Raw genomic sequence first — 134,132 nt, forward strand, 5'->3', positions numbered from 1 at the left:
CTACATGCCACTTCTGCAGCCTTGCTCATGATTTACTATGAGCCCTTTAAGCTGCCTTTATTTCTTTGCAGTTCTCAGCCAAACTTGTTAGTCCACACTTCCACTGTGCCCCGATGCCTCTACCTGACCAACTCTGCCCATTCCTCAGCTGGACACCCCCTTCTCCCTTTCTCTACCAGGTAAATTCCTGCTCAGATTCCTAATTTCAAGAACTGGCATGGATATTCTCTGTTATTTTAGCTTTTGCTCTTCTTACTTAGAATTCTTAATGGAGCTCTATAGACACCCAGGTCCTGAGATTTTCTCACTTGCTTTGCATTCCATTTGCTTGGAGGGTGGGGAATGACTGTCTTGTTAAAGAGGCAGATTCCTGGGCCCCATGCCTCCCTTTGATTCAGAAAGTCTGGGGCAAGGTTGAGAATCTGCATTTAATACAAGTGTCCTAGGTATTCTGATGAAAATTGCAGTTTATGCTTTGAGCGATACTTGGGGTTTAGATGAATGAGCATCAGGGCATCTGTGAACCTCCAGAAATTTTTAACATTTTGTGAATATGTAAATTTGTATTTTTTTCTGAGGGGAGGTTTCATAACCTCCAATAGATTATTAAAGGAGTCTGTGATGGAATTTTTTAAAAAGCAATATCTTAGGCCGGGCGCAGTGGCTCATGCCTGTAATCCTAGTACTCTGGGAGGCCAAGGCAGGAGGATCACTTGGGCTCAGGAGTTGGAGAGCAGCCTGAGCCAGAGCAAGACCCTTGTCTCTACTAAAAATAGGAAAAATTAGCTGAGCGTGGTGGTGTGCACCTGTAGTCCCAGCTACTAGGGAGGCTGAGGCAGGAGACTTGCTTGAGCTCAGTAGTTTGAGGTTGCTGTGAGCTAGACTGACACCATAGCACTCTAGCCCAGGCAACAGAGCAAGATTCTGTCTCAAAAAAAAAAAAAGCAACAATATATTATAATGTTAAATATTTATCATGAAGATATATTTGGACTTGTTTAATAAAACTTTTTCCTTATTTGAGGAAGAAAACATGAATTCAGGAATATCAGTGTTCTTTTTATAAAGAAATAAGTTTTGATGACTGGTAAACTATGAGGTAGTCATTATAGAAAATTTAAAAAAACTATAGAATAGTGTAAATGAAAAGAAAAACATCACCCTGTAACCAAGAAGCAACCACTGTTAATGTTTTTTTAAATATTCTTTAAGGTATTATTGAGAGTATAATATATGCATTTTACTGTATAAGACATTTTTAGATATACAAAAAAAAAAAGACAAACTTTCAAATTGGTTAAGGATAGTAGACCACTCACACACACACACACATACCTGGATTGCACACTTTAAGTTCTGGAATACCAGATATTTAACATAAAGTAACATAAAACAGATTTAACATAAAATACACAAATGTATACCACTGAAGGAAAGTGTGGTCTCAAAATTCCACCTGTTGTTTTTATTTTAACAGGGAAAGTACAAGACTAGTAGCTAGAGAAATCCTAGTTCTGATCTCTTCTTTATCACTTCCTGATTGAATAATTATAGATAAGCCACTTACTATTTCTGAGCTTCTGATAATTGACCTCTTATGGAGATAACGGCACATAATCTTTCTCAAGGGCAGGACACAGGACTTATGATAGCCTGAGGCCCCATAAAATATATATGGATATAGATATACACAAATATTCATATGTGTGTATATCTATACATATATGCATATATATGCATGTATGTATAAAATTATGTTAGACCATTGGAAAATACAGAGGAGTATAGAGAAATAAAAATATTTCATATTCTTACAACACCAGAATATTGGATAACAGTTCTTATCCAGTATGTTTTTGTTTACACATAAAAATTCAAGCCACACCCACTTTGGATTGGCCCTGTCTTAGAGACATGTAATGTGTCTAATAAAATGATATGTACCCTATGTTGAAGTTTTAATCAAAAGCAAACATAAATGCAAGGGATGGCATTAAGTTGAGAAAAACTGTATAAACAATGAAAAAATGCATAAATGTATTAATTGTACTTATAGAGGCATAATTTCAAATACATTTTGTGGAAGTTACACACTTGGGAAGTCTACGATTATTTTTCATAATATGCATGCTTTTCTATAAAAGACAACAAAGAATACCTTAGGAATCTTACCTTCTATGAGCTGTCATATCCAGGGAAACAGAAAACTGAAAAATTCAGAATTATCTCATTGATTTGTATCTGTACTTAACATAATGCTGAGCAAGGAGCAGTGATCAATAAATACTTATTTGTATAGACTTTTACCCCGTTAGCTAATCACACAACAGTGTCCATGAAACAAAAAGAAAAGGAAGCGACTTTGTGCATACCAAAGTATTAATACTTGAAATGCTAACAAGAAAATTCTTTGTGCACGCCAGTGTTGAAGTACTTGAAATGCTAACAAGAAAATTGTAGTATTAGGGCTGCCAGTGTTAACAAGTGTATCAAGCTGCCCAGTCTCAGTAACTGTGAAATTGCCGCTGAGAATGGGTCATAAGGATTGCAAACAGGACAGAGAGTGGAAAAGATCTGTGAGGAAACAGGTGTGCAGTCAGCCTGGGTTGCTGGTATGGAGGGAGAAGAGGAAAAAAGGGAGAACAATAACAAAGGTTTTCTGCAGGAGTTTGTGTGTAGGAAAGAGGGGACAGCAAACCCAAGAGATGGTGGAACTCACTTTACTTTTGTAAGGAATCCTACAAGTTTCCTGTGGTGGATTGTAAATCACACACTCCTCTGTAACTACTCCACTTTCCATGGTATTTCTGCCTGGCAGGAGATATTGCCACAGTGAACCCTACTTTGATCCCAGTGATACCTTGTGAAGGAATTTCTTAGAACTATAAAGTAGGTAGGGATATTAAGGAACAGAGAACAACCATTTTATTTCCCAGAGAACACTGAGGCCTTCCTAGGGTCTGAATGATTAGCTCAAGAGTACACATTAGTGGCAGAACTAGGTTTCCAGGTCTTCCCTTGAGTTCCCCGGACTTGGACTTCAGTCCCCTGGCTCACCCCACATTATCTGAATTACAAAGGTCCTGCTAAAGAATCTTGAGGCTCTTCAAGGTTGCTCTGAAATCTATCAACAATGATTAATTGTTTACTCAAGAACATTATAGCCTCATTTGCAAAAGGTAGAATGGTTTTGTGTAACAAGATAAATCTCAGAACCCAGAAGAGGCACAGGAAACACATCAGACATTCTCAATACTTTATATGAAATACATTTGCTTCAATAAAGCAAGAATAAAATGTTGAATGGGAATTGAAGCACTATTGTGTAAACACTAATATGATACAGTATATTTAAGCTTCTTTAACAATCTTAGTGCAAGGCTATTTTATTTTTATTGACTTAAGAGGAAGTCACTTAAAGTTTTGCTATAAAAACTTCATAAAGTTGTCAAGTTTCTATTTCTCAGGAGGAAAACTATTACTAAGGAAGAGCCTTTAATTCATTCTTTTAGGTGTCTGATTAAATGGAATGATTTCTCAAAAATATTTTGTACATAAATGTTAAATACATAATATTTAAAGGCCATTCATAAAACTCACTTTCCAATATATGAGAAAGGTATGCTGCATTTTCTTGAAAAGTAGTGATGATATAGAATCATAATATTCCATACTGTAAAGATTGCTACTTAAGAGAATTATCTATTAAATACATTGGAGTGGTTGCTCCTAAGAAAACCCTGTCTTTCCGTAAATCCATATTTTTAATATCTTGCTTGTCTGATTTCTGAATATGAAGTAATCAAGGAATGGAGATCAGCTGTCTTCCAATTCAGCTGAGACAGAGTTCAAAGTACACAGGTGTAACTTAACTGTAGCATTCATAACACTTCCTAGAAAGATGTCGATCCTCAAAAACAGGGACTTTTGTACCTTTTTCTCTCTAGCATCAAGGTTCTCATCTACTGGCACCATCTATCCATTGTTCTCTATGGATATATACCCAGTATAAACTTTTCATCTCTGCTGGGTTCCTCACTGTCCCTCATACATTTATCAAACACTCAAACTGTTATCACTTTCAGAAAGAGAGCCCATCTTCCTCCTTACTTACCAACCGACAGGTTTCCCTAGTGGCCCACCTATTTTAATTTTTCCCTGATTATCACAGTTCATAATCTAGCAATTAAAAATACTGTGGTACTGGTATTTATGGCCTATACAACATCCCCTAGCACTCAGTTTTTAAAAAGACACATCTTATTTGCCAGTAATTTTTAATGCTTTTAATGTGGGGCATCATAGTAAGGGGGCAGCTATAAACACAGATGAAGCTTTGCTGCTTGCCCTGCTTACCTCCTGCTGTGCAGCCCGCTTCCTAACAGGCCACAGACCTGCAGCTCAGGGGTTGAGGATGGGGACCGCAGTGCTAATGGGTACAATGTTTCTTTCTGGGATGACAAAATGTTCTAAAATTAGATTATGGTGACTGCTACAACCCTATGAATACAGTAAAAACCATTTATTTACATACTTTAAATGGATGAACTTTATGGTATATAAGTTATATTTCAATACAGTAGTTAAAAATGTTTTTAAATGTTATTCCTTATTATTATAAGGAATCTTTCTGAGATGTAAAACATCCTAGTTATCTTAACTCTTCCCCTAGGATTATGGTGGTAAATTTTCATGTACCGTAAATATCATCAAAGGCAACCCCAAATGAATGATCAGTACTAAAAAGAGACCCTTTGTATGAAACACTGTTCATCTGCTGTTGGTAATGGAGTTCATTTTTAATATCGGGTTGACCTCTTTACACCCAGCATACTTTAATTTGCTGTTGGCTACTTCCCCAAATGACTACACCTCTACTGCACCCCATTAAAAATATTTAATAAGAAAAGATAACATAATTATTTCATTAGTATGTTCATTTATACATCAGGATGAAATTAGGTTACAGACTTGTCCTATAACATTAGGGCTATTTACTATACTTCATTACTTATTAGAGTCACAAGCCTTAGCTGCTAGTTATGGAGAGCAAAATGTGAACAACTTCTAATATTTTTATACTTTTTATGGGAAATTTATCCAGACTTGTCTATGAAGGCCTTTTCAACTTGTGGTATACTGAGAAAGAGCTACATAGGAATAAAAATAAAAGATTTTTTAATGGCAACTTAAAAAAATTATCACCACTTGTACTACATACAAGTTTTCCTCCAGAAAAATATTTTGACTCATAGTCAATTTATAATCTTGGGAAAACTTTTTATTTTCAGAAATAATTCAAGTACCTAAAACATCTTCCTCACCAGCCAATATCTCCTATCTCACCCTTAGAAATGCAAACTAGTTCAAATTTAACCTGAATGCAACATAATTGGGAATCTGCCATTACTATATATATCAGATTTTTGAAGAAAAACATAAATTATTTTAAAATAACTTTTTTTGTGATTTTGGTACATCTGCTTATCAGTATATTTTAAAGCATTTTTTTCTACACACTCAAATCTCTGCTTCACTCATTTTCTTCAGTCCCACAACTTTTTCTCTATCAAATTCAGGAATCTTTACAGAAATAACTTGCCTCCACTTAAATAAATATCAAGACTGAGAGTGAAGCTAACTGACACTAAATTCTATGCCATCAGCAGGCATTAAACATGCACACACTGTTTAAGAGATGTCAAAATTCACTAAAATTGTATAATGAAGGTTTTTTAAGTAGCTTTTTATTAATCAATTTAAGAACTCTATCTTTAAGCAAATTTTGACATTATCCAGAACACAGTACTTATATACTTTCAGAGAAAAAGTTCTTTATCACACTTTCAGAAATTACTACAAGTTCACAATCCTTTATCTAAAACCTTTTTGGCAAGACACATTTCAGAATTCAGAACTCTTCTTAGAAAGGAATGTCTGCCATATATTATGCAACACTTCCAGCAAGCTGCATTTGTAATCAAACACACTAATATTTCTGTAGAAAATGTATGACTATTCACACTAAGGGAACATTCAGTTATAAATAACCTGAATTCCATTAAGGTCAGATTTTACTACTAAAGGAGTTAGGAATGACAGATAGGGGATTGGGGCCTGTAATGACATGATAATTTGAAATCTAGTTCTTCATATTTTATATCTAGTTCGGAGCCAGTGTAAACTTTTGGTCTTTTCCTTCCACAAAAAGGAAACAGTTTATTTAAAATTAAAAATGAAACAGTATGTTTTATTTCAGAAGGTAAATGTAAAATGAATTAATCTGTGAAACTAAGTTAACCATATTATGATCTTCCTCTAGAACTTGCCTAGCTCCAGTCTGGTTAAAAATTACATTACTTGGTGAGACAGTAAAAGACATCCGATCAGCCCCAAGCTTTTAGCGGAAGCATCCCTGGGGACTTCAGGGCTTTGGGTAGCAGGAAGCCCTGTAGAAGATCAAGGAGCTGCAGCATATCTGAGTTGGGCAAACTTCAGCCTCAGGGGATGAAGGGAAAGAGGCCAAGGAAGGATCTGTGTGTGGGCACTGTTCTCTTGCCAGGACAGTAAGATTTCTTCATAAAGCATTTGTATTAGTTCTTGCTTGGGGGCTGCAAAACGCTTAACATCGGGCAGGGGGAGGAGCTGGTGGCAAGCCAGAGCTGGAGCGAGAACAGCAAGGGAAAAGGGCGCCCAGTCACGCAGAAGTTGGGTGACAATAGGGCTGAGCCATCTGTTCCTGCATCCATCCCAGAGGGTTAGGTACCTTCGTGGGCGGAGCCTCCTTCGCGTCCCGGGTCTGGGCGCCTAGCTCCCCCAGCACCAGGCAGAAAGCGGCGGCCCCGCGGAGCTCGGACCGCCCAGCCTCTCCCAGGCCCACAGCCCGGAATCGAGCCCCCGGCCCAGGGCGTCCTCGAGAGGCGGGGCCGGATCCCCCCGAAGCGCAGGCCGGGCCCGTACTGGCGAGCGCCGCCGCCGGCCTCAAGCGCGGGGCGGGCCCCTCGCGGCCCCCCGTCCAATCCGCTTCCCCGACGAGCGCGGGGCGGGCCCCTCGCGGCTCGGCGTCCAATTCCCGCCCCTTGGCGGCCGGGAGCGGGCGGGCAGACGCGGCTGCGGGCTGCGGCGGAGGCGGTGAGGTGCGGGCGGTGAGGACGGCCTGCGCCGCTAAAGTAGCATTCCCTCCCTCCCTCCCTGAACGCTCGTGCTCGGGGCGAGGGAAAGTTCAGTGGTGTAGAACACAGTGAAATCGTGTAGAACCGCAGAGGTGTCCGGATTTGGCGGGGGTGTGGTGTCTTTAAGCGTCTCGTCTGCAGGTCTCCGAGAGGTGTCCCTGAGGTTGGGCCGCTAGGCTGATCCGTCGTGGTGCTTGGTTGGATTTCTCTCACTTGGTGGCTGCTTGTGTCTGCCAAGCTGTCCTTGGGCCGGTGGGAGGAGTCTCCGAGCTCTCTTTCCCTTCTGCTTTGATCCCTTGTCCCTCTGCGACGGGTTCCCGGCACCGAAAGGTACTTTTTATCTCGTGGACCTAAGGGAAAGTGCGGTTGTCTGAAACCTAGGTAGTTAATCCTGTAATTTAATCCTGCTCTCTAGCAGATGGACTTTTTTTTGCGTGTGTTTGCAGTGATTCACAAAAGTTTAAGTATGGGGCCTCCCAGCTCCTAGATTGTCTGCCTTGCGCTTTCTTTCACCAGCTTTTGTTAATTTTCTTCTCTGAAATGTTTAAGCTTGTCTCTTCCTTCCCACAGTCACCAGCCTAGTTCAGTTCCCTGTGGTCTCAAAACAAAATTGTTGCAACAGGCTCCTGACAGCCTTGAGTTCATCTTCTTGGTGTACTGGTAGGTGACAGTCTATTCCTTCACTTACTGTTCCTGGTTCTCTTTTCCACTTTCTGTGAGTTCACATTGTATTGCCCCAGGAATTCCACTCTAGTTAAGTCCATTATCATTTTCTTAATGTTATTGGAATTATATTGTTTAACTTAATCTTTGTAGTTGAGAATTAAAGACAACTCTTCGAGAAAGAATCTGATAATTCATATTTTAAAGGTGTACCAACTGTTGGTGAATTAAGCACTCTAGTGGGTATGGAATTAGTACTCCTGTTCCCAGTTTTCTAGAATCTATTAAGTGGCAGGGAGTTCCACAGAGAATAGCTTATCTTTTCTGTGTGTATTAGTCTTCTATTGCTGCCATAACAAATTACTACAAACTTATCAATTTAAACAACACAAATTTATTATCTCACAGCCTCTGTTGATCTGAAGCTGAGTACTCTGCTTAGAATTTCACAGTGCTGAAATTAAGATTTCTGTAGGTCTGGGTTGTTTTCTGGAGGCTCTGAGGTAGAATCTACTTCCAGGTTTATTCAGGTTATTGGTAGAGTTCAGTTCCCAAACATGGGTAGGAAGGACTGCATGTCAGCTGGGGCCATTCTCAGTTCTTTAAGGCCACCAGCATCTTCAAAGCCAGCAACAGCACCAGGAATCTTTCTCATGCTTTAAAACTGACTTGTCTTCTGCCACCAACCAGAGAAAGCTAAAGCTCTCTGGTCCTAAGGACTCAAGTTGTTAGATTAGATCCACCTGGACAATATCCCTATTTTAAGGTCAGTTCTGTATTACGTAATCATAACCATAGGAATAATGATCTCATCTTCACAGTTTCTAGGGATTAGGGGTAGAATTTGGGGAAGGGGGGCATTCATAGAAATTCTGCCTACCAAAATGTGGTTGTTTCAGGCTGTATTATTTTATTTTTATATTGTGCTTTTGCAAGCATTAAAAAAAAAATCCTGACTTTTATCTAATTACATGACTAGCCACTCTAAGATGAGGAAAATCACTTAAGTCACCTTGGAGCACATGGCTAGTATCTGTACTTTGACCCACATCTACATTTCCATTAGGTCCAAAGCCATGGTTATTGATGGTCAAAATTGAGAACAGCCAGTCATCAGATAAAAGCAGAAAAACAATGAGATCATTGTTATTCCTCATTTTTGGGCTGTTTATATTAGTGTATAGACTAAGCTCTTCTCCCTAACACAGAAAGCCCAAAATACAATGGCATGAATAAAAGTTTTTTTTAAAACAGGTAGGAGGTAGGAGACCAGGACTAGTAAGGAGATTCTAACAACCTCAATATATGGCTTCCATAAGTGGATCCAGGTGCTATTCCAGTTGGCACTATGTAGCAGACAGTGAAGAAAGTGCAGGGAGAACACATGTAGTCCTTTTTAGGAACATGACCTAGAAGTGACATATATATCACAAGGCCACAGGGAGCTCCAAGGACGGATAAGAAAGATACAGCTGGGTGGTTGTATACCCTGCTAACATTTGGGATCCTAGTAAGAAAGCAGAGGGGAAAAGGTATTGGCTGAAAATGGTTTCTGCCATGCTCTTATTTTTGATAATATTTAATTTTGTAACCTCTTATTTTTTTCTTTAAAATTTTGTTTTGATGTAATAATTTTGTAACCTTCTATGAGTAGAATATTTTGTTTAGCTTTTCTGTTTCAAAAAGTAATATTTGAAAGGACAGGAATTTCTAATTCAGTATTAATGTTCCTTGATTTCTCTGTTGCTATTTTAATATATAATTTATAAAGACTTCTTTGAGAAATCTCATTTTTCATTTAGCACTTGTATACTTTGTTCACTTTTTGAATTAATTTAATTTCTTTGATGAAAATGCATTGTGTGGAAAATGTTCAGGATTGCTTCGGGATACTTAAAATCATTCTGTTTAGGCCTTGTGTCCTCTGTGCAATTAGGTTTCAGCAGCTTCTCATATGATTTATGTACTCTGTAGCTCTACAGTTGCATAACACTTCTATACCTCTTTGTACTTTGCTCTTCAATTTTTCTCTCTAACCCATAATCCTTTTATACACATCCACTCTCACCTACCCATCAAGACTTCCTGCAGGTTCCCTCGCCCTCTATCTCTGTTGCGTTTGTATAGGGCAGAGATTGTAGTCTTAACAGATGTGGGTTTGAGCCCTGGGTTTGACCTTAGGCAAATCACTAAATCTCTCTGAGTTTTGGTCTATTCATAAGTAAAATGGCAGAGAATGGCATTTTCAGAGATAACATGAAGGTTAGGGTGGTAACATTTTCTGTATCATATACTGCAGCACCTGGCAAATGGTAGGTGTTCAATAAATGGTCCCACTTACCACTCTTTGACTTCTAGCACTTTGAGTCTATGTTCTCTCTCTCTTTAAGTTTGTTTTCCGTATATGACAAGTTTATAAATTCCATAAGAACTAGGACTAAGTCCTGGATATACTGTGGTCCCTAAATATTGGTTTATTGAATTGGACCTAGCCTATATCAGAACATTAATGAGATTGAAGTTGCGAGGGCTGTCTCTCTCTTATTTAGTTTTCCTATTGTGATTGTATCATGGAAAACCAATTGACTGAATCAACAGAAGAACGAACATTTCAGTACCAGGATTCTCTTCCATCACTGCCTGTCCCTTCACTTGAAGAATCATTAAAAAAATACCTTGAATCAGGTATGTTCATAGTCTTTTAGTATGTGTTAATTTTGTTAGCTATTAGAAAGCTATTACACTGTTAGAAGTTGATGAGGGTCTAATTGCTTCTTTCTCTAGGCTCATAATTAAAGTTGATCCTTAACGCAGAGGTCAGAGGTGCTGACCTCCACATAGTCAAAAATCTGTGTGTGACTTTTAACTCCCCCCAAACTGGACTACTAATCGCCTACTATTGACTGGAAGCCTTACTGACAACATAAACAGTTGATTAACACATATTTTGTATGTTATATACTGTATTCTTACAATAAAATAAGCTAGAGAAAAAATGTTATTAAGAAAATCATAAAGAAGAGAATATATTTGCTATTCATTAAGTGCAAGTCGATCATCATAAAAGTCTTCATCCTCGTCTTCACACTGTGTAGATGGAGGAGACGGAGAGGAATTGGTTTTGCTGCCTCTGGGGTGGAAGGAGGTAAGAGGTAGACAGGGAGATAGGAACATACTTATATTCTTATATTACTATTTATTGGGTCTTTTAGTTGTAGATGTTATAAATTCCTAAAAAGATGTATATGTAGCTCTCTTATACCCCGTAACCCTCTCTGCCCCCAACATAAATAAATTCTAGCATACCCACATTTTCCCTCTCATTCTCTCAATCTAGTTGTACAAAATCACCATTTGGGATTAAATCAGTAGGCACCTGATTTAATTCAGGATTTCACCTGATTTTAATTCTTTTCCTGACTTAATTAACCCGACCAGGGTTTATGATTATGCAGTTATTCACAGGTGAACCACGCATTATACTTTGATTACCTTTTGCTGCATTTTTTCCCCTCATTTTTCATTTGCTTTGTTTTCATGAATAGTTCATTCCCAAAAACTTCAATACACTGAAAACCCCTGAATACATTTAAACATGTAAGAGATTCTGTCAGTTTCTTTTCTTCTTGGAGACATCCTGGAGCTCTGTGCTGCTCCTCTAATCAGCGGTAGCTTTTCTGGAGCTTGCTGCACAGCTGTTATCCCGGGGCTTTCACTTGGCAGTTCCCTCCACCGCTCCCTCGTGTTGAAGTCTCTGCTTCCTGAAATTTGTGTCTTCCTCTTTCTTGGTTTACTCCCTTATTTTGATACATCTTCAATAGCTACCTGAGAAAGGATGTTTGAGAGAAAAAGAAATGTAAGACCTAAAAATATATTTATTTGATTGTTTAGCTAAGTATAGAATTCTGAGATGGAAATGATTTTTCTAAAGAGTTTGGAAGGCATTGTTTCTTGCTCTTGAAGTCTGATGCCACTCTGATTTTTGATGCTTTATATGTGACCTATTTTTTACTTTAATCCTTTTTCTTTATTGCTAGCATTCTGAATTTCTCAGTGATGTCCGTTGGTGTGTAGTTTTTTTTCATTTATTTCTCTGAGCACTCAGTGGTTCTTTTATTTTTTTAAAGTTTGTACTCTTCAGTTCTAGGGAATTTTGAAAATAATGTTTCTTTGATAGTTCTCCCTTCTTTGCTCTCTCCTTTTGGGACTGAGTCCTTTTGGTCTAAGCTTTTAATTAAAACATTTTCTTCCCTTTCATTATTAGTGACTTTCCTTTTGGGCTGTTTACTCTTTGATATCACCAATCTGTTTGTTTGTTCTCTGACTCCCATGTGAAAGACTATCCTTAAATCCCTGGCAATCCTTAGTTATTCTTATTAACACATTGACTGCCACACTAGAAAAAAATTTTTTTTCCTTGGGGCCACAGTGTTTTAGTACAAAAACAGAATAAACACTTTGAAAAAGAAAGGATCCTTTCTAATTTAATGAAAAAAAAATTTTTTTTATTGTTTTCTGTGAGTTATATGCAACTTGAAAAATAGTTCATGGGGCTCCCAGGGTAGAGTTGTGTGAGTTAACATATACTTCACAAGGCCCCAGACTCAAAATTGGCGTGAGTTAAATACAACTCACTTGGCAGTTAATGTGTTAGGGAGACTCTAAAGACTGACTAGGAAGTCTGCATGCATGAGTAGGACCTGGGAACTAGTGGGCCTTATTGTTGGGTAATAGGGCAGAGACCTAGTGATTGCATTAGGGCATATCCAAATACCAGTGCCCCTTTCTCTTGAACTGAGCAGGTTCCCCAAATAGGAATCCTCTTATGTCTTGACTAGAGGGGCATAAGTCAGTGTTTTGGGAGCTGAGCGGGGGTAGGGGGCTGGAGGACTCCTCATTTAGGGTGTATACTTTTATTGTAATTCCCCTTTTTTCAGTATGGTTTGGAGTCCATGTGTTCTGTCTTGTCTGGTTCAACTTCTCCTATGAGTAAACCACTTGCTTTTTGCTGGCAGTGGGAAGAAATTGCCTGGCTTTATAGAGTAGAGGAAATCTGCAAGGGGCAGTGTGGATGAGGTGGTTGCCTAATTGCTGCTTTTGAAGACTTTCAAGCAATTCCTCTGTCTTTAGAGGTACCATGTGTCTTGAATTCTTGAACCTCTCTTGGGTTCTAATGCAGGAATTGGCTTGCTACTTAATCTGCACCTAACCCTCCTCCTATCTCCCACCACATTCCACTGCCCAGGTTTTATATATTAACTTTCTCTATTCTACAGAGGCACTCACCATTTTCCTCCGTTTTCTAATTTGTAAAATCCTAGCTTAACTTGTCGGCTGTCCTCTTTTCTTTCATTTTCTTTGTCCTTGTGGATTTTTGCCTTTTTTTTTTTTAATCACTCTACTGTCATTTTAGTGGATTTAGAAGGAATGGAGATAAATCTATATGTTTGATTCATTTTGTTTAACTGGAAACCCTTTGATTTTTTTTTTTTTTTTTTCAGACAGAGTCTCACTTTGTTGCCCGGGCTAGAGTGAGTGCCGTGGCATCAGCCTAGCTCACAGCAACCTCAGACTCCTGGGCTCGAGCAATCCTCCTGCCTCAGCCTCCCGAGTAGCTGGGACTACAGGCATGCGCCACCATGCCCGGCTAATTTTTTTTTTTTATGTATATATATTTTTAGTTGGCCAGATAATTTCTTTCTATTTTTAGTAGAGACGGGGGTCTCGCTCTTGCTCAGGCTGGTCTCGAACTCCTGAGCTCAAACGATCCGCCCGCCTCGGCCTCCCAGAGTGCTAGGATTACAGGCGTGAGCCACTGCGCCCGGCCCGATTTTTTTTTTTCTTTTTCCCCTGTTTTCTCTCATGTACTTTCAGCTTTCATCTGGGAATTCTAATTTCTTTTTTTTTAATCACTGATTATTCACTCTTTTTGAGTATTCACTTGTACTGTCTCTGAATATGGCTATTTAAATTGACTTTTACAGATTGCCAAGATTTTGAAGAGGCACAAATCAAAGGAAGATATTAATGTCTCCTGATTTATTTTATAGTTTAATTTTCAGAAAATTTCTTTTTCATAGACAGGGACTTTGTATCCTCTTTTTTTTGGAAGGAAACCATTATTGTCCATGAGGCACCCTGACCTATTCTGAGTAGTATTTATATTTGCATATGTATTGCATTTACATACATAATGTTCAAGGGTCTGATTTGAACATTAATTGAAAGTTGCTTTAATTTCTCTTAATTGTGGCTAAACAGGATTTACTTCACTAGACTAATAGTTAGATAATAGTCCTGCCTCCATAATTTTAACTGTCATCTAGAATGATTTTAAAATAATTTTTTAGGAAATTATCAGATTACATAATATCCATTGTTTTATTTTTTACAGTGTTTTTCATTGTTGCTTTTCAACCATATTCTTGTTGTGAACTCTCGTAATTTATTGTACTGCTGTGATATTTAATATAGTACTACTGTGTTCTACCTATCTGATTCTTAAGGTTTGTGTAAGTAATAATAGTGGTAGAAGTGACTTAGTAGTACTTGATGTCTAAATACTTTAACATGTATTTTTTTCTTTATAGTAAGGCCATTTGCAAATGAAGAAGAATACAAGAAAACTGATGAAATAGTTCAAAAATTTCAAAATGGAATTGGAGAAAAATTGCACCAGAAATTGCTTGAAAGGGCAAAAGGAAAGAGAAATTGGGTATTTGTTATTATACTTATGATTGACAAATTGATGATTAAAGAATGAGAAGTAAAAATGTACTTAGCTTTCATTTTTAAATTATTACTGTAAAATTTTTTGCAGTCATTATTGTCTTTATCATCATTCAGAAGAATGAATGAATCACTTAACTCTGGGGAGTTCTGAGTGTTGTGGGTGGGTCCCTGTCTTATCGTATGGGAACTTGTTAAAATGCAGATTTCCTGGGATCATTGATTCTGATTCAGTATGTATGGAATGGGGCTTAGAAATCCTTATTTTAAAATGCTGGCGAGGTTCCTGAACTGTCATAGAAAGTAACAAGCTGAAATGGAAAAACTAATAGCATTGTAATCCTCAGCATTGTAGGTCTGTGAGCATGTAATGATTTAAGTGCAAAAAATAAAACATCATAAAAAAAAGAAAAATCCTTATTTTAACAACCACTCCATGTGGTTCTGATTGAGGTGATTTGTAGAACATGCTTAAGAGAAAGATTTTGTCCAGATGACTATAGCCTGAGAAAAACTCACTAAAATACACATCACGTATGTGGCATAGAAATATTTAAACCATAGAAAAGAGAGAAAAGGGACCATTTAAAAAATTGGAGTGGAGAATGGTTATGAATATTTTGTGTTAGATAAATTGATGGAGAAGATGTTATAACAATTATTGAGGGTCTAAATAATTTTCCACAAGGAATCTTTGAATTCTTTAGCTCAACCACTTCTGTACTTTGCTATCATGAACCAGAGGATGAATTTTCACAATTAAAAAGCATTGGCTTAGTCTGTAAATAATAATTGTAACTATCTTTTAGTTTTAGAAATAAAAAGGAAGCTGATTTTTTTTCATGGGCCATTGCTGTCTATTATGAAATGATAAAATTTTATACCTCCAGATTCCTTTGTTCTTAGTTTTGAGCCTTGAGTGATTTTAAAGTGAGGTAAAGGTACAGAAATTGTTCTGCTTGTATCCTCTTTGCTTATGTCTTTTTCTGAATTACTAATTATAATTTACAATATCAATTTCTTCAAAAGGAACTCTAGATAATTTGCTAAGATGTGCTTACTTACACATAAAATTCAGTTGCATATTGTAGAAGAGGGGCACATGGAAAACAGTGTCTGTGAAAAATCTAAATTGGTTTTAAGCCTACCGAAAAGTTTTTCTGATTTAGTATTTCAGTTTTTGTTTGGAAAAGGAAATTGTAAATGCATTAATAACTGCTATTATTAGGTAAGGATTTATAGGCTAACTATCATACCTCAAGTACTCTGAGAAAACACCTAAGTACTTTGTTGGGTATTTTTGGTTCTGATGTAGGTGATGTGTAGACCATGCTTACAAGTCCTATTTATGACTTTAATATGATGATCTGTCTGAAGGTGCCTTTCAGTGCTTTCCTGTTTCATGCTTGGATAGTGGAGTTAAACCAAGTATCAATAATATCTAAGATCCTACAGTTCCCCACCCCCCCAAAAACAAATCACAATAGCATTTTTCAATATCTATGATGATTTAAAACAAGAGAACATGTTTTTTAATTAATTATTTATTTATTTAGAGACAGAGTCTTGCTCTGTCACCTACGCTAGAGTGCAGTGGCATCATCATAGCTTACTGCAACCTCAAACTCCTGGGCTCAAGTGATCCTCTTGCCTCAGCCTCCCAAGTAGCTGGGACTATAAGAGTGCACCACAATTCCTGGCTAATTTTTCTGTTTTTAGTAGAGATGAGATCCTGCACTTGCTCAGGCTGGTCTTGAACTCCTGAGCTCAAGCAATCCTCCGGCCTCAGCCTCCCAGAGTGCTAGGATTATAGGTGTGAGCCAGTGCACCTGGCCTTATGTTTAAGTGTTGAAGAATAATTAAAGAACAAATGTAGCTTGCTTCTTCTATTGCCAGCAGTTACACATTCAGGTGTTATGAAGAACTTTAAGCTGATGATCTCAATTTCTTTTAGCTGGAAGAGTGGTGGCTGAATGTTGCCTATCTGGATGTTCGTGTACCATCACAACTGAACGTCAACTTTGCGGGTCCTGCAGCTCATTTTGAACACTACTGGCCTCCAAAGGAAGGCACTCAATTAGAAAGAGGAAGTATAATTCTTTGGCATAACTTGAACTACTGGCAGCTATTAAGAAAGTACGGACACTTACGTGAATTTACTATAATAACAGGTTTACCTGAAGTCTCAGGTGGCAAAATGTTGAGAAGCTTAATTTACTTATTTGAGGATGAATACCACAGTTGTGACTGTTTGGTTTTTAAGTTTTACAATGACTTCTTGATCAAAGTACCTTTTTTTTTTTTTAAACAGAGAAAAAGTGCCTGTTCATAAAGTTGGAAATACTCCTCTAGATATGAATCAATTCCGAATGCTGTTTTCTACTTGCAAGGTTCCAGGAATTACTAGAGACTCAATTAGGAGTTATTTTAGGACTGGTAAGTAAAAATGTGGGTATATTTTTTAGTAAAGGCATTGGAATTTCGGTATTCTTGCTACCCAAATTTGGGTAGTTTTCTACTATGACAGTGTGTAACACACAATTTTGAAGAATATTTCTGTTTGGGCTTTGACAAATCAAAGTCTTTCTGTGAATCTTATCTTCGAGTCATTCTAATTAGTTTGTATATAACTTATGGGAATGGATTTTCTCTTTTTTTATTTTATTTTTTATTTGTTTTTTTGAGACAGAGAGTCTGTGTTGCCAGGTTGGAGTACAGTGCCGTCATCAGGCATAAGTCACTGCTCCTGGCTGGGAATAGATTTTCTAAACTATGTTTTACATGGTTCAACACAAACCTGATGCTTATATTGTATCATTTGAGAAATTAAAATGTAGTTGGAAGAAAAGAATTATGAATCAGCATTAAGGAAATCCTAGAGCATGTGATCTCGGTGTTTCTACTCTCATTCTTTATTATCCAAATTATCTTTTTGCTCACTTACATGTGCTCATGATGCCCCATTTCCCTTTGTGAGTATACTTTTTTTTCCTTATAGGGGGTGAAAGCCTGGAGTCACTCTTCTTGGGGGTACATCACTTCAAATTAACTCATCAAATTTTTGTTTTTACTGGCAGTTTAATGGCAATTTCTGCTTGGTGTCCTAGCATATTTTGAAATGGAAAATTCTGCGGTAACTGCTGGGTTCCAGTTACTTCAGGAATTTTACTTTTTATGAATTTAATTACAGTTTATAATTACTGCAGAGTATAATTATGAATGATTATTTTTCTTATATAAAATTTTCTGTAATGTAAAAATTCTGGCCATACACAATGGCTCATACCTGTAATTCGAGCACTTTGAGAGACCCAGGTGGTAGGATTGTTTGAGGCCAGGAGTTCAAAACCAGCCTGGGCGATATAGCGAGACCCCATCTCTACAAAAAATGAAATTAGAAAATTGGCCAGACACGGTGGCTCATGGCTGTAATGCTAGCACTCTGGGAGGCTGGGGCAGGAGGGTCACTTGAGGTCATGACCAGCCTGAGCAAGAGTGAGACCCTGTCACTACTAAAAATAGAAAAAATTAGCCGGGCATGGTGGCACATGCCTGTAGTCTCACCTACTGGGAAGGATGAGGCAGGAGGATAGCTTGAGCCCAGGAGTTTGAGGTTGCTGTGAGCTAGGCTGATGCTACTGTATTCTAGCCTAGGTGGCAAAGAAAAACTCTGTCTCAAAAAATAAATAATTAAAATTTAAAAAATTTAAAAAATATAAAATATTAGCCAGATATGGCAGCACATGTCTGTAGTCCTAGCTACTCGGAAGGCTTAGGCAGGAGGATCACTTGAACCCAGGTGTTCAAGGTTACAGGGAGCTGTGATCATTGCTACTACTGTACTCCAGCCTGGGTGATAGAGCAAGACACTGTCTCTAAAAGAAAAAAATAAATAAAAATAAATTTATAGCCAATCATGCTCATAGTGTGAGGGATATGAGTTTACTTTCATGTAGAACTCACTTCTTCCTTATAAACCTCTTTAGATGCTTGAGATATTTAGTGCTCTCAAGCCCACACACATTTACTTTGATGTTGTGAGTGGAAGAATTGAAGGGATTAGAGAAACTGGTTTATTCATGGCAAAAAGTTTAATGCCCAAATATGAATGAACAAGATGAACAGTCATGCCTTTCATCCCTGTTTACCTCATTTTGCCCAAAAAGTTCAGGCTTCTCACACCATCCCTTGACATCCGGAGTTAGGGATTTGTGCCTATTCTCATTTAATCCAAGCTCCCCACCGCTCTGACACACTCTTACCACTTCCCCAACCCCTTCTGCTGTACTTTCTGGAGCTCATGATCTGCAAAATCCATTATATTCTCAACTTTTTCTCTGAAAGGTACTGTTACTGAAACTTCATTATTCTTTAAGCTTGCTAGTTGCCCCATAGCCATCTCACGGGGTATTTTCTTTTTCCTTTATATGGCACTACAGGGCTTGTGGGAGGTGTTGGTATCCTCCTTGTTCCCCTTTGCCCTTTCCATTTTCCCTTCTTCCTTAACAATTGAGCTTTTATTTATGGGAGTCGGGGTGGGGGGAGAAATACCATCAAATTATATCACTGCTACTTCTCATTGTTGCAGTGACTTTCCTGCTGATCATTCCCCTTCATCCATAGCACTGGTCTCACTGTCACTCTTTCCATTACCAACTCAGTCACATTCTTGGTAACTTTAGCTTTTAATTGTAGATGATTTATGGCCTCTTATTTCCTTCAATTTCTAGCTTTAGGAAACTGTACATCCTTGGTACTCCAACTCAGCTACCTCTTTGGCCACGTGGCGATTTACAGTTCAGTGATGCTATCACTTTTCACAGGTGCATTCCTCCTTCCCCCACCCCCAGTCTTCACTTCTTTCTGTGGTTCTTCACTAGATTCATTCCTTTGCACGCACATTTAAATCTTTGCCCCCCCCCCAATAATAATCTGGTAAAACCTTAACATTGTTTAAAATTTAATCTCTTTCCTCTACGTACCAAAGATACCTATCCTAGCAATTTACTTTGCCAGAAAAAAACACAAAACCTCACTGACTGATCTCAGTTAAATCTCAAGTGGGCCCACAGCACTATTTTGTTATGTTCCCTTAGCTTATTCTTTTACTTCCAGAGAAGACTACTTCATGCCTTTCTCCCTCCTTATTCTCAGCTAACAAACGCTTTTCTTATTTTCAACAAACATAAGCAATCTTTTCATGACAAAATTTACCAGCCTATCTGTGGTAGTCAGAATAATGGCCCCCTACATGGTAAAGGGGAATTAAGTTTGCTGATCAGTTGACCTTGAGATGGAGACATTATGCTGGATTATTCCCACGGGCCCAAAGTATATAATTGCAATAGCTCTTGTTAGTGGAAGAGGGAGGCAAAAGACAACCAAAGAGATGGCAGCATGAGAAAGTTGTCTTGTTCCCTTGATGGCTTTTAAGATGGAGGAATGGGTTCCTAAGCCAAGGAATGTGGGCAGCCTCGAAAAGCTGGAAAAAGGAAGGAAACATATTCTCTCCTAGAGCCTCTAGGAGTAACACAACCCTGCTGACACCTTCATTTTAGCCCAGTAAGACACATTTTAGACTTCTGGCCCTCAGACTAGTAAGATAATAAATTTGTGTTGTCTTAAGCCACTAAGTTAGTGGTAATTTGTTATAGCAGCCATAGAAAACATACTTATTAAAATATTTGCCCTTCCTACTATCCCCTTGCAATATATATCATTGCACATTCATATACTTTTCCTTCCCTTTTTAAAATTAAATGAACTGTTATGACTTCTAAGGACTACTCTGTGTGTGATTTGAATCCCATTTCCTCTTGCCTGGTTAAGGAACTTGCTTCTGCCTTATCCTCTTTGCTGCTGATCAGTTTTTTCTCTTTACTGGGTCATTCCAATCTATATATAGTATCTCCCATCTTAAAAGAAAAAAAAAAATCACCTCTTGTCTCCTTCAAGTGTCACACCCAGTCAAAGCTAGAAAGCCCCACAGTAGTTTGGGATTTAAATGATTCTCAGGGTGTACAGATATTTGAAACTCTCATGGATTTCTAGATGTCTCACAGTGGACAAGTTTCAGAAGTATGTGTTTATATCATAGTAACTGAAATTCCATTTGTTTAAGTTTTTGTCTCGTGATATATTTGATGAATATATGGTAAAATTTTGGAGGAATGATTATTTTTTTCTGTTGGATGTATGCAGCTTTACTCCTGTTTATCTTTGGGAGATTTGAGTCTTGTTTTTTCTGTTTCTTTTTCCAGAGAGAGAAGGGCGTTGCCCAAATCACATTGCAGTACTGTGTCGAGGCCGAGTTTTTGTCTTTGATGTAATACATGAAGGATGTTTGATGACCCCACCAGAACTTCTCAGGTTTTCACACTACTTTTTCAGTCTTATTAGGTCTTAAGCTTTTGCTTGAGTTAAAATGTAAATGTTTAGGATTGCCTTTCTGTAGGGTGACAATAAGCTGAAAAATAATAATTGTATACATGCTTATCTAAAAAAATATATTTGTGTTTTATTTTTAATTTAAATTAATTTTTAATTTTACTAGATATATCTGAATATGTTTTACTAGGAGAAAAGGAAAACATCACAGTTATTACCAATTCCATGCCCTCCCCAGGATTGTTAGTAGTTTGGTGTGTTCCACATTTCCAGATCTTTTGCAGTGAATTTACATGCACATACAGCTTAAAATATATATGTATGTTTTTCATATGTAGTATGTATTCTTATATGTATGGGTACATATGGTATTTATTATTTTGAATATATATATTTTTAAAGTGTATTATGGAAAATTCAAAATGTACAAGGAATTACATAATGAAGAGCCCCTCTGGACCCATCCTCTAGCTTCAACAGTTACCAACTACCGGCTTCAGCAGTTACTAACTCTTAGTCAGTGTTGTTTCAACTATACGTCTTGTGCCCTCACTCCTCCATGGATATTTTGAAGCAAATCTCATACATAATATCCTTTCACTGTAAATATTTTAGTATGTATAATATCTCTAAAATATAAGGACCCTGTATCCATAAACAGTCACTCCCCATTGTTCCCCAATTCTCTTCCCTAACCATTAGCAGTCACTTCACACATCTCCCAAACATTCTTACTCCACCAGCCCTAGGCAACCACCAGTCTACTTTTGTCTCTATAAATTTGCCTGTTCTGTACATTTTATGTAAATGGAATCTTACAACATGTGGCCGTTTGTGTCTGGCTTCTTTTACTTAGCATAATTTTTCAAGGTTCAGCCATGGTTTAGCATGTGTGGGTATTTTATTTCTTTTTATGGCTGAATAATATTCTGTTGTATGGATGTACCACATTTTATTTAACCATTCATCAGCTGATGGACATTTGGGTTGTTTCCACTTTTTGTCTATTATGAATAGTGCTGCCATGAACATTGTGTACATGTTTTTGTATGGACATATGTTTCTGTTTCTCTCGGGTATATTTTAGGAGTGGAATTGCTGGTTCATATGGTAACTGTGTTTAACCATTTGAGAAACTGCCAGACTTATTTTCCAAAATAGCTGCACAATTTTACATTCCCATCAGCAGTGTATGATGGTTCCAATTTCTCCACATCTTCACCAACGCGTATTGTTTGCCTTTTTGATTATAGCCACCCCAGTAAGGGTGAAGTGAGATCTCATTGTGGTTTATATTTGATAATGATGTTAAATATTTTCTTATGTGCCTTTTGGCCATATGCATATATCTTCCTTGGAGAAATGTCTAATCAAATACTGTACCCATTTTTTAATTGAGTTGTCTTTTTATTATCGTGTTGTAAGAGCTCTTTATATATTTTAGATAGAAGTCCCTTATCAGATATGTAATTTGCAAATTATATCACCCATTCTGGGGTTGTCATTTCACTTTCTTGATGGCCTCTTTTGAAGCACAAAAGTTTTTATTTTGACAAAGTATAGTTTTATCAATTTTATTCTTTGGTTACATGTGCTTTTGGTGTCCTATCTAATAAATCATTACCTAATCCAGGGATGTGATGATTTATACTTTCGTTTTTTCTAAGACTCTTTTTAAAAAAAATCTGTGAGAAGGGGGAAGATAATTTTTAAAAGTACACTTAGTTTGAAATTCTGGCAGAAATTGAGGTAGAGGTACCCAACAAGCATTTGGAACTTTGGTAACAGATTTAGAGAGAAAATGGGGTGAAGTTAGACATTTGATTGCCCCTTACCCAAAGGTAATAATTAAGGACTATGGCATTTCAGACAAGAGTCTCCATCCTCCTCATTTGCTGGCAAATTAATAAACTCCTCTTTCCTTCTCCTCAAACCACTTGTCCTCTGTCTTCTGATGTGGCCTCAAAGACAAGTGCTGAGCTTTCGGTAACAGATTTGGTGTCTTTGGGTAGGCCTGTTGGCACCCTGCTCACCCAGGGAGCAGCTCTGGATCAAGCCTTGGGCAGGAGTGTTGCCTTTCTGGGTAAGAAAGAAAGGGATTCTTCCAGCAGTTGCTGGGGCTTATTTAGCTCTAGGGAAGTCTCATTTCTTTCTCCCGGAATGGATGCAGCCCCAATCAACCTGAACTGAGTTGTGGGAAAGGAAACAGATTTGGGAAATGTCCACACGCCATGGCCATTTGTTTGTTTGGTAAATTCCCTGGGGTGCACCCCAAGACCCTGATTTCACCCATTTGGGAGGTTTTTACATCTTCCTGTGGGTTGTTTGTTTGTTTGGAGCTGTGCCATTTCAGCGGTGAAATTGTGAGGTTGAGTGGAACTAGGGAACCTGGTTTGAATTTAGAGCTCATTTGTAGTTCCCAGGGAATGGGGAGACTAAGCCACCATTTAGGGCAGGTCTTGAACCTTCCAGCCCCGTAGCAAGGCATTTTGGGGTGGCATCTGAACCCTTTGGATTCCCATTTGTTTGATAGTCTTGGCATTTTGTGTTGGGGATTCTCTGTATTGTCTGTGTGTGTGTGTTTGAAAAGTTTTGTTCCATCTAAAAGCCCCTTGGGAAAAATTTTGGCTAAACGGTCAACTTATAGCTATGAACTTATGTCTAAGGAGAATGGTTTTATTGTAATCCAGTGTATGTGCTGGAGCATGAGGAAAAGTGGCTACTAAATGAAACCTTGAATTATACTGTCTTATAACTGGAATTATTTTGTCAAAGGTCAGGTCAATGGGACAAGATCCCATATGTGTTGGGTTACTGGGTAGGAAATGTCTTGTTTATTGGAGGTCAGACATTCTGTGTTCAATAACCTAATATGATCTCAAAAGCCTGGGATAAAGTTAATGGTGCAAGAAAAAAAATGATAATTAAAGCTATTAAAGAAGTGGATGAGATTAGCAAGGGAGAAACTTGTAAGAGGATTCAGGGAGGCCAGTCAAAGAAATTTGGGGAAAGACATTTGGCAGTGGAAGGAGGACAAATAGTCAATGAAAAAGACTGAGTAGTCAGTGAGGTAGGGAGACCACAATGGAACAGTGCAAAAAAGGCACTGGCATCTTCAAGGCAGAAGATAATTTTAAGAAGATTTATACCTGGGTGTTAAACATTCTATAATGAGGAAAATAAGACTGAGATAAAGCTACTAAGTTTCTTTTATATGATGTTACTGGTGACTTTCAGAAAAGCAGTTTCAAGATAATCACTGGAGGACAAACCAGATTATAGTAAATTAAAGAGTGAGTGGGAAGTAATGAAGGCAGAAACGAGATTGTGTGGAGACATCAAGTGTAGAATATTTTAAAAGATGTACGATTCTGTGATGCAGATATTTTTAATACAAATCTTTGTGTTTTGAAATATAAAAAATTTGAATGTATAGCCGAAAAACAGGTGCATAGATAGCCAAGTTAAAGGAAAAGAAGGATTATGCTAATTACCGTATCTGTTCCTCTTACTGAAGATTTGGGCATTATGTGACCTTTTACTGTCAGACTTAAAATGTCATTTCAGGTTTAACACATTTTCCCTTGTAATTTCTCCCTAACAATGACCACCTTGTAAAATGAATATGAAAATGGTCATTTCAGGGAGCAGGGAGAAGTTTCCTAGTCAAAACTGGTGCTTGGAGATGGTAAGGAAAGGGTAGTAATAAGTAGCATATGGAAAAAAACAGTGAGGTAGATTTTATTTAGAAATTCAGAATTTGTGCTAGTTACTATGCCCACCAAGTAGCCAAAAACTGCAGAGGCTTTATAACTGGAGTAAAATCAGTACTTAGCAAAGACAAGTAAGTAGGAAGAGAGGCAAGGCAAGTTGTTCCCACCACAGATGCAGATTGGTGAAGAAACCCTCATCTGCTCCACAGGACACCATTAATTTGCAAATAAAAGGGGCTGATTTTGCAGCAAGGAAATTTCTTCATCAGTGTTACAGATATAATTAACAAATAGGGTGAAATTATACAAATCGATAGCTGTGTTTTTTCCAAGTTTGAATGATGAAACCACAAATAAGGGATGGCTACTAGTGATGTTTTTTGACCATTTATTAAGCTATCTTAGTTTGCTTTCCAAGGAATTTTTGGAAGCTTTTAAATTGAAGTAATTTCTTAGCATGTGCCATGAATAAGTAGGGCTAAAACTAAAGCTCTGTGGATTTTTGACTGATGAAAATTTATTTCTTTATGGAAGAACCCTGCTATTTAGCTGCTGTATGTTTAAAGAGTCATGAAACTCATCAGACTGGGAGCATAGAATAATATGGGAGGCAATAGTTTATCCTCTGCTAATAGAGTCTTTAAAATATAATGGTTGGAGGTAAAAAAAAAAAAAAGGCCCATGTGAAAACATTTAATATGTGGTACTTCTGTTTTTTGAGTAAAACATTAATTGGATATACAAAAAGTCCTCTCATTAAGTATATATGCACATAGTTTTTAGTTAGATATGATGTACGTAATATTTGTGAGATGGATTACTGGGATATTTTTCAAGTTCTCCATTGTAAAGGGTATTTACTTGGAATCTGGAAGTGCATGCACATTTTCAAAGTATAAATAAATATCAGACAAACTCAAATTTATTTACTTAAGTTATTGTCCGGTATACTTTTTGTGTTAATACAACACATAATCACTTTTCTAAAAAAAGATGTGATGTAGGAACTCTATTGCTGTTGAGGTCATAATTGGTTTCTTTGGGTATATATCAAAACATTTAAATACTGATCAATGTTATAACCTGTTAAAGTCCAAGGTAGCTCCTATCTGCCTATGCATTCTTTGAATCCTCTTTCTTTAATCTTTCATAAGACAGTTGACGTACATCCACAAGAAGTGCCACAGTGAACCTGCTGGACCTGGGATAGCAGCATTAACTAGCGAGGAGCGAACTCAGTGGGCTAAGGTTATGATTTATACTTTTCTTAATGAATCTTTTCTCTAACAAACTCTTTTTGAGATTTTTCTGGATATATTGTATTTAAATTATAACATGTAATCATTATCTTCTTGCCCTTTAGGCACGAGAGCATCTGATTGGTCTTGATCCAGAGAACTTCATTTCACTGGAAAAAATTCAGAGCAGCTTACTGGTATATTCCATAGAGGATGGCAGTCCACATGTAACACCAGAAGATTATTCTCAGGTACTCAACTATCTTGTTCTGTTTTTTTCTCGTAAATTTTTCTGGAGGACTCTTATGTATAATGAACATGAAATTTTTTTCTTTTTTTATATTCAGGATCCTAAAACTTATGAAATATGCATGTACCAAATTGAAGCTTATACATAGATAGTGCTTTGTAAATACTTGCCACATTGTTTAGGATTGTTTAGATATATTTTTTACTTTGTTTAAAGAAATATAACCATTTTTTATGTATCCCATGTCAGAGTTTCTCAACCTTTTCATTGATGGTCTACATAGAAAATTTGTACAGAACACTGGGTTCAATTAACTTTTCTTGCCAAAGATGACATGAGAATCTATGTATAACCCACACCAGTGTATCTTGATACCTTAGTTGGGAGGGTCTGCCCTACCAATTGTATCACCCTAGTAAGTAATTTATTATATCATTTGATCTTATCGAACACACTGACTTCAGTGAATTTAAGGGTAAATGTAGCCTTATTTTTGTGTTCTCCCCCCACCCCTGGGTGATATTTCCTTTCCTGGGAAATCAAAAAAAAGGTAGTAATTATATTAACAGAAGTCTCACGGTCTTTTGGAAACACTTAAATTGTTTTATAATGCATTCATCAATATTAAATAATATGAAAAAATTATCCAGGATAATTTTTTTCAAGGATTGAAAAGCCTTGTAACTAGAAAACAACTTTATTTATTTTTTTTGGGGGGGGGAAGAGAATCACCAAACTTCTTAAGGAAGAACATGTTGTAATGCAGTGTTGTTCAAACTGTTTTGACCATAATCTGTAGTTACAAATAGATTGCAGCCCACTATACATACACACATGTGCGTGCATGTATACACATATATATAAAAGAAGTTTCACAAAACAGTAATTACTTTTACTATCTGTGATGCATTCTGATATTGCTATTCTATTTTTATTCTAATTTTTTGGTAAAGAATATTGATTATGATGCACTAATTAATTTTATGACTCACTAATGGGCCAAAACCTATAGTTTGAAAAACAAGTTTAGTGGAATATGAATTCTTAAAATATTTCTCCCCTAACTAGACTTTAATGTACTTATCAAGATCTCTTATATTATCCAAGTTACAAAAGTTTTGTTCTTTCATTTGTATGTTTTCTAAACATTCATGAATATTGTACCAGTATTCTCTTTTCTATTAATAGTAAGATTTTCTTAACTTGAGATTTTGAGAAACAGCTAAAATCAGGGCCAGAATTACTCTCTTGAATATAACTATATTATCATTTTATTAAATCCAGTTCACCTGAAGAACAAAGGTGATATGATCTATATGTGTTTAAGATGTAAATACTTTACAAACCAATGTTAAAAATCCTTTTAATTTGGAAAAATTAAATTTATTTTAGATAACTGCAATGGCCCTTATTGGAGATACAACAGTACGCTGGGGTGACAAATCCTATAACTTGATTTCATTTTCTAATGGAGTATTTGGTAGCTGTTGTGATGTAAGTAAACTATTCAAGTTTTTTTTTCCTTTTAATCTTCTAGCTTAATTTAATGCCAATAAACCACAAATAGTTATGCTGTGCTGTAGTGTAGTATAAGTAAACACTTATTTAGTTTTATGGCCTTATAATAAAAAACTTGAGTTATGAATTCTCAGTAAAGGTAGAATATGTTATTTTCTTCTGTAGTAAGGGCAACAGTTTGGTGTGTACTGTATCTACAAAATGGAATTTGCCTGTAATATTTATATAGTATAGGCTCTTAAAATCCACTGTTAACTGCTTGCTGAGAATACCTATTTTAAAAGATGTTATATGGCATTACATGTAAGTTCTGTGCACAGGGAAATGTATATGGATATATTTCTAGATTTCAAGGTTTATTTAGTAACTATTTTCTTAAAATGTCATGTGCTCTTTGGAACTGTGGTTATTAAAATGTCTGGTAACTACTATCATTTTTGACCTTCCTCATAAAAAATAAAAAAAAACTTTTCTTGTTTCTCTTCTGTTTTCCTCCCATGGTCAGCTTTACTAGCTGCATCTTATAACTTTCTGGCAGGCATTCAGGAGGTCTATGAACCAAGAACACTTTAAAAACAAAAGTTCAGTAGTTACATTAATCATGTTCAGTTTTAGGTGATAGTAACCTAAATAAAACTGGCATAAACTTAATGAGATACTTGTTGCCGTAGGGTTACAGCTAAATTTGGGTAAGGCTGACTTCCATTGTCCAAATGCTTTCATTGGCAATCTCTCTGTCCCCATTTTTTGATATTACTTTCCTCTGTTTGGCTTCACTTTCAGATAGACTGCCCAATGTGATTGTTGTACCTACAGTCAGTCTCATGTCTTCATAGCTTAGTGACTGCCATGGAAATAGCCAGCTTCTTTTTCCAATGGTTCCAGCAAAAGGCCTGGGAATAATGCTTGGTTGTGATTGGCCTATGTGAATCATGTGCCCATCTGGGAACCTAGTGGGTAGACTAAGTCTCATTCAGACCACTACAGAGTGGTGTGGTGGTTGCCTAAAGAACAACAAAGTAGCTGTTATTACAGAAGGTTGGATTGGTTGATGAGCAGGTGCTAAAACTAAATGTCTATTATAGTAGCTCACCAGAACTACAGTGAAAGGTTACCATGAGTCATTTTGAAGATTTGTGTTCTTTACTCTTCGAGTCTACTGTTGACTAAGTATTTGTTAATTTTCTAGTTTTCTTCTTTCCAGCTCTTTATTTGATTCTCTTTGACCTTCCTCAGTTTAATTTATATCTCTCCTATTCCATGTAAACTATCCTTTATAAGGTACTTAACTGCCTCCTGTCTTCTTCCCTCAATTTCTCTTTGACCTGTCAGCTGCAGACACTCTTCTTTTTTTTTTTTTTTTTAATTTAAAAATTTTTTTAGAGACAGAGGCTTGCACTTTGACCTAGGTTGGAGTGCAGTGGCCATATCACAGCTGCAGGAAGCCCTCCTGTGGCCTCAGGAAAGGCTGTACACAGTGTTTGCCGCCGCCAGTTAGCTGGAGGTCAAATCAGCCTAGTGACTTCTTGTACCTTGGGGCTACACTTGACTCCTTGCTCTGTCCCTGCTCACCAGGTGACCAGGCAGAGCGACTGCATCTCACAATAGGATATAATAGTAGTCCCTCTCAGAGGATCTGTGAGGCTTAAGAGAAATGTGTGCAAAAAAGTACTCACTAACCAAAAGCCTCATACAAGTGTCTGTTGTTAATCAGAAGAATGTACCAGTCATAGCAGGAAAATCCCAGATGAGCTGTCTGTCTTCTGCCGCTGCTGAGCGTTTATAGAAACACATTCTGGCAGCTAATGAAGAGAAAAAAGGCTAAAAATGCAGAAAACTGCAGTGAAAGGAAAATATATAAGTGGATTATCTAATTTATAATATCTAATTGTTAATAAAAGATCAACCCATAAAGTAGTTAATTATGCTGGCTTTGAGATAGTGTTTAAAAGTTAAATCTGTTGATCTTTGAACACATTCTACCTACTATGTTATTGCTGGTTAAATTTCAACATCAAAAGAACGAAAAAAAATTGCCCCATTCATATACATATGAATTATATCTAACAAATTTAGCTGAGATAGTTCTAATCTTATAAACTACTATAGTGGGGAGATCTCAAAAGCAGTTTTTAAAAAGGACATTTAATTTTGTTTCATAGAAACATCCATAGAATGAGAAATAAACACACACTGCCACATTCACATGTGTTTAGTTGTTGCCCAGTACATCTTAGCCAATGAACTGCCTCTCATAATTAAAAAAGGAACCTGTAAAAATTTATACATATCCATGATGGGATTACAGTCAAGCAAACATCGTGTTGCCAGGTCCTGGTTTCCATATGAATCCAAAAGATTGAGCAGAAAGGCAGAATTTTTCCCAACACACTGCATGATTCACTTTATATATGCTCTGGATAACTCTGGAGACAAGACAACGTCTCTTGAATGGGTCTGCCTTCATAGCAGATCTGATATACTACAGTGAAGAATAGAAACTTGTTCACCAGTCCCTTCTGCTTGAGGATGCGGTACACTTCAGTGGAAGTCTGAGGTCCGTGGAGCTTCTGCCGGTTCAGCATGTCCTTCTCTAGTTCTTCAGTGGTCTTCGCAATTCTGGCAAATGCCTCGAGCACCCTGCCGTTCTGCCCTCTGTAGCAGGTGGTGATCAGGTCGGCCACCCCGCAGCTCTCTAGGAAGGTGGCTGTGGACACCTGGCCTTTGCAGAAGATCCTGGCAAAAGCAATCATTTGCAAATGAATTTTTTTACCATTGCACAGCTAGGAAGTGGTGGGGTTTGGATTCAGAACCAAACCCTACATTCTTAAACACTATGTTACACATATTGCCTCCTTATTAGTGAAAAAAAATGAAAGGTAAAAATTATTTGAACAAAGAAAGCATGAGGAAAGCATTGGAGTTTTTCAGATTTCCTAACTTTTTAAAGAAATTATTGGCTTTCTATCAGGGGATAGGTGGATAGAATTATAAGTCAGAGACTTATATCCTTCATTCTTGCTATTTCTTACTGGTTCCAGTAGAATAGTTAGAAGCTGATACTGTTGTCTTAAATAAATATATGTGATAATATTTGAAAATTCTTTGTAAAATTACTACATAGTTATGAGATGTGGTTAGAAAATGGATTTGTAGTGACCTTTGAGTCTTGTTATGTGTGCTGTTGCTGGCGGATGAACTGCTTGGGCATCTTATACCGACCTTTCTCAAGAGCCTTCCCTGATGATGTAGCTGCTACATAGTTGGTAACAATAAACTGTGCTTTTGGCTTCATTGGGCCATGATTTAGGGCAGCAGTGCTATAGTGTTAGGGTTACATTTAAGATACCAAGTTACTCTGAAATTGGGCCCATATCTCCAGCCTTTCCTTCTTTCCCTCCAAGACTTGCAGTAGCAATACACTCAGTTCATGAATGATAACTATGTGTAATGTAAAGTAGTAGCTGTAAGAGAAGGAACCAGCTGATATAATTGTTGTCAAAGGAACATGGGGAAAATAAAGGCAAAAATGTTGTCCTCCAAAATAAATAATGGGAAAATCCACTAACTGCAATTCCTTTCTCCAAATATAACTGTCAAATCTGTAACACCCCTGTAATATTAGCCCATCTTTCTCGCATTTCTTAAACAGTGAGAATTATTTATGCCATATCTGGACACTCTTGTGGAGATATACACACAAAATAGTTATACCTTCTAACCGTTCCCTAGTAGCCTATGTCTTTATCTAAAGAAGTTTGTGCCCATCCTAAATGCCTTCAGATGGTCTCCCGTCCCCGTCTGCTTTTCCACGCTGTTCTTCAAATTCCTGAACACCCTAGCATTGCATACATACACTTGGTTTGACTTCTAGTAAAAATAGCAATTTCTCTAGATTGTTCATGTTTACTTTACCCACAATGACCCCAAGAGCCTCAATTAGATGCTTCCAACTTTAAACATTTGTTCTTTTTTCAAAATATAAAACACAGCAGTTGCACTATATACTGTAGGGTATCCTATATCTTTATCAGTAGGAGGTATTGTATTATCTCTTAAGAGTGGAAGCAAAGTGAAAATAAAATACTGGATCAGGTTTTAAGTTGACATAAAGTCTTCAAAATCTTGTGTATTTTCGTTTTAGCATGCTCCTTTTGATGCAATGGTTTTGGTGAATGTCAGCTATTATGTGGAGGAGAACATTTTGGAGAATGAAGGAAGATGGAAGGTAGAACAAATACTTCATCTTTTTTCCCCTAAGATTTTTATAGATAAAATATTTTTAAGTCTTTCCTGTTTTCAGGGTTCAGATAAAGTACGGGACATACCACTTCCAGAGGAGCTTGTTTTCACTGTAGATGAGAAAGTATTAAATGACATCAACCAAGCTAAAGCCCGGTATCTCAAAGAGGTAGGTTTTTCACTTTTCTCTTAAATAATAATGCTTTCTCTTTTAACAAAATTCATTAAAATTTGTCCGTCATTCAAACGTGTCAGCATAAAACATTTTAAAATTATAGCTTTAGTGCCTTTAATTCTTTATGTTTGATGGTTACTTTGATGCAGATAATAATTTGGTTCTGTTTGGTGTATCCTTTTTAGTTGATTTTTCACTATTCCCATTTAATTCTCTTTGTTAGGCATCTGATGTACAAATTGTGGCATATCCTTTTACATCTTTTGGCAAAAAGCTTACCAAGAAGCAGCAGCTTCACCCTGATACGTTTATTCAACTTGCACTTCAGCTGGCCTATTACAGACTTCATGGACGGTAAGGACCATTCATTTTCTGTTTTCAGAATCTTGAAGTCCAAGGGTCGATAGCTATTCGATCCTAACTCCTCAGTGTTTTTGGTTACTTCTTTTCCAACTGCAGTGTGTCCTACTTTGTACTTCTATCAAAAGTATATTGGAGTTTTGATCTGTGACAGTTTCACAGTTTTTTCTTGATACCTTATCACAGTATTCACTTGATACTTACGAAATGCCTGTTCTCTTCTATGAGATGCTTTGTCATTCTTTGGCATTCAAATCACTTGGTTTTCTTGCAACCTCAGGTTTGCTATGAGTTCATGAAAAGTTATGATTTTGTAGATTATCTAGCCTTTACTCATTTTTAGGATAGGAGAGACATTATGTTGTGACTTTCTAATACATCCTAAGCAGAAATGAAAGCCCTTCAATCTTGTTTTTTTCCTAAATTGATATATAAATAATAATTGTACATATTTATGGGGTACATATGATATTTTTAATGCATACATACAATGTGTAATGTTCAAATCAAGGTGATTGGGATATCAACTACTGCAATCATTTAACATTTCTTTATGTAGGGAATGTTCCAAATCTAGCTGTTTTGAAAGATATAATAAATTGTTAACTATAGTCACCCTACTGTGCTATCAAACACTAGAACTTATTCCTTCTACCTAACTGTAGTATTATACCCATTAACCAATCTCTATTCATTCTCCCCTCACCCCTACCCTTGCCAACCTCTGGTAGCCCCCATTCTACCTTTCACCTCCTCGATGAGATCAATTTTTTTAACTCCCACATGTAAGTGAGAACATGAGATATTTGTCTTTATGTGCCTGGCTTATTTTACTTAATATAATGTCCTCCAGGCTCATCCATGTTGCTGCAAATGACAGGATTTCGTTCTTTTTTTTTTTATGGCTGAATAACGCATTTATCCATTCATCCATTTATGGACACTTAGGTTCGTTCTATATCTGGGCTATTGTGAATAGTGCTACAATAAACATGTGAGTGCAGGTATCTCTTTGACATACTGATTTCCTTTCTTTTGAATATGTACTAAGCAGTGGGATTGCAGAATCATATGGTATTTCTATTGCTGGTTTCTGAAGGAAACACCATACTGTTTTCCATAATGGCTATACGAATTTATATTCCCACCAACAGTGTATGAGAGTTCCCTTTCCTCTGCATCCTTGTCAACATTTGTTTTTGGTAATAGCCATTTTAACTGGAGTGAGATGATATGTCATTGTAGTTTTGATGTGCATTTCCCTGATCATTAGTGATGTTGAGCATTTATTCATTTATCTGTTGGCTATTTGTGTGTCTTCTTTTGAAAAATATCTACTCAGATCATTTGCCCATTTTTTAAATTGGGTTGTTGTCTTTTGCTATTGGATTGTTTGAGTTCCTTACATACTCTTATTACTAATCCCTTGTCAGATGGATAGTTTGCAAATATTGTCTTCCATTCTGTAGTTGTCCCTTCACTCTGTTGATTGTTTCTTTTGCTATGCAGAAGCTTTTGAACTTGATATAATCCCATTTGTCTATTTTTGCTTTTGTTGCCTATGCTTTTGATGTCACCCAAAAACTCCTTGCCCAGACCAATGTCCTGAAGCATTTCCCCAGTGTTTTCCTTCTATTAGTTTCATAGTTTCAGGTCTTATATTTAAGTCTTAATCCATTTTGATTTGATTTTTGTGTATGGTGAGAGATAAGGATCTACGTTTGTTCTTTTGCATATGGACATCCAGTTTTCCCAGCATCAGTTATTTAAGAGACTCTTGTTTCCCCAGTGTATATTCTTCATGCCTTTGTCTGAAAGGAGTTGGCTGTAAATATGTGTATTTATCTCTGAGCTTTCTATTCTGTTCCATCAGTCTATATGCCTGTTTTTATGCCAGTACCATGCTGTTCTGGTTACTATAGCTTTGTATATATATATTTTGAACTCCGGTAATGTGATGCCTCCAGTTTTGTTCTTTTTGCTTCAGGATTTCTTTTGGCTATTCTGGGTCTTTTATGGTTTCATGTGAGTTTTTGGATTGTTTTTTTGTATTTCTGTGAAGAATATCATTGGTGTTTTGATGGGGATTATGTGAATCTATAGATTGCTTTGGGTAGTATGGACATTTTAACAATAGTAATTCTTCTAGTCAATGACCATGGGATATCATTCCATTTTTTTTTTGTATTCTCTTCAATTTCTTTTATCAGTGTTTTATAGTTTTCCTTGTATAGATAGATCTTTTACTACTTAGGTTAAATTAATTCCTAGGTAGTCTATTTTACTTGTAGCTATTGTAAATGGAATTGCCTTTTTTGTTTTCTTTTTCAGCTAGTTTGATGTTGGCATGTAGAAATGCTGCTGATTTTTGCATGTTGATTTTGTATCCTGAAACTTTACTGAATTCATTTATCACTTCTAACAGTTTTTGGTGGCGTCTTTAGGCTTTTTAAAATATAAGGTCACGTTATTTGCAAACAAGGACAATTTCACTTCTTCCTTTCCAATTTGGATCCTCTTTATTTCTTTCTCTTGCCTAATTGCTTTGGCTAGGACTTCCAGTGCTTTGTTGCATAAAAGTGCTAAAAGTGGGCTGCTTTGGCTTGATCCAGATCTGAAAGGAAAGGCTTTCAACTTTTCCATATTCAGTATGATGTTAGCTTTGGGTTTGTCTTATATGGCCATTGATGTTTGGAGGTATAATTCCTTCTTTACCTAGTTTATTGATATATTTCATCATGAAGGATGATGAATTTTATCACATGGTTTTTTTCCATAATCTGTTGAAGTGATCATATGGTTTTTGTCCTTCATTCTGTTGATATGATAAATTAAGCTTATTGATTTGTATATGTTGAACCATCTTTGCATCACCGGGATGAATCCAACTTGATCATAGTGATTGATCTTTTTAATATGTTATTTAATTAAGTTTGTTAGTATTTTGTTGAGGATTTTTGCATCTATGTTTGTCAAAGATACTGGCCTGTAGTTTACTTTTTTGTTGTGTCCCCATCTGTTTTTGGAATCAGGATAATGCTGGCCTCATAGAATGAGTTTGGAAGTATTCCCGCCTCTTCGATTTTTTAGAATATTTTGAGTAGAATTGGTATTAGTTCTTTAAATGTTTGGTAGAATTCAGCAGTGAAAGCATCAGGTCTTAAGCTTTTTTTTGATAAGAGCCATTTTATTGCTTTGATTTCATTACTTGTTATTGGTTTGTTCAGGTTTTCTGTTTCTTTATGGTTCAATCTTAGTAGGTTGTATGTGTCTAGGAATTTATCCATTTCTTCTAGGTTTTCCATTTTGTTGGCATATAGCTTTAATAGTCTCTGATTATCCTTTGTATTTCTGTGGTATTAGTTGTAATGTCATCTTTCTGTCACTTATTTATTTTGCTTACTTAGGCATTTTGCTTTTTTCTTATTCCAGCTAAAGGTTTGTAAATTTTGTTTACCTTTTCAAAAAACCAACTTTTCCATCGTTGATATTTTCTATTTTTTTTTTCCTTGAGTCAGATTTGGTAGTTTGTGTCTCAAAATATATCCCTTTCATTTAGGTTGTATAATTTATTGGCATACAGTTTTTTACAGCATTCTTTTATAATCCTTTTTATTTCTGTAAAGTCAGTATTACTGTCTTCTTATTCATAACTGATTTTAGTAATTAGAGTCTTCTCTTTTTTTCCTTAGTGTAGCTAAATATTTGCCAATTTTGTTGATAATTTAAAAAAAACAACTTATTTCATTGATTTTTTTCTCAATTTTTCTACTCTCTATTTTGTTTATCCCCACTCCAATCTTCATCATTTTCTTCCTTCTGTTAGCTTTTGATTTAGTTTGAATTTCTTTTTTCTAGTTCCTTAATGTGGTCACTTAGCTTATTGATTGAGATCTTTCTTCTTTTTTTCATGTAAGCATTTAAAGCTATAAATTTTCTTCTGAATACTACTTTTGCTGCATCTCATACATTTGGGTATGTTGTATTTTTATTTTTGTTCATCTCAGGGAATTTTCTAGTGTCACTTGTGATTTCTTAGTTGACCAATTGGTTGTTTAAGAGTGTGTTATTTAATTTCTACATATTTGTGAATTTTCCAGTTTTTCTTTTATTGATTGATTTCTAGCTTCATTCCATTTTCACTGAAGAAGATACTTTGTATGATTTCAATCTTTGTAAAATTTATTGACCTGTTTTGAGGCCTAATATATAATCTATCCTGAAGAATGTTTCATTTTCACTTGAGAAGAATTTGTATTCTATAGTAGTTGGGTGGCATGTTCTATGTTTGTTGGGTCTAATTATTTATTGCTTTGTTCAAGTTCCTTATTTAATTATTAATCTTCTGTAGAGATTATTCTACCATTATTGAAAGTTGGATGTTGAAGTTTCCAACTATTTTTGAAGCTATATTTCTCCCTTCAATTCTGTCAATGCCCATAGAAGGTAGCAAACTAAATTGACAAATGTGGTGTTCTGACAGCACCACCAACCAGCCGTTCCTCAGTCTCTCACCCTCTACTCAGGCCTTCCTACTCCTTGAGACACAATAGTATTGAAATTAGGCCAAGTAATAATCCCTACAATCTGTTAGTCTTTTTTTAAAGAAGTAGTGAAATTAATTTTAATAATATATTTAATGCAATTGTTTTAGTTCATTTTCTGCTGCCATAACTGAGTGCCTCAGACTGGGTAATTTACAAAGAAAAGAAATTTATTTCTTACAGTTCTGGAGGCTGGAAAGTCTAAGAGCACGGCATTAGCATCTGCTTGGCTTCTCATGAGGGCCTTCTTGCTGCTTCATAACATGGCAGGAGACATCACATGGTGAGAGGGCAAAAGCATTCCAGCTCAGATCTCTCTTCATCTTTTTATAAAGCTACCACTCCCATCATGGGGGTCATACCCTGATGACCTTGTCTAAACCTAATTACTCTCCAAAGGCCCCATGTCCAAATGCCATCAACATTAATTTAGGGATTAAGTTTCCAACATATGACATGTTCAGATAGTAGCACCAGCATATCAAAATATTACTTCAATTTATAAACACTATAAAAATTAATGAGATATTTTCCCTTTTTTGCAATAAGTCTTCAAAATCCAGTGTCCATTTTATGCTTATAGTACACCTCAAATTGGACTAGCTACATTTCATATGCTAATATATATGGTTAATAACTACAGTATTAGTGCATTCATTGTCTTTTAAAGGGCACAGTTGCCCCCAGTTGAGATTTGGCAGTGTCTGGAGACATGTTTTGTTGTCACAACTTGGGGAGAAGGTGCTATTGGCATTGAGCGGGTGGAGACCAGGGATGTTGATAACCATCTTACAGTGTTCAGGACAGTCTCCCAACAAAAAAATTTAGTCTAAATATCACTAGTGCCAAGAAGATTATCTTATGGTGGGCAGTTAGAGTATTTTATTTTATTTCATCTTAATCCAGTCAGGGATTGTATTGGTTCTAGGCTGAATTTTAGAGTCTTTTAGTCTGATCTATTTCTATTTGTCGTAAAGTCCTAGGGTGTTTAACAGGGCCCCTCTACTGTAACTCTTAATTTTTATCTTCTTAAAACTATGAAACAGGGCCGGCAGTGGCTCACGCCTGTAATCCTAGCACTCTGGGAGACCAAGGCGGGCAGATTGTTTGAGCTTAGGAGTTCGAGACCAGTCTGAGCAAGAGCAAGACCCCGTCTCTACTAAAAATCGAAAAGAAATTATACGGACAACTAAAAACATATATATATATATATAGAAAAAATTAGCCTGGCATGGTGGCGCATGCCTGTAGTCCCAGCTACTCGGGAGGCTGAGGCAGGAGGATTGCTCGAGCCCAGGAGTTTGAGGTTGCTGTGAGCTAGGCTGACGCCACGGCACTCTAGCCTGGGCAACAGAGTTGTACTTAAATTTAACCAGTACTAGCTTCAGAATTGTGGCATAAGAGGCTGGAGGAGGTTCTGGGTTGGACCTTGGGAATCTGCATTTTAACAAGTACCTCAGGTGATTTTGTTCTACATGTTGGAAAACCCTTAGAGAATAACTCCTAATGCTCACCTGGAAATTTCTTTTCATTAAGAAGTGCACAAAACAAGTGAAGCTATCACAAGAGAGTTGATAGGTTTGGCATAGTTGACAAAAGGCAATGGGTTCTTTTTGAAATATTAAGTCCACTGGAATCAAACCTAGTTGTGGATCTAGCTTTTCCATTTGTTCCACTGAATAGTCTTTGAAGTATTTATTACCTCTGTCTCAAAAAAAAAAACAAAAAAAAACAAAAACCATGAAACAACTGATTGCTTCAGTTATCTTCTGAGCCTGTAAGCAACCTTGGTCTCTCCCCCTCTCATCCTGCTCCATTTACCAGTCAGCAAGTGCCTGAGGGAAGAGCAGCTCAGGCTGTCAGGCTCACATCTCTGGGCTTCCTTCTTTATCTGAGATCCTGGCCTCTCGCATCCTGGTTGCCGTGTTAGCCCTAAACTCTAACTTTCTTTCAACAGCCTCATGAAATTACCGAAAGCCCTGTTCAATGTCTTTGCCTCTTGGCAGTAATTTTCTGTTCGGTTTCTCAGCCTTTTTGCTTACAGATATTACCAAACGTCAGATTCCCTGAGGGAGGAAAAGCTGCATTAAATGAGGTGCCTCACTTCAAAGAGTTGCTCTTCTCACTGGATCTTGGCCCTTACATCCTGAATGCCTTGACAATTCTGCAAAGCTTTCAAATAGATAGTTTTTTAATCCAGTTTTTCTCGTTTCTAACTGGAATGGCTTGCTACTAGCTAGCTCATCACAGCTAGCAGGCATTGCAAATTTCACATAATTTTTTTTTTTAGACAGGAGATATGTTTAGATTAGGTTCCAAATAAGTTTCACACGTTGCATTTGATGGATATGTCTCCTAAGTCTTTTTTAACTTTAAGAATCTTTTCCCTCCCTTTTTCTTATTGCATTTTATTTGATGAAGAAACTGGGTCATTTATCCTGTAGAGTTTTCTAAATTTTCCTGATTGTATACCATATTTAACACGTTGTTCAGCCTCCTGTATTTCCTGCAAATTGGTAGAGGTAAAGACTTGGTAAGGATCAATTCTTATTTTTGTTATTTTTTACAACAATAAATCATATAGTTAATGCTGTTTGCTTTCTATTTCATCTCTTTAGGATTGAGAGTGGGCTCACTCCTCAGCCAGCATCCATTATAAAGTTTCTCCCCAGAATTTTTTTACCTAGTGTTTTAGTAGTTATTGAGGGTTATCGCCAAGATCTATTATTTCATTAAAGGTTACAGAGTGGTGATACCTTATTGCTCGTTTTTATTTTTAATTTTTTTTGAAAGAATGTTATTTTAGTGCCATTTAAAAATGTTACTTGCGTTTTCTCCTTCAGGCTTTGAAAAGATACTTTTTCACCCCAGAGTGACAGCAACACTGAATAGAAGAGGCTCGGTAACTGCTGAGTCCTCCTGGTGCCCGCATTCAGACCTTTTACTCTCACGCCATTTGATCTCTTTACTTTAAATTCTAACCACCAGGAAAGGAAGAGTGTTTTACATCTCAAGTTGTTATATCATTTTCTAGCCTGGGAAGACAGATATCCCTCTGGGGAACTTCTTAAATAATGCTTCTACTTAATTCTAGTCATTCATGTTCTCTATAAAGGAACTTAAAGGCCAAGGACTCTGTATTATCTATTGCTGTGGAACAAATTACCCCAAAACTTAGTAGCTTAAAACACAAACATTTATGTCACATGTTCTGTGGATCAGTAAATCAGGTGCAGCTTAGCAGGGTACCTCAGACTTAAGGTTTTTCATGAGGTTGTAGTCAGAGTGTCAGCCAGGGCTGTGTTTGCATCCAAAGGCTCTCCTGAGGGTGGAGCTGCTCCCAAGCCCACTCACATGGTTATAAGCAGGATTTAGTTCCTCCCTATCTGGTGTCCAGAGGGCCTCTATCAGTTTTTTGCCACCTGGGCTTCTCCATAGGGCAGCCTCCAGTATGGTAGCTGGCTTTCCTCAGAGGAGGTGAGAGAGCAAGAGAGAGCTCTCTTTGTAACCTAATTTCAGATGTGACCTCCCATCACTTGTGCTGTATGCTCTCCATTAGAAGCAAATCACTAGGTCCAGCCTGCACTCGAAATGAGGGGTTCCACCAGAGCATAAATAGCAGGAGGCAGGGCTCACTGGGGGGCCATATTAGAGGCTTCCCACCACAGACTGCAGTGTATATACCTGGCACCAGCCAAGCTTTTGAAACAGCCCATATTATCAGTATTTTTTGCTCTTTGCTACTGAAATCAGCCTTTTTTATTGAAAATCTCAACTCTAGTCTATATATTATAAGCCTTAGTCTCTGAACAAAGCTAGCTTTATCAGGAAGTTGTATTTGTAATGACATAGGACATTTTCTTTCTTATGATACACTCTTAATTTTTTCTCGTAGCCCTGGTTGTTGCTATGAAACAGCTATGACAAGGTATTTTTATCATGGCCGTACAGAGACCATGCGATCATGCACACTAGAAGCAGTCAGGTGGTGTCAGTCCATGCAGGATCCTTCTACTAGCGTGAGTATTGGAAAAGAAAAAAGTCAAGGGATTCGTTTAAGTGTTCTAAAGGAACCTTGGCCCTTGAATAACTAACCTCTTTGCTTCAGTTCCCCTGAATCATTAAAATACTTTAAGATGTCTTTTCTGAAGTTTTCAAAGCATTTGTTCATCTGCCAGAGAATTATGTACTTGGAAAGGCTAAGATAACAGGGAAGACCTAAAAAGAAGCCCATTTGTGTCATTTTCTAGGCAAAGTGTCTTCAGTACTTTGGATATCCCAGTACTTCTGATCTACCTGTAGAGCAACACCAGTAAAGTGCAGAACACCCAAAGTGCCTTTAAAAGGAAGCTTTCCTTGATGTGGTTAAATGTTTCTGAAATCAGATTCTTATTTCATATACTAGAACCAGAACAGTGGTATGTTTTTGTTTTATATCCCTATTTTGAAGAGTTTAGACAACAGCGTATTTCATTCCCACTGCTATTTTAGTATTACATTTGTTTCTTTAGTTTTGATAGACATGGTTTTGTATATGTTAACATTTTAATTTCATAGAACTGTTTCATTGTCATTTTTGGAGATATGCTTGGTTTTCAAATCCCAGTTGCTTTTGTCTTGACACTTAATGACACTTGAGTACTGTCAACGAGTCCCTATTTTCCTGTTCCAGGAAAGAAATAATCAAGAAGCAGGTATGTAGGGAAGAAAAGGCGATAGAAGAATTAAGGAAAAGAGACATAGAAGTGTGGGTCACAGTTCTTCCTAGAAATCATCTTTTCTTTCCCAAATTACCCAAATCCTAATTACAATGAGCTCAGGTTTGTTTTTTTTTTTTCAGATGAGTTTTGTACATTTTATTATTAAAGTGTTTCTTGATTTTTACAGCTTCGTGAACGGCGGCAAAAGATGTTACAAGCTTTTACAAAGCATAATAAATTGATGACAGATTGTTCAGCTGGAAAAGGTACTTATGTTAAAATTATTCTAACTTGAAAAAAACATCTCTCATGTTGAAAACTTTTTTTCTAATTTCATATTTGGGGTTTCATTGCAGGATTTGACCGTCACCTTTTAGGTCTCTTACTCATAGCAAAAGAGGAAGGTCTCCCTGTTCCAGAACTCTTTACAGACCCGCTTTTTTCCAAAAGGTAATATAGTGTAGTGTTTTGGAACTTCACTACTTTCTTTTTTCTGAATGTTAAAAGCTTTTCAGAAATAATATAAGCATTTGTAGGCCTATAAAATATCCTTTTATTGTGCTACACAGTGGAGGAGGTGGAAATTTTGTTCTCTCAACAAGTCTGGTTGGTTATTTACGAGTCCAAGGAGTGGTGGTTCCCATGGTACACAATGGATATGGATTTTTCTACCACATCAGAGATGACAGGTGAGGCTTCTCTTTTTTATTCCTTACTGTGCTATAGAGTAAGAAAGGTATCAAAGTTTTGTTATTTAAATGCCTTCCTACATTATGATTCTGATTATGTTTCATCTGTCACTTGCTACATAAGTAATTATTTTTTACCACTGAGGCACTTAATGTGTATTTATGTTTCTCTGTCCTGCTTTTGAGACACATGGCAAATCAGTCCCTAGATGTTTTTGTGCACAACACTGTATCAGGATGACTCACTGATCATATATCATAATCCTCAAAATTAGTATACTCTTTAACATATTAGTCTATACAAGGTATTTTATAGTTTAATTTCAGATAAAATTTTTAAATATATAGTGGTTCATATAGTCATAGACAATACTATTGAGACAAAGAAAAGAGACTGGGGAAATCCATTTATATTAAAAAGGAGAGAGTGTTTTACCAATTCATCATTATATACTGGGCCAGCACATGTTTTTATTTTATTCTGCTTAATCTAAAGCGCATGTGGAAGATATAACTTACTGTCTTTTTTTCGTGATGTGAAAATTGCATGGTTGTCCAGAAACATTATATTGCACATTTCAATTTTGAGCCTAATTCATGTTTTGCTGTAGGAACTTGTGAGGGTCTGGAAAGAGGAAGACTAGTTCTAAGAAAGTTAGTAGCCCAGTTTCTGCTCTGAGCCCACCAGAAGCCAGGCTTCTCGCCCATTTCCTTCAGCTTCCTGGGGCCACTTTTTTCACTTGCCAGATCTGGGATTTCTTCATCAGGGGCTCTAGAAGGAGATGGCATGACTTGGTCCCAAGAGTTTCTTTCGTTGACTCTTCTAGAAAAAGCTTTTCTCACCTCTTTTCCATATTTTTTTTTTTTTAAGTGCTATACTTTTCTTTAAAAATAGTTCAAATTTCACTGCAAACAGTAGCATGAATTCATATTCCAACTCCAGTGGCACTTTAGGAAGGAGGTTTTTGTTTCATTCTGTTTTGAACATAATAGACCTTGCTCCAGAGCATTCTTAGGATCTAGTTAATTTTTTGTTCCCTTTTGTCCCCGGGCTCTAGCCATCTAGCAAATGAGGGGGTCCTATCTATAAATAGGCTTTACCTTCAACTGTGTCAGGTTATAGTTACATAATGCTAGCAAGAATTGACATTTCATGTATGAACAACGAGATGGAATAAAGGCTCTGGCTCTATTCACCATCATTATTTAGAGCCGTTTGTGTCATCTTAACATTTATTATTTATGCTTCACAGGTTTGTTGTGGCCTGTTCAGCCTGGAAATCATGTCCGGAGACTGATGCAGAAAAGCTAGTTCAGCTGACTTTTCGTGCTTTCCATGATATGATACAGCTGACAAACTCTGCTTATCTTTAGAGACTAATCATTTATTAATCACTTACCAAAATATATCATTAAACTGGGTGCTGGGAGTGGGTTGGTGATATGAGATGGGAAGGAATGTTGACTTGTAAACATCATTTTAACAAGTTAAAGGAAACTTGTTAAGTATAGGAATTAGTGGAATCATGCGCTCTAAATTGATTCTGCCATAGAATGTAGAAAAATTTTTAAGCTTCCTCTGATGCAGCATCAATGCAAATTAAGATATATTGAATATAGAACTATGCACTGTTTAAGCCTCAACAATGCAAACCAACAAATTTTAATAATGCAAGTCTTACTCTAATTTTTAAGTATTTTGTTGGTACTTGTATAGGTTATAAATCCTCTCTGAACATCATTGTAGAGTTCATATTTGAGCACTTTAACGTTTTCTAGTTGCCAAAGGGTATGAAATACATGATTGGATACTAATTTCCCTGAAATCAATGCCTTCTACATTTACCACAGGGATATAAGCCTATTATGTTTGATGGGAAAGACCACTACAATTTAATGGTGATCTAAAATAATACTCTTGGACAGAAGAATTAGGTTGTAGGGAGATTGACACCCTCTAATGAATACAAAAACAACTCTAACAACCCATTATAGTATACTATTGCAATTAGTTTTGTGAATATAAAAGCACTTATATTTAAAATTATTATAGTAATTTTTTAAAGAGTTAATGTTGAATCAGATTCTCAGGATTTTAGAGTTTTTTCTTCTTGCTGTTCAATTTTGTAGTTTCTACTCAGAAAATAAAATGCCCCAAACCATATAGCTCATTTTGTTTGAATACTGTTTGCTTTGCTTGTACTTTCTGATCTTAATCATATTTTGGTATGTAATAACCACCCAAAACTTAGTGTCTTACAAGAATTTATTATTTCTCATGATTTTGTCAGTTGATTATGCCCAGCTAGACAGTTCTGCTGATCTTGCCTGAGTTTGTTTATATAACTGTAATCAGGGTGCTAGGACTGAGGCTAGAAAGTCTAAGATGTCATCTGCTGTCTGGGGACTTGGTGGCTGGGACTCTTGCTCCTCACATGATCTCTGATTATTCAGCATTCAAGTCTGGGCTTCCTTACTTGACAGTAAGAATGTTCTAAGTCAAAGTGGGAACTGCAGGTCACTTGAGGCCTAGGTTCTGAAGTCACATGTTACTTCTGCTGCATTCTATTGGTTAAAACGAGTCAAGGAAAGTCCAGAGTCAAGGAGTGGGGGAAAAGCTACATCTCTTGATAAGAGGAACAAAGTCACTTTGTAAAAGAGTGGGCACAGAGAGCATAATTTATTTGGGACCATTTTATAGCAATCTACTGCACATTTTAATATAAAGATTATACTTAGTGTACTGGTTGTACAAGTCTTTCTAAAAACATTTTTATATGTTGTGAATTTGGTAAGACTAGTTTTTTAATCATTGTTTATACTAACACTTAAGCTCTTTTACACTGTGCCAGGCTCTATCCTGACAAGTACCAGTACTGTTTCTTTGTGAAAACATCCAGAGTTGGCTTCTATGACATTTGATGCATACTTCACAGTTGCTGTAGAAAAGGAAGATGAAATCTGACCTAAGGACCTTTTTTCCTTACTAGTACAGTTTTGTAAACTAGATAGCCAGGACACTTAAAATTATTTGGTTTGATTTTGTTTGTTTTTGTTTTTCCTATTTCAGAATATTATGAGGGTACAAATGTTGATTACATGGTTGACTCAAGCAGTACAAAAGCAATATGCTGCTTGAGTCAAAGTTATAAGTATGCCCATCAGCCAGATAGTGTACATTGTACCTGTTAGGTATGATCGCACCAATCCCCTCCTCCCACCTGCACAATTTCCCGTTGAGTTTTACTTTCATCTGTGCACATGAGTGCTCATCAGTTAGTTCCAATTTAGTAGTACATGTGGTGTTTGTTTTTCTATTCTTTAGATGTTTCACTTAGGAGAATGGTCTCTGGTTCCATCCAGATTGTTGCAAAAGGTATTAATTCATTTTTATTATGGTTGAGTAGTACTCCATGGTATACATACACCACATTTTATTAATTTACTCATGAATTGATGTGTATTTGGGTTGATTCCACATCTTTGTGATTGTGAACTGTGCTGCAACAAATATTCAAGTACAAGTGTCTTTTTGACAAAATGACTTTTCTTCCTTTGGGTAAATACCCAGTAGTGGGATTGCTGGATCAAATGGTAAGTCTACTTTTAGTTCTTAATCTCCGTACTATTTTCCATAGAGGATACAGTAGTTTGCAGTACCACCAACAGTGTGTGAGTGTTCCTATCTGTCTGCATCCATGCCAGCATCTGTTGTTTCGGAACTCTTTGATAAAAGCCATTCTCACTGGGGTTAGGTAATATCTCATTGTGGTTTTTATTTGGATTTTCCTAATGATCAGTGATGTTGAGCATTTTTCATATGTTTATTGGCCATTAGTCTATCTTTTTAAAAGCTTCTGTTCATATCTTTTGCCCACTATTTAATGGGGTGGTTTGATATTTTTCTTGCTGATTTGCTTGAGCTCTTTGTAGATTCTGGCTGTTAGTCCTTTATTGGCTGTATAGCATGCAGATATTTTCTCCCATTCTGTAGGTTGTCTATTTGCTCTGTCGATTATTTCCTTGGCTATGCAGAAGCTTTTTAATTTAATCAAGTGTCATTTATTTTTCTTGTTGCTGTACTTGCCCTTGGGTTCTTCATAAATTCTTTTCATAGGCCAATATTTAGAAGAGTTTTTCCAACATTTTCTTCTAGAATTCCTGTGGTTTCATATCTTAGATTTAAGTCTGTTATCCATTTGAAATAATTTTTGTTAGTGAGAGATATAGATCCTGTTTCAATCTACATATGGCTATCCCATTTTCCCAGCACCATTTATTAAATAGGGGTTCTTTTCCCCAGTAGATATTGCTATCTACTTTGTCAAAGATCAGATGGCAATATATGGATGGTTTTATATCTGGGTACTCTGTTCTGTTTCATTGGTCTATGTCTCTATTTTTGTGCCAGTACCATGCTGTTTTGGTTACTATAGCCTTGTAGTATGTACTAGTTTGAAATCAAGTAAAGTGATGCCTCTAGATTTGTTCCTTTTGTTTAAGTTTATTATGGCTATTCGTGTTCTTTTCTGGTTCCATACAAAGTGTAGAATTATTTTTTCTAGGTCTTCTGAAAATGATGTTGGTATTTTGATGGGGATTACATTGAATCCGTAAATCATTTGGGGTATTATGGACATTTTAACAATGCTGATTCTGATGATCCATGAGCATGATGTGTTTTCCCATTTGTTTACATCATCTGTGGTTTCCTTCCTCAGTGTTTCATACTTTTCTTTTAGAGATCTTTCACCTCCTTCATTAAATATATTCCTAGGTATTTGATTTTCTTTGTAGCTGTTGTGAAAGTTATTGAGTCTTTGATTTGATTCTCAGCTTGGTATCTAGGAATGCTACTGACTTGTGTACATTGACTTTGTAACCTGAGACTTTGCTAAGTGTATTTAGCAATTCCAGGAATCTCTTGGTGGAATCTTTGGGGTTTTCTAGATATAAGATCACATCATCAGCAAGGAGCAATAGTTTGACCTCTTATTTCACAATTTGGATACCTTTGCTTTCCTTCTCTTGCCTCATTGCTCTGGCTAGGACTTCCAGCACTTTGTTGAATAAAAGTAGTGTCAGTAGGCACCCTTGTCTTGTTCCAGTTCTGGGTGGGAATGCTTTCAACTTTTCCCCATTTAGTACAATTTTGGCTGTGGGTTTGTCATATATGGCTTTTATAATTTTGAGGTATGTTCCATCTATGCCTATTTTTTTATAAGGTTTTATCATAAAAGGGTGCTGAATTTTGTCAAATGCTTTTTCTGCATCTATGAGATTGATCACATGATCTTTTTTTTTTTTTTTTGCTTCTGTTTATGTGGTGAATCACATTTATGGATTTATGTCTGTTGAACCACCCTTGTGTCCCTGGGATAAAGCCCACTTGGTGGTAGTAGATTATTTTTTTGATGTGCTGCTGAGTTCAGTTTGCTAGAATTTTATTGAGGATTTTTGCAGCTGTATTCTTGAGGGATATTGATCTATAGTTTTCTTTTTTTATTGTGTCCTTTCCTGGTTTGGGTATTAAGGTGATACTGTCTTTATCAAATGAGTTGGGGAGGATTCTTTCTCTTTGATATTATGAGATAATTTCTGCAGTATGGGTACCATTTCTTTGTAGGTCTGATAAAATTTGGCTGTGAAACCATCTGGTTCGGGACGTTTTTTATTGGAATTTTTTTTTTTTATTGCTGCTTCAATGCCATTGCTCATAATTGGTCTGTTCAGTTCTATTTCTTCCTGAGTGAGCCTTGGGAGATTGTATGTTTCTGGGAATTTGTCCATTTCCTCAATTGGACAACCTCATTTGAGGTTATGTGCATAGAGATTTTTATAGTATTCACAGATGATATTTTGTATTTCTGAGGTTATCAGTTGTAATATCTCCTTTTTAATTTCCAACTGAGCTTTTTTGGGTTCTTTTCTATTTCTTGTTAATCTAGTGAGAGGTCTGTCAATTATGTTTATCTTTTCAAAGAACCAACTTTTAGTTTCATTAATCTTCTGTATTTTGTTTCAATTTAATTCTGCTCTGACCATAATTATTTCTTTCCTTCTTCTGGGTTTGATTTGCTCTTTCATTTTTAGCTCCTTGAGACAATTCATTAGATTCTTAATTTGTGATCTTTCTGTCCTTTGAAATGACATTTAAGGCTATTTCCCCTTAGGACTGCTTTTGCTGAATCCCACAGATTTTGATAACTTGTGTCCCCTTTGTCATTTAATTTGAGGAATCTTTTGATTTCCACCTTAATTTCCTCCTTGACCCAATACTCATTCAACAGGAGCTTAATTTCCATGACTTTGTGTAGAATTGAGCATTTCTATTGGGGTTGATTTCTAATTTTATTCCACTGTGATCTTAGAAGATACATAATGTAATTTCTGTTTTTTTGAATTTGTTGAGAGATGTATTAAGGCCTAAGATGTGATCTGTCTTAGAGAATGTTCCATGTGTTGATGAGAAAAATGTATATTTGGTAGTTTTGGGGTAGAATGTTCTGTAAATGTCTATTAGGCCCATTTGCTCTAGAGTCCCATGCAAGTCCAGTGTTTGCTTATTTTCTGCTTGGAGGATCTGTCCAGTTACATGAGTAGGGTGTTGAAGTCTCCAGCACTTATGATGTTGCTGTTTATCTCTGTTTAAATCTAGTAAGGTTTACTTTATGAATCTGGATGCACCTATCTTAGATGCACAAATATTTAGGATTGTTATGTTGTCTTGATAAATTGTTCCCTTTACCATTATATAACGACCCTCCTGTCTTTGCTATTATGAGAATGGCTACACCTGCTTTCTTTTGATTTCCATTTGCATGGAATATTTTTTTCCATCCCTTCACCTTGAGTCTGAATGAGTCCTCATGGGTAAGATGTGTTTCCCAGAGACAGCAGATAATTGGCTTGTATTTTTTTTTTTTATCCATTCAGCCAGCCTATGTGTCTTGATTAGGGAATGCAAGCTGTTCATGTTTATTAAAAGGACTGGTAAGTGGGATGCATTTCTGTTCATCCTGTCGGGTAGGACTTTTTTACTTTGTTTCACCTCTTGAGCCATTATTTTATCATGGGCTGTGAGCTTTAGGTTTTTGGTAATTTTACACTGGTGGGTTTCTACTGTGGTGATCAACATATAATGCAGATCTGAGTACTTCCTCCAGGGCAGGTCTGGTCTTGACAATTCCCTCAGCATTTGCTTGTCTGAAAAAGTCTTTATTTCTCCCTCATATAAAAAGCTTAGTTTTGCAGGCTACAAAATTCTAGGCTGGCCATTATTCTGTTTAAGAAGACTAAAGATGGGGCCCCAATCCCTTCTGGGTTGTTAGGTCTCAGTTTAAGAGGTCTGCAGTTAGCCTGATGGGTTTTCCTTTGTAAGTTACCTGATGTTTTTGCCTAATAGCTCACAGGAGTTCCTCCTTGTGTTAACTTTGGCCAGTCTGATGACTGTGTGTCATGGTGAATTGCCTCTTTGTGATGAATCTCCCAGGTGTCCTTTGAGCTTCTTGTACCCAGATATCTAAATTTCTAGCAAGACCAAGGAAGTTTTCCTTTATTACTCCCTTAAATAGTTTTTCCAATCCTTGCGTGATTTCTTCTTCCCCCTCAGGTATGCCTGTAATTCTTAATGTTTGGCTTCTTTACATCATTCCGTATTTCTTGTAGGCTTTGTTCCTTCCTCTTAACTCTCTGTTCTTTGACTGACTTAATTCTAAGGTGTTTAGCCTCACAATCTCTGAGATTCTTCTCTCTGGTCTAGTCTAGTCTTAAGCCTTTCCACCATCTTTTGTATTTCCTTGAAAGAATTTTTCATTTCCAGAAGTTCTATTTGATTTTTGTGGTTGTTAATTCTATTTCTTTAGTGAATTTTTCTCTTGTATTTCATTGAGCTTACTTATAATCCATGTTAGAAATTCTTTGTCATTTCAACATTCTGATTTTTGTTGATATCCATTGCTAGAGAGCTGGTGTTCCCTTTGGGGGGGGTGACCTTTTGTTCTCATTCTTCATACTTCTGTAGTTCTTTTGCTGATTTCTTTCTCATCTGGAATAGCTATTGCTTCTTACTTTTGGATTTTCTTTTGTTTCCATAATGTTATGCTCAGTTTAATCTGAGCCAGTAGGTGGTGCTTGTGGGTGAGAATCAACCCCACCCTATATGATAGAGTTAGAAAATGCTAAAAAGGGCAAGCAAATTGATCTCCCTGTCAGTAGATGTCACTTGCCAGAAGGAACAAGCTACAATGTTGTTCGGGGTCCTGTCACTAGCTCTAGTCCCTCAGGAGCAGCACTCAAATGCCCCAGGAACTTTAGGTGAGTCCTAATTCTCTGCCACAGCAGAGGCAGGTAGGGCTGGGTTGGGTGAGCTTGTCTTCAGTCCACAAAAGTTGGCAAGGTATCTGTTTCACCAGGGGTCAAGGATCTCCCAGTTTCTGGACAAAGCCACCAGGGAGGGGCTGAAGTGTGCCCACCCAACCAGTCTGCTTGTGGAGGTGGGGCCATCTGAGATTCACAATCTGGCAGTCTGGAACAGGCCTCCCTCTTCTCTGCCCTCCCCTGCTCCAAGGTTTTCCCACCTCAGCATCTGCTGGCAGGCAGGAGCTCAAGCCAGCTGGTCCCCCCCATGACTGTGATGCAGGCCCAGCAGTTCCCTTCCCAGGATCCCAGCCTGAAAAGAGTGTGGCCTTCCCTGTCGGGGGAGGGATGCCCTGAAAGCATGCTGCAGCTAGGACCTCCCCCTGCACTCTCCCCCCTCTTCTGCACACGCTGGCTCCCTTGCCTCCTGAGACAATTCATAAATCTTCCCCCCTTGCCCCAGAACAATGCAGTCAAGACCTGGGGGGGTACAGGATCTGTCCTGCAGGTCCATCCTTGGGTCACTGAAGATTGATCCCTGATCATGGCAGGAAGAAGCACACTGGGCTCGAGTTGCTCACAGGATGCCCAAGCAGGTTCAATGTCCCTCTGCCTCAGGGTGTGCCGCACTCTGATGGAGTCATTGGGCAAGCAGCACTGAGGAGAGCGGGTGGGCAGGGAGCTCAGTCTGAGCACCCCTCAGTCTGCTGTAGGACCCCAAGAGGAAAGGTCTGAGCCTCTCTCTGTGGAAGCCTAGGCGTGGTGGCTCAATTGCCTCTCTCAGCAACCACAGGCGGGAGAGGGGTAGGGGAGAAAGAGTCTGGATGGAAGAAATTAGCACTCTGGTAGTGTCTGTCCCTCCCTGGGGGAGGACACCCACCCAAAATGTCTAGGCACTGGAGTCACACAGGTCACCCAGGACCCACTGGACCCCTGTGGCTCTTGCAGTCTGTGCTGGAGTTGAAAGATGTCTATGTAGGAACAAGCAAGATAAAACCTGAGGCGTTGAAGCCCCTGAGGACAACAAAGGTGCACAGTGGATAGAGAAGCAATATGGTACCTGCCATCCCAGGTTGGGTCTGTGGGGCGGGAAGCACCACAGGGGGCTGGGATCCTGGTGCCCTGTCCACAAAAAGCTGCTAGCTCACTGATGGTGGCAGCCTCTGGGCTCATGTGGGTAGGTCTCCCCAGAAGCTCAGGAATCCACTGTCTGTCAGAGACGTGAGGGGGGGAAAACAAACCACTGCAACCTACCCTTCTCACTGGACTCCAAGGCGCTCAGGGGTTGATCTCCGATACCTTGGTCCTTCCTGTTCTCTGCAACTTCTTTCTTCCCATGGAGTCTGCGGTAGGTTCTGCCATGTTTCCATCGAAATTGTACCTGATCTATGTTTGTTTCTTCTTTTTCATCTAAAACTTTTCCTTCTTTCTGAGACCGTCTGGCAGCTGGTGTCTCTGGTCTGCCATCTTGACTCCACTCCCACGTGGTTGGTTTTAAATACAGGTTGAACATCCCAAATCTGAAAATCCAAAATCTGAAATTTCTTGAGTGTGTCATGATGCTTAAAGGAAATGTTCATTGGAGCATTTTAGATGTCATATTTTCAGATTTGGGATGCTCAACTGGTAAATATAACGCAAATGTTAAGTCTGAAACTCACTTCTGGTCCCAGGCATTCAAATAAGGGATACTCAACCTGTAATATCTAACAAGTTGGACATTTTGGAAAACTGTATCACCTGCAGAGAGATTTCACTAACACTTTCCCTAACTTGCCTGAAGTGAAGAATCATACAGTGTTTTCTAAAAACAGATTCCTGGGCCTCAACCTAGACCTACTGAATCAGTTTTCAGGGGCAGATGCCCCATGATCCTTATCAAGCATGTTAGGAATAATTATACAGGAATAGGTTGAATACTACTCACTTTGGGTCACTGCAATTATGTACTCTTTTCAGATTGTCTTAATTAATCTGAAATTCAATCCACTTTGAAAAGTTCTTTGGTTATATCTGGTTTATTGCAGGTAGAAGAACTCAGTTTGGATGGTTTATTGACCTAAACAACCTGTTATAGCAATGAGAATTGATACTGTTGTGAAAAATTATGGAGAAAAATGGAAAATTATGGAAAACATTTCAGTGTGGTTAGGTCCCAAGAGTTGCCTAGGATATTTTTTACTTTAAATCTAAACACATCTTTCCTTTTTTCTTCTTCTTAAAAAAAAAGAACAAAACCAAAAACATGTCTTCCTCCCCTGTTTTAAGAAAAATGGATTAATTTTCTGGGAAAAGTAGTATATTTAGAAAAGCATCAATGCAGTTGCTATAGAAACTCAGCATTTTATCATCAATATGTCCAGGGTTTCAAACTATATTGAGAGAGCTGTATATTTTAAATTAATGAGTTTTGATGGGGTGGCTCACACCTGTAATCCTAGCACTCTGGTAGGCCAAGGTGGGAGGATGGCTTGAGTTCAGGATTTGGAGACCAGCAAGAGCAAGACCCTGTCTCTACTAAAAATAGAAAAATTGGCCAGACATCATGACATTTGCCTATAGTCCCAGCTACTCGGGAGGCTGAGGCAGGCGGATTGCTTGAGCCCAGGAACTCTGAGGTTGCAGTGAGCAACAATGATGCCACTGCACTCCACCCAGGCCAACAGAGCGAGATTCTGTCTCAAAAAATAGAGTTTTAAACTTTTTTTTTTAAAAAGAAATACTTGCTTTATGGAACAAATACATGCTTGCAAATTAGCTAGTCTAAGTGCAATTTCATTTTCTCCTGAACTTGGATGATAAACCTGGCAATGCGTTAACTTACAAAACTTCAGTTCCACGACAGAATAATTTAGAAACTTACCAAGGGAGATATTAGGCTATCGAGACATGTGTTTTTTCTTTGTACTTGGGAAAATTATTCCTAAACCATCCTGTCAAATACTCACCTCTTCAGGGCCTTAAGAATTTTTCCTGTGACTTTTATTAATTCTATACCCGTATATATCCTGAACTTCGCTGCTCTTTCTCTGGATGTTTCTAATAAACTCAAGGAGAGCGAGGCTGCTGTTTTTGTACTTTAGCAAGACAGCAGGTGTCACTTCTAACTCTCGAAGTTGAAATGCTGTAATATCAAACACCAAATTTGATCTCCTAAATTAATTGGAATAAGATATATTCTGATAACAAACTAGAAACTTCTTTAACAAGTCAGCTAATGATGTAAAATTATTTGAATTTATTTTTAAGATATACCATAACAAGAGTTCATAAGTTCTGTATCCCAGCCTGGACACTGACCATTGAGAAATAGATGCCTTTCTGCGCCAGCAGCTGCTGGTGTGTGCCGTGCTCCTGCACTTGGCCGTTCTGAACCACCACGATCCTGTCTGCGCTCTGGATGGTGGACAGGCGGTGGGCGATCACGACGCAGGTGCGGCCTTCTCTGGCTTTGTCCAGGGCTTCTTGGACAACCTATTGACAAATCAAACAATTCTTATCCTAAAAATTGTATAAATAAGCTTTAACAGTAAAGAAATTTGAAAGTTTTGCCATTCTAATACATCAACTTTTCATTTCTTTTCTAAGCTTTGAATTGTTGGCTTTATGCATGCATATTTTGCATATTTGACAATCTACACAGTTATGTTCTACTTTATAATACAAATGGATTTTCATGCTGCAAAAAATCTTAGGTACTTAAAATGATATGCTGATTATTTAGAAAATTTTACTCCCTTTTGAGTATTCAGTTTTATTGTTGTTAATGTGCTAAAAATGATTCATGCAGTTTTCTTTTGAATGATTTACGCTTTTTCTGTTTATAAAAGTAATACATGATCCTTTTAGAAAAATTGGAATAAAATATTCTATTACCTCAAAATAAACACTGTCTTAATTTCTGTGTTTACTTTTTCCCCTCTGTGCTTACGTGTTTTTCTTCTTACTGTTGATAGCAAAAAAAAAAAAAAAAAACAACCAAAAAACCAAACAAAACAAAAAACCCTTCTATAAATTAAATAGGACAAAAGGTGAGAGGGCACACCTTTTCACTTTCAGTATCCAGAGCTGATGTTGCTTCATCCAGCAGTAGGATTTGAGGTTGTCTGATGAGGGCTCGGGCAATAGCAATCCTCTGTTTTTGACCTCCTGAGAGCTGAGTGCCCTTATCTCCCACTCTTGTTTCATATTTCTGCAAGTTAATAAAGTTCTTTTACTTAGTATTCGACAGTTCTATTTATAAGGAAAATGTTTAGAATCAATAAAAGTTTCTATAACAAGATAGTTGTCCACTTAATATTTTTTAGCTTAACGGAATGTTCATTTTTCAAAACCAAACTAGAAAACTAGTGACTTTAGTTCTCACTAGTATTCTATGATAGAAAGTTGAGCAACAAGTTCTTTCATTCTTGTCATTATCATAGTACGAGTTTATCTGATGTCACTGAAGTCCTATAAAAGTTAAATGCTGATACTTTCAAAGGTTTTTTTAAAATTTGAAACACTCATATGACCCACATGGAGACTAGTTTATTCTCTTTTAAACTCATATATTCACTTAAACATTTACTGAGCATCTGCTATGCCTACAACTGTGAGAAAAAATGAATTCAGCTTTGTTCCTGCCCTAGAAAGAAAAAAATGTAGAGCAAGCACTCAGTAGAAGGTTAAGTGCCAAATTACAGTCATGTGTCACTTAATGGCCAGGATATATTCTGAGAAATGCATCGTCAGGCAATTTTGTCACTGTGTGAACATTAGAGAGTATATTTATACAAACCTAGATGGCATAGCCTGCCACACACCTGTACAACATGTTACTGCACTTAATACTATAGGCAATTGTAACACAATGGTAAGTATTGTATATCGAAACATAGAAAAGGGACAGTAAAAAATACAGTATAAAAGTTAAAAAACAGTATACCTATATATAGGACACTAACCATGAATGGAGCTTATAGGACTGGAAGTGGCTGGGTGACTGAGTGGTGGGTGAATGTGAAGGTGTAGGACATTACACTGCTGTGGACTTTACAAACACTTAATAAATCTTTCTTCATTAATTTAACTTTAGCTTACTGTAACCTTTTCACTTTATAAACTTTATAATTTTTTAAAATCATTGGCTCTTTTGAAATAACACTTAGCTTAAAATACATTGTACAGCTGTATACAATTTTTTTCTTTATATCCTTATTCTGTAAGTTTTCTATTCAAAATGTTTTACTTAAGTTTTTTGTGATAAACAAAGACACAAATACATGAGCGTATGAACACACAGGGTCAGGATCATCAATATCACTGCCTTCCACCTCCACATCTTGTCCCACTGGAAGGTCTTCAGAGGCAATATTACATGCATGGAGCTATTATCTCCTGTGATAATGCCTTCTTCCGGAATACCTCCAGAAGGACCTATCTGAGACTATTTTACAGTTAATTTCTTAATAAGTAGGAATACACTTTAACATATAAAAGTATAGAATAAATACATAAACCAATAACAGTTTATTATCAAATATTTTGTACTGTCCATATTTGCATATGCCATACTTTTATAGGACTGGCAGTAGTTTTGTTTATACCAGCATCACCACAAACACATGAGTAATGCATTGTGGTATGATGTTATGATGGCTGTCAATAGGCAATAGGAATTTTTCAGCTCCATTATACTCTTATGGAACCATTGTAGTATATGTGGTCCATTTTTGACCAAAACATTATGCGGCATATGACTGTAGTATATACAACATGCTATGAAAGATCAGAAGAGGGAGAAAGAAATTGTGGTGACAAGGAGAGAAAAGGGGAGATAAATGAAGGAGAGAAACCTCTGTAGAGAAGTTTGGGAAGCTGGATTTTGTGAGAATATTCTAGGCGGAGAAAGACCATAGAACAAAGAGATGCAAATTGAGTCAGTTCAGTTTGCAAAGCTTATGCAGTAATGTATAACATGTGAATGAATTTCCTAAATTACAATGTCATTTATACTAAAAGCTGAAGCTTTAAAGTTTCTCTATTCATAGTCCAATCCAAATATTTGATTCAAGTCAATGCCCAAGACTTGAAAGGTTTTAAAATTTTATTTGTGTGAGTAATTTCTAATTATAGCAGAATATAAAGGCAAAAGTAATTAAGCTCTACTTCAGTTTAGTCCAGTGGAACCTCAAATGCTGGAAGAATGCCATAAAATGGATTGCCCCACCATCAATTTTCCAGGACTACATATGTTTAAAATAGACTCCAAATGGATCATGGACTTAAATGTAAAATCATAAAACTTTCAGAAAAAAAAAAAAAAAAAAAACAGTGGAGAAAATCTTTGGGGCCTAGGACCAGGCAATGAGTTCTTAGACTTGATACCAAAAACAAGATCCATAAAATGAAAAATTGATGAATTGGATCTTATCAAAATTAAAACTTTTGCTCTGCAAAAGACCTTGTTAGAAGGATAAAAAAACAAGCTACAAATTGGGAAAAAATATTTGTAAACTACATTTCTGACAATAACGAGAATATATATAAAAAAACTCAAAACTCAACAGTAAAAAAGCCAATTAGAAAATTGGCAAAAAACATGAAGAGACATTTCACCAAAGTGAATATACAGATAGCGAATAATTACATGAAAAGACTCTCGGCCGGGCGCGGTGGCTCACGCCTGTAATCCTAGCACTCTGGGAGGCCGAGGTGGGTGGATCGCTCGAGGTCAGAAGTTCGAGACCAGCCTGAGCAAGAGCGAGACCCCATCTCTACTAAAAATAGAAAGAAATTATCTGGCCAACTAAAATATATATAGAAAAAATTAGCCGGGCATGGTGGCACACGCCTGTAGTCCCAGCTACCCGGGAGGCTGAGGCAGTAGGATCACTTAAGCCCAGGAGTTTGAGGTTGCTGTGAGCTAGGCTGACGCCATGGCACTCACTCTAGCCCGGGCAACAAAGCGAGACTCTGTCTCAAAAAAAAAAAGACTCTGGTTCAGCATCATTTGCCATTGGGAAATGCAAATTAAAACCACAATGATATATCACTATACTCCTGTCATAATGGTAAAAACAAATAATCACAGTAAATGCTGGCAAAGATTCAGAGAAACTGCATCACTCATACATTGCTGGTAGGAATGTAAAGTGGTATAACCACTCCGGAAAATAGCAGCGTCTCATAAAACTAAACATGAAATTACCATATGGCCCAGCAATAGCACCCCTAGGCATTCATCCCAGAGAAATAAAAACCTGGGTTTGTACACAAATCTCTATAGAAGTATTTATAGCAGCTTTATTTGTAATAGCCTAAAACTTGACATAACCCAGATGTCCTCCAACAGGTGAATAGTTAAACTGTGGTACATCCCTACCACACTACCCAGCAGTAAAAAGGAATGATCTAGGAATACACGCAAGTTCAGGGAATCAAGCTGAGTGACAAAAAGTTGATCCCAAAAGTTTACATACTGTATGTATTTTTATATAACATTCTTAAAATAGAAAATTATACAAATGGAGAAGAGATTATTGTTTGCCGGAGGTTGGGAGGAGTGAGGGTGTGAGGAAGGGGTGTGTGGCAATACCGAGGGCAACATGAGAGACCTTAATGGTGATGGAAATGTTCTGTATCTTGACTGTGGTGGTGGACACAGGAATGTATGGCTGCAATGCAGTTGCACAGAACTAAATACACTCATGTACAAACGAGTGTGAGTAAAACTGGGGAAGTATAAGTAAGGTCAGTGGATTGTGTCAAAGTTGATATCCTGGTTGTGATATTGTATTAATGGTCTTGCAGGATGTTGTCACTGGGGGAAACTTAGGTAAAGGGTACATAAGCTCTCTGGATTCCTTACAACTACCTGTGACTCTATAATTATCTCAAAATAAAAAGTTTAATTTTTTAAAAAAGTACCACAGGAGCTAAACCAAACATGACTGCAGTCTACACATAGCCCACAACCAGTTTGCAACCTGAGGTCTGGTGCTTTGGACTTAATATCATCTCGTTTGCTTTTCACTACATTTGTATGAGGTAGGCATGATGTATTCCCCTTTAAAAATAAGGGCACTTGCTATCCTCAAGTGTCTTGTTCAAGGTCACAATGCTAGTAAATCAAAACATTTTTGTTACAAGACTTTGTTAGTGTAACTTTGGGAACTGTTTTGGGGATTGAAAACTGTAGTCTATTCTGATTCCAGCTAAGAAGTGACCACTTAACTTACTTGGGGTAACGTCTCGATGAAAGGATGTATGTTGGCTGCTTTGGCTGCAGTCACAATTTCATCCTGTGACACAGTCCGGCTGTTGTCTCCGTAGGCGATATTCTCGGCAATGCTGCAGTCAAACAGGATGGGCTCCTGGGACACAATTCCGAGTTGAGCCCTGAGCCACTGGACATTGAGTTTCTTTGCTTGTTGACCATCTAGGAGCTGAAAACCAAAGTCCACAAACTATAAAAAGGGCTTAAAAAGTAAAAGAAAAAAGACTAAATAGTTACCAGATGGTTTACTTGGAGGACTGTTGCATGTGGGCATCAGCAGTCGCTAAACACCAAGCCTCAGGCCTCTAAGACTTACACTGCAGAAGGTCAACATGGGTGACTTAGGGTGATTATGCCACCCCTACCTTATCTTGATCTAGTTGGCAAAAAGGAGCACATTTGGCCCTGTTTTTTTCATACTCCTCTTTGTCCTTATCTGCCCTCCTTCAGGGCTCTGTGCCATCCTCTGCCTTTAAGAAGCCTGCATCAAGGTGTCCCATTCAGATCTGCTGTCCCCAGAATGACCCCAACCCTTCAACTTGACTTAATAAAAGCCAAATATGAAAGGGCTGTGGGTTGAGGATCTAGGTCACAGTTAAAAGGCTAGGTTCAGGGTCAGAGAGAGAAGGCAAAGTGGAAGGAATAAGCAGGCACAGGCCTGTCCTGGGAGTCTGTTTTTAATGCTGGAGGAGTTTGTGGTTCACCTTTATATGCCAGTGAGGGAGTGAGCAGGAAAATCAGGCTGGCTGAAAGGCCCAAGGCAAGGTAGCGGTTAATCTATACTCAGCATTTTCTGAGCTACACCAAGTTCCCTACACCCTGCTCTACTGTTCCCACATATCTGTCTGATATGGGCGCCTCTTTGAGGTTTATAGAATGGGGTCATTCTGTCAAACAGGGTTATAGTCTTCACTTGTCCAGTTTCTTCCATTATAACAATATTGGTTTGGCCACTTAAAATACAGCCCTAAATCAGGTTACTAACTAAGAAAGTGTGCTCACCACCGTCCCAGCCAAGGGGTCATAGAACCGCTCCAGGAGCTGGACCACCGTACTCTTCCCACAGCCACTGCTGCCCACCAGGGCCAGCGTCTGGCCCTTCTTCACCTCGAGGCTCAGCCCCTGAAGCACTGGCACTTTTGGTCGAGAAGGATAGTTGAACACGACTTCGTTAAATGTCACATTTCCTTCAAACTTATCCTAAAAAAATTTTTACATGTCGCTCTTATAATTGGTCTGATAATTATTGGAATAGTAGTAGTATTGCAAGGAAACTTTACCCAAGACTATAGTAGAGAAACATAAAAATTCATATTCAGTGTAGTTCTGATACCAGGTAATATCGACACCAAGTTGTTACGTAAAATGAAGATGGGAGATGGGGGTGTAAGTTAGACAAAGTCATCATAGAGAGTTGTTATCTAAACTCGATTTCTGATTCACTTGAGACATTCATCATTTAGCTTTCCCACTGCTGATTCTGAGGCTAGAGTCAAGCCAGAGTTCAAAGGCTCAAAGGCTTGGGAATTTAGCAACAGTTTCTACCTGCAGTTTCAGTGGACAGCCTTGTCTCAAACCCTGACAGCTTCTTAAGCTTTCTTTATCTCAACGGAGCACAGCAACTTTCTCAGAATGTGAAACACCTGGTAAAGTCCTAGAAAGATGGTGGGAGTCCCAATCTCTTTACCTACGAGCTTCCTGTACCTTAAGATGTACAGCAGCCGTGTGATACAAAGAACACTCAGATCTAAGTTTGAGTTAACTTTGTAGATGATAAAGTATAGGATTATTTCTCTCATTGTGAATAAAGTTATCTTCTTACCAATTATAACTTAGCCATTACAAAATGTGATTAAAGCCAAATTGCTAATTGCATTAACATGACAGAATTATAGGCATATACCTTTATGTAGAAATGACTAAATTTTCATGGAAATTATTTAGTTCTAGTACATCAGGTTTTACTTTTTTAAAAATTTTGGTTTGGTAATCTTTAGAATCCTTGAAATTGCCTATGGAATTTTAAAATGCCAAAAAAGACAGTCAAATATTAGCCATGTAAATATCACAAAGCAAGCTAAATATACATCAGTGTAATCACCACACATTTATCCTGTAGCTACAATCCAGCAGAAAGCAGACCGAATTAATCAAGTATTCATCAGGCAGCAGAGAACTCACAGGCCTCAGCCCCTCTTCACTGTAGCTGTCAATCAAAGGTTGTCTTTCAAACAGCATGAATAGGTGGGCTGCAGACAGCTTGGCTTTAGCATAATCTGGAGCAAATGAACTAGCATGTCCAAGAGCCACTGCACCAAACACAATTGCAGAAAATACCCTAGGCAGAAGTAGAGAATTCAAACCATTAGCTTATACAGTTAGCTCCTTTTGATAGTTGAAAGGCATACTGCATACCAACATCTTTCTTTATTCCCATAATCATCCCCACCCATCCACCCACACTTCCAAGAAATTCCAGTAACAGAAGAAACGTAGGAGAGGCAAGATCCCCTGCCTGAGGGTTTGCCTTTTTTCTACTCCCCTTCTGGCTTCCCTTCCTCTAATTAGGGAGCCCTAATTTCCTAGAGGTAAAGTAACTTTCAGGAAGTGGCTTATAATTGAATCTTTGATCTCAACCAAATTTAATGCTGGATATGCGCTTTTTAGAGTTCAGGGAACTGAAACACAAAGCACTTAAGGGGCTTGATCAATTCCAGATAAGCAGTGATATTTCCTATTAAATCTATAGCCCTGACTTCCAGTTCTGTGGTTTCTTCTATACTGCCACACAAATGATAATACCACTGTAGTTAAAGAATTTTTATTAGGGAAAATAAGCCTTTACCAGAAATAGCTTTTCTTTTACAATTAAAATAATTACCAATACTACACTGAAAAAAACAGGTGTTCTAAACATCTGTTTGCTAATTATATGTTATTTAAAGGATGGATATTGACTACAGCAACTTTTAGGAAGGGCTAAATATCCTGAGATCTTGGGAGGCTGAGGCGAGAGGATTGCTTGAGCCCAGGAGTTCGAGGTTACAATGAGCTGTTACTGCACCACTGTATTCCAGTCTGCAGACAGAGCAAGGCCCTGTCTTTAAAAAAAGAAAAAAAAATTCCTGAGATCTACGTCCCCACAAAGCAATTTACTTCTGACGCCAGCGCTCCCTGGCAGAGGAAAAGACAGAGGGATCTCTATCTAGTAATAAATAATAGAGAACTTTAAGTTTTCATCTCCCAAGCTTCTAAATCTAAGATATTACAATGTGTTTTTAATACCCTGGGGGCCAAGATTGTATACTTGACAGTAAAGTTACCAAAAATTAAGTTTTAAAATAGTGATGAACAACCCGTATGTGGCTGCCTAGCTTCCCTATATATCCTGTTATCTAGTTTTAGCGTAACAGATTTAAAAAAGCTGTCTCCCAGTTATCCCCAATTTAATATTTCAATGATTTAAAGAAAAAATAGCAGGGCCAATTTTCTCAATGATATTTTTGTGGACAAGTTGTACTCTACGTTGTAATTCTCAGCTGATATTGCCATTTGTCCCTCCAAAACTACTTCTCACTCTACCCATTGCTACCTTGTACCATCCTAGTCTATGCCCTGCCTGGGAGAGGCTGACCGTCATAAATTGCACCAAAAGGTTTTCTTGCTCTCTGGCTTCAGGTGGGGTTTGGCCAGTGAAAGGTGCTAGGAGGGGTGAGGTGGGGTACAATTCAGGGCAATCTTTCCCTCTCCTTGCCTCTAGGCTTAGGGACTGGTAGCAGCTCCTCTGTATATATTTTTAGTTGGCCCGCTAATTTCTTTCTACTTTTTGTAGAGACGGGGTCTCTCTCTTGCTCAGGCTGGTCTCAAACTCCTGACCTCAAGTGATCCACCCACCTCGGCCTCCCAGAGTGCTAGGATTACAGGTGTGAGCCACCGCACCAGCCTTTCATGGTAATTTTAATTTTGAATGAAAACCTAAAAACTGCTCTTAAACACTTTCACATTTCTTGTCTTGACCCTGTTTCAAAAAAGGTCATTCTCCACAGCTTTAAAATGATCCCATCAGAGTACAAATACACCAAATGACCTGAAAAAGAATGGCCGACTCTTTCAAGCCTAGATTGCAAACTAAAGGAAGGTACTAGCATACTTTGAAAAGAAGAACGCATCAATCAGAAAACCACTGGCTAGCCTTGGAAACCAAGAAAAACAGGAGAGGCTAAAAGGCAAATGTTGGCAGGACCCTCTCAGGCCTGGTTAGAGGGGAGGGTGCCTTTGCCAGACTTCAATCAAGCACTCCCGTCCCATTGCCAAGGCCATGTTGTGGTTGCAGATAAACAGCAAGCTATTTAACCCTCTGTTTTGAGTCCATGGTCACCAGCAACTTTCCAGTTATGATTTATTTGTGTCTATATTCTACAATGAGAAAATTTGTTGTCCTCCTGACTGGGGTTATAAAGATAACTAAAATTATGCTTTTTGAGCATTTTCATGAGCTTGGTTAATATTAGTCCACTCAGATGATTAAACTGATTTTGGACAAGATCAGATTTCTTTGCCTGCCAGGGTGAAGACTGGTAAATTTACCTCCCTGACCTCATCTTCAGACAAATGAGTAGTTTTTTCCTACTCCAAACTTTTATATAAACCTACTGAAACCTTATTATAGAATAACCTTAATGTTTTTCAGGCTACTTACAGAATAACATCTCTGAACCGCATATGTCCATTCACAATGAGATAGGCACCAAATCGAAAACAACCAGCATAGGAAAAATACATAAATGCTTGTGAGACGCTGAAAGTAATTCCATAGATGTGTGCCTTCTGCACTGAATTCCTGAAAAGCAAATTGGAATACTCATAACCATCTCTTCAGCCCCCCTTAGCTGTGTAGTGGAAAGATCATGGCTTCTAAGGCTGGCCAACCTGGGTTTAAATTTTGCCTCCCATTATATTAATATTGGTTTGAGTAAATGACTTACCCTCATTAAGCATCAGCTTTCTAATTTCTACCATGCAGATAATCACTGTAATACAGAACTGTTTTGAGAACTAAATACAAATGTCTCATATAGTGCCTAGTTCATAATGTTGCTCAAATGATAGCTGCCATTATTATTATATGTTAATACCTGATGTCTCAGATGTTCAACCACTATTATGTAAACATGGTTGTTGTCAAAAATACCCAGAATGTCACAGTTAGGACTGAAGTTTGAATTATCTGAATGTGGTTTCTTATTATTATTTATTATCTTGTCTCTTAACCAGCTGTAGTCTCTTAGGTCCAAATTCATGTTTCAGATGAATTATGAAAAGTTTACATAGATACATACAAGAAGTCCTTCCCCATGCTAGAGCTTACCAGCCCCATATATAATTCATTTTGCACCATTTCTAATTAGATCTCATGTTATACTTTATACTTTATTAAGCTTCTAAAATCTCCTAAGAACCATAATTTAGTTACTCTCAAATTAGAAGGAAGGAGGCATTTGGCAAGAGAAGAAATTCAGAATATTACTGATCTGTATTATGTGCTGTGAGCATGGTGTTACAATACTTAACATTACTGAACAATTTATGATTTATAACCAAATTAATAATTAGCTTCATCTTTCTATTCTTCTTTCATTCTCTTTGAAGTTCAAAATAAACCATAAGGTCATAGGTAATGGTGTGTATTTATATGTCAAATATCAAATAGACAGAAAAATGTAGCTGCATGTTCTTTAGTATCATATGAAGTATACATAACTCAGGAGATGGAATAAATTGAGAATTTTAAGGATCTCTGTTCAAATTTGCATATGTTCAAAACTATTGTTCCAGTCTAACAAAGTTGTAATCTAAGCTGTGTTCAATATTGTTTGTGTTGAAAATATATTCATTTATAAGACCAGGCCATGGTAGAAACAAGTGACAAATAGTGTCACTGGGAATTTCTTGAATTACTCAACTGTAAACCAGTGAAATAGGCTGCACATCTTTGTCTTGACAGTTGGTTGGATCTGGTCCTCATTCAGAGTACAAATGAAATACTTTTCTCGGGACTATACCAAGTAACAAGTCTCATCTTTGGTTCAAGTCTACACACTCCAAAGGAAATAATGGCTTGAGCAACTCCTTAAAAGAATGTTTATCCTGAATCACCCAGGTGGGTTATTTATGTTTCCTGCGCTAATGACTAAATACTTGTGCAATGCTCTGTACCTTTTAAGCTCTTGGAGACCTAATCTTATTGTTTTTATATGATGTAAAAATCTAATCAGTTACCCAGTCACATCAAACAACTGCTTATTTGCAGTGAGATAATTATCGAAAAAGGGTCATCCTTATAGTTAATCATTGTTTAGAGCAACAGAGTTTTTATTAGCTTTAATAATTCAGCCTTAGGAAAGCACTAGGTTCTTAGTAGCAATTGTATGTTCATTACCTGTAAGGTCCGTACAATTTTTCAACGTACATTGATTCAAATTTTCTTTCCTGGGTCAAAGACACAACTGTCCTAATATTTTCTATTGCCTCGGTCGCAATCTGTAATACAAAACAGATTTTCATCAGAAGTTGTGCTTTTACTTCTGAAATAATGAGGACTATAAGCTCCGGGGCTCTGTCAAAAGTATCCTGAAGGTTATGGTGGGCTTTAAATTCCTTCAATTAAAAGCAAAATGCATAATGCATTCTTCAAGACCCACTTTATGACAAAACTGGTACCTCTGGTTGTGCTAAGTATGGTAGGCAAGTCCGTGTGTGCCCAGGGAAGTTGACCAGCTTAAGGCAAGAACAGGGATCTTGACGCCAAGGGCCTGGTTCTATTCCCAGCCCTGCCACCCGGCAGTTGTATGACTGGCTTTAGTCACAAACCCTTTGTGTCCTTCCTTTCTTCATAGGGTTGGGTCCTAGAAGAAAGGATTAGGCTGTGATATCTAAGGGCCTGTTAGAGGTGCCAATTATTTCTTCCCTGGATATACTATTTCTTAGAAAAGCTGTCCGCCCACAATTGGGAAGGAGATCCCAATTGTAAACAACATGACCCGGTTTTAAATCCCTGATTAAATCAGGGATGGATACCTGACTAATCTGGGTTAATCAGATTGGGTTTCCTGGCCCTGGACACAAGCGCTTGAACCGGGAAGCCATGCAGATTCAGAGGCTGATGTCATCATTTGAAGAGTCCCACTGGGTGTGTGTAGGAAGCCGGTCTGAATACTCAGCAATTGAGGAATGGAAGAACACATGCATAGAGACTCAGAGACAACAGAGCTCATGGCTGTAGGAGCCAGTTAAACCACTTGTATTTCCCACACTTCCCTGTGTCCTTATATCAAATCTCTTTTAGTCCAACCAGCTAGAGCGGTTTTCTGATTCTTGCAGCCAAACCACCCTCGACAAGTGTATATTGTCCGTGACTTAGCTATTTAAATTATAGTTCTGCCATTGAATCATCCAAACCACCAATACAGGGAGCATAAGATTTTATAAGTTTTTATCAGCTTTAAGACTTTTACCTCAGTTCTCAGCTTCTGTAATCAGTTAAAAGCAAGATATTTGATACTTTATTATAAATGAAAAAAATCTAACAGATAGTAATCATGGTAAGAATAGATTTATTGAGTTTTGTCAAAAAATACTTGTGCCAAGTATTACACCATTTTCTAATGTGATCTCATTTAGCCTCACAACCCTGTAAGGTAAATATTATCCTGTTTTCACAGATGAGAGAACATGAGGCACAGCGAAGTTCACTGCCTAAAGCTCTGGAGTTAATACGCACGAGAGCAAGGATTCCATGCCAGGCTATTTGATGCCAAGTCTGTGTTCTTAACCCATTATGCTATTCTGCTACTGCTGCTTTGTAATTTACACCAGGAGAAGCCACTTGTTAGTGAATTTACACTCAACTCTTGATTTTCTGGTCATGGATTAAGTGCTTCGTGGGTTAGCTCGGGCACACCAGGCCCTCATCTTAGTAACCATCAGGGCCCGAGTCAAGATGGTTACGAGGCAGCCTCCCCTCCCCCTCCCTGCCCAGCAACCAACACCATCGGCATCAAGCCATTTGGAAAATTGGGATGGGACTATCCCCAAATCTTGACGTACTTTAACCACAACTAATCTGTACCCAGGTAAATGACAGCATTTCTTTTTGAATAAAAAGTGATTTCAGGTTTTCGCAGGACCTTCTTTCTAACTCTCATTCCCAGTTAATCAGGTGTTGACTGGGTAAACAAAATGGAACTATGATTGACTTGGTGATAATTAACATTCAAAAACTTTGACCTCTCATATTTTTTAAAACCCTATTAGGTTAAAACACCTACTAAAAAAAGAAAAGGTTAAACCAGGCCAGGCATGGTGGCTCACACCTGTAACCCCTGCCCTTTGTGAGGCTGAGGCAGGAGGGTGGCTTGAGGTCAGGAGTTTGAGACTAGCTTGAGCAACACAACAAGACCCAGTCTCTACAAAAATACAAAAAAAAAAAAAAAAAAAAATAGCCAGATGTGGTGGCCACGGCACACATCTGTAGTCCCAACTACTCGGGAGGCTGAGGCAGAAGGATGGCTTGAGTCCAGGAGTTTAAGGCTGTAGTGAGCTATGAATCCCACCACTGCCCTACACTGCACTCTAGCCTGGGTAACACAGCAAGACTCTGTCTCAAAAGAAAAAAAACAAACCGGCCAGCCTGAGTTATTTATTCTCTGATCCCTAGAATAATAAGGTTTTAACTGGAAGGAACTTAGCACAGTATCTGGTACAATTTCTCATTCCACTAACATGGACAGTGAGGACCAGAGAAGTTGGGGACCTTTTCCAGCATCATACACTGAACAGCAAGGCCAAGACTAACAACCCAAGATGATGTTTGGCTTCAATACTGCTTGATTCTAACTGCCCTACTCTGCCAAAATTCTGATAATTTTCAGTGTTACTTACCATTTTTAATAGAGTTAAGACTATTAACTAGATTCAAGAGTTTTCTTTCATATAACTTGTCTAAGAATAATTTATTTTCATTCTAACTATTTTCTCTTCTGAAGTGTGGAAAGAAGCAGGGGTGGGTTGGGGAATGAACAGAACTACAGGCTATTTCTTCAGCAGTTAGCGGACACATGGAAGTCAAGGATATGATGCCCTAAAGCAGTGGTCCCCAACCTTTTTGGCACCAGGAACTGGTTTCATGGAAGACAATTTTCCACAGCCTGAGGGTGGAAGGGGTGTGGAGTTCAGGCAGTGATACGAGGCCCATTTCCTAACAGGCCTGGGGATTGGGGACCACAGCCCTAAAGCACCCACAGCAAACAGCCAAGAGGATCTTCAAGAAATTTGAACACCCAGGGGCTCCTAAGTCCAGGAACCATGCACTGTCCAGAGAGCTGCAACTCCAGGAGAGGATGCCAGGTGAGGAGGAGTATTCAGAGGAAACCTGGGGTGCTGCTAACACTGCAGCTGACACCAGTTACCAGAGGAGGGGAAGGGATTTCATGGTACATAATTGGTTTAGTGGAAACACGCTTGGTTGGAATTCTAATTTTACCCCTCAATGCCACATATCTGGAGGAATTCACTCAAACTCGAGGCTTTTCTCCCTGTAGAGATGCTGTCTGTCCCAACTCTCATAACTGTCGTGAAGGCCAGTTGCAGTAATGTTTGTGAAAGGGCTTTGTAGAGTGCAGTGCCATAGAAACTAAATCACAATTTATATGCATTTTCTGCTTCACCTCCTAGGGTTTCAATGAAGGATATTTCCATAAATAAAAGTGTTCATGGCTATAATCTACATTTAAATGCATGTATAAGTAAAATATTTATATGTAGATTTAGATACACTTAAACACATATAAAGAGGCTACATGGTAGAGATAAGAGCTTTGAAACTAGACCTGAACTTCAATTCCAGTCATATTTTTAACTTCTGTTTGAGTCTCAGGTTCCATGTTTGTAAAACTGGGGTAACTTTAGTGCCTGCCTCATTGGACTATTGGGAAGATGTGATGAATTGGCAGAAGGAAATTCTTAGCACCATAACCAGCACATAGTTTGGCTGAAGTGAATGTTTGCCCAAGTGCCAGCGTAATGACAACCAAAAATTGAGGCATCACTGCCCTCTGGTGGCTGCCCACCTTCATTATAGGAATCACACCAAGAAGAAAAGAACCGTCTCTTAAATACCAGTGAATGTCCACAACCTTGAACAATTCACTTATATTCTTCTGACTTAAGTTCTCCTTATCCGTAACATAGGGGTGATGTTTGTCCTAACAATGGCACTGCGACATGAAGTAAACAATAAATTATACTTTGAAAATCCAGAAGTTCTATATAATAACCACCATGTTAAGTGCTTTCTATGGACTAAAAGCTTTACATTAACCACCTCATATTCAAGTTCTAGGCAGTAAAATATTTCATACACAGCACTATTAGTTGTAGTGAGCACAATTATTAAAACCTACATTTTGTGAGAAATAATCCAAAAAAACGCAAGTCTAAAAACACCACATACTAACTGGAGCCTTATTTGACCTACCTTTCCAGCAGTTTCCAGTTCTTTTTTGTCTCTTCTGGCATTTCCAGCCAACATTTTCATCTCAACAATCCCTGATATAGCAATAATTGGTACAACCGATAGCAGCAAAAGGGTTAACTGCCAACCGTAGATAAATGATATGATAATACCAGTCCCGAGGTTAGCAGTATTCTGTGCAATTAAAGCCAACCTGGTCCCCGTGGCCTGGAAGAGAAAAAGAATAAAGCGGCTGTGTTTTAAGTTCCAAATCCAGGAGCTCCAGCCCCGGGCTCCGTGGTCAGGATGGTGAGAGGGTTCTGCGCCCACATTCGCTCACGCTCATTCCAGTGAACCCGCCACACCTGTGCTCAGCCCACGAGGCTCTGCGGGCTTTTCTTTGTCGTGACTTAGGCTCGTCTCCTCCCCTGCCGGCACGAGTGAACATTACAGAACCATGATCAACCGTTCTGCTCTGTGGATGGGCTGTGGGGCACGTGCACTGTTTCATGGAGGCAACATTCAATGAGGAAATTCATTCCAGCGCACCTGGGTACTTTTAGGGGCCATTTGCTTCAAAAAGTGTAAAATGTATACACTCCCCGAGACCATCTGTTACAAAGCATACGTATCCTCAGAGACGGTCCACCGCAAAGCACACATACTCATGAATCAGTGTTTGCAACACTCAGAAAACGAGGGTGGCTGCAGTGGCCGTCGCCGATGTTGCTGTTAACTCTCTGGCGTCTGTTCTCCCCTCCCCTGCGCTGTGCGGAAGCAGAGAGCTTCAGAGTGACCCACCGACCTCAGCTCCGGGGGTGGGGCCGAAGCCGCCCAAAGCCCCGCCTTCCCCTTAAACAGTTATTGGTTCAGGGTTGGGCATGTGACCCAAATTAGATTTCAGGGAAGGGCTTTCGTTTGGTGGCTGAGGTAGAGGCACGCTCTCTACCCTTTCAGTGGATGGGAGACAAGGAAGCTTGTAACTCTAATTGCTCCTGGCAGCCATCCTGTGACCGTGGGGGAGCAAGTCTTGGGATGAAGCCAGCACTGAGGATGGAACTCAGAGCCACAGTCAGAGGGAACCTGGATCCTTGATTAAATTTTTGAGGCAGTGAACTGATCAACCCTGAAGTCTAACCCTCCTCGTATTGTTTAGACCAGTTTGAGTTGGGTTTTCTGCTATTTTCAGTTGAAGGCATCTTAATGGATGCAGCTATGCCATATGTTTATTCTAAACTGTGTTCAAGGAAAATACTAGTAGAGTGTAGTCTACATACTCCTTGGACTTGGGCAGCATCTGTGGCAAGTCTTGTAGAAAGTGCACCAGTACTGTTTGCATGGTCATCAAACCAGCTCATGTCCTACGGCACAAAATACACCTTTAAATTAGTTCAAAATGAAAACAAAACAAGCAAAGAAAATCAGATGAAACCTCCCAAAGTTCCAGTGCTGAGGAAATACCCACACTTGGGAGAGAGCTCCCATGCAAGGTAGAGTCCTTGGCCTGCCCTGAGCACACACCCCCACAGTCCGCCAGCACCCAGCTCCCTGGCAGCTCTGTGGGGGCAGGGAAAGCGTCTCTGGTCTGGGGGTGCTCACCCAGATGGCAGCCACGCTTCCTGCCAGCCCCACCCGAGGCTGGGGGCCCCGTGGACAGCCCACCCACCCAATCGTCACAACTTGCACTAAAGACACTTCTGCCCTTATGCGGTGCGATTTCTGGTAAAAGGTGGTGAAGCTGTGTGGAACATGCTCTTTTTGTAAATTCTAGGCATGAGAAAATAAACACTGGCTTCTCACCATACTTTTATTCATTTTGTATTTTTAAATATGATTTAAAAGTATGTCCAAGATTGACTTTAATTGTATACTCATCCATAACACCTTTTACTTTCAAATAAAATAATTTTCCCTACATGGCAAGAGTTTAAAAGATACTGAAAAAAGATTTACAAACTCAGACTTGCTTAAAATATACTACCTGCTATGTGCCCTTCTGTGAACAGGAGTTCACGTAATCAATTCCTGCCAATTGGATGGATAATACTCTGGCTCTCTCTTGGGCATTCTCTACAAATATAGAAAATTCATGTTTGCACATTTTCCCATATGTCCTGCACTAGAACATGAACTTACCAAGAGAGAAGATAACCGACACCGTTAGCAGACAACACTCTTGTCTGGTACATAGATAGCAAGTCATGTTTGAATGAATTAACAAGTGAATTAGTGTGAAAACAGAGCTCAAATAAGAAAATAAAACTCAACTAACAACATTTGGGAAAACCTACAGATAATACAGTCAGGTGTGGTACATGAACTTAAATGCTACCAACCACCTTTTTCTTTATTTCAAGGCATCCCACCGTGTCAATGGACTCACCAGGGCCTGATTACGATCCAGAGATCCTTGAAATGGTAGTGTTCACGTGGATACAGAGAGTTGCAAAATAAGCCAAAACTACCAAAATTAAGCCTACTTCCATGAAAAAACCCTGAGAGATCTTTGGATGTTGAAGGACCCTGAGCAACACTTGCGTGAATACCCTGGGCAGAAAACGTGCACATCAGCACACCAATAAGAACAGGCAGAGGCTTAAAATGAGAGAAATCAGAAACACTGGAAGGCATTCCCCAGCACACACCTACCTGTCTCAGCATTGCTTTAAAGGCCTTCGACCGAAGCCTCGTGGTAAGGATCTCTCCAGCTTTCCCAAATGTAAAGCCCTGATTGAGAAAAAAGGTTATAGTTCCTTTGGATTCTCACTAGTATTCGGACACAAGTGCGTATATGCACATTGACTTTACATTTCCTGTATTTGTATGTTGATCAAATACAGGTAATATATTTGATTAACCTGTAGCAAATACATCAAAGTCTCAACTTACAATTCATGCTGCTGCTGCTAAATCATTAGTATGAGTTAGAATCATAAGACCAAAAACCTTGAAAGTGTCCAGTTCTGGCTTCTGACCATTCTAAATAGGTTTACTTTTCAAAACTTTCAAAGACAACATCTCAGGGACAAAAATACCATATTTAACCACAAATTTTTAGTGCACTCCTAATACTTTCAATAAAACAGTTGAAAGCAGAAATCACAAAACTCTACGCAGGAGGAATACATTTTGGTTCCTACAGCGCAGAGGGAGGGTTAGAGGAGCTGGCTCCAAGTGAATCTGCTGCCTCCCAGTCACAGCTCCACCTGTGCTCAGATTGGGGCACAATTAGGCTACTCCTCCTCCCCAAGCCTCCTTGCCAGACAATTTCCCCCTAATGACCACGTCCAGACTGGAGAGTAGCCCAGACATCCGGAGCTGGGCTTGTTTATCGGGCACCCGGGGTGGGTGGGCCGCCAGCCACACTGTGAGTGTTGGGGCGGGCGTGGGGAGGGCATTCTGGGGAGGACACATCTGAACTCTTCACTAAGCCAGGATGATGAGAGAGCAATGCCTGGGGTGAGTCTGCCCCAGGTGTTCCTTGTCCAGAACCAGGCTGCCCTCCTCCTCCTCCTCCCTTTGCTGGCAGACTGCTGTGGGCGCCACAGCTCCTACGCATCAGCCCACTGTTCCTGCAGCCCCTGAAACACATTATGCTAACTCGCTCCACTCACACGCCGGGGGTGTGGGGGGGGGCAGGGCCAGATAATTGAGTTGCTGCTAGCAAGGCAATGATTTCTAAATAAAAAGCTTGATTTGCTTTTATCATTGGTTCAACAATAATAAAAGAGAAGCATGCAGGCACAACTAGGAAATAGTATTTTGCTGACTTAATGGATTGTCTTTGAAAGGCCAGTGAGATGCCCACTGTGTTAAAGAGAAAAAAGAAATTTGGGGACAGGCCTACGTAGAAAAGGACAATTAGAGCAAGTTCAACTAGTTAGTTCATTTTGGCCAGGTCTACAACACTAAAACACAAAATGTATGTTCTTTCAAATAGTTCATCAAATAGTAGGACAAGATCAGAGAAGTTATTTGGTATTGTGTAAAGGAGTAGCAACAAAAGAGAGAATGCTAACAGGTACAATGCACACTAACTGGGTGAAGGGCACACCTATATAATAACTTTGACTCAAACTGTACAAAAGCGAATTATGTAACCAAAACATGTGTACCCCATAAAATTCTGAAATAAAAAATAAATAAAAATGGAAAGAAAAGAAAAAAAAGAAAGAGAATGCTATTGTACTGCATTTTCCCAGTTTGCAACCAGTCGAATTTAAATGGCTCTTATGTTCTCTGGTGAACTCAGTTGAGCCTCTTTTCTTCCTTGGTAATGAAAGTTTGCTGAGGACAAACTCGTAACAGGATACAGTTTAGCATGCAGGGAAGTCACAGTTCCTCCTGCCAAGGGGTCCACCCTCTAAAAGAGCCTTGTGCCAACTGTGTTTGCCATTCATTTCAGTCTACAGATTTGGAAGCTCCATTAGGTTGTAATTAGTTTCTCTAATTGAATTATAGGCTTGATGAGAAGGGCAACTCATGAGTACCTACCTGAAGGAAGAAAGTAAAAAAAGAAATAATTCCCAGACCTAAAAAAAGCAACGAGAACATGTTGCACTTCTGCTGCTTCACTGCATCATCCCCCGGTCCAAAAATCTACAAAAGAACATTTAAAATGCCCACTTGGATTACAAGATCCTTGTTTATTCCTCCCATATATAATGGCTTCACATTTTTAAAACTAGCCTTCAAATATGTGGGGCTTTTTTTACTGTGGTAAGATATACATAACAAAGTTTACAATTTTGACCATTTTTAGGTGTAAAATTCCATGGCATTAAGTACACTCACATTGTTGTGCAACTTTCACCGCTACCCATCTCCAGAACCTTTTCACCATCCCAAACTGAAACTCTGTACCCCCCAGACCTGTGGTCCCCAAACCCTGGGCTGCGGACCTGTACCGGTCCCTGGCCTGTTAGGAACCGGGCCACGCGGCAGGAGGTGAGTGGCGGGGAGCAAGCAAAGCTTCATCTGTATTTACAGCCGCTCCCCGTCCTCAAATCGCTGCCTGAGCTCCACCTCCTGTCACATCAGCAGCAGCATTAGTTGCAGGAAAACAATTTGGGGCTCCCACTGATTCTGCATTATGGTGAAGTTGTATAATTATTTCATTATCTATTACAATATAATAATAATAGAAATAAAGTACACAATAAATGTAATGCTCTTGAATCATCCCAAAATCATCTGCCTCCACTCCTGGTCCTTGAAAAAATTGTCTTCTATGAAACTGGTCCCTGGTGCCAAGACGGTTGGGGACCACTGCCCTAGACAAAGACTTCCCTCCTCCCCTGGTAACCTCTGTTCTACTTTCTGGCTCTATGAATTTGAGGACTGTGTGGTTATTAACATGGGTGGAAACACTGCATGTGGACTGGGGGTGGTTGCACATTTTAGCATTTGTTCCTCTTCCCCTGCACTCGCTGTTGCCTCTGACTCCTCCCTGCCCCAGCCGGGCTCTGGCCCCAGCCCTCCACCTCTCACCCCTGTGGGCCTCTGCCCAAAGAGCCCTCCCGGGACCATATTTTCTGAAACAGCACCCCCGGTCTACCGCCCTCTCCTGCTTTTAAAACATTTGTTATCCCTTGACACATTATATGCATATTTTTTGTTTGTGTCTTGTGTGTGTGCCCCAGTAGAAAGAGTGCTGTTCGAGGGCACCACTTGGCTTATTTTGTGGGCCGCTGAGTCTCCAGTGCCCACCACTTGGGGTATATAGGAGATGCTCCAAAATATAAACACAGTCCACGTAGCTCTTGAATTACAAGAGAGCTGGGGATTGCTTTGTTTCAAAATTGAAAAAGATTTGGAGATACAAATAGATGAGGCATGCATAAAAAGAAAGATTTGGAGGGTCCTTTCCAATTTTTTTATTTTTTGGCTTCTGTTCTTAATTGTAGAGCAATGTCCAATGTCACAAGAATAATAAACTCTTAACGTGATGGAGAATAATTCATCCTTAACAAAAAAAGTAACTCTGATAATGTTAGAGGTTGACTAAGGTGGTTACACAATATAAATTCTGGATGTGATGGAGACTTAGATATTTCTGATAACTTCCTACAAATGTCCCCCAATAAATTTAATGATTGGATAGTATGAGTTTTCTTTCTTAGTCTCAGACTCCCCTAGTCTTGGAAGGATTGCTAAAACGGTGTGGTAGTGGCTATCACTTTTTGAATATTTACCATGAGGCAGACACTCTTAAATGCATTCCATATAGTTACCTATATAATTTCTTTTAATCCTCAGCCATCTTATGAGGTAAGTTTATTTTATAGGTGAAGAAACTGAGGCACAGAGAGGGAAAGCATCAGGCCCAAGTTTGCACAGCTATTCAGTGGTGAGGCCAGTCTATGTCCAGAGCCTGGGCTCTTACTAGGCACTGTGACCTTAACCCTCCGTCCCATCCCCAGCTCCCCGTGAGACCTGTCCCACTGACATTCACTGCCAGACACCAGGTCCACCCAAATGAAGGGAGCTAATTAGAAGGCCTTCTTTACTGATTTTACATTTTATAATTTCATTAATATCATAATTCAGAGTGACTCAAAGGCTACTTTTCTTTTCCCTCACAGCTTTTCTCAAAAGGAAACTGAGGACTTTGGCTTGGTTTAACGTGAGGCTGCTTAACCCCTGAATGGAGCCCGCTGGTGAGGCTGGAGGGAGAAGCAGCTGCCGAACCGATTTAACTCAAGCTGTTACGTGATGTTTGCAAACTTACCGCTATCATCTCTGAGAATATGACTGAAAATGCCGGCTGAAGCCCCCCGTTGGCAATGGCACATACAGTTCCCACCACAAAGTAGGGCCATTCTGTTTTATTCAGTTTCAGGACCTTCAGAAAAGACACTGGTGGCACATTTTCATCCTAGAACATATAAATAAAAGGACAAATTGGTAATGACACGACAGTTGCCAGGTTCGTAGACAGAAAAGGCAGGGCCATTGCCCTCGACTATGTACAGAGAATGACTAGCAAACTACTAGCGAGTAGGACCATAGATCATAAAATGTTAACAATGTCCACTGATGACACAGCATAAGCTGAATATGAATCGTTCACCCTACTGCTACTGTCTCACTAGCACAAAAATAAATAGGCCGGGTGCAGTGGCTCATCCCTGTAATTCTAGCATTCTGGGAGGCCAAGGCAGGAGGATTGCTTGAGACCAGGAGTTCAAGACCAGCCTGAGCAAGAGCTAGACAGCTAGACCCTGTCTCTACCAAAGATAGAAAAATTAGCCGGGCATGGTGGTGCACACTTGTAGTCCCAGCTACACGAGAGGCTGAGGCAGGAGGATCCCTTGAGCCCAGGAGTTTGAGTACAGTGAGTTCTGATGATGCCACTGCACTCTAGCCCAGGCAACAGACGGAGACTCTGTCTCAAAATAAATAAATAAAATAAAATAAAAATGAATTGTTTACTCAGGGGGCAATCTCCATGACGTGACCAACCTGTCTTTATTCTAGCCTGAGCACATTGATAGGTGGCAGGATCTAGGCACAAACTGCCCTATAATCGGCGTGCTAGCTCTGGAATTGCACAACTCTGTTGGCGTGACAGTCAGAGCTGGGCCCCGTGAGCTGAGCAGCAGGTTTCTCATATACAATGATGCAGTCCTGCCTCTCTAACAGGGGTGAAGTCAAGGTCAAATGAGATAATACACACGAGCAAATGGATGAATGCCCTTACAAATGTAGGCTACCATTATTAACCAGAGAACATGGGCTTGCTCTCCTTACCCGAGAACCCTGCCCAATTCTGCCTTTTCTGTGATACGTTCCCAACTCACAAAACCAAATTAATTATATCCCTTTTCTTTTATCACTGTTCCCCGTGCAGATTTCTCTTATGTCATAGCTTATTTTGTGATTTTTTTGATTGTTTGGTTTACATATCTCCATTTCCAGTACATGAGGTTTCTTCCCCCAAGTCATTCCAGAAAACAGGATGTGAGGTGTTTTGTTTGTTTGTTTGTTTTATTTTTCTTTGAATATGGAAATTATGTCTTTATAGTCCTAGAAAGTAATCCAATTCCTGGCATATCAATTCTCAGCAAATGTTGAATTAAATGGTCAAGCATGGAGAATTTAGGTTTCATAAAGAATATTTGGACTATGGAAGCAGTTTACTATTAAACTTGAGACAAAAGTGATTGTAGAATTCCAGAGCCTTAAGATCACTTCAATAGGTTATGTCTGTGTCTCTGTGAAATGGAGAACATAGAAGTAGGTCCTCCTCAGCCTTTTTCTTTCAAATTACCCATTTTCTCTGTAGTTTAGGGTCTTTCCTCCCTAGTTAACATTATCTTTAAGTCCTTTCCCCCGGGTTGCTGCTCTTCAACACACACAAGCTGGTCTTCCCAGGTGCCCCTAGTCAGACGTAACTTCTCCCCCTCCTTCAGCACATTGTTTATCCCTCTCTGATGGCACTTAGGACAATCCTATCGATTGCAGCATTTTCTGCCTCCCTGTCTTCTCGTTGCATTTCTTCAAGTGAAGTGCTCTTCTAAAACACTGGCCTTTAAAGACTTAGCAAAATGACTCTCACAATAAATGAGGAAATGAAAAGTGGATAATTCCATAGCCAAAAGGGGAAACCTGTTTATCCTACTTATAATAATGAAGCTCCACAATAGTATAATTGTTATTCTTCTTCCTATAAATATACCGAGATTAAGACCTCTACGAGAGCCCTTGTAATTTCTGCAGTAAGTAATACCGTGGGCAGAGAAAACCATGTGCAACGTCCTCTCAGTAGGATTAGTTTCCTCAGGCCAACACAAAAGTAAAAGTAAACTCAGCTTTTAGCTACAAATAACACCAAAATGCATCAAAATCGTATCTTGAAATAAGAAAACATCTTTTCTTGGAGTGTGTTCCCTCTCTATTATAAAATTATTTGTTAACCTGAATTAATAATATCCTGTATCGTTAGGTGAGGAATGTTGATATACAATTTTGCTATTTCTGGCCATTCCCCCCTTTTTCTTAGTAAGAGAATTCCAATCTAATTTAGTGTGTCAATGCCTACAGCAAAAAGATTCAATTTTCCAGACTCCCTTGTAACTAGGTATGGCCACGTGGTTAAATTATGGCCAAGGACTTATAAGTAAAAGCATAGGGTGGGACTTCCTGCTACTTGGAAGGTGGATGTGAGGCTAGAGCTTCAGGAGCCATCTTAGATCGTGCAGTGACCTTGAGGACAGAGCCACGTGCCAGGACAGCGTGTAAAGATGAAGGGAGCTTGAGTCCCTGGGGACTGTGGAGCCATTGTATCCCTGGGTTTTTCACCTCTAAGATTCTGTTTTTCATGTGAAAGAGAAACAAAACTTCTTAATTTGCTTAAACTGATATTATTCTGGATTTCCTAGTATAGGTAATCAAATGTAATCTTACCTAATAGAGCACGCAAATATCAGGGCCTTTTATTTTGGACTAGCCTTATTATCTCTGGACTTCAAAGATGAATGTATGATTTAATGTTAATATTAAGCATCTCAGCTCAAAAACTACATTTTTGGATCTAATTTTTTTTTTTGCCATTGAAAATCTGATTTCAGTTCACTGTCAAATACATTTAAAATTTGAAACTTCCTTTTTAAAAGAAGAGTAGGGCTCATAGCAGTAATCATCTGTGCCTGAACAACACTTGCAAGGCTAAGAATTTCAGCAGCAAAACTATAAAGTAAAAGACTTAATTTAAGTGGACAAACAACTTACAAGTTCATTGGTTTCCACCTTAAAGCCATTCTGATACATTCGAGAATTTCTAAGGCTTTTATGAGTAGAATTCCTAAATGTGCGAGATTTCCAGCCATTCGGGGTCAGACCAGTGGCAGCCTTTTCATCACTGAGTTCAAATTCTTCTGACTGGATCTGGTTCCCTGATGTCTGAAAGAATAAAAAAACATTAAAGTGTGTGAGTGTGTGTGTCCCCCAGATGGATGTAAGCTCCAAGGTTAGGACCAGAAAGCAATTTTGAATATTACGTCTGTCAAGATGTTTAGATTCCATAACAACTTCTCACTCAAGGTTAGCTGGAAAACTATAAAGAAGTGTATCAACACACATAAGTAAAAAAGGTTAAAAATGACAGGTCAAATTTAATTTGAACAATATAAAAGCTGGAGTATAAAAGAGTATTTTCTAAAAAATTTTTTGTTTGTTTTTGAGATAGGCTAGCAGACAGTTAGCATCATCATAGTTCACTGCAACTTTAAACTCCTGGGTTCAAACCATCCTCCAAGCTCAGCCTCCCAAGTAGCTCAGACTATAGGCATGAGCCACCATACTGGGCTAATTAAAAAAAAAATTTTTTTTTTAGAGACTGGGTCTCACTATGTTGCCCAGGCTGGTCTTGAACTCCTGGCCTCAAGTGATCCTCTCCCCTCCTCAAATGCTAGGATTACAGGCTTGAATACAGCCCCTGTTCCCGGCCAGTATTTTCTAAAAATTTAAAGACACATTTTTCTTAATCCAAAGGGTATGTAGGAATTTCCTCAAGATGCAAGAATCCAAAGAACAAGTAACGATTGCCAAAGGGAAGAAGAATAAATAGAAACATTACCAAGGGCTTATTTTTAAAGCTATGAACAAAGGAAAGCTGAATCAAAGGGCCTTCTCACTAGCTACCCATGGGAGATAAGGCTGATTTCCTCGACTGGCCAAGTGCATCTTACTCCTTCCTTGCAGTCCTGCTCTGACTCACACTTCATCCCAGGTGACTCAACACGAAGGCTTAGCCTCATTACCAGCTTTGAGGAGAATTCTATCCTCAGTGGGAATGGGGTGGGGAGTGGTGATTGAAGGATTTAAGCTCACCGCCCTGTGAGGGAAGATCAAGCCTTGCTGGAGCTGGACTTTGGGTCTGTTTCCCTGTTTGCTTCTCCATGTCTGAGTACACATCTGAATGGTCTGTCCAGCACCTTAGTCCTTGTAGTATTGTCTTGTTCTTGCTCCTCCCTTCAGGTCCTGCCCTGGACCCAATCCCATGGCTAGTGTCTTATTGTACCTACAGTAGCATATCTTGATCTCTCGGCTTTGCTGTTGCGCTTTCAACACCCGACAGAATGTTGCCCATGTGTTTATACTTTGCTTTGAACCACATTGCAATATATTCTGTTTGGTGGACTTTACTTATTACTGAAACAATTTTTACACCATCTCACAACCAAAACCCAACCTAGGCTAAAGACATCACTCCCATCTCTTCCCACACTGCCACCAGATTCATTTTCCTAAAGGCAGCTCAGAATCATCCACAGCTTTCCACCACCTGCTTAAGCGTGGATCCTCCAAGATCTAGCTCATGGCAAGTCAAATTGCACCACTTCTCATGAATGTCTCCCCTTATCTTCTCCTTCCTTTGTAATCTCATCCATGCTATCTAGAGGTCCATCTCAGTGGACAGTTCTTCCAATAAGCCCATTCAGATTTTAGCTTCCTTCTATGACCTAATGAACATTACCTGTCTCTCTTGCAGTATTTTTTTCTGTGCCTTACCTAAAGCATTTATTTAGTTGGTGTTGGGTCCAGCTGAAAGGTCATTGAGTTTCAAAGCCAGGATGGTCACTTTTCACCAGGTGATAAAAAGTATCTATTTAAAAAATAGCCCTCATTTCTTCTGCCCAAACATATTTCAGCTGGCTCAAAGATTTAATTGTAAAAAGCAAAACAAGTGCTGAAAGGAAATATGGTTGCATATCCTCAGAACAACCCTAAATCCCGAAGACATGGAAGAAAAATTAACAATCTAATTACATACAATGTTAACACTACTTTATGGCAGCCAAACAAACAACAAAGTGAAACTGGAAGGAAGAAGGCAGAAAAAAAATCTTCCCAATACATGCAAAAGAAGAGTGTATTTCCTTTTTATGTAAAGAGTTTTTATAAATCAGTAAGAATATTATGAACAACACAACAGAAAAATGGCCTAAAACAAGAACAAACACTTTCACAGAGGAAAAAATATAAATGGCCAATGAAAATGGGAAAAGATACTCAATCTCATGAATAGTTAAAGAAATGTGGAGATACTGTTTAGCTCTTTTAAGATAGCAAATATGAAAAATAAATACTAAATGGCTGCCAACAGTTATTTGTAGGGATTTAGATTATGATCAAGTTTCTAAGATATACATGTTTGGATTTTTTTAAATGTTTGGATTTTTTTAAATACTTGGACTTTTAAGTATAAGAATATATTACCTTTCTAACCAGAAAAAAATCAAGATATAGAGCCAACAGTTTACCTAATGGAGAAGCAGTAAAAATTCTTGTTAGAAACAAAACCCAAACAAGGTTGAATTAAAGCCAGGTTGGTCTTTGAGGTTTGAGGCAAGAGAGCAGCATTAGCTTGAGCATCCAGTGAACCTCAGGCTCATCACAGTTCTTCCCTCCACCTCCCCAACAGCACTAACAAGTAGGTGGGAAGGCAAAACCCAAATCAGAAGTGGGAAAAGTGGGCATACCGAGATGGAGGAGTTCAAAGGGCCTAAGAAGCATGGAATGCCCAAGCTGGTAGAAACATCAGAGGTCATCTTAGTCCAAGCACCTGCTCATTTAACAAGTGAGGATACCAGAACCCAATCTGGTTGAAGGATTTGCCCAAAGCTATTGCCTGGTTGGTGACAGGTTTCTGTCACACCAGGCCACTGTTCAGTCTTCAAATGTACAAATTTTCCTGGGAAAGAAAGCTCAGGGAATATGATACAGAAAGATCAGAGTTGTCTGTATCCCTGTGGCAGTCTCATGGCCTGAGTCCCGATGAAGTGGAAGGTCATTCTTACAGGGGACACAGCAATAGGGCAGCCGAGGGAGAAAGTGGCTACCCATTTGAGGATCCAGCACGTCCTTATAGGCAGAATCATAGAGCCCTGGTAACCATTAATGAAATGAAAACTAAAATGGATTTAAAGTGACATTGTATATATTCCTAACTAGTGAAATGATAAAGACCCTTTATGGTGGCTAGACCGTATGGTAGCAGTTGGCAAATAAACTGTGACTGATCCCCTCCTGCCGGAGAACATTATCTGGCAAATGCCAGTCTGAGTTATACAATTTTCTATCATTTCATTTGGTATTTTCATTTGGGGGAATCTGCAAATTTCAGTAACTACCATTTATCATGCCTCTGTTGTATGTCAAATCCTTTTTTGTAAAAAAAAAAATAACAGCTTATTGAAATATAATTAATTTATCATAAAATTCACCCTTTTAAAGATTTCAGTGGTTTTTGTTAAAATACAGATAGATTCAAGTGCTTATTTCTTAAACGTGTAACAACCTCTCACGGTAGGTTTAGTATTCCAAATGTAGAAACTGAGAAAGTTAACTTGGAGTTACTTGTCAGAAAACAAGGCAAAGTTTTAACTTTTTTGACCCACATATACTCACAGTGGCAATATTTAGAATAGAGAAATACTATAAAAAAACCAAGTTTCTAACTTTAGAGAAATGACTAATTTCACACATTGATATAATAAATGGCTGAGTACCCATTAATGACAGTATCTGGATGATGTATATGTGAAATGTTAAGGAAAAAGAACAAAAATATGTGTATATACTAATTACAGTTATATCAAAGCAAGTCTATATACGTCACAAACATAAGAATCATGTTCATAGAATACTTTTAGGTTATTCTACAAAGTTGCTCAAGTGACTGATCACAATAAAATGTCTTGTTTGATAATAAGACAAACCAATAATTATCCATATAAACTGTTTTAGAAACTAAAGTGAATGATTTGTTTTTAAACCAAACTATTCACTTCCTAGAGCCACCAATCTTGCCATTGGTCTTATTAGGATCATCTAAAAACATCTTAAAATCACACAGGACCTCCCCCAACCACTAGAGATCCCGGCTTTTCAAAAGGAACCCTACAGAAGTGCGCTGAGAAGGTTGCCAATTGGCAATGACGTCCCTAAAATGTTTATGCGAGTCTCTAAGCACTCCATACAACTCAGAGATATGGCTCTTTGGACAAGTGTGAAACAATTCTCTTGTCCTCTGACTCCTACCACTCTGATCATCCCTAATCGTGTGGTAGAAAGGACCTGTTAGTTCGAACACATCCCCCAAGCAATTAGGAATCTCTGTCCTAAGGAATACATACATTCACAATGTTTTTAGCACTTTCTTTTATTTTCTCGCTGCCCCACCCCCTTCACAGATTCTGAATTAAAGTCTCAGACATAGACTTTTAGGCATCTTCCTGAAGTTTCTTATTTCTCAGTATAGCATAAGCTACATTGTAACTTAATAATTTAAATACTATATTGAGGCGCAAACAGAAAAAAGTCCTGGGAAGCAGATACCTGCATGTTAACAAGTTTGTAGTACACCCCTTCCTTCTTCATTAGCTCGCTGTGGCTTCCTTGCTCCACAATGACGCCATCCTTTAACCCAGCAATGACATCTGCATTTCGGACCGTAGACAGTCGGTGCGCTATCACAATGGTGGTCCTGCCTTCTCGGGCCTAACGGGGAAAGGGGCAAAAACATGGTGCATCAGGGCTACTGTATTGACACTGTCAATTAACACGCACAATTAAGCACTTGGATGGATGCTGTTTGCTGCTGATGAGACAGTTTACATTCCAGATCTCCATGAGGTTATGGCAAAGGCATCACTCCTCTATGAAAGATAAAAGTCAGACAAGTTCAGGACCAGACAGGTAGCCAACCCCTTCTGTAAGAGGATAGATTACTCTGGAAGCTTACCATAGTGTCAGTGTTTCCTCAAGAAAAGCAAAAGTTTGACCCTTCTTAAGTGTTTACACTTGTCTGAGTTGCCCAAGCTGTGCGTTAGATGGAAACTTTACATGCTAGAAACTTTAGCAGAAATATTTTAGGGAAGTCGTTGACAAGTGCCAGTTTTTCCAGAGCACTTCTGTAGGGTTCATTTTGAAGAACCCGATCTTAGCTGTAATTCTGATGGACCGCGTGCAGGCAGTTTAGGTGAAAATATATTATGGATAAGTATTGTTTAAATCATAGTTCAAAAACCGTCTGAATCACAATCTCTAGGGTGGGTCCGGTTACTCTGCTCTTTAACAAGCACCCTAGGTGACCACTATGCATGCTAAAATCTACAGATCACCCCACTAAGTAATTCAGTGAGCTCACATGTTTGCTTGGTGGGTTCATGAATGAGCATTTAAACCCTGGATAATACCCATCAAATTATCGATGTTTTATCATTAATAATGGCTGCTCTTTCTGACACTTATTAGCCCTATAAGGCCAACAGCTTCTTAGGACCACACCTACTCAGATAGTAAAATCACATCATTAGGATGGTTATTATAGTCCAATTCTCCTAAGTGTTAAAATATACATTTAAAATGAAAGCCTAGATTCATAAAAGCCAAAAAGTGGGAACAATCCAAATGTTCACCAATAGATGAACAGATAAACAACATACAGTATATCCATACAATGGAATATTATCAGGCCATATAAAGGAGGGACGTTTGATGCATGTTACAACATAGATGAACCTTGAAAACATTGAGGTATGTTAAAGAAGCCAGTCACAAAAGACCACATACTGTATGATTCCATTTACATAAAATGTCTAGAATAGGCAAATCCATAGAGACAGAAAGTAGATTAGCGGTTGCCAAGGGCTGGGGTGAGGGTGGAATGTGGAGTGACTGGTTTCTTTTTGGGGTGGTGAAAATGTTCTGGAATTAGATACTGGTGATGGTTACACAACCTTGTGAATATACTAAAAACCATCGAATTGTACATTTTTAAAGGGTGACTTTTATGGTACATTATTTATATCTCAATTTCTAAAAGAAGAATAGCCATGAAAATTCTGAAAAAGAAGTTAATGAGAGGGGAATATCCCGATATTAAAGCATAAAAAGCCACAGCAATTAAAATAGTAAAACCTAGGAGAAGCTAGCACATGAATAGGCAATTTGATCAATAGAACAAAATGTAGAGTCCAGAAATAGACATAAAACATTTAAGAATCTAGCATATGAAAAGTGTGGTATCAGCTATCAGTAGGGAAAAGGTAGATTATACAATAACGGTATTGAGACAATTGTGTAGCTACTTGAAAAAAAATAATGTGGTATTTCTATTTCAGTCCTTAGAATAAAATAAACCCAGATGAATCAATTGTGTTTCAGGAAATATAAAAGAGTAAAATTATTAAAAAGAGAGGGAGGCTAGAATATAGTCTTCGTGAACAACATTTAAGACAATTCTTTGATTTTTAGTATATAAGCCCCAAAGAAGCATTCACAAATATTAATATTAACTTATATGGAAGTTACATGGCTTTGTCCACACATGACAAAATACAGGAAATAATTGGATTAATCTAATTATATTCATGATGCTAATGTGCTGAATAAATTCCTAACTGTGACTGTGTTACCATTATGATGATAGAGGTTGATGATATGTCAACAGATCCATGCAAAGGAGCTGGAATCAGACTTGTGAGTGAATGACTGATGTGTAGGAGAAATAAAGTATGTGTTTCTGAATTTAAAAGTAAGCAACCGTCACCCTTGACCAAGAAAAGTTTGCCAAAGTAGAGTTTTGGCACAAAGAGATTTTTTTTTTTTTCAGAGCTCATTCCGACACCCCAATGATGACAAGACATTGGCAAAGAAATATCCTAGCTTCAAGAACATCAACTGTTAAGAAATCTGGACCCTCTACTAATTTTTGATGTGCAGGGTTGAAAGGTAGGCCTGAACAATGGGAGTACTAATCCATTAGCCTTTCTGGAACTTCAATAAAACAGCATCACAATGAAACCTTTTGAAATCTTTTTATGAAAATCAAAAGTCCTTGGTGAAGGACTGTTACCATAGTCCTTCTTCTATGGTAACACCATGTGTAGGAATGTGCACGCAGGTATAAGACTTCATGATTATTGGCTTTCTTTAATTGTTTACATAGCATTCACACATAAATCTTCCTGAGAAAATAAGGTTTATACAACTTGTCTCTAAAATTGCAAGAGGTAGTTTGGATGGAATTTGTTAAGGAACTTGCACATTTTTATTACTAAACTTTCTTAAATCAAATATATTTACGTATTTATGTTTTTGAAACTCATTTCTAAGTTGTCATTTGACTTTGGTATTTATATTGTGTTGTTAGTACAGATGACATCAGCATTAACCCCAAAAGTGTACCAAGATAAGGTTCTTCCTGTGATCTATGAGCTTAGTAAAGATGCTAGTGAGAGACTTAGAAATATCTGAGCATTTGAGCTTCCCAGGACTTGGGGAAAAAAAAAAAAAGAAATATCTGAGCATGACAAATGACCTCAGCATCCTTAAAATGTGTTGCTTATTTATATGCTTAGGCAAATACACAAGCTGAACTTTATTTCCAGAAAAGCATTCAATCACCTTCGAGAATAAATAAAAATGATGTTATGGCCTACAAAATAGTGTTGAGTATTTTGAATGATTTTTCAGATGGACCAGTGTCTGGGTAACTAGATTTCTTTTCTTTTCTTTTTTTTCTTTTCTTTCTTTCCCTTTTCTTTTCTCCTTTCTTTCTCTTTCTTTCTTTCTTTTATCTTTCTTTCTTTCTCTTTCTTTCTTTTCTCTTTCTTTCTTTCTTTTCCATTGCTTTCTTTCTTTCCTTTCCATTTCTTTCTTTCTTTTCTTCTGTTTATTTCCTTCCTTCCTTCTTTCTTTCTCTTTCCTTTCTTTCTTTTCTTTCTCTTTCTTTTCTTCCTTCCTTTCTCTCTCTCCCTCCCTCCCTTCCTTCCTTTCTTTCCTTTTTCTTTCTTTTTTCTTTTCTTTCTTTCTCTTTCTTTCTTTCTTTCTTTCTTTCTTTCTTTCTTTCTTTCTTTCTTTCTTTCTTAAAATAAGCCTTTTGCACTCCTATTTAACACATCTACTTTTGATCAAAGCAATAGCCCATGTCTAAGAAAAAAACAAAGCTAAATGGCTCATTGCACAGGCTTGGATCTGGGCTCACTGCACTATGGTCAAAGCAACCCAGAACCATTCACCTGTCTCTGAAGACAATGTAACCTGACAGAAAGGTGAATAAGGCTTCATGAGATAGCTTCATTTGCCCTTATGTTTATGTTTCTCAATCCAGATTCTCAAAGCATTGGCAAGAATTTTCAATAAGGTTCTAATTTGGTGGCCTTAGGGTGTTTAGGGTCTACTGACCTTATCCAGAGCAGCCTGTACCTCTACTTCACTTTCCGTGTCCAAGGCTGACGTGGCCTCGTCCAGCAGGAGGATCTTGGGGTTGCGGACCAGGGCCCGAGCGATGGCAATCCTCTGCTTCTGTCCACCACTCAGCTGGGCCCCTCTCTCTCCAACCAGGGTGTCAAATTTCTATGACATAGAAAACATGGAAGTGCTCTTGAAGTATGTTAAATAAAACAGGCTAGGGAGTCTACAGAAATACATGAAGACAACATGGAACTTTATCTTGACTATTGTATCATAAATTATAATAAATAAATACTGAATTTTTAAAACTACTGCCACACTCTGTATAAAGTTTAATATTTCTCAGGGACCAGGCTGTACTCCTTAAACCCCTAACTGAGTCATTCAAGCGATTTACCTAGCAAAGTCAGAAAAGCTTGCATCTCAAACAATATTAGTTAAGCCATCAATGGAGGAATGAACTTAGTCCCATGAGGTGAAATTCTAATGTTGAGGACAACTACATTACCAGGGCCTTTACCTGTGGTAAGTTCATGATAAACTCATAGGCGTTGGCTGCTTTGACAGCTTTCTTTATCTCATCCATGGTTACATTTCCACGGCCGTAACGAATATTTTCAGCAATTGTGGTAGAAAATAGCACTGGTTCCTGACTCACCACTCCAATTATTTCCCTCAGATACCTCACATTGAAGGTCCTAATATCCTGCCCATCAATGTTAACCTGAAAGAAAGAAATAATTCCTATTAGATATTTTAAACCACCTGATATCTAAAGTACTGGGACTATCTGTTATAAAAAAGTCTTAGCTAATATTTAACTTATTTCAGTGATCAGAAATAACAAACATAAATAGCAATATGTAAGAATAAAAATAAAAAGCTGCATACTTATATTTATTTTCTTATTTATAGTTTTTTCATTAATGGATTATTCTTCATAGGCTATATGGGGTTTTATGTGTTTGGCATGCCATTATTTTTACTTACCAATATTAAATTTAAATAAAAATGCCCACTCACCTACCTAATCTACATATCATTTTGATGGCATTATGATATTTTACTATTTTTAACACACCATGATTTACTTTATTTCCCACCTTTTGGACATTTGGCTTCCTTCAAAAATCATTATAAAAGTAGAGAATTACCAAGTTGAAGAGTATGATTTATTTTTTCTCCTTTGGTAACAATTGTTTATGTCTACAATGACTGGTATTTGCTAGGCATTTATTGCTTGTTAAATAAACAATTCCTTAAAATATTTTAATAATTTACAATGTCAGCAGAAATATATAAATATATATCTGCTTCACTGTAATTTACTAGCCATAGGTTTTATCATTTTAATCTGCCTTTTTCTAATTAATAGGTGTGAAGTGATACCTTATATCTGTTTTCATTTGCATATATTTATAAGTGAAGCTGACCATTTCTTAAAACTTTTTTACAAATCTGATTTATTCTCAAAAGATTTACATGGTCATACCCTATAATGAATAGGATGCCTTCATAGAGTCATATTTATTTCTCAAATATTAAGTATAATACTTTTTCTATATATATATCATAAATCTTTTGCTCCAATTATTGCTTTTTTTAATCACAGTTTTATTGATTTTTATTAGAAAGAGGTTTAAGGAAAAACTGAATTAATCAACTATACCATTGGGCATGTCTTCTGTTATTTCAGTGGTAAGAAAATTATTAAATCATTATGTGAACACTGAATATCTCTAAGTTATAGAATTTCTGAAGACCTTTTTGTTCTGCTAACATATTCTCTAAGAAAATATGTATTACTCCAATAATAATAATACTAGATACTTTTAAATCACTTACCCTCAATGGTTGTATTTTACTAGGCTCTTTTTTAAAAATAAAGAAAAATACATATACCTGAACTAACATAGAGTTTACTTTAGTAAATGAGGATGGACCTACGTTTCCCCATAGTAATATCAGATTTATTCCCAAGAATACCTATTAATTTTATCAAATAAAATAAATAATTTCATATAGCCTAGAAAACTTTGTATCATTCATTCCTGAGGTCTCTGTTCCATCCCAATGCCTTTTTATGCTTTTTGGTTTTCTTTTCACCTTGTAGTCTTCTGTTTTCACAACTGTTGTGTTATAATACATTTTAATATCAGGTAAACTCGGTGCTCGCAAGTTGGGACAACTGAGGAAATTCTGAATACAGACTGTGGACTAATATTGCATTAATGTTAAATTTACTGATTTTGATAATTGTTTTGTGGTTATATAAGAGAATGTCTTTCTTAGGAAATATATTCTGAAGTTTAAGAGTATATATAATACACACACACAAACACAGAGAAAGAAAAGATAATAAAGGAAGTAGGTCAAAATATAAACAATTAGTAAATCTGGGTGAAGAGTATATTTGAGTTCCCTGCTTGCAATTTTCTGTAAGTTCAAATTTATAAAAAAATTTTTAAATGGTAAAAAAAATACACCCTAGGCAATTATTGTCCTCCATGTTTCCAGAAGTTTCTTAAGAGACTATCCCACTTTACCCTTTAGCTATTCCTAAGTTTAAGAAAATTCAACTGTCTTTGATGAATTTAATTGCTATCCTAAAATATCTGGTGACCCTGATTGTCAACAATTGTTGTCAACAATTGCTATACAGAATATGTTTGACCAAACCCGATAACTCTTTGAAAGTAATTCTCTCAGTGGTTTGGATGACTGTTTTCCAGTAATTTAGTGGGTTATGAAAAGCTTAGTTGGAACAGAAGAGAGTTGTCTAGCTTCTGTGGCCTTTAAGGCTTCTATTGAATACACTTGTTACATCAGCCCAAAGCTGTGACTGCATTATCCACATGCATTGCAAGTCCTAGCCTCTTTACAAAAATTGGATTCACATGCAGATTTGTTACTAAAAAACCAATTTCAAAGGGCCAATTTGTATCCAGCTCCCCACTTTGGAGAACTTGGTTCTTCCCACTTACCGTACCCTCATCAGGGTCATAGAGCCTCTGTATCAGCTGAACCATTGTGCTCTTCCCACAGCCACTGCTCCCAACCAGGGCCACCATCTGCCCACTCCGCACCTTTAGGTTGAGGCCCTTCAAAATCTGTGAGGGAAAAGAGAAAAAGAACACACTTCACAGCAAAGCCCTAAAAGGAGAGTAATTCAATTCAATTTGAAATTTTAAAAAATGTATCAAATAAGGAATATAACTCCCAAAGGAAAAAGCACGTACATATCAAAATAATAGAGACTTTATTCTTTGAGATTATTAAGCAATCAACCGGAGTTAGGAATTCCTGTAAATATTACTTACAGTACCTTGACATTAGGGCGAGAAGGATAAGAAAAATGAACATCATTGAACTCCAAATTCCCTTTGATGCTGTCTGGTTTGTGTCCTCTCTCTGAAAAACTGTCAATTTTAGGATTCTAAATAAAACAAAATTTAATGACTATTCCATCATAGGACAAACAATTACATTTTTAAGGAATATGATTCAGCAAATTCCAAAAACAGGACCCAGAATGGCACAATCTCCCTCATATGAGATGGACCCCAAGGCAAAGACTATGTGTGTACATGTGTGTATGTCTATGTGTTGTTTAAGGAAATATTCCTTTTCAGGTAACAGGCTTTTCCTGAAAAGTACCTAAGAGATATTCTATTTCATCTCACTCAATACTTCACTTTAAGTTTTTGGCCTATCCTCATAAATTTTCCTAATGGTCAGATACGCATATTTATACAACTGCAATACCAAAAACATAACATAATTGATACAGCCAGGTTTTTCAGCATTTAGTGTAAATTAGTTTATTCATAAATAATGAATGCAATGGATTGGGTTGAAAAGACTAATTGAATGATTACAGCAAAGTTATTTAGGAACCATGTAAACTTTCAATACATTTGGAAGCTGAGCACTTTTTTCATGACCTGGATCAATAAAAAAGGAGATGTGGCTTAGATTAAATTATAAAATTTCAGTTGTCTCCTTTACATTTTATCTGTATAAATGCAGTGACATACTTTGGTATGTCAAAACTATTTTCTTTTTCACTGTAGTAAGTTCAATTTATTCAACATAGTTGATTCAAAATCATATTAAAATGCAGTGATCATTTTGGGGAAGGGCAACCTACAGCAAAACATACTGTCAAATTTGGTCCCACCAATAATTTATCTACCACCCTATCCTGTATAGAAATCATAATATTCTCAAATCTGGCTACAACATGAAAGTGATAAAGATAAAAACTAGGAAGAGAAACATCTTTGCTCTGTCCTGTAATAATAATATATTAGTGCAGATGTACTTTCCCCAAATGAGATCAGTGTTTTATTATCTAAAGATAAACTTGTAGAAATATTAATAAGAGACATTTTGTTTCATTCATTACTAAGAGGAGGTCATTAATTTCATAAAATTAAATTTCATCGTAGTCAGTATGATTTCTTCAATATAGTTGATTCAAAAATATATAATGTAAAGCCAGATTTAATTATCCAAGCCTCAAAGACTTTTTCAGCATTAAAAAAATACATGACTTACATTATCAATAATATCAAAGATCACATATGCTGCTCCTCTTGCATTGGCAAAAGCATCAATACATGGGGCAGCCTGACCAACACTGAAAGCTCCTATTAGGATTGAAAAAAAAACCTGAGCAAAAAAAGCACAAGAGGAAAAGTTACAAGTCACATTCTGACATTCATTCTTATCTACAATATTATTTTTTTTCAAATATACTACACAAAGGATTGAGTTTAGGTTTATCCTTTTAAAATTTTTTTTTAGCAATGGAGAAAAATTTACAAGGTTAATGCAGCATTTCATTGCCTAAATGTGTTTCTCCAACCTCAAAAATAATTTTTTTTTGTCTAGTTTGCCAGACTGTTGCTCTTCTCCTGAATGTACACAGTCAGAAAGATTTTTCAAATTTATTTTGTTGACTCTGAAGCTAATGCCACCACAGAGAAACATTTTCCATCAATATTATTACACTGTCCTATATGACTTCCTCTAACTCTTGTGTGGAATTACACAGAATGTTCCATATGAAACACGGTAGATTTTGGCTTCATGGAATTTTTCTTAAAAATACCATTTTACATATATACATATATTTTTATAAGATTTGTAACATAAAAAGTAACAGTTCATACATTATTACACACTAAATCACTCCCATGTGCACTGTAGTAATTCTTTTACATGGTTATTCTGTCCCATAGCACGCAAGACTTAACATATTTCTCTTCATATTTTCTTCACTAGGAAAATGAATTGATATAGAAAATCCCAGAACATAGCTTCAGGAATCCAGATTAGTAGCATAACCAAGGAAAACATAAATGAAAGAAATTATTCTTTTCTCTTTGAGCATGGTAAAACTTCTACATATAGTTTGGCTTTTCTCAAACAATAGTTAACACTTCACATACCCAAAACTCAAATATCAGCCAAACATCTACCCACTATTCTCAGCACAGGTAAGGACCAGTAGGAAATAAAGAAACCTCCACCAAATTAGGTGTGACAAAGCGAATGCAATAGACCCTGCCCTTTTATGCAGAGCGCTTTGCTTGGATCCCTTCACTGGGGAATAGCACTCTCAGCCCTACAGGGCAGTGTCATTGTCCACATACTCCAGTGAGGAAACTAACACCAGACAGGACCAAGTCATCACAAAAGGTGAATGACAAAGTCAGGATTCAACCTCCCTCCTTCATAAAACATCACTAGTAAATGAGCAAGTGAAGATAGGCGGAACGCTTCCAAACCAACAGCCAGAGAGAACACAGAAGTGAGAAAAAACAGACTCAGCAGTAATGCAAGCTCATCTAGCCAAACAGCCCTCCACCCCTCAATGAAGTCTGAAGACACCACTATACAAAGCATTTTGAAAACATTAATTTTCATAAGGACCCTAAGTCATCATCAAAGAGCCAAATTATGTTCAGTATCCTCTGGTTAGGAGATCGAGAAGTGCAGGCTTTAAAAGATTTCTGTTTAAATGGTTACATGTTGTTCTGACTGTCGCTGACATGGAAAGATAATCACGAAATATTGCTAGTTTATAAAAAAGGTTACAAAAAGGTACACATAGTATGTTTATTAAAAAGGTTACAAAAAGCTATACATAATATGATCCCCGTTTTGAAAGAAAAAAAATGTGTATATATATAGAAAATGATCTGGAAGATAAACACTAAAATTATCATCAATTGTATATAAATTATTAGATTATAAGTAATTTTAATTTTAAAGATTCTGTATTCTAATTCTTTGTATCATTAGTATATATTACTTTTATTATCAAAAAATGAAGCTATTTTCATTTTGATAAAGAAAAACGACCAAGTGTGGTGGCTCATTCCTATAATCCCAGTGCTTTGGAAGGCCAAGGCAGAAGGTTTGCTTGAGGTTAGGAGTTTGAGACCAGCTTAAGCAACAATAGCAAGTTGCCACCTCTACAAAAAACAGAAAAATAAGCCAGGCATGGTGGCATGCACCTGTAGTCTCTGCTGCTCAGAAGGTTGAGGCAGGTGGATTGTTTGAGCCCAGGAGTTTGAGGTTGCAGTGAGTTGTGATGATGCTACTTGCACGCTAACCCAAGCAACAGAGTGAGACCCTATCTCACAAAAAAGAAAAAGAGAGAGAGGAAAAAAAAAAGGAAAAACAGACTAACACAACTTCTCTTTCTGTATTTCAGATAGCTGATGTTTGTTTGTTTGTTTGTTTGTTGAGACAGAGTTTCACTCTGTCACTCAGGCTAGAGTGCCCTGGCATCAGCCTAGCTCACAGCAACCTCAAACTCCTGGGCTCAAGCAATGCTCCTCAGCTTCCCAAGTAGCTGGGACTACAGGCATGTGCCACCACACCTGGCTAATTTTTCTATTTTTAGTAGAGACAGGGTCTCACTCTTGCTCAGGCTGGTCTTGAACTCCTGAGCTCAAGTGATCCTCCTGCCTTTGCCTCCCAGAGTGCTAGGATTACAAGCGTGAGCCACCATGCCCCACCCTGATGTTTTAAGTAATGTACATTTAATATTCTCTTGTACAGTGACCTATCTATAATAACAATGTTTACTTTATTATATAAGAAACTCAACAGCAGAATAAGGATGGCTTCAATTCATATTTGTGCATTCATAAATTTATTCCATTCTTATTTCCTTTCATATGTTGTATATATTTCTCAAATGGTCTAACCACATGCTTTCTTTCTTTCCACACTCATAATTATACCTTGTATATTCTAGAAAGCCAGCTCTTCCCACAGGACAGAGCAAAGATTCACCAAAAGACCAAAACCAATAATCATGCTTATCCTTCAAAGAGGAGGGATATAAAAGAAAAGAGAAGGTAGATGGAGAAATAATCTTTTAGGAGTCTTCATAAATATTGGAAAACTACTTACTGTCATAGCATTTCCAATAGTATATTCTTTTGCTATCACTAGAGTGGATCCATACCAGAAGGCCAGTGCATATGATGCATATATTAACAGGAAGGCGATGCCCATGGAAATGTTTGCTGAAATAGCTTTTTTAATTCCGATCTCTTTGGCATTTTCCAAATGTTTCTGATACCTACCAGAAAACAAGATGGGAAATGTTATAATGAACAATAACAATACATAATCTGAGCCAATGCTCACCTCCTATATAGTTGGAGGTTTAAGTAACAAAGCCATTAGTGTAATAAACCCATCATAAGACCCAGCTTTCTGGGAGTTGAACCAATTCGGGATCAGCCAAGGTTAGAACACATCCAAGCTTTCTCTTTACTGGCCTGGACCCATGTCCTTTGGTGCCTACCAGGCCAACCAATGTTCCTTTGGCTGTTCCAGAATTGAAATCTCACCCCTGGGATATGAAAGAGCTTTCCCAACACCTTCATGGCTAGCATCACAAGTAAGGGTTAAGATGGAAGAAGAGAAACCAAGCCAACCAAGAACTGATTGTAAACACTACGGGGCCTCTTAAACGGAGTCTTAACTTAGGTCCATGTGTCTTCTCTGAAGAACAGAAAATCTCCCTCATACCCATGAGATGAGGGACAGAAATTTTACTTCTTGTTGTACACAAACCTAGGCTTCTCTCTTTGATTTTTCCTTTTTTTAATCAGGCTGACCTTCATCTTTTAAGCCAGTACAAGATTATAAAGTGGTCACTCCTTAAGGGATATGGGTTCTTACTCAATTTTTCTAGATTTTACTTTCATCATCTGTAAAATGGAGTTAATAATGCCTGCCTTGCAAGATAACTGTGAGGTTGACAGGTAATTATAGAAAGTAATTAGTACAGTAGCTGATAAATAGTTGACAAACTTGGTAATCCCTATTACTATCATTATGACTGTATTTGTGTTAGATTTTCATTTCTTCTTGAATTTTGCCCATTCTATTACTGTCACATTTTTGAATAGTAATTCCAATGCATATTACTGGCTGCTTGAATTTGATATAGTTACATATGCCTAAAATAGTTCTGTTAAATTACAATATTTTTTGCCTCAAATTAAATTAAATCTACTTTTCCATGCTTTACTCAAAGAGTGTGTAAAACTTAACTTGGGCTCCCTGAAATTGGGGAAAAAAATCCAGCAGATATATAAGGAGACTTTGGAGTGGGGGGGAAATATCACCCAAATTAGGGTGTTTCTCTCTGTATCCAAAAAACCAACACTACTACTTTTTTAGAGTTTAACCAAATGATAAGGGAATTCATTAATTTTTTAAAAATATATTCTGCCACCAAAATGTTTGTCTCTTTAGTTACATAAAGCACCCAGCTCTTCAGAGTACTCTCCCATGGTCGGGTGCCGTGTTCGTGTGGAAGAGTGCACCTCTGGGGAGACAGCCAGCATGCCACGCCCCACGCTGTGGCTACTCCTGTGTGGCTGGGCCTTAAGGCGAGTGCAGGAAGATTTACATCTGCCCCTGTGTGACACAAGGCTCCAGTGACAGCAGTGGGCATGTCGTCATTACCTTCACTGAGTCAGCTTGCTTACCGGGGCTAATGGAGCGGCACTGATTACACTGACATCCTGAGGTCCAACTGAGGGTTAGTGTGGTCTGTGTGGACTATTGTGTACAGGAAGCAGCAGTGAGAGAGAAAAAAGGAAGAGGTTAGAGAACCGGAAACATGTTGGCTTTGAAGAGGAATTAAGGAATAGAAAAGTAGAAAATGAATTGGAGGGGATTAGGGTAACTTTGTTTTTAATGCTGCACAATTTCCAGGCAGTTTTTATTTCAAAGAGTTGTGGGAGTTGTCAGGAGTTCCGTAGAACAGCCAAAGAAAACACTTCACATGGAATCACACCTCAACTATATTAGGGAATATTACTATTTAAATAAAATATTAAATATTCATTAATATATTTACAGAAAGCAGAATAGCTTTTTTCATGGGTGTATACTTATCCCCAAACTCATTGAGATGTACACATTAGATACGTGTACACAGCTTTTCATATGTCCATGTCAATCATACCTCAATAAATTTTTTTTTAAAGCAATTGCCCAGGGTCTCAAGCACAGGGCCATACAGAAGAGCTTACAGCATGTCTCCAGAGGCTTGTAAGTTTGCCAGGCTTATCCTGGACCATTAAGGCCAAAAGCCAGAGGCCAAGGTGGGAAGCCTTGCTTCATCCTATGGATGACCTACATGGCCCCGCAGAGAATCCTGGGCTAGAACTGGGAGGTCCACATATCCTTAGGTTTTTGTCTTCTATATTCCAGTTCATGGTCATTAAAGGACTAAAAAATAAAATAAACTATGTTGGCAACTATTCTTTAATATAATTGGTTTCCTTTGTAACCCTACGTAATTTGTTCTATGCATTTAAAAACATTATTCTAAGAAGGGAGTCCATTTGTGTTACCAGATGGGCAAAGGAGTCCATGGAACATAAAAGGTTAAGATCCCTGCTTCATAGCCTGACATTAAACTGCAGCCACCAGTAAAGGGTGCTTATATTTTGTGGTGGGAAGGGTTAATGTTAGGAAAGGGAAAGTAATAAACACACACCATAAAAGAATGAGCAACAAAATATCAAAGTGCATTCTTTGCACTAGTGGACAAAGAACCTTCCTGACCTTTCCAGCTCTTTGTTCTGGCCCCCGAAAGCTATCACGGTCTTGATCGCCCCCAGAGCCTCTTCTGCCACGGCACCTGCTTTTGCATAAGCAGCTAGTTCTTTGTCACTAAATGTCGAGAGTATCTGGACAGAAAAGAAACAGTAATGACTTCTGTATGGGGAGAAAAGTTAAAAGACAGTCTGGTCAATGCTTTAACCTACTTTTTCTTTCCAAACCTTATCCTTTACCAAATGTTAAAGTCAGGCAGCAAATGACAAGCAGTGTACTAGATCCAATGGCTGCTTCCACCTCCTACAAAGGCTAGATCTGATCCACCTTGGTGACAGACTCCCCAAGAATGGTGGGGGGGAGGAAATCTACACACAATTCTCTCAATAGCATTTCTGGAAATGTTCCACCTCTACTATGTTTTTCTCTGTTAATCACAAGGTAAAATAAAATAAAACTTTACTGCTTTGAAAGGAGTTACCATCTTTTCCTTTATTGTGTCACAATTATTCATTACTATAAAAATAATACTTCCAGACCTACTCATGCACATCTGTTTAGCTATTCTAATAAGATAGCTAAACAAGATGTTTCAGGAGAAAAGTAAAGAAAGAATCAAAACAAAAGAGACACAAGTAGTTCACTAAGTAAATCATCAACCTCAGAATGAGCAAAAATTGCCAGCAAAATTACTCAAGTTTGAAGTGTTGGCTGAAGTAGAGCAGGTTTTCTATATTTTATTGCCAGGCAAAACTGGCAGAGTACCACTCAACTATCACAGGTAACAATTAGAAACAAATAATACAAATAATTTAAAAATTGTATGTTCATGTAATATTTGGGAGAATGATATATTTTAAAATTGTGTTTCCTTAAATAAGGACATAACTCTACATGTCATTTAAACTACTATTAATACTATGCCAAAAAGATTTACCCAAAGAAATAAGAGCAATGCCAAACACCTGTATTTGAGGTAAGAACTGTGAAATTGTGAATCATGTTAAAAATTAATTTCCTTACTAAAAGCACCATGTTAACAACATGCTTCTGCATGTGGTTTCAGCTGATGTTTAACACAGATCTGTGTAAGTACCAGACTCCTGCATATTAAAAATGACTATATGTGGGGGTTAGCACACAGGAAAATAAATGCCCAGGTTTCACATACCTTTGCCCAAACGGCTGCAGAGAGTCCCAGGATTGGGCTGATGGCCATTATCACAAGGGTGAGTTTCCATCCTCTAATGAATCCCACTATAAATCCTGCAAAAAACGTGGCTACTGCTTGAAAGAACATTCCAACCTTGTCACCAATTCCTTCACTGATTTTGGAGATGTCACTAAAAAAGATCACACCTAAATGGTTACAGGCAGGAGGTCTTCAGTCGAAAAGATGAAGCAGACATCTAACAAACACACAGACAAGTAAAACTTGTTCACACTGCTGTAAGCCTCTTTCAGAGTCTTAGCCTCTTTAATGATATTTTCTCCACTGAAATACTACACAAAAAGGAAATTCAGGATTAGTTATGCTTCTAAGAAGTTAGTATCATTAAAATTGATACTATTAAATGAGTCAATCCTATTAGAGAAGCACTAACATTTTGAGTCCATTTGTTCAAAAGCAGGAGTTAGGAAGAGCATTGCAATGGTAATAGGGAACAGTAATAGGGAAGAATTACCGTATTTCTTATTATAGGGAAGTAATAGGGAAGATGTCTTTGCTTCTACCCTTGTCCTTATTCTCAACCCTGTCTCTTCTCAACATAGCGGCCAGTGTGTGATCCTTTGAAAATAAAAGTCTGTCCATGTTATTCCTCGGCTCAAAAACTTCTAATGGCTGCCATTTCACTCAGTGAAAGTTGAAGTCCTTACTGAGGCTTACAAGGCCCTATATGCCCTGATCTTCCCTCCTTTTTTGACATCATTTGCTCACTGTGCCCTTGCCAGCACTCTTAGTCAGAAAAAGTTTATCATCTATCTCCCCCTACTGGAATGTAAGCACCAAAAGGACAGAGAGCTTTGCTTTGTTCACTGATATATCACGAACAACTAGAATGGTGCTTATTTGTTGGATAAGTGAAGAGTCAACAATTACTAAAGAAAGTCTCTTTATAAATTAGTTCGATCACTTATTCATTCATTCACCATCTTTATTGAGCACTTAGCCCCTGTCAGGCCTTATGGTAGTAAGCTCCATGAGAAACAAACAAGTGTAAGATGTGAGCTCAGTTCTCAAATGAACCTACTATATAAATGGGGGCCAAGCTAACAGATATGGAAAACACATGGTGGCACAGGCTGTAGATGCTGATAGAAATGGCTAGAAATGACTGCCATGTGATCCATTTCTAATATATATCAACTGCTTAAGCTAGCTTTCTTTTCATTTAAAATCTTCCCTTGACAAATTTTCACAGTGGTTAATTTCTTTATGAAAGTGTGACATTAACAATACACTTACTCTGTTAGACGTGTATTGAGTTCAGCGATGTCATTGACGTCAAACCAGCCTATTTCTTGTCGTAGAATAGCATGAAAAAACTTTTGCCTAATTTTCCTAATCTGTCGGCCAGCTGCCAAAGTCCAAAATGAAACTTGTATATAGGCAGCAATAAGAACTCCAGCACCTAATCCTGAGTAGTAATATGCATATCTGGAAAACAATCAGAAATGTTCTTTTAAATACTGTGCTTTATTCATCTCTGTCAGGAGAAATTTTCAGAATTGGGAATTAATCTGTTTATTAAGCTGATCACAAAGACTGTGTAGGACATTATAACAAATTCTAATTTACACACATTAAAATTTTTTCTTTTCTTAAGTTATAAGATAAGCTTCATGATGGCAAATCTATGTATTCACTGGAACTGTTAATATTAGCCAAAGAAAACATAAATTTTTGTTGTTAACTGCAAAAAAAGATGTTAATGATTCATTTTTAACTAGTATTGATAACTTATAGATACAATTTAACTCTTATTTCATAATTGTATTCTAGATTTTCATATCTTATTGTACTGAAGAGTTCATTACTATTCACATACTGCAAATATAGGAATAAACAAATTGAACGTGTGAAATGGTTCTTAGTGTAAGTTTTTCCATATTCTTTTTTTTGAGACAGAGTCTCACTCTGTTGCCAGGGCTAGAGTGAATGCCATGGCGTCAGCCTAGCTCACAGCAACCTCAGACTCCTGGGCTCAAGCGATCCTACTGCCTCAGTCTCCCGAGTAGCTGGGACTACAGGCATGCGCCACCATGCCCGGCTAATTTTTTCTATATATATATTTTAGTTGACCAGATAATTTCTTTCTATTTTTAGTAGAGACGGGGTCTTGCTCTTGCTCAGGCTGATCTTGAACTCCTGACCTCGAGAGATCCACCTGCCTCAGCCTCCCAGAGTGCTAGGATTACAGGCGTGAGCCACCATGCCTGGCCCATATTCTTTTTAAATATTTTTCATATTCTTTATACAAAGAACAAAAAAACTTCCCATTTGTCAGAATTTGGAAATATTTTTTAAAAATATGATAAAATGTCATGAATTCAAACTAATTTGAAATGAAGGTTTAACCAAAGTAGTAGAAAGTTAGTATCTTTAAAAATAATAAATATACTTCATTATTTTCAAATATATTTTTAATATAATTTTATGAAATGTTTCCAGATAGAAGCCTTTCAGGCCTGCTGTTGCATACAGATAGCACTCATTATAATCAACAATTGATATGCAAACATACAAACGTTACGTTATAGGCTTTTGAGACTTTATAGAGAAGACTCAAGGAGGGAGAAATGCTATAAATGGCATTACTGGATCAGGTGACAAAATTGGAATACAGATAGTATATTAGATAAAAGTATAGTATCAATTAAATTTGCTGAAGTTGATAACTATACTGTGTTTATGTAAGAAAATATCCTTAGGAACCACATTGCAGTAAAGGACCATGATGTATGCAACTTATTTTAACTTGGGGGCTCAGGGACACAAATGATAATAGGTGAATCTGGGTAAAGAGTACAGGTGCTCTTTGTATATTCTTACAACTCTGTAGTTTGAAATTATTTTCAAATGAAACATTAAAAAAGTACATGATATATATACACATATATGTGTGTGTGTGTATGTGTGTGTGTGTGTGTGTGTGCATGTGTATATATACATATATATATATCAATTACCTAGTCATTTCTTCTTCCAGAATTCTGCCTGGATTTAGCAGCGACAATGAAAAATTCACTAAATAAAAATAAAACAAAAATAAAACATTTTAAATAGACTGAACTATTAATAGTGAGAAATAAAAATAAAATCTTAAGCACCTTGACTGACTGAACAGACCCCATCTTGCCCAAGGGGACCCCAAAGAAACCTTAACACTGAGTTCCCAGCCATGATGGGATAGAAAGTTGGACACGCCTCCTTATACCCTCTCCCTCCCCAACCACCATTAGACTTTCTTCCCTAAGGGTTAAACAGAAACCAGCCCTTTGGAAAGACTTGCTCCACTGCTCATTTCAACCAACCTCATGACTGCATTTCCCTTTTGTGGTTTTGGCACAACAACTGACCAGCATTCCTTCCTGATAACAGCCTACCAACCATGGAGTGGTTCTGGCCAGTCTATGGAGGATGAGTGGTAAGGGTTTTCATGAGCTCTGCTTTACCTTTCAACATCAGAGGGCTGAAAACTCCATTCTTTTTTTTTTTTTGAGACAGAGTCTCGCTGTGTTGCCCGGGCTAGAGTGAGTGCCGTGGCATCAGCCTAGCTCACAGCAACCTCAAACTCCTGGGCTTAAGCGATCCTCCTGCCTCAGCCTCCCGAGTAGCTGGGACTACAGGCATGCGCCACCATGCCCGGCTAATTTTTTTTTTTTTCTCTATATATATTTTAGTTGGTCAGATAATTTCTTTCTGTTTTTAGTAGAGTCGGGGGTCTCACTCTTGGTCAGGCTGGTCTCGAACTCCTGACCTCGAGCGATCCACCCGCCTCGGCCTCCCAGAGTGTTAGGATTACAGGCGTGAGCCACTGCGCCCGGCCTGAAAACTCCATTCTTGGATCAAGCCAATTTTTGAACATGGGTCTCATGGAGGGGTATGAAGCTCAATTATGCATGTGCATATTTCTCCTTTCATAAATATCCATCACTCCTCCTATGGCTTATTAAATACATACATTTGGCCACCCCACTCAACGTAAATTTCTGTTCTCTTTACCATTCCCTGAAAGTACTTGCTTTTGGCTTCCAGCCATAGGCCATGCTTCTCAGCCTGCAAGAAGGCCAGCCTGCAGGCTGTAATCCTTTATGAGAAATAAAACTCTCATTTCCAAATTTATAAACCTCATCATTCTTCAGTTAACAATAAAAGATTTGTTAAGAATGGAAATACATGAAAGCGAGATGATGCTTTATTTAAGGTTCTATTTAAAAATCACTTTTTTATTTTCACACTCAAGGGCCCTCTTTTTACTTTACTCAAGTAAAGAGTCCAAGGGTTTAGGTACAGGTGTTCAAGGGCCCAGATGGGGGAAAATAAGCTCCCCCAGGGTCTCCGTTATCCTAGCAGTCTCAGCCTTTAGCAAGTCTCAGCCTTAGGAAAAGGCAGCACAGAGGAGCTGATGAAGGGACAGGGGAGCCACAAGCACACAGCAGGGAAATAGTTAACATAGAAAACACAAAATTTAAGGGGCATTTTTTTTCTTGGTGGCTCAAAGCACTTTACCGATACTTGCTTCTACATATATTTTTATATGTGTGTTTTTCCTTTATGTGTCTCCTATGACACAAATATGGGAGAGGCTGAATTATATTCATTGTAAAGGAGGAAAAATTAGACAGAAGAGAAAAAGTTGCTCAAAGGCAGGGCAGTGGATCACTGGCAATTAGTCAACATCCTGAATTCCACGTTTTGTATTTTGGTAGTTTTACCAGAATTCTGGCAGTATTAATTGGAAGGAAACATATTGTTTATTAATTTGAGCTAATTTGATAAAAATATCAAGGTACCTTTCCTGGTTTTCAGGCTTTAATAATAGCTAACATTTATCAAGCATTTGTTATATGCCAAGCACTGTTCTGAACACCTTAGATAATGTTGATTCACTTAGTTCTCTTATGAGGTAGGACTGTTTTACAAATCCTCATTTTACAGAAGAGGAAACTGAGGCACAGAGAAATAAATTACCCAAAGTCACACAGCTAGCAAGTGGCAGAGCTGAAAGTCAGCCCAGGCAGTTTGGCCTGTGCTCGTAACACTAAACTATACTGATTGATTCATGTGGTAATGACTTATTTTTACTTTTTTAAGAATACAAAGTGAAAAAAAAAAAAACCAGCCTATATCAACTGCATTCACAAAACAACAGCATAAACTATCACCATAGCATTGCTGAGAAAACACACCAGGGTAGGCATTTCCCATTTCCCATGATCCTAGGAGAGAAACTGAGTCTCTCTTTGTTCCTTTATCATGTGCACACAGCCCAGCGGTCATGTTTTCTGGGTGCTGTGTATCCTTCTTATCTTTTTCCAAAGTGGAGATAAGGTTGAAATTTATTTAAAACTCAAACTACTGTCAGAATCAACTACCAGGTATGTGGCCCCAACTCTGGCATAATTGTTCCCTCAGGATTATAACTTCTACTGATATTTACAGTGAAATGTTTCTGATTTCTTTTTTTTTTTTTTTTTTTGAGACAGAGTCTCACTCTGTCACCCTGGGTAGAGTGCAGTGGCATCATCATAGCTCACTGCAACCTCAAACTCCTGGGCTCAAATGATCCTCCTGCTTCAGCCTCCCAAGTAGCTGGGACTACAGGCAAGTGCCACCACACCCAGCTAATTTTTCTATTTTTTGTAGAGACGGGGGTCTCACTCTTGCTCAGGCTGGTCTCGAACTCCTGAGCTCAAGCAATCCTCTGCCTCAGCCTCCCAGAGTGCTAGGATTACAGGTGTGAGCCACAGCACCCGGGCATGTTTCTGACTATTAATCTAGCCCTTTATCAGCTATTAGACCCTCGAGGAGTCATGTCCTATCTTCTCTTCTTATCAGTTCAGTTCTGTGTGCTCATTTCCTTCCTGAGGTCTTAAATATGGCAAATTGGAACTATGTTTGGAACTAGAGGCAGACAAGCTATTCTAAAGTCATGGTATTTGTAGAAATCATTGTGGTTTTTTATTTCCATGAGCATGGAAAATGGGTAAAATCTTAAATGTTTTTTCTCCTCCAATACCTGCCTCAAACTTTTCAATTCTCTCAATGAGGGTATCATAACTCAGAGTGACTCTCCCCCTAGAAAATAAAACAATCTATGGGCATTTCAGGTTTGACCCGTTCCTTTCTGGGAGTCTAGGCCAAGATGGGGAATCAAGTGCAGGCTTAATGACCCAAGGAGTCCCTGAGCCCCCAGGAAACTCAGAGTTTCTGCTGGCTGGGACAAAAGTGAGTCAAATGTCTGTTGGTGTGTGCCCCAAACAGTCGTGGGATTCTAGCTCTGGAAGGGGCCCACACCTGGTCTTGTCAGATGCTATCTATTCTGTGTCAGTCTCATAAACAATCTCCAAGTAGCCAATTGGTTTGTGATTCTCAATGCTGTTTGCCCTTTAGAATCACATGAGGAGCTTTAAAAATACAGATGCCTAGGCTCCACCCAAGCCCAATTCATCCAGAATCTTTGGCTGAGTCCAGAGCATCACATTTTTTGAAAGCACCCCAGGTGATTCTAATATGCCAGGAAGGAGAAACTCCCACTCTAGTCCATTTGAACACCTCCTCTAACAAGGAACTGGGGAACTCTTGAAGCTACCTATTCATTTTAGAGAGCTCCCATATAATCCATCTTTTTTATAGATAAAGGAACACAATCTTAGAGTGGTTCTTTCATTTCTAAGTTCTCACAGTTAGTTTTTCCCAGTATTTATTGATCGTTTACCATGTTCCAGACACTTTACATCAATCATCTCATTTAATTCTATCAGTAAATCTATGATTACCTTTCAAAAATAAGCAGAGTAAGGAGTATAGAGGTTAAGAAACATCACACAGCTAATGAGTGAAGGGTCTGAATAATAAGTGTATACATTAAGGATCAGATGGGGAAACATTGTCCTCATTGTCACATTTGAGTCTCAGAGTAAATCAACGTCTGCCTTTCTTGGTTCTGCCTAGAACTACTTTTATCATACAGAACCTCTCAGCACAAAACAAAAAGCTGGTGTTTGTTCAGGCACCTTAGGCACTATGAACAATTAATTAAAGTGACTCAGGTCTCAAAAATGCCTTTTCACCCCCAATTATGAGACAATGCAAGGGACATACAGAGTGTAGCAATTTCCCCAGAGTTTTCTAGATTATTACAGTTACATAGACTTGGCATCAAGATATCAAGTTCTTGATGCTCTGCAGTAAAACTTTTTTCTATGACTCTATCCTTAAGGTTTTGGATGCACAATGTTTTGTGCATAGTTTCTGCACAACTGAATCATTGTGAGGGAACAATTCTGTCACGGAGTAACTTTATTCTGTTGACAAGGATGGGCTCTGTTCACAATAAGTCATTGTCAGACCCTCTTGTAATTTAAACCTTTTTTTCTTCTAACGTTCTCTTTTCATTTGGCTCCCATTAAGTCTCGCTGTCCAAGAATTCAACAATTCTAAAGAATACACTCTAAATAAACATCTCCTGGGATCTCAGCTAAGTACTTTATCTGCCCCCAACACCCATGATTTTTCTAAACTCTACAATTCTGAACATATTAGTGAGTAGTCTGGACTTAGTGTGAATATCCTTTAAAGCTTTCATTTTTCTCCAAAAAGGTTTGAGAATATCACTTTTACAAACTACCAAAGAGCGAATACTGGAAATTCATAACATTAGAGCAACTTCCCGTTTCAAATCCTCCAAGACAGCCATTAGGCTTAATGACAAATGTGGCTACAGAGGACCAAGGGTCACAAACAGGAATGTTTATAACTTGGAGGTTACCGAAACCAAGCTGGCAACTGTGTAAGTTTCTCTCTCTAGCAGTCACAGATCTGTAAGTGACTTGCTTGTGCTGTCCTCCAGAGAGACCTTGAATGTGGCCCTGAGCACAGTGTGTGGCATCTGTGTGCCATGTCCAACTTCAAAACCATTTGGTTTCACAATTAGGAGTAAATAAAAAAAACAAGCAAAGTGCTCCAATAAGAAAGCTGTGGAATTTTTCTGGTGCTAGTAAAATAATTAAAAAAACCCACAACTAATAAAATTAGTCCAAAAGAGAATGCATCTGTGATAAGTGATATGTACTGTTTCAATATGATTTTTAAAAAACTTTAATTGTGATAAAATATGTGTAACGTAAAATTTACCATCTTAACTATTTTTAAGTGCACAGTTCAGTAATGTTAAGTATAGTCACACTGCTCTACAACCAATCTTGAGAACTTTTTCATCTTGTAACACTGAAACTCTATATCCATTAAACAACAGCTCCCATTCCCTCTCCTCCCAGGCCCTGCTAACTACCCTTTTTCTCTTTCTGTGAATTTGACTACTCTAGATACCTCATGAAAGTGGAATCAAGCAATATTTTTCTTTTTTTGACTGGCTTATTTCATTTAGCATAATATTCTTAAGGTTAGTCCATGTGTCAGAATTTCATTCCTTTTTAAGGCTGAATAATATTCCATTGTATGTATATAACATATTTTGTTTCTCCATTCATCCATTAATCTGATTTTTTTAACCCTAAGTAGAAACCAATTTTTATCTGCACTCCCATGTTTACTGAGGCACTATTCACAATAGCCAAAATTTGGAATCAACCTAAGTGTCCATCAGTGGATGAATGAATAAAGAAAGTGTGGTATATATACACAATGGAATATCATTCAGCCATAAAAAGAATGAAATCCAGCCATTTGCAACAACATGGATGGAACTGGAGAACATTAAATTAAGTGAAATAAGCCAAGCACAGAAAGACAAATCTTGCATGTTCTCACTCGTATGTGGGAGCTAAATATTAAAAACAATTGACAGAGAGTAGAATGATGGTTACCAGAGGATGGTAAGTGGGGAGGGGGGAATAAAGTGAGGATGGTTAATGGGTGCAAAAATATAGTTAGATATTTAGATAGAATGAACAATAAATATTTCATAGTACAACAAAGTGACTACAATCAACAGAAAGTTAGGATGTACTCTAAAATAACCAAAAAAGTGTAATTGAAATGTTCCTAATGCAAAGAAATGACAAATGCTTGAGGTGACAGATACTTCAATTACCCTGATATGATTATTACACATTATATGCCTGTATCAAAAATCACACATACCCTATAAAGATATACAACTATTACATATCCATAATAATTATTCAAATAGTCAAAGATGCTTTTACTGGATTTCTAAAAGCCACTAACATTTATAAGTATTTATGTAAACATATTATATTAATCAACCAATCATATTCTCTTAGGAAATTACACTTAAGCCCTACAATGGTAACTAAATATATGGTTTTCAGTCAGTGAACACTGAAAGCTCTTACTGAATGCTACCCAAATTATAGAGTGTACATTTTCTCCGGCATCCTTGCTGCCTTTCCTATATCAGTTTTGTAAAAATGTTCTGCTATCTGTGCACCAATAAAGCTTCACTCAGTCTTTTCCAGCCAAGTGCCTACAAGGTCTCTTAGAGGAACACAGCCTTCAGGCTTGGTATAAAGTGTGGAAATTTTCCTTTCTATGTTGAATTTGGCTAATATGAAAATAACTATGTCCACCGGAACCCCGCTGCAATGCTCTTGCCAGGGACCCCTCTTAAAGATGACTTATGGGGATCCTTTGGCTGTTCAGTAATTATAGTCCTTTGGGTGACATCCAAGGCATAGCATGCCCACATTGAATCCATTTACTCTTTAGTGAAGTGTGATATCAGCTTCCAGTCAATCTGGTTAATCCAAAAATTAGAGACAGAAAATGGGTATAATTTTTTACAAAGAAGGAGGGGAGAGGAAAAAAAAAACTGGAAACAGATCTACAAGCTGAGCACAGCTAAGAAGCACTGCCATGTTAACTGATGGAGTTTGAACCTTGTCAGTAATTACTAATGGGGTGGACACTGCATAGATATACTCTGTATATTTCCACTGTCCTCAAGTAGAGTGACTTTCCTACTTTATTGGACACAAAGCTTCATGTGTATTTCCTTACGCTGTACTAAAAGTCAAACACCAGACATGTATTTCTTAAAATTTAATGAATATTTGAAGAATTTTCTGAGAATTTTACAACTCCTTCTGTGATATCTGGAGTCATCAGATGTCCAAATCATTAAACAAGTACATAATGAATAGCAAAATCAATTTCTAACCTTTCACCCAGTTAAAGAAATACTATTAATTGAAAAAAAATAGAGAAATGCTTACCTGGAATGGAGAAGTTTCCTGTAGTATCAATGAATTTATCAGTCATATCTCCAAACACTATCATCATTAGGGGAAGGCCTGAGCCATGAGCTATGGCCATGATGGTACCCAAGGACATAAACAATTTATCTTGCCAATCAGAGTAGCGAAACTAAAAAAAGGAAATAAAATAATACTTAACTGTGGAATGGAATTTCTCTTTTTCCATAATTGTATGTTCTTTGGATTTTTACTTTAAGTCAGCACTTTTTTTTTTTTTTTGAGGGTCTTGCTCTATTGCCTGGGTAGAGTACAGTGGCATCATTATAGATCACTGTAACCTCAAACTCCTGGGCTCAAGCAATCCTCCTGCCTCAGCCTCCCAAGTAGCTAGGACTATAGGCATGCACCACCACATCTGGCTAATTTTTCTATTTTTTTATAGAGACAGGGTCTCACTCTTGCTCAGGCTAGTCTCAAACTCCTAACCTCAAGTGATCCTCCACCTCAGCCTCCCAAAGTGCTAGGATTACAGGTGTGAGCCACCGTGCCTGGCCAGCACTTTTTAAATAGTTGCAAATGTATGTATTAGAGAAGGAGAATTTCAACCCAAATCATTAAAAGAATAATTTCATGATTCTATTTATTTTGTATTCTGTGAAGAAATCATTATAATTCTGTTTAATCAGTATCTGATTTGGGTGAATGACCACAATATAATCAGAAAAGATTAAGGTTTGGTTCTATTAAGAAACATTATTTGATTTCCTAGAGCTCCTGAGGTAATGAATTCAGAACAGCTAGAGGTAGATATTAACTTACACACACACACACAGACACACACAGACACACACACACACCCCATATCCTTTAAAACTACATTCAGAATATTTCTGAGGGAGAATCAGATATGGAAAATATAATAGATGCTCTGAGTTTTGAAGATACGATCCTTTAAAAGGTTTAAGTTAGCTTTAAAATGTCAGCTTAGTAGTGAAGTGCAACAAATAATATGGAGTGTCTACACATGTGCTTTAGGGAAGTCTTGCTCATGGAGATAATGCTTATGTAGAGTCTCGAAGGATGAAAAAGAGTTAGCTGGAGAAGAATCGGGGAATGTGGGGGAAGGAGGGGATGTTCAGGCTTAGAACAGCATGTGACTAGAAGCTACATGGAGCATGTAAGTAACTCCTGGCAGTGGAATTCCTGAAGGTCACAGTACAAAGTGTGGGACACTATGTTAGAGAGAGGTACAACAGGCCTGGTGGCCCATACTTAAGGATCTGGGACTTAGTGCTACGTACAGAGGGGAAAGGTGATGCCAGTTGTCACACTGAAGTGCACAACTCCCAAGAACTAACCATTAGATCAGTGTCATAACATTTCAAAAGACTTTGATACTCACTCTTTCTAGTCGTTTCCATTGTCTCCCATTTTCTCTCTGTTTTTGATTGACCCATCTGTGGGTCTCTTTCTCTTTGTTATTTTTCCTCCTCTGCCTTCTGGACTATATCTTCCTTCTCCTAAGTTTCCATTTCCATAGCTTCCCCTCTGTCTCTTGCATCTCTCCTGTCTTTTTACACTTTTTACTCTGCTCATTTCCCTTACCCCCTTTGAGGACAGGGAATGATTGTCAGCAGAGTGGGTGATGAGTCAGGCTTGGCAGAGTGACATCTTTGAGGGCTGAGGCTGAGTCATATTGGGTCAATACCCTGGCTGAGTCTGAGGCCGCAAGCACGTGGTGAGGAGGGGATGTGTATGCAAACCATTCTCAGAGAGTTTCAAAAGTCTGGTCTGGGATCTAGGGCAGGGAGCAAATTCCATCATCAAACACACAGGGCAGCGGTGGCTCACGCCTGTAATCCTAGCACTCTGGGAGGCCGAGGCAGGTGGATTGCTCGAGGTCAGGAGTTCGAAACCAGCCTGAGCAAGAGCGAGACCCCGTCTCTACTAAAAATAGAAAGAAATTATATGGCCAACTAAAAAATGTATATAGAAAAAATTAGCCGGGCATGGTGGCACATGCCTGTAGTCCCAGCTACCCGGGAGGCTGAGGCAGTAGGATCGCTTAAGCCCAGGAGTTTGAGGTTGCTGTGAGCTAGGCTGACGCCACGGCACTCACTCTAGCCCGGGCAACAAAGTGAGACTCTGTCTCAAAAAAAAAAAAAAAAAAAAAAAACCCACACAGGGCAAGCAAGTGTACCAAAAGAAAAAAAGGCTCAGAAGCCAGGTAGAGTTTGGAATGAAATAAGGGATACTGGTAAAGTCAAGAGCAAATGGGGGCTGGGCAAGATGGCTCACTCCTGTAATCCTGGCACTCTGGGAGGCTAAGGTGGGAGGATCGTTTGAAGTCAGGAGTTTGAGACCAGCCTGAGCAAAAGTGAGACCCCATTTCTACCCAAAATAGAAAAAATTAGCCAGGTGTGGTGGCTCGTGCAGCCTGCAGTCCCAGCTACTTGGCAGGACTGAGGCAGGACCATAGCTTGAGCCCAGGAGTTTGAGGTTGCAGTGAGCTGTGATGATGCCACTGCACTCTACCTGGGGCAACAGAGACTCTGTCTCAAAAAATAGAGCAAATGGGAAAGGGTCCCTAAAATTACTCCAAAGGGGACCAGTGTCCCCAAAATTCTTTTTTTTTAATTTAAAGAAAATTTTTAATTTTCATTTTTTATGAGATAGAGTCTCACTATGTTGGTCTCCAAATCCTGGGATCAAGTGATTCTCCCACCTCAGCCTCCTGAGAAGCTGGGATTATAGGTGGGTGCCACCATGTCTGGTACTAAGGTTCATTTTTAATGGCTCCGGGGAAGGGAGACAGAGCAGTTGGGCCACAGTTAAAAGCACAGGGTCAGGTTGTCATGTAATATTCTCTTTATACTAATTGAATACAACTTTACAGCCTCTGAGCTTAAATTTAAAATTAGGTGAATTTCACAGTAACATCCTAAGTAAACCAAGACTTGTTTTCAGTGATTTTTGACAAAGCAATGTATTTCTAATTCCTGTTAGAACACAATTTTATCCTGAACCTCTTTCAGGACAAAAAATATCTATTTACAGGTGAAATGAAGATTAAATTTCAATTTAATTTAATCTAAAACTTTTAAATTCAAATGAAAATTTATGTTTCCACTTCAAGGTTTGTGGTATTTTATTTTCTGTAGGAGGCAGATTTAAAACCTGTGTACTAAAACTAGATTTAGTTTTATAAATAATTTATTCTCCAAAGCACTAAATTTTAAGAATATTTTTACTGTTACTGACACCTTTGTTTTTTTTTTTTTTTTGCTTTTTTTTTTGTTTTTTTTTTTTTTTTGAGACACAGTCCCACTCTGTCCTCTGGGCTAGAGTGCAATGGTGTCATCATAACTCACTGCAACCTCAAACTCCTCAGCTCAAGTGATCCTCCTGTCTCAGCCTCCCAAGTAACTGGGACTACAGGCATACACCACCATGCCCAGCTAATTTTTCTATTTTTTTGTAGAGATGGGGTCTTGCTCTTGCTCAGGCTGGTCTCAAACTCCTGGCCTCAAGCTGTCCTCCTGCCTTGGCCCCTCAAAGTGCTAGGATTACAGGCATGAGCCATAGCACTCAGCCTCTTACTAAGACTTTTTAAGCAACAAAGAAATAAAAATCAAGAATAATGGATAAGAGGACAGAAGAGGGGTTTTGTGGTTACATGAGAAGTATGCAGCAATGTTCAAGAGTGTGGATGTGTGGTGTCTTTTTATCCATTTAATTACTAAGTTGGAGGTTTCAGCTGACATGCCATTTAATTTGCTATTAAATAATAGCTGTCACAGTTTGAAACACATCATATTTACCAAAAATGGGCAAATGCTTTCTTTAGCTGCCTCTATGAGACATATTACAAATGAAAAACAGATTAGACATCTTCCAAAAATATATTGGCTTGCCTTGTACCAGCAGAAAAGCATGAAAAACTGTCCTAAGCATAATCAGAATCCCTAATAGTTACCTATATTTAGCCAATTTTTCTGGAAGCCAAATGTGAACACAGATTTCTTAATTATTTTAAAATTTCTGTAGTTAACAATTATCTTCTTTATTTGCAAGTCTATTTTAAGGTAAATTTGCAGGGGGTATGTGTGAAGCAAATGCAGAGATATTTCCTGAAATTGGTAAGTTTGCCTGATGGTAGTAATATAGCTCCTAATTTCCTGTATACCAGTTAGCTCTGCCCTGTGTCATAGCCAGCCTGTCCAAGTCTTCTTTTATCGTCCACCCTGAGAATGTAGGGTATTAACTATCATAAGCCAACCTAAGACAGCACAGGTGCAGCCATGGACAGCCCAGGGACAATCTACAGTACTTGCCTGTAGACAATCTGAAAGTACTTGCTCTATAGCTATTTATTCGAGACCCCAAATTTGGATGAAAGGCAATATTCACATTTAATATTTCACAGCTTACCAATGTTAATGGTCCAATCAAATTCACTTTCTTCATTTTTTTCCTGTCTTGGTTGCTGTAAAAAATAAAATTGTTTTAATTTAAAACCGTTACGCACTGTTTCACAGTCAATTGAACATAAATCTGAGTAATTATTATACTCTACTATTATAATGTTTTCAATTATAAGAGTGATGTTCATAAATTGCCAAAATTATCCAGTTTAACAAAACACTGCAGGGCAGTTGCCAAGTGCAAAGGTAACTGTCCAAGGTAATATAAGGATATATGGATACATGTGAAATGGTCACCTGCCATAGAGAACTCACATACAGAGAGAAGATGAATGTATCAACCTCTGCCAAATCAATTGAATTCTTAGTTTTCTAAAAAAAAGTTTTACATATTGATCTAAAATTAGTAAAGACCACTCTTCTGAAGGACTGTGGGGAGTGGTGTCAGGAAATGCTGTTGGTTCTACATTCAAAATACATCTAAAATTCAACCATTTCTCACCACTTTTATTGCCGTCCCCAGTAGGAGCCTCCTGCCTAATCTCCCCACTTCCACCTGTGCCTGCTTCAGTCCATCCTCAAACAGCAGCCAGAAGAATCATCTAAAAACAAGTCATGTGTTACTTCTCTGCTCAAAAATCTATGATGGCTCCTATTTTTCTTAGAGGAAAAGCCAAAATCCTTCCATTGGCCTGTAAGGCCCTAGATGATCAGTATCCTTGTTATCTCTCTGACCACATCTCTCACTCCCACCCCTGCTTACTCTGCTCCAGCCACCCTGGCCTCTCTGCTGTTCTGTGCACACACTAAACATGTTCCCTTCTTAGGGTCTTTGCATTCTCAGTTACCTTGGCCAGGAATGTTCTCCCCTTAAATACCCACACAGGTCTCTCCTCTTGTTTCTTTGAAGTCTTTGTTCAAATCCTGCCTTAAAAGTAAGATCTACCCTAACCACCCTACCTAAAATTTCCCGCTTGCACTCCTGATTGCCTTAACCTGGATTAATGTTTTCCCATACCATTTATTACCTTCTAACATTAGCTGGAGTTTACTTATTTAGTATGTGTATTATTTATGTCTGTCCTCCATACAATAATATAAACTCCATGAGGGCAGAGATTTCTTTCGTCTTTTTCTTTTTCTTCTTTTAAGAGGCAGTGTCTCGCTCTGTTGCCTAGGCTGGAGTGCAGTGGCATGAACAAAGCTCACTGCAGCTGTGAACTCGTAGGCTCCAGCGATTTTCCCTTCTTAGCCTCCTGAGTAGCGGGGACTACTGGTGCACATCACCATGCTTGGCTAATGTTTTTTATTTTTTATAGAGACGAGATCTTGCTATGTTGCCAGGCTGGTCATGAACTCCTAGGCTTAAGTGAACCAATGCTAGGATTATAGGTGTGAGCCACTGTGCCTGGCCAGGAGATTTCTTTTAACATAAGATGCATTTATCCAGCCTAGGCAACATGGTGAGACCCCATCTCTACAAAATAAATTTTTAAAAATTAGCTGGGGCCGGGTGTGGTGGCTCACGCCTGTAATCCTAGCACTCTGGGAGGCCGAGGCGGGTGGATCACTCGAGGTCAGGAGTTCGAGACCAGCCTGAGCAAGAGCGAGACCCCGTCTCTACTAAAAATAGAAAGAAATTATATGGCCAACTAAAAATATACATAGAAAAAATTAGCCGGGCATGGTGGCGCATGCCTGTAGTCCCAGCTACTGGGGAGGCTGAGGCAGTAGGATCGCTTAAGCCCAGGAGTCTGAGGTTGCTGTGAGCTAGGCTGATGCCACGGCACTCACTCTAGCCTGGGCAACAAAGCGAGACTCTGTCTCAAAAAAAAAAAAAAATTAGCTGGGCATGGTGGCATGCTAGCTACTCAGGAGGCTGAGGTAGGCAGATCACTTGAGCCCAGGAGTTTGAGGTTACAGTGAGCTATGACCTCATCACTGTACTCCAGCTGAGGCTGACAGAGTGAGACCCTATCTCAAAAAAAAAAAAAAAAAAGATACATTTATCTAGGTAGATGATCAAGTTTTACTCAGAAGAATTGACCTCGAATTATGTAGAGCATTTACTAAAATCACTGGACAAACATCTGCCACTAAATAAGTTCAAAACAACATGCCACAGGCAATAGCAGCATGATTGGAACAAGCAAAAACTACATCTTAATTTGTTCTAGACAACTGAAGTGGGCTTAGCTTCCTTTGAATGTATAATCTTTGGTCTGCTTTTATAAAAATTAGTACCATTATATTTAATTTCATAATCTTACAATTTTATTCTTAACTTTCTGTATTTCTCCTTTGAGCTATTTTCTTCTTTCCAAAAGAAGGCTGTGATGTTCCCTTCTGAGGACTTCCCTGGTTTCTGGAACATTACTACACCTTTTGCAGGGACAGCTCCTTTGTACGCACATCAAATGTTCAGCCAGTGAGATACATAAATAGCCTTCTTCATGAAAATGCCATCTATTAATAGATTCACAGTCAATCCCAGCTTAAACGGCTAGCTAATGAAAACCACATTTTTCTATTGGAAGTAACACCATCCATCAGTTTTCCAATTCTATATGGCAAAACTAAATTTTCTATGAATAAATATCACAGTACTTAGAAGGCATGTAGCAATGTCACTGTATGAACACGTTAACAGACTAAAATAATGCTTCAGTTTAAGCATCAGATAGGCATATTTTCAGTTAGCTAATCAGGCCCCTTGCAGCTTGAGGACAAGCTACAGAACCTGATAACTTTGTCCCTCTGGGTGATTACTCGATGACACAGGTCAATTAGTTCTGGGTGGCCTGGCATGAACTCAGAGATCATAATAGCCTCATAAACTATTTCAGGCTAAAGGCAAAAATGATCCACTATTTTCACAGTGAAAGAGGAAACAAAGACACACAACACTGGGCTTCCGCCCCTACCAAAGCCTGTGAAGTGAGCTTAACAAGGGTCCTGGGAACCAAGTCCACAGCCGGAGCCAGGAGAAAGAGGCGCAAGCAAAGGAAGCGCTGAAGTTTCCAAACTCGCCTTGCACTTGAACAAAAACTGATTTGGGTGTACAGGTTTCGGAAGAATAAGACTGTTCAAGATCTCCCTCCCCACCTCACCTCCCAGAAAGGAGAAATACAGAACAAGCCTGGCGATGGGGGGAGGAGGAGCAGTAAGAAAAGATAAGGAGGAAGAGAAAGAAGAGCAGGGGAGTTTTTGCTTCATTATGCTTGTTCAGAAAGCACAACCACCAACAGCAGATGTCTGACATTCTGTAAGCCTGAAAACCAGATGATGTATATATGAAAGTTATTTGTAAAAGTTTTAAGACTTAGATAATACAAGGAATGTTATACAACACAAATATACATCGAATCACCCCTGCAAAAAGGGAAGGGGGCACTTTTAAAGACAGCGTTTTCTTCCTGTATCTCTTCCAAAAGGAGCCTCAGTGGCATTCCTCCAGGTCACTTAAAACTTTGCTCCAAGGTCAGAACCTCAGACAAGACATCTGATGCTCCAAGGCATCAACCGATTTTCTCAATTTCTTTCCAAAGCTGAGCTTGGCCCTGCTGATTCTCAGGAAAGCCAGAGGCTGCTGGTGATGTACCTGCTGCTGCCCAGTTCAAAGTCGCCCTCCGCTCTCCTGGGGTTCCCGGCTCTTCCGTTCCTTGCCGTCTCAAGGTCCATCTCAGCCTGGGGAGAAACCACAGGTTCGGGTCCAAGTGCACCCGCTCCGGCTCTGGGGGGTCAACCAGCCTCCTCTCAGCCCCCGCCCGAGGGCGCCGAGCCAGGCGCACGGGTCTCGGCCGGGGACTCTGAATGGGGGTCCCGCCGCTCGCGCCCCGCGCCCCCCAGCCCCGGGGTTCCCGCCGCGGCCGGCGCCTCCCTACCTCGGGCCTCGCGCGTCTCGGGCAGAGCCGCCGGGCGCGCGGGTGCCGCAGTCGAGGGGCCTGGACTTTGCTCGCCGCGGCCTCGCCCCCGCCTCCCACGCGCGTCGGCCCTGCGGATGCCTCGCTCCGCCGCCGGGGCAAGGGCCCCGGCCCGCAGGAGCAGCTCCCGCCGCCCGCCCGGGGCGCTCCGCAGGCCAGGCGCGGGCGAGGGTCCCGCGCGCCGCCCTCGCCGCCGGGGGCGCCGGCCGCAGCCGCAGTCGCAGCCCGCTCGGGCGCGCCGCCAGGGGCCGGCTGCGGCTGATAAGGCCCCGCCTGGTGGGACACCGCGGCCCCTACAAGTGACTGCCACACTCCTGCGGCGCTCAGTTTTCTTTTTAAACCCAGGCGGGGGAGAGTTTCTGAACGCCCGACAATCGCAGGGCGGTGGAGGACCGACAGAGAGCGCGAGACTGGCCCCAGAGCTGGTGGCATCAAACCCAACCACCTCCAAGGATGGCGGGAGTCAACCAGGGCCAGCCTGGAGCCATCTCACGCTCCTTGGTGAAGAGGAACACCGTCAATGCGCTCTTAGTACTTAGAGACACAGAACATTAGAAGCCAGAAGGGACTTTAGAGATTGCCTCATTAAAAACCCACATTTTAACGTAGGAAGAAACTGATGCCCAAAGAGGTTAAGTCCTGCCTGAGGCTGCATCAGCGGGACCAGAGTCCAGGCAAAGGCTCGAGTCCCAGTACAGTGCTCTGGCTGCCCGTTCTGATCTTAGACTTCTCCCTGTGCTAGGTTGCCTCTACACCTAAGCACCCACTTGAGTATGGTTTTCTTGTTTTTTTCTTATTAATTTCACCACACTCTTCCCAAAAGGAAGTGTCTAAAACAGGACATAATAAGGTATATGGCTTTGAAACCAGTGAATTTCAAACACAGAGCCTCACATCTTATTAACTGTGACTTTGGACACTTTGCTCATTTCTCTAGGTAGGCCTCAGTTTCCTCATATGTAAACTCAGGATAGAAACATCTCCCTTCCAGGTTATTGTGAGGAATAAATGAGTTAAGAATAAATGCATTAGGAATACATGAATTAAGTCCTAGATAAAAGCACTTAGTACTGTGCCTAAAACATAATACAAGGTCAACAAATACGGCTTTCCTTCCTCCTAATTAGGTAGCAGGATTACTTACCTACTTGTGCTCCTATGTCTTACAACACAACAGCTGTGCCATGGTTTTCTTGGGTTTCCAGAGAACCTTAAAGCAGACCATGGTATAAGAGATGTTGTCCCACACACCTTGATGTGAATCTCACGTCTGCCATTTACTGGCTGTCTGGCCTTGGGCAGACTACTGAATTCTTGATTCAGTCTCTGAATCTGTAAAATAAGAGTGTCATTAGGTGTGGAGACAATGTGTGTAAAGTGCCCCCCACGTAGGCGCACCTAATAAATGGTAACTATTATCATAGTCAAGTGTTCAGAAGAGGCAAATGAGGAAGGACGGGAAGAGGAGCCAGTGGCTCTGGCACTCACTGCTGAGCGTGCTGTGTCTCTGTCCTGCTCTGCCGGCTGCCTGGAGCTGGGGTAGAACTTGACCTGAAGTAGTGTGCTGGAGCAGAAATGAATTTAGTTGAGTATTTTTCCTCAAAATGTTTTTTCTCTTTGTCCAGTTATCATAACCATGAGGACTCTCTTCTTTGATCAACCAGAATTCCTTCCCTTCATGAGGCTAACAGGTAGTCAGATCACGATTTCAAGATACTCTGAGACTAAAGCAGTTGGAATTGTGTAGTTTGAAATAAGGCTTTTTTGGAGACTGGAGGACATTATAAAACTCAATCACACATAAGGGGACAACAGCCTCTTGAGTCATTCATACAAGAAAATTTGAGGGCATAGAAAGCACATACTTGAAAGAATAGGAAATTTCTGGTCTAAAACTAAAACAAACAAACAAAAACACCTGTGAGGAATGAGGTGGGTTCACCTGTCTGAGTTAATTCATAAGTTTGTCCCTGCAAAAAGTGGCTATCGTGTGTTTTCCGCATCTGAGGACAGAGTGAGGACCTCGGTCAAGTGAGTGAGTGTGGGGAGAGGGAAGCCATGCCTACATGGCCGTGTTGACGTGTTTTACCCATATTAGAGCCAATTTCAGGGGCTCCACTTACATTTATTTGATAATAATGCAACAACCCTGCCTGGCAATTCCATTAAATTATTCATTCATTTAGTCATCAACTAGAAATTGAAGATTTGCCATATTTAAACCACTATGATAAACTGGATTTTCTCTATGACACTTGGGCTGTAAGAAATCTTAACTTTCTCTTTGTGGTAGGATATTGAGATACTTATGCATTGATGTAGGTGACTGGAGTTAATGTCCTTCTACTGATCTATCTTACTTTTTCCACTTGTCCTATTAGTTCCATCTTTCTTTTTTATCTTCATTTTTATCTTCTTTTGGATCAACTGAATATTTTTATCACTTAGGTTTCCTTTCTATTAGCTTACTAAGTATACATTATTTTATTATCTATTTAATAATTATTTCCTTCCTAGAGATTATGACATGTATATCTGACTAATCATTGTAATTTTTCTTCTTCTAGGACAATGTAAAATTTTAGAACTCTTCAGCCTCATTGACCTCTGACTTTTACACTATTGTTATCATGTACTTTAATTTTCTCTATATACTTATGATTCTCATGGGAATATTATTACTTTATGAGTTGATACTCACTTAGATTTATCTATATATTTATCATTTTCTTGATTTTTATTTTTTCCTACATCTCAGAACTACTATCTTGGATCATTTTCCTTGCACCTAAAGAACACTCTTTTGTATTTCTTTTAATTGGTGATAAATTTTCTCAGCTTTTTTTCCCTGAAAATTTATTTCATTTTTATTTTGAAAAAGTATAGTTAGGGGTTTGTCTTACTGGTTATCAAGACATTATGAAACTATAGTAATTAAGAAAATGTGTTTTAAACAGGAATACACAAAATTAAAGTGAAATGGAATAGAGATCTTAAAAATGACAGAGCTAGAATTCCAATCCAGGCAGTATTCTTAGTCACGAGAGCAGGGAAGTGGGCATGGAGAATATGAGTCAGATGTATCAGAGAGTTAACCACATTCATTCTTTAATGCATCCTCCAATCCACTGATCTTGCCACTTTTTTACTGCTCCTCATCCTCTTCATGTTCTCTCCTCTTTCCTAACCCAGCCTGTAAATACCCACAACCCCTTTGCCCGCTCTCTTTACCAGGCTTGCTTAGTAAAACCACAACCCTGTCTAATCCAAATCACCCAACTACTGCAAAACTACGCCATGCAGCCGAACCTGTCTGATGAAAGATACAAAACCATCTGACTAGTCTCACCATGAATTTAAAGGGCCCTATACTATCTACTTACTGTATTTATTATGTTTATTATTTATTGCCCACTCTGTGGAATACAAGATTCATAAGTAAAAAGTTCTTTTTGTTAGTTTGTTTTATTCACTGGTGTAATCTTGACGTTTGTGCCTGACAGTTATAAAATGTTTTACTTAGTTCACTCACTCATCCACTTTCCTAGATAATTATTCCACACCTTCTTTTCTCTCAAATTTCTGTCATTCTTTTCTTGTCTTCACATTCTGCTGGATTGCTCTGCATCTTATTGCACTGATACAATTGAAGGGTCAGAAGGGATCTGCCGTAATCTCCCACCATGATGGCTGCCCACTTACCAGCATCTCTATCCAACACTCCGCCTTCCCACCTGTGCGTTTCTATAAATGAATTCTTCATGACCCTATTTTCAGCCAGTCTTTGTACGTTTATCCTAAAGTTCCCATCCCCTCTCAATTTCTTAAGGGGCCATCCTTCCCTCTCTGTCCGGCATCATCAGCTTCCCCATTCCTGCTGGAGCATTCCTGTTAGCTTACTTACGTGCTGTTATTTCTTCCACCTGGAAAAAAATCCCTCTTGATCCCCCCCCTCATACCCTGCTAACTCCCATAGCACTTCTCTCCTCCCTTTGTGGAACCCTTGAAAGAGTTCTGTCACTGTCTTCGTTTCCTGTCCTCCTGTTCTCTTTCCAAGCCCCTCCAAACAGGAGTTTGAACTTTCACATGACCAAAACTGCTCTCGTAAGGGTCACTGATAACCTCTAAATTGCTAAATCAAACGATCAATTCTCTGTCCTTAACTTACTTAACAAACCCAAGCATTTTGACAGAATCATCAATCTCTCTTCCTGAATACACTTTCTTCACTTGGATTCCGGGACACCACACATTTCTTGGATTTTCCTATGTTTTCCTCATCACTCTTTCTGTCTCCTTTGACGTCCTTCCTCTTTCTCCAGCTTCTAACAACAGAGTGCTCCGGGGTGCCCTCCTTGGACTTCTCTGTGTATTCTCACTCCCTCTGTCCTCCCAGCCAGTATCATAGTTTTAAAACCATCTGAATCCACCAATTTTTGAATTTTTGTTCCACACCTAGACCACGCTCCTGAATTCCCTTCCCTTATACATCTTTGACATCCCTATTTGTACGTTTCGTAGACATCTCAAACTTAATATGCCCAACTGTGACTCCTGATCTGTCCCCCAAGCTGGCTCCTGCCACAGGCTTCTCCTCAGCTGGCAGCTGCAGCCATCCTGTTGTCCACAGAAACACTGCAGTCAGCCTGCATTCCTCTCTTTCCTCCTCACACCATCTCGTCAGACTGTCAGGAAATCCTGTTGGCTTTACTCTCAAAATACATCCCGAATCTGACCCCTTCTCTACACCTCCAGCTGTACTACCATCAGGCAAGCCACTACTGTCTCTCACCTCAATTACTGTAGTGGCTTCTAAACTGTCTTTCTGCTTCTGTCTTGGCCCCTCTTCTGCCTTTGTGCATTCTCACAAGAGCAGCCAGAGTGATTCTTTTGAAATGTGAGTCAGACCACATCACTCTGCTCCTCACAACTCTATGGGGGCCCCCAATTCACTTAGGGTCATGGCCTACAATGGTGCGCGCCCTCCCCACGACCTCTGTGATCTCATTTTCTATTTCTTCTCTCTCTGCTGAATTCCGCCCCAGCCACCCTGGCCTCTTGGATGTTCCCTTAACCAGAGAAGCAACATTCCACCTCAGATGTTTATATTGGTGGTTTTCTCTGTCCAAAATTCTCTCCCCCAAATATTCACATGGCTAACACTTGCACCTCCCACAAATCTCTTTTCAATTATCATCTTTTTTAAATTTTTTTTTATTGTTATTTCAGCATATTGTGGGGGTACAAAAGTTTAGGTTACATATATTGCCCTTGCCCCGCCACCCCCGAGTCAGAGCTTCAAACGTGTCCATCCCCTAGACAGTGCGCATCACACTCATTATGTATATATACACCCATCCCCTCCCCCACCCACATCTGCCTGACACCCCATCAATGTTATTCCTAAATGTGCTCTCAGGTGATGATCAGTGAAACCAATTTGATGGTGAGTATATCATCTTTTTGATGAGACCGACCCTGACCCCCCTTTAAAAGTTGCACCCTGTACCCTCAGGACTCTCAGTTCCTCTTACTCTCCTTTAATTTTTGCCCACAGCATTTATCATCTTCTAGTATGCTTTGTAATTTATGAATTTATTATGCTTGTTGTCTGTTGTCACTTCAGTAGCATGTAAGATCCAGAAGAGTACAGATATTTTTCTGTTTTATTTACTGAGATAGCCAACAATTGCCACTCATACTTACTAAGTGCCAGGCCCTGGGCTAGAGTTTGAGGACATAAAGAAGGCAAATAAAGAAGGATATCAACAAGGCATGGTTCCAGGACAAATCTTTCAAATTTATATGCTGTTTTATAAAGTTACAGAGCCTATCACATGTGTATATTATCTCATTTGATTCTCAAAACAAGAAATATGTTAAAGTAAACAAGCGAGGAGCTATTATTACGTGTTTAAGAGAATTTTATGCAGTTAGTAAACAATGGAATTATGACTTCAACTCTGGTTGTGTGACTCCAGCTTCTCTTTCTGAATCCCTGGGGAAGATAACTGCCAGGCAGAAGCCATACCTATCTGTGTTCCTAGTCCCCACAGCACTAGAGGGCTAATATATATTGAATAGATCAATATTTTTTAACCATAGCAGAAAAGATTTAGATTGCAAAAAAGAATTTCCTGTAGATAAGGGTAAACAAATAACAAATGCCTTCTGCTAAAGTATTTAAAAATTATATTTAAATATAAATTAATTAGCAACAGTTTTCCCTAAAGAGGGTATGATTTCTCTGTCCGGTTGACTTTTATCTTGATGATGATATGCTTTGTGGTCTTTGCCCACACTATATTGTATTTGCACTTGGCCACACTTAACTACTCTTGAATCATTTCCAAACTTTTTTCCACCAATGTTTTTGACCTCTGCCTAAATATTTTGCCTTCTTCTCAGAGTTTATAGATTTTAATTTCTCTTGTTTTCGCTTCCTTCAACCCATGTTATGTTTTACACTTCTCCCAAAATTCTTTTTAAAAACCTTCTTCCTACCTGAAAAGCAAAACAAAAAACCTCTCTTCACCTTTGAGCTCTTCCCTCCTAAAAAAAAATCATTTCCTTTTGGTTTTACTCTTCTTTTTCTCATTGTAAAATTCATCTAATTTGATCCCTGCACACCCAAAGACATTCATAAAGATGATGAAGATGAGGATGATACTGATTCAGCCCTCTCTTTCCCACTAAACTCTTTCTTACACCTTCTTAAACCAGGTGGACTTGCAAAGGTACCATGACAAAACTGAAATAAGCAGTTGGAAGAATTCACTGTTAGTCACAATGTTGTATCATTTCTGCCAGCATAGATTAATGGCACATTGAGAGTTCCAAGGTCACATTGCCTAATGGAATTCTTGTGCTCTGGGAGGGTAACGGGAACTGCTGGGTGGACAGGGAGGGCTGCAGGGTGCCAGGCCAGGGATGAAATGCATAAGCAAAAGCCAGGGTCACTATACTTGAGGTTATTTACGTTTATTCTTAAAGTTATTCTAAAACCGTACCTTTTCAAAATATTGTACTTTGCTTTGCCACATGTTAAGATATTTGCAAATACCAAGTCCATATATCCATAAACAATATCATGAAAAAGAACAGTAACATCGGGTTTGTATTTGATGTTAGTTCACGATTACTCACAGCATGTAGTTCCTGAATTATTCACAGCATTAAATCATGCCATCCTAAGGGTTCTTCATCCTCTTTAAAGGGTGTTATGAAATGTTCGGAAATCAACCAAAGCAAAATTAACTTGGAGTTGCAATCATCCATACACTTATTTTGGAACTCAACTAGTATCAGGCGGGATCTCTGATTCTCTTTATCTTTCTCCTTTTACTGTCTAATTTTTAAAAATTAAATTCTTTATTTTGAGATAATTATGGATTCACATGCAGTTGTAAGAATAATACAGAGAGATCCCTTGTATTCTTTACTTAGTTTCCCCAGTGGTAATATTTAATATATTGTAAAACTATAGTGCACTACTACAACCAGGATATTGAAATTGATATAGTCAAAACTCAGAATATTTCAAACACCATAAGATCCCTGCCCTTTTATAGACACACTCACTTCTCTCCATCCCTACCCTCTCCTTAACTTTAGGCAACCACTAATCTGTTCTTTATTTCAATAATTTTGTCAGTTCAAGAATAAGTGGAATCATACAATGTGTAACCTTTTGAGAGTGATTTATTTCTCTCAGTATAATGCTCTGGAGATTGACCCAGGTTGTAATGTGTATCAGTAGTTAAGTCTGTTGTCATTGCTGAGAGGTATTCCACGGCATGGAGGTACTACAGTGTGTTTAATCATTCACCTGTTGAAGGTCATATGTATTGTTTTTGATTTGGGGCTACTATGAATAAAGCTGTTATGAACATGTTTGTACAGGTTTTTGTACAAAGTTGAAGTCTTCATTTGTTTGGGATAAATGGCCAAAAGTGCAATTTTTGGGTCTTATGATAGTTGCATGTTTAGTTTTATAAGAACCTGGATGTTTTCCACAGTGACTGTGCCATTTTACACCACGCAGTTTACATCAGCAATATATGAGTCATCCAGTTTCCCTGTGGTACAGTCATTATTTTTATCTTAGTCATTCTGACAGGTATATAGTGATACCTCATTGTGATTTTAATTTGCATTTCTCCCAGTGGCTAATGATGTTGAAGACCTTTTATGTGCTCATTTGCTATCTTGTACATTCTCTTTGGTGAAACTTCTCTTCATATTTTTTGGCCATTTTCTAATTAGAGGTTTTTTTTTAATTGGTGAGTTTCGAGAGGTCTTTATATATTCTAGATACTAGTCCTTTGTCAGATATGCAGTTTGCGAATATTTTCTCCCAGTTTGTAGCTTGTTTTTCATCTTAAGAGCCAAATTTTCGCAGAGCCAAATTTTAAAATTTTGACAAAGTACAGTTTATCAATTTTTTCTTTGAAGGCATGTGCTTTTGGTAGCAAGTCTAAGAACTCTCTTCCTAGCTCTATATCCTGAAGATTTTTCTAAAAGTTTTATAGTATTATGTATACCTTTAAGTCCATGTGCAGATAAGAATTATCATAGCTGGACTGAGACTGCTACCTTTAGAAAGGCTTGCTGACAAGGTTGGCCCTTAGCTGGTGTCTAGGAAGTTGGATTTCAGAAGGGTTCCCATCAGACTAATCAATGACAATGGCTCATTGTGCCTAAACAGTACAAAAAATGGAGTTTGTGTTGAATACTTGCTTTTCTGCTGGGAGTCCGGAATTTCAGTGCATTCTAGGTGGAGGGTGCATATGTGATCAGACCTCAGTAAAAAACCTGAGCATGCGGTTTCTAATGAGCTTCCCTGACAGACAACATTTCACAAGTGTTATCATAACTTGTTGGGGAGAGGAGAAATTTCTTGTGTGACTCCACTGGCAGAAGACTCTTGGAAATTTGAGCCTGGCTTCCTCTAGACTTTGCCCCATATGTTTTTTTCCCTTTGCTGATTTTGTTTTGTATCCTTTGTTGTGATAAAGCATATTGATTACATGCTGAGTCCTGGAAGTCCACCTAGAGAGTCTTTGAAGCTGAAGGAAGTCTTGGAAACCCCTGCCCCAGTCCATGGTCCATTCTGGGTTACTTTTTATATAAGATGTGAGGATTAAATTTTTAAATGAGATCCAGAGTCTCCTAGCATAATATCCAAAATGTCTGAATTTCAATTGAATATCACTCATCATACCAAGAATCAGGAATATCTCAAACTGAATTTTAAAATGGCAAATAATAGGTGTCAACACCAAGATGACAGAGATGTTAGAAATATTTGACAAATATTTAAAAGCAGCCATGATAAAAATGTTTCATGAGAAATTATGAACATGCTTAAAGGAAAAACATAGAAAATCTCAGCAAATAAACAGAAGTTACAAAAGGAAGACCAAATGGAAATTTTAAAGGTGAAAAATACATAACCAAATAAACACAATTGATGGGCTCAACAGAAGACTGGAGGATAGAACAATAGAAACTGCCCAATGTGAACAACAGTGAGAAAATAGACTGAAAAAAAATTAACAGAGCCTCAGGGTCTGTGTAACTATACCAAAAGATCTAACTTCGGGGTCATCAGAGTTTCACAATGAGAAGAGAAAGAGGGTGGAACTGAAAAAGTATTTGAAAAATAATGGCTGAAAATTTCCTGAGTTTGGCAAAATTCGTAAACCTTCACATTCAAGATGAGTGAACCCCAAAGAGAATAAACCTAAAGAAATCTACACCAAGACACATTGTAATCAAACTTTCAAAAACTAAATATATATATATTTATATAAAACAGCAGGGAGAATACACATTACTATAGGGAAAATCTATTTAGATGGCAATGGATTTCTCATCAGAAACCATACAAGCCAGACAGAAATGGCACAAGATTTTTCAAGCATTGAAAGAAAAGAACAGTCAGCCCAGAATCTTGTATCCAGTGAAATTATCCTTTAGGATGAAGGGAAGATGAAGATATTCTAAGTGAAGGAAAACTAAGGGAATTTGTCACCAGCAGAGCTACCCTAAAAGAATGGCTAAAGGAAATGCTCTAAACAGAAAGGAAATAATAAAGAAAGAAACTTGGAATATCAGAAAGAAAGAACATGGTAAACAAAAATACTGGTAAATATAATAAACTTTCCTTCTCCTATTGAGTTTTCTAAATTATTTTTGATGGTCAAAGCAAAAATTATAACACTGTCTGGTGTGGTTCTAAATATATGTAAAGGAAATATATAAGATAATAACATTACAAATAGGAAAGAGAAAATTGATGTAAGGGAGATAAGATTTCTACACTTCATTGGAACAGGTAAAATGATGAAAATAGTAAATGGTGATAAGTTATTATATATATGTATATATATACACACACACACATATATATATATATATAATGTAATGCTCAGAAAACCACTAAAGAAGCTATAAAAATAGATACATTAAAGAACACTACAGATAAATCCAAATGGATTTTTAATACTGCTCCAGCAGGGAAAGGGGTCTACTGCCTCATTATTACAGGTTCAGTCAGAAGTTCAGGTTCCCCACCTGGCCTCCATTGACACCTGAGGTTGGGGATGTCTTTGTTGTTGAGCAGAAGTGACAGTTTTGGTTCCACCAGCCCTCTGTTGACACCTCTCTGACTGGCAGGAGTAGGGGTGCATTGTTACTGCCCTCCACATGGCCTCCATGGGTTGGGGAGATGGCCTTGTTACTACTGGGTAGTGGTGAAAGCCCTAAATCTCCACCAGGCCGCCTCTTACTCTACCACAGAGGGAGGGGGGAGAGATGTCTCATTGTTACCAGGTGGGGATGTAAGATCCGCTCCCTACTTGGCCTTGTCTGACACCACTCTGTTGGGGGTCAGTGAGACGGAGGTGCCTTGTCACAGCCTGGCAAGGGTGGAGGCTCCCCACATGGCTTTTGCTAGGTGGTGCCACAGTTTTTTCTATTAATATGATATTTGGCTAGAGTAGAGTGACTATTGTCTCATGAAAGTGTTCTATCTTGCTAGACTGCTCCTTTCCTGGTCCTTGGGCTAGAGACAGCAGGACCTTTTTGTCTGTGTATGTTGGCATTTCTGGGCTATTGCCTTCTTTAGCTCCAAGTCTGGCAGGTATGTACGAGGCAAACAGACCAGAAACTTGCCACCATGTGTTATTCCTTGGACCCCAAGGTTCTTGGCTGGTCTGCTTTGTTCTGTCTACTTTTCAGAGTCTTCTTATGCTTGTTTCATAGGTAATGTTCAGTGTTTTTAATTATGCTTAGCAGGACAGATAGGAAAAATGACATCTACTCCATTTTCCCAGAGGTTGCTGCCTGATTTTGAAAAATCCATTTTTTTTCCCTAATAGAGCACAAAGGCAAAGGCAGAAGAGTCTAAAATCAAACTAGCCAGTCTTTGTATTTGTTCACTGACAGAAGGGCTGTGAAGTATTAGATAAAAATATTTCCCTAAGTCATCTGTTTATTTCCCTCCTCCTCACTCTCTCCCCCTCTTAGTAACATCTAGTCTATTGTGGCTACTTATGTTATACAAATCGTCTATTTTTCTACATAAGACATGAGGGTGGGAGAACGTTATCTTGGTCTGGCCTCAAGCTTACTCTACAATAAAACATGAAATCAGATGTCAATAATTATAGACCTCACCATAGCAGAATAATGAGGCAATGTGAAAAAATAAGGGTACGAGCTCTTTCTTGATATAGCCATAACTATATACTAATTATATTAGTTACATAATTGTGTTATGTTACATTATATTACATTGCATTCATTATACTTATTTTTGCATCTTTTCTCTTTCATTCAACTGTGAGTTTCTTCAGGGAAGGGGATGAACCAAATATAGTATCTGGAATATTACAAGCACCTGATAAATGTTACGCTCTCTTCTTGCTCACTTCTTTTTCCACCCTCAGCTAGTTCAGGAATTAGGGCAGAAAGACCAGGAGAGAAACGGCATCTACAACTAATCTAGGATCGAAGGATTAAAGAAGACCTCTGAATGAGTAAGGAGGTAGGTCTCCATCAGTAGCTCAAACTGGATCTTGCAGGAAGTGCTGGCCACTTTCTACCTCACCACACATCTTTGGAGAATCTGACATATGCAGACACCAAAGTATTGGAAGGAAGCGGTGTGGTACCCTGCCTTCCACTTCCTTCCTTACAATCCTGACCAATTTTGTCAGTATTTATTCATTTGTTCAGTAAATACTTAGGAAGGAAGAGAAGGATTATGTGAAAAGCATACCCATAGACAAAGTTTTCCAAATTGTGACCTGAGGAATGCCAACAGGTGATAACAAGGGTTCCACAGTCACATAAATTTGAGAATTTCCTCCCCAGGCGAATATGGGTGAGGGGAGGGAGCAGTTACCAGAAGCCATGTTGAGCGTCATGCAGAGAACTGCTTTGAGAAGGGCAGCGACCCGCCCAGCTGTCTCCAACGCTCCCCTTCAGCTGAACCCAGAGCAGAGAGCAGCGTGGAGAGGAGGGTGGAGAGTAGATGTGGAAGGGCAAAGGAAAGATATCTGGCACCTATGTCAAGGTGAAAAATCTGGAAACCAGCAAAAGATATTTTAACTCTACCATTTCCTGACTAGCTGTGTCTGTTCATGATTCATACAACATTTTCGAAGAGGGCACCTACTGTGTCAAGACATTGTGTAAACACAGTGAAGACATAAAGACAGGAAGATAGAGACCAGCCCTCAGAAAAGCAAAACAGCTATTAGTGAAAAATAAGCAGATAATTAAAACATAGAATGAACAATAAAGCAGTATAGAAAGTATATGGGCATTCAGTGCAAAGAATTTTCATAGCTAACTTGTGAACTTAGCTTTGATCCACAATATTAGTGTATAAAATTATTGGCAAAGGTAGCCTTTCTGGTATAAAAGCAAATGTTAAGAATTTAAAATGTATTGAAATTTAATTTCACCTCTTAATGAATGAATTTAAGTTCATTATTATTAACCAATACTAATGTATGATCAAAATTTTATCTGCTCACAAAAATTTGCTTTCAGAATTGAAGTATATGCCAAAGATTAATTCGTTAAGTGCTAAGTTTTGTGAAACATCAGTATTTTGTATTTAGTGTCTGACACTTTTAAATACTCTTTCAAATATTTGTTCCCATAGAGGAAATCCTTAATATTGTTTTTCCACTTTAACCTCATCATTTCCATTTGGGCATATTTCTCTCCAGGCTTTTACTATATACACATGTTCTTGACCTGGGCTCCATAACCCCAAAGAACTTCATACCATTTTTTAGTCTAAAAAGATAAAATACAGTGGCCATGGGGTTTTTCAAATAATTCACGTAGTCTCAGCCATATCTTGGCTGGAACTGACACTGTCCCAAAATAACATGGAAAATCCATGAACAAATCCTGCCTGAGTCACCTGCTTAGACTCTGAAGAGTGGGAGTATTGGGGTCATTGCCCATCCTGACATAGATGTTTGCACAAGAGAGAAGGGACAATGAACTCTTTTGGAAATGAAAAAAATGTCATGCTCAACTCTTGTTAGGCTAAGGAAGCCTCAACTGCAAACTAGTTTGAATACAGAACTAAAATATTGGAATTATGACCTTAATAATATTGTTTAGTTTTCTCTTTCTGTTCTTGACTAAGAAGAAACCAATATATATTCCTTCTCTCACTCTACGCCCAACTTCAAATAGAATAGCGATTCCCTGCATAGGGTATTAGGATGTTGTGCCTCCCTGATGCTTGTGGTTGAAATTCCACAAAAGCTCCCTTGGGGGTGTGGAGTTGCAAAGCACGTTTTTAAGTTTGTTCTTTTTCCCCCTTTACTTACAGAATTTGAGAAAGGGTTATATTTTCATCTTTATAAGGAAATATAGAAAGAAAAATGTGATTTACTTTATAAAATTTTACTACACAGGTACATCTAAAGGAATGTGGCCACTCTAAACTGAGGCATATCTCAAATGAATCATAATAAAAATAAAAATAACAAAATCTATTCTGGTACACTAGGCCCTTCAAGCTCAGGTCCTGCCTTAGTCTCATTCCTGAATCCCAAACTCCGACCACCCTGAATCACTTCTGGTTCCAGCCTTCAAGGCTGTTCTACACTGTTCCCAATATCCACACTCCTCTACTGTCCATCTGACTGGCATAGACTGAGTTCTCCAGGAAGCTTTTTGTTTTGTTTTGTTTAATAGACTTTACTTTTTAGAGCATTTTTAGATTCACAGCAAAACTGAATGAAAGGTATGGCGATTTCCTATATACCTCCTACCCCTACACATACCCATTGTCAACATCCCCTACCACAGTGGTTTTAATACATTCGTTACAAATGATGAATATACACTGACATTTCATCACCCAAAGTCCTTAGTTTACATTAGGGTTCACTCTTGGTCTTGTACATTCATTGGGTGTGGACAAATGTATAATGACATGTGTCCACCATTATGGCATCTTAAGAGCAGTTTCACTACCTTGAAAATCATCTGTGCTCCGCCTTTTCATCCCTCCCTCCCCCCAACCCCTAGCAACCACTGATCATTTTACTGTCTCCATAGTTTTGCTTTTTCCAGAATGTCATATAGTTAGAATCATACAGTTTGAAGCCTTTTCAAATTGGCCTCCTTCACTTAGTAACGTGCATTTAATTTTCCTCTGTGTCTTTTCATGGCTCATTTCTTTTTAGCACTGAATAATATTCCATGTCTGGATGTACCAGAGTTTTTTCTTTTTTTTATCCATTCACCTTCTAAAGGACATACTGGTTGCTTAGGAAGCTTTTTCAACCCTCAAACCACTTGTGGGAGAAGTGATGGCTCAATTCTTGGTTCTCTACTACTGCACCCCACTGTCTTGCTTCATGGCATCAATACACATTACTAAACTTATTTCCTGTCTCCTAAGCTCTTTTTCTTATCATTGTGCTCCCAATATCTAGTGCAGTAGGCACTCAAAATAATTGCTAAATGAATAAACACAAAACTTCCTTTTCATGGAAGAGAATGTGTAGCTTTGTAGAAGAGCAAGAAAAATATGAAATCAAGGCAACCAACATTATTTTTTTTTCACTTATATCCTATGTATTGAGCATTGTCCTAAAGACTTTATTATCACATTTAGTGCTCAAGAAATCCAATGAGGTAGGTATTGAAATCCTGCATTTGCCAATGAGGAAACAGAAGCTTAAAGAAAATAAGTCACTTGCCCAACTACACATGTTAACAAACTGGCGGCGAGAACAGAAAGCAGATTTCTCTGACTGGAGAGGGTAGGTGCTTTGTTAAAACATCAGGCAACAATCAATGACAGGGAAAACATTTAAATTTAGCCACCCAGTTGAGAAAACGAAAACGTTTTGTTTTCAACTCAAAGGTCACTTTTCCTTATGACCAAAACCGGCTCTTTTGAAAGAGCCGAGGTGAAAACATTTTGTCATGTTTCTTTGCCTCTTGCACATATCGGTAAGCATTCCTGCTTTTCTCTTTGCGATTCTGATTTCTCTCCACTCCAAGGGCAGAGGTCTTACACCTCGGTGTCAGAAGTTCCAGATAGGATAAAGGACTACAGTTGCAGAAAGTGCTCTCTGAAAATCTTTTGTTTAATCTCTTTTTTTTTTCCTCAAGAGCAATAAATCTTTTTTTTTTTTTCATTTAACACATGCTTTTATGGAAGACTTTCAATGTGCCAGGTATTGAGAGAGGGATTGGTGTACAGTGGTGAACCAGGTACCCAACATGATATTGCAGCCTAGAGGGAATCTTTTGACGATCAAGAGAGTTAAGGTTGGTGAAAGTACTTGACAGGCTCTGGAACTAGAAGGGTTATTACTTGTGTGGTTATGAATTGTCTTACAGCAAATGGCTTTCATGGTCTCTTATAGTTGTATGGATTGACCGGGCGCAGCTGAGTGGCTCTCACCTCTCAGGGCTGCAGTCAGATGCTGACTGGGCCCACTTTCGCAGCTGGCACTTGATGCCAGAAGTGGTCTGGGGGTTCAGCTGGGTCGAGTCACCGTCACCCATGTGATCTGGACTTCTTTTCACAGTGTGGTGGCTGGGTTCCGACAGGGAGGGATCATCACAGTTCAGGATCTGGTCCTTGGCTTAAAATACCCGCAAAGTCCATTTTGTCAGGCAGGGCTTCCAGGGAAAAGCACACGTCCCTGCTTACCCCACTGGGTGTCTCTTGCCATTCTCTGCCTTCTTTAGCACACTCCAACCACAAGTCCTATCCCCTGTCCTTCCAGTGCTCCTTTGAAGAGGCAATTGCCTCCAACTGGAATACTCTCCTTCCTTTCTTATGGTCTATCTCCCCAACTCCCACCTCTCCCTGACTTTTTATTTTATTTATTTATTTATTTATTTTTGAGAGAGAGAGTGTTTCACTCTCTCTCCCAGGCTATAGTGCAGTGGCATCATCATATCTCACAGCAACCTCAAACTCCTGGGCTCAAGTGATCCTCCTGCCTTTTGGCTTCCTAAAGTGCTTCGATTATAGGTGTGAGCCACTGCACCCAG

At 38.4% G+C, this 134,132-nt stretch overlaps 3 protein-coding genes across 9 annotated transcripts; 1 reads left to right on the top strand and 2 right to left on the bottom strand.

Annotated features, from left to right (window-relative positions):
• The first annotated feature begins 7,086 nt into the window (after positions 1 to 7,086).
• On the top strand, positions 7,087 to 44,534 carry CROT (carnitine O-octanoyltransferase). Of its 4 annotated transcripts, XM_045564692.1 has the most exons (18): positions 7,106 to 7,502; positions 7,743 to 7,832; positions 10,385 to 10,520; positions 14,426 to 14,550; positions 16,519 to 16,700; positions 16,876 to 17,000; positions 20,825 to 20,933; positions 25,819 to 25,912; positions 26,028 to 26,153; positions 27,545 to 27,646; positions 31,815 to 31,898; positions 31,974 to 32,081; positions 32,311 to 32,441; positions 40,887 to 41,010; positions 41,879 to 41,957; positions 42,048 to 42,141; positions 42,261 to 42,380; positions 43,634 to 44,534. In XM_045564692.1, the coding sequence occupies exons 3-18, from the start codon at positions 10,406 to 10,408 to the stop codon at positions 43,752 to 43,754; spliced, it is 1,839 nt and encodes a 612-aa protein (XP_045420648.1). In that variant the 5' UTR covers positions 7,106 to 7,502; positions 7,743 to 7,832; positions 10,385 to 10,405; the 3' UTR covers positions 43,755 to 44,534. The 4 variants fall into 4 exon arrangements, with proteins under 4 accessions (XP_045420647.1, XP_045420648.1, XP_045420646.1 ...); XM_045564691.1 differs by having other exon boundaries at positions 7,087 to 7,136; positions 31,815 to 32,081; XM_045564690.1 differs by having other exon boundaries at positions 31,815 to 32,081.
• On the bottom strand, positions 29,847 to 30,441 carry LOC123647326 (glycerol-3-phosphate dehydrogenase 1-like protein). Its single transcript, XM_045564694.1, has one exon. It carries the CDS (start codon positions 30,421 to 30,423, stop codon positions 30,076 to 30,078), a length of 348 nt encoding a protein of 115 aa, XP_045420650.1. The 5' UTR covers positions 30,424 to 30,441; the 3' UTR covers positions 29,847 to 30,075.
• Positions 44,535 to 53,956: 9,422 nt separating the features above from the next.
• On the bottom strand, positions 53,957 to 117,620 carry ABCB4 (ATP binding cassette subfamily B member 4). 4 transcript variants are annotated; one of them, XM_045565466.1, is made up of 28 exons: positions 117,534 to 117,620; positions 117,251 to 117,336; positions 113,657 to 113,711; positions 109,244 to 109,394; positions 102,011 to 102,068; positions 100,287 to 100,478; positions 98,991 to 99,162; positions 97,829 to 97,953; positions 95,147 to 95,318; positions 92,273 to 92,386; positions 91,038 to 91,148; positions 90,697 to 90,822; positions 88,233 to 88,436; positions 87,704 to 87,874; positions 83,852 to 84,013; positions 79,241 to 79,411; positions 76,239 to 76,385; positions 74,003 to 74,107; positions 72,158 to 72,235; positions 70,786 to 70,869; positions 69,533 to 69,736; positions 65,438 to 65,538; positions 63,698 to 63,838; positions 61,180 to 61,336; positions 60,001 to 60,198; positions 58,961 to 59,167; positions 54,784 to 54,930; positions 53,957 to 54,212 (listed from the first exon to the last, which is right to left on the bottom strand). In XM_045565466.1, exons 2-28 carry the CDS (start codon positions 117,328 to 117,330, stop codon positions 54,006 to 54,008), a joined length of 3,840 nt encoding a protein of 1,279 aa, XP_045421422.1. In that variant the 5' UTR covers positions 117,331 to 117,336; positions 117,534 to 117,620; the 3' UTR covers positions 53,957 to 54,005. The 4 variants fall into 4 exon arrangements, with proteins under 4 accessions (XP_045421422.1, XP_045421423.1, XP_045421424.1 ...); XM_045565467.1 differs by lacking the exons at positions 117,251 to 117,336; positions 117,534 to 117,620 and adding an exon at positions 114,152 to 114,224; XM_045565468.1 differs by lacking the exons at positions 102,011 to 102,068; positions 109,244 to 109,394; positions 113,657 to 113,711; positions 117,251 to 117,336; positions 117,534 to 117,620 and having other exon boundaries at positions 98,991 to 99,085; positions 100,287 to 100,370.
• Positions 117,621 to 134,132: the final 16,512 nt, after the last annotated feature.

Source organism: Lemur catta, chromosome 11 (genome assembly GCF_020740605.2).
Source record: "Lemur catta isolate mLemCat1 chromosome 11, mLemCat1.pri, whole genome shotgun sequence".
Taxonomy (NCBI): Eukaryota; Metazoa; Chordata; class Mammalia; order Primates; family Lemuridae; genus Lemur; species Lemur catta.

Excerpts from the sequence above, each read along its gene's own strand:
- ABCB4 (XM_045565466.1), bottom strand. The coding sequence starts at position 117,330 with ATGGACCTTGAGACGGCAAGGAACGGAAGAGCCGGGAACCCCAGGAGA. Across the intron at positions 113,712-117,250 it reads TTTGAACTGGGCAGCAGCAG|CAACCAAGACAGGAAAAAAA; the intron begins GTACATCACCAG and ends TATTTTTTACAG. Across the intron at positions 54,931-58,960 it reads TCATCGAGACGTTACCCCAA|AAATATGAAACAAGAGTGGG; the intron begins GTAAGTTAAGTG and ends ATTAACTTGCAG.
- LOC123647326 (XM_045564694.1), bottom strand. The coding sequence starts at position 30,423 with ATGATTGCTTTTGCCAGGATCTTCTGCAAAGGCCAGGTGTCCACAGCC.
- CROT (XM_045564691.1), top strand. The coding sequence starts at position 10,406 with ATGGAAAACCAATTGACTGAATCAACAGAAGAACGAACATTTCAGTAC. Across the intron at positions 10,521-14,425 it reads AAAAAAATACCTTGAATCAG|TAAGGCCATTTGCAAATGAA; the intron begins GTATGTTCATAG and ends TTTTCTTTATAG. Across the intron at positions 16,701-16,875 it reads TACTGGCAGCTATTAAGAAA|AGAAAAAGTGCCTGTTCATA; the intron begins GTACGGACACTT and ends TTTTTTAAACAG.